Source organism: Drosophila erecta, unplaced genomic scaffold (assembly GCF_003286155.1).
Source record: "Drosophila erecta strain 14021-0224.00,06,07 unplaced genomic scaffold, DereRS2 tig00000126-arrow-pilon, whole genome shotgun sequence".
In the NCBI taxonomy this organism is placed as follows: Eukaryota; Metazoa; Arthropoda; class Insecta; order Diptera; family Drosophilidae; genus Drosophila; species Drosophila erecta.
Genome location: NW_020825209.1, coordinates 15,789,108 through 15,916,319, shown reverse-complemented (window position 1 = coordinate 15,916,319; position 127,212 = coordinate 15,789,108). Strand labels below are relative to the sequence as shown.

The 127,212-nt window shown below is 44.0% G+C and overlaps 15 protein-coding genes and 1 long non-coding RNA gene across 51 annotated transcripts; 7 read left to right on the top strand and 9 right to left on the bottom strand.

Moving 5' to 3' along the window:
- Positions 1 to 12,085: 12,085 nt before the first annotated feature.
- On the bottom strand, positions 12,086 to 12,879 carry LOC6549839. The gene has a single exon (XM_001978700.3). The coding sequence runs from the start codon at positions 12,800 to 12,802 to the stop codon at positions 12,086 to 12,088; it is 717 nt and encodes a 238-aa protein (XP_001978736.1). The 5' UTR covers positions 12,803 to 12,879.
- A 2,788-nt stretch (positions 12,880 to 15,667) lies between these two features.
- On the top strand, positions 15,668 to 17,693 carry LOC6549838 (clusterin-associated protein 1). Of its 2 annotated transcripts, XM_001978699.3 has the most exons (4): positions 15,668 to 15,879; positions 15,943 to 17,106; positions 17,157 to 17,441; positions 17,500 to 17,693. In XM_001978699.3, exons 1-4 carry the CDS (start codon positions 15,858 to 15,860, stop codon positions 17,607 to 17,609), a joined length of 1,581 nt encoding a protein of 526 aa, XP_001978735.1. In that variant the 5' UTR covers positions 15,668 to 15,857; the 3' UTR covers positions 17,610 to 17,693. The 2 variants fall into 2 exon arrangements, with proteins under 2 accessions (XP_001978735.1, XP_026837684.1); XM_026981883.1 differs by lacking the exon at positions 17,500 to 17,693 and having other exon boundaries at positions 17,161 to 17,409.
- A 263-nt stretch (positions 17,694 to 17,956) lies between these two features.
- Positions 17,957 to 40,805, bottom strand: LOC6549834. Of its 4 annotated transcripts, XM_015155937.2 has the most exons (7): positions 40,388 to 40,805; positions 31,391 to 31,939; positions 30,815 to 31,288; positions 30,638 to 30,759; positions 19,186 to 19,303; positions 18,997 to 19,125; positions 17,957 to 18,630 (listed from the first exon to the last, which is right to left on the bottom strand). In XM_015155937.2, exons 2-7 carry the CDS (start codon positions 31,874 to 31,876, stop codon positions 18,166 to 18,168), a joined length of 1,794 nt encoding a protein of 597 aa, XP_015011423.1. In that variant the 5' UTR covers positions 31,877 to 31,939; positions 40,388 to 40,805; the 3' UTR covers positions 17,957 to 18,165. The 4 variants fall into 4 exon arrangements, with proteins under 4 accessions (XP_015011423.1, XP_026838387.1, XP_026838388.1 ...); XM_026982586.1 differs by having other exon boundaries at positions 18,997 to 19,303; XM_026982587.1 differs by lacking the exons at positions 30,638 to 30,759; positions 30,815 to 31,288; positions 31,391 to 31,939; positions 40,388 to 40,805 and adding an exon at positions 19,477 to 19,645.
- LOC6549836 (protein phosphatase 1H) lies at positions 19,685 to 23,758 on the top strand. Of its 2 annotated transcripts, none has more exons than XM_026982585.1 (3): positions 19,685 to 20,348; positions 21,503 to 22,968; positions 23,226 to 23,758. In XM_026982585.1, the coding sequence occupies exons 1-3, from the start codon at positions 20,002 to 20,004 to the stop codon at positions 23,339 to 23,341; spliced, it is 1,929 nt and encodes a 642-aa protein (XP_026838386.1). In that variant the 5' UTR covers positions 19,685 to 20,001; the 3' UTR covers positions 23,342 to 23,758. The 2 variants fall into 2 exon arrangements, with proteins under 2 accessions (XP_026838386.1, XP_026838385.1); XM_026982584.1 differs by having other exon boundaries at positions 23,223 to 23,758.
- On the bottom strand, positions 25,951 to 30,102 carry LOC6549835 (ribosomal protein S6 kinase 2 beta). Its single transcript, XM_026982583.1, has 2 exons — positions 27,525 to 30,102; positions 25,951 to 27,286 (listed from the first exon to the last, which is right to left on the bottom strand). The coding sequence occupies exons 1-2, from the start codon at positions 29,683 to 29,685 to the stop codon at positions 26,703 to 26,705; spliced, it is 2,745 nt and encodes a 914-aa protein (XP_026838384.1). The 5' UTR covers positions 29,686 to 30,102; the 3' UTR covers positions 25,951 to 26,702.
- A 6,964-nt stretch (positions 40,806 to 47,769) lies between the features above and the next one.
- On the bottom strand, positions 47,770 to 69,110 carry LOC6549696 (inositol hexakisphosphate and diphosphoinositol-pentakisphosphate kinase). 18 transcript variants are annotated; one of them, XM_026981820.1, is made up of 15 exons: positions 68,505 to 69,110; positions 61,901 to 62,333; positions 61,592 to 61,834; positions 60,401 to 60,887; positions 60,066 to 60,337; positions 59,831 to 60,011; positions 59,500 to 59,697; positions 57,019 to 58,039; positions 56,648 to 56,960; positions 52,261 to 53,025; positions 51,435 to 51,812; positions 50,042 to 50,114; positions 49,760 to 49,991; positions 48,963 to 49,539; positions 47,770 to 48,292 (listed from the first exon to the last, which is right to left on the bottom strand). In XM_026981820.1, the coding sequence occupies exons 1-15, from the start codon at positions 68,625 to 68,627 to the stop codon at positions 47,940 to 47,942; spliced, it is 5,649 nt and encodes a 1,882-aa protein (XP_026837621.1). In that variant the 5' UTR covers positions 68,628 to 69,110; the 3' UTR covers positions 47,770 to 47,939. The 18 variants fall into 18 exon arrangements, with proteins under 18 accessions (XP_026837621.1, XP_026837624.1, XP_026837620.1 ...); XM_026981823.1 differs by having other exon boundaries at positions 52,261 to 52,494; XM_026981819.1 differs by having other exon boundaries at positions 60,401 to 60,899; positions 68,505 to 68,647.
- Positions 68,804 to 73,383, bottom strand: LOC6549695. Of its 4 annotated transcripts, XM_026981831.1 has the most exons (8): positions 72,951 to 73,383; positions 72,792 to 72,859; positions 72,436 to 72,732; positions 72,163 to 72,343; positions 70,656 to 72,098; positions 69,969 to 70,202; positions 69,613 to 69,754; positions 68,804 to 69,231 (listed from the first exon to the last, which is right to left on the bottom strand). In XM_026981831.1, exons 3-7 carry the CDS (start codon positions 72,447 to 72,449, stop codon positions 69,632 to 69,634), a joined length of 1,995 nt encoding a protein of 664 aa, XP_026837632.1. In that variant the 5' UTR covers positions 72,450 to 72,732; positions 72,792 to 72,859; positions 72,951 to 73,383; the 3' UTR covers positions 68,804 to 69,231; positions 69,613 to 69,631. The 4 variants fall into 4 exon arrangements, with proteins under 4 accessions (XP_026837632.1, XP_026837631.1, XP_015011417.1 ...); XM_026981830.1 differs by having other exon boundaries at positions 72,436 to 72,859; XM_015155931.2 differs by lacking the exons at positions 68,804 to 69,231; positions 69,613 to 69,754 and having other exon boundaries at positions 69,969 to 70,367; positions 72,163 to 72,346; positions 72,436 to 72,859.
- Positions 73,384 to 73,476: 93 nt separating this feature from the next.
- Positions 73,477 to 80,209, top strand: LOC6549694. 7 transcript variants are annotated; one of them, XM_026981834.1, is made up of 5 exons: positions 73,484 to 73,566; positions 74,270 to 74,397; positions 74,690 to 75,085; positions 78,111 to 78,415; positions 78,810 to 80,209. In XM_026981834.1, exons 3-5 carry the CDS (start codon positions 75,003 to 75,005, stop codon positions 79,544 to 79,546), a joined length of 1,125 nt encoding a protein of 374 aa, XP_026837635.1. In that variant the 5' UTR covers positions 73,484 to 73,566; positions 74,270 to 74,397; positions 74,690 to 75,002; the 3' UTR covers positions 79,547 to 80,209. The 7 variants fall into 7 exon arrangements, with proteins under 7 accessions (XP_001978727.1, XP_026837635.1, XP_026837637.1 ...); XM_026981835.1 differs by lacking the exon at positions 73,484 to 73,566 and adding an exon at positions 73,610 to 74,001; XM_001978691.3 differs by lacking the exon at positions 74,270 to 74,397 and having other exon boundaries at positions 73,477 to 73,566.
- A 53-nt stretch (positions 80,210 to 80,262) lies between these two features.
- LOC6549693 (tRNA methyltransferase 10 homolog A) lies at positions 80,263 to 81,599 on the bottom strand. The gene is made up of 2 exons (XM_001978690.3): positions 80,706 to 81,599; positions 80,263 to 80,640 (listed from the first exon to the last, which is right to left on the bottom strand). The coding sequence occupies exons 1-2, from the start codon at positions 81,451 to 81,453 to the stop codon at positions 80,402 to 80,404; spliced, it is 987 nt and encodes a 328-aa protein (XP_001978726.1). The 5' UTR covers positions 81,454 to 81,599; the 3' UTR covers positions 80,263 to 80,401.
- Positions 81,600 to 82,285: 686 nt separating this feature from the next.
- LOC6549692 (uncharacterized protein C18orf19 homolog A) lies at positions 82,286 to 84,117 on the top strand. The gene is made up of 3 exons (XM_001978689.3): positions 82,286 to 82,962; positions 83,031 to 83,176; positions 83,349 to 84,117. Exons 1-3 carry the CDS (start codon positions 82,535 to 82,537, stop codon positions 83,498 to 83,500), a joined length of 726 nt encoding a protein of 241 aa, XP_001978725.1. The 5' UTR covers positions 82,286 to 82,534; the 3' UTR covers positions 83,501 to 84,117.
- Positions 84,118 to 84,615: 498 nt separating this feature from the next.
- LOC6549691 (ubiquitin carboxyl-terminal hydrolase Usp2) lies at positions 84,616 to 97,088 on the bottom strand. 4 transcript variants are annotated; one of them, XM_015155928.2, is made up of 11 exons: positions 96,966 to 97,088; positions 95,342 to 95,466; positions 94,620 to 95,278; positions 91,153 to 92,046; positions 87,905 to 88,115; positions 87,331 to 87,477; positions 87,050 to 87,263; positions 86,661 to 86,983; positions 86,430 to 86,579; positions 86,299 to 86,377; positions 84,616 to 86,237 (listed from the first exon to the last, which is right to left on the bottom strand). In XM_015155928.2, exons 3-11 carry the CDS (start codon positions 95,124 to 95,126, stop codon positions 86,165 to 86,167), a joined length of 2,598 nt encoding a protein of 865 aa, XP_015011414.1. In that variant the 5' UTR covers positions 95,127 to 95,278; positions 95,342 to 95,466; positions 96,966 to 97,088; the 3' UTR covers positions 84,616 to 86,164. The 4 variants fall into 4 exon arrangements, with proteins under 4 accessions (XP_015011414.1, XP_015011413.1, XP_001978724.2 ...); XM_015155927.2 differs by lacking the exon at positions 91,153 to 92,046 and having other exon boundaries at positions 85,921 to 86,237; positions 96,966 to 97,080; XM_001978688.3 differs by lacking the exons at positions 91,153 to 92,046; positions 94,620 to 95,278; positions 95,342 to 95,466; positions 96,966 to 97,088 and adding an exon at positions 88,799 to 90,810 and having other exon boundaries at positions 85,921 to 86,237.
- Positions 96,141 to 96,952, top strand: LOC113564478. Its single transcript, XR_003407998.1, has 2 exons — positions 96,141 to 96,363; positions 96,419 to 96,952. It is a non-coding gene; the product is annotated as an uncharacterized LOC113564478 (long non-coding RNA).
- A 343-nt stretch (positions 97,089 to 97,431) lies between the features above and the next one.
- On the top strand, positions 97,432 to 100,540 carry LOC6549690 (DDB1- and CUL4-associated factor 7). Of its 2 annotated transcripts, none has more exons than XM_026981796.1 (6): positions 97,432 to 97,629; positions 97,742 to 98,263; positions 98,333 to 98,525; positions 98,997 to 99,456; positions 99,520 to 99,701; positions 99,758 to 100,540. In XM_026981796.1, exons 3-6 carry the CDS (start codon positions 98,335 to 98,337, stop codon positions 99,954 to 99,956), a joined length of 1,032 nt encoding a protein of 343 aa, XP_026837597.1. In that variant the 5' UTR covers positions 97,432 to 97,629; positions 97,742 to 98,263; positions 98,333 to 98,334; the 3' UTR covers positions 99,957 to 100,540. The 2 variants fall into 2 exon arrangements, with proteins under 2 accessions (XP_026837597.1, XP_001978723.1); XM_001978687.3 differs by having other exon boundaries at positions 97,698 to 98,263.
- Positions 100,541 to 101,726: 1,186 nt separating this feature from the next.
- Positions 101,727 to 103,433, bottom strand: LOC6549689 (protein tilB). The gene is made up of 4 exons (XM_001978686.3): positions 103,267 to 103,433; positions 102,356 to 103,202; positions 102,056 to 102,265; positions 101,727 to 101,989 (listed from the first exon to the last, which is right to left on the bottom strand). The coding sequence occupies exons 1-4, from the start codon at positions 103,274 to 103,276 to the stop codon at positions 101,878 to 101,880; spliced, it is 1,179 nt and encodes a 392-aa protein (XP_001978722.1). The 5' UTR covers positions 103,277 to 103,433; the 3' UTR covers positions 101,727 to 101,877.
- A 483-nt stretch (positions 103,434 to 103,916) lies between these two features.
- Positions 103,917 to 106,297, top strand: LOC6549732. Its single transcript, XM_001978685.3, has 2 exons — positions 103,917 to 104,861; positions 105,409 to 106,297. The coding sequence occupies exons 1-2, from the start codon at positions 104,158 to 104,160 to the stop codon at positions 105,617 to 105,619; spliced, it is 915 nt and encodes a 304-aa protein (XP_001978721.1). The 5' UTR covers positions 103,917 to 104,157; the 3' UTR covers positions 105,620 to 106,297.
- On the bottom strand, positions 105,715 to 109,896 carry LOC6549731 (solute carrier family 35 member E1 homolog). The gene is made up of 4 exons (XM_001978684.3): positions 109,175 to 109,896; positions 108,481 to 108,689; positions 108,294 to 108,419; positions 105,715 to 107,040 (listed from the first exon to the last, which is right to left on the bottom strand). Exons 1-4 carry the CDS (start codon positions 109,500 to 109,502, stop codon positions 106,582 to 106,584), a joined length of 1,122 nt encoding a protein of 373 aa, XP_001978720.1. The 5' UTR covers positions 109,503 to 109,896; the 3' UTR covers positions 105,715 to 106,581.
- Between the last annotated feature and the right edge of the window lie 17,316 nt (positions 109,897 to 127,212).

Here is a 127,212-nt window from a genome sequence, read left to right as displayed (position 1 = left end):
TTTTGGAAAAAGTTCTCCAGCACTAGACCTGCAGACAGAATAGAATTGAGAAGGTGTGACAGAGAAGGCAGATGGTGAAAGGAGTGGAAGGAGGAGCATAAAGAGTAAGAGCTATGTAGGTAGGTACGTATGAGAGTTTGTTACCTCTGTCCGCCATGCGTACTCTTTCTGCTCGTTTTGCAAAAGTTTTGTTTTTCCGAACAAAACTACAAACACAAGCAAACATGCGCTTTCACACACTCTCGCACACACACCCATAGACAAGGAAACAGGACATGAAAGCGCATTCATTGCTGCTGTTTGCCCGCAGTTTGTGCGTGTGTGTATACAAATGTATGTGTATGTGGGCGAATCTGTGTGCTCGTGCGCTTGCAGCTACTTCTAGCCCAAAATGAATGAATAAAGTTAGTCAGACAAATTGCATTTCCCGAAAATATTATCCCAAACAAGTAATTGAAAATTTGTTGGTCGTATTTATGCGCCCATGCCCCACAAAAATTCGTGCGTGTCTGAGGATTGCTGGATTCATATGGAATTTGGCATAAACAATTGGTAAATCGATCCAGCCATCCAAGGTAAAGGAAAGCAAGTAGATGGGCTTTATAGTTTTGAACATTGATACAAGCAAGCAAAACAGCTGCTGAAAATAGGAAACTTTTACCGTTGTAAACGGTAAGTCAATTCAGCTCTTAAATTTATGACTTCTTTTCTGCAAAATTATTTATTGGGACCCTAACTTTTCGCTCCATAATAAATTAAAATAATCACTTGTGGTTTTTCGCAGAGCTTATAACTCTGTAATTCATATTCTACCCCTTACTGGTAGAATAAAAGGGTATATTAGATTATTTGAAAAGTTTTTAACTGCTAGAAGAAAGCGTTTCCGACCCTATAAAGTATACTTATATGTGTATTCCTTATTAGCCGACTATTAGCCATGTCCGTCTGTCCGGATTAAAGTCGACTTGTACGGAACTATACAAGCTAGAAAGTCAAGATTAAGCATATATAAATAAATCTTATCCTTAAAATTGAAACAACTGTTTTCAGCTACGTTTTTAAATTATATGTACATTGCAAAACTCATTTAGATCGTTTAGATCACTATGTACTTACTATAGATTTTATAAGTGTGGGCGACAGAACTGAATTTATTTTAATTTTTGCAGGCATAGTCGGGACAGTGTTTTGCAGTTTGTGAGAGTCCAGAGACGTGGCGAACGTGCATTGCGTATGGGCCACTAGAATAAACAATTTAGCTTTTATAGCTCATGAGGTCCCGACGTTCATACGGACAAGCAAACGGACGGACAGATGGACAAGCATGACCAGATCGAGTCGGCTAGTAGTCCTGATCAGTAATAAATATACCTCATGAAGTCTGCCATTTTCCTGTACGAGTAATTGGTAAACAAATTAAGGAATTTATTTCTGTGCGTAAATATGGCTTTCTGAGTTTTCAGCCTGCATTTCTACTACTTCAGTAGTAATAAATATTTGACACGTTTAATGCCCCAAAATCATCTTAGCATTTAACTTAATTTAACTTCACCACATTTACATTTTGGTGACTGCAGCTGTAAAAGCAATGTTTAAAGTTATTCATCCTGACGTGGACTTATTTCCATGACTCATTCTAAGTGGGTTCTTACAACTTTTCCGATCATATGTTTCACCAAGTGTTTGATTTAAAGGGAAGTGCAACTTTGGCAGCCACTGTGGGTGAGCGGAAGTGTTACCTTCTACACGTACGCACATTTCGCAAACTGCACTAAATTAAGGTAACTTCATGCGGTGGGGGGCAGAACCCCACTTTAAGCCCAATTTTCGCTTTTTAAGCCCCTTTCCTGCTCTCCTTCGTGGCCATGTTCACTCTCTGTTTAAAGTGTTGGCCCGGCTAAGCCAAAAAACTAACTTACACCTAACTAAATGACAAAGTTTTGCCAGAACACTCCCAAAAAACACACATATGGAATTGGGCAAAGGGGTGTAAAATGGCTGAAAGGGAGCTAAAAAGGTGGCTGGGCGACCGGGCCGAAAGGACCAAGAGTTGGTTAGACTGCGGACCGGTAATATAAGGTAAACATTTCTTTCTATGCATATGCGAGCAGCCTGAACAAGTGTCTCTGTGTGAGTGTGCTACCACACGGAGAGCAAAAGGCACGCGCTTTCCTCACTCACCCACAATCACATGCATGTAACACTAGCGGAAATACTACACTGAGAGAACACAGTTGCAAACTCTAGTATTACGAAAATTATGTTATGCTCTTCAAGATGTTAACAAATAAATGTAATGAAATACAAAGTAATAATAAATAATGCTTAATACTTTCCAAACTGACAGCCATGTTCCTGTGGCTCAATATTAATATTTATATGTATGTACTTTAAACCATTTCCCTCCACGTATTTATAGCTGATCTATAAGGACCATTTAGGAGTTGCCTATTAGCAAATAAGCCTTATGGCTATATAATATGGTTATAATATTGGTTATTGTTATTGCCGAACATTTTCAAAACATTACTCATGCGACATGAATGCCAGTACAAATCTGTGTAAATCTCTAGCTTTTTAGTCTCTTTTGAATAGAACCAAAAAGGGAAAGCAAGAACCAATAGAAAAATTAGGAAAAGTAACATCCAATCAATAAAAAATAGGAAGAGTATATCCAATTCATTTTTAACAGATCATGGGCAACTGGTCGTATGAGTAATACATTATAAACCCATAGATAGGACCCATAGTAAGAAGCAATAAAAAAAATAGGATGAGTAACATCCAATCAATAAAAAATAGGAAGAGATATATCCAATTCATTTTGAACAGATAATGGGCAACTGGTCGTATGAGTAATACCCATGGATAGGACCCTAAATCGCATTTTATGCTTTGGTGTGCTGTAAGCCAATCTGCTTGTGCGACTGAAGGCGATTGCCTTCGAATTTCCAGAAACATAAAACCCACCCAAGTGCACCTCCAAATATTTCCAGCGTACGTTCGCCTTGTTGAGGTGCTGAATGTTGGGAATTCTTCTCCATTTTTTCTGGTGGCTACTACTTCTGCCACTACTTTAACCGCATAAACGAATGCTGGGAACGGTGGTGCAGGTGTGTGAGTGCGAGTGTCGGTGTATTGTATCTGTGTTTGTGAAGGGGCGTGGCTGGCCGCCCACGGACGTGGCAGTTACCGTTACCATTACCGTTGCCACTGTTACTGTAGCTGTTGCTGTTTCTGCTGCTTGTTTGGTGTCAGCTAACCGGATGGCCATGTTTTGGTTTTTTGTTATTTGCGCGACACACATACACAGTAACCCCAACGAGGCACACACACACACACACACACCCGCTGAGTTGTAACAGGCATTTTTACACATTTACAAGTTGCCACTTTATATTGCATAATACGAGTATTACCAAGTCCCCGCATGGGCCACCTGACTTTTTACAGACCTCCCTCTCCCCACAGCCATTTCTTTCCTGTGTGTCAAGTAATTCAATAATTACGCTCTTGACATCATATTCGTGTGGCATTTTCCGGCTGTGTGTCTGCGTGCGTGAGCGGCTTGAGAGTTGTGGCTGGAAAAGTCACACGCCGCTTAACAATTAACCCACCGCCTTTTGTTACGCCCACTTTACAAAGACACACCCAGCACACAGGCACGTGACATTGTGGTTGAGCGGGAAAAAAGGTGAGAGTAAGCAAAGGAAAGTGGTAGGAAAGTGGAGGGAAAGTGCGGCAACTTATATTTGCCACTTTGCAGCAGCTGCGCAATTTGCGTAGCAATTAAATTGGGTTTTCAACTTAAGGTTTGTTAAGGGAAAGTGCAGTGGCTGACAAGAGGATTTAAAATTAGCATAATTGTACACAATATTGGGTTGCGGAAATCCGTTTGCATCGGATTCGAATTTCAAAACTCGCTTCGAAAGCGTTATTAATTTGCTAACGACCAAAAGGAACCTCACGAAACGGGTGTAAAACGCAATTTATATTTAAGTCACATTTCGTATAATTAAAACCACATTCATTTGTCTTAAGTTCACTTCGCCAGGACCACAACATTGCAGTGTAAGGAAAAAACATGGACATAACTTCCCAGTTCTTTCAATATTGTCGAGCAAGTCAACATGGCGATTTTCAACACTATCCCGTTGGAAACTCAACAGCATTGCCAAAAGCTGACTGTACTTTGAAAACACCAAAGTGGACGTGGCCAAAAGTAGTAAAGCAAATCGATAATAACAGTCAGCTTATGTTTTTATTATTTAGCTCGTTATTATTCAAACAATTGTGAAGTTAAATCTATGTTTCCTCCCATAAACATAGGAAATAAATCTTTCTGAATTGCATTCTCGGTATCTGTCAGTCGAATTCTTAATTATTATATTAATTAATATTAATATTAAATTAATATTAATATTAATTATATGAATTAATTCTGGACCTAATTTGGAAAAATAGTGACAGCTATTCTAAAATAGTGTTTTTGATGCTCATAAGAATTGCCAAAGTCGTGAAGCGGAACAAAACGAAACAAAAAAATTTTAAAATTTAAAATAATCAATTCAATTTTATTATTTTTGAAGCCTGATACTTGTAACTTTTACTGTTTTTAAGATCTCGTCGACAATACAGATCGAGTAGGCTAGTGATCCCGATCAAGAATACACATATACATTATATTATATATATTATATATACATATTATATATAAATTTAAAAGCGCTTCACTAAAACTGTAATCAAGCATTAAAAATATACCACGTAATATACGGATAGTTTCTTCCAACTTGCACCTGCATGTCCTGGCAAAAATCATTTGATGCTCAAACTTAGAAAGGAAGAATATAGGAGATATAATCCTTTAACCATTAATGTTTCTATCTGGCGAATGATTTGCAATAAGCATTAATAAAAGCCTGTTCTATCATATAAGTTATCGGAACTGGATGAACTTTCTGTACCCGTAGAAACTTCACATAATCCTATTCCAGTAGCCAACACCTTTCTACCTTTTTGACTCAGCCGAAGTCCGAAAGAGGACGCGGAGGAATTTAGATTTTTGAAGTTCCTTAATTGTTGGCCTTAATCAGTTGGAGCGACGTAAATAAAAAACCAATAAATATAAATCGTGGTTATTAAGCCATGTATTTGAGTGTCAAAGAAGTGGAATTAACTCCAGAAAGAAGTAGGTTTCAAATTAATGCGTACTCCATTTGAATAACGTTCTTAATAATAATAATTATAATTTATAAACAATTTTTGCTCATCTTAATATTTGTCCTGCCAATTTTTACAGAATCGCCCAAAAGCAATTTCTCCGCAGCGCTCACACTAGCTTAATAACGGGTATCTGATAGTCGAGGAATCCGACTATTGCATTCCCGCTTGTAATAGATGAAATCCAGAGACATTCCCCCGATATCCAGCAACAGCAAAAACAATGACCTGGGAGGGGGCCGACGATTAGTGTATAAGTGTTCTGCAAGTATTTCGCCTTGACGTGCCGCCTGCCACGCCCCGAAAGCGGGCGTTAAGCGAGGTGGGCGTCACCTGAAACACTTGGGAGCGTCCTGCCTATTTCAACTTGGCCAAGGGAGGTCGCGAAAACCTGGGGTTGGGTCGGATAATTGGTGGTGGGTGGAAGAGGGAGGCTGCTGAAAAGGAGCTCGTTGAGCAACAGAATATCGATTAACATGGCGCTGTTGGCATCGTCCTTTGCTTTGATATATTTCTTTTGGAATTTTGTAACACATTAAAAACACATTGAATAAAACTTCTTCTGTATGATTAGAAGTCGTGAAATTAGCTTGTTTAAACTGCAAGTAGCCAAAAGCAGGAGTATATATTAACGGTTGCTCTACACTGGCGACCCCATTATAACAAAAGTTCGAAATCCATCCAATGAAAGACCCATGCTTAGCTTTTTTCAATCCGGCCAAGTTGAAACTTTTTCACATCTTTGAGACAAGCCCGTACCCGTGGCCCCCGCACATCCGGTGTAAATATGCCAACATCTGGGCCCGGACTTCGTAGGTCCCTTAAACCGTGAATCGTGAGCGAGTTTGGCGGCATTAATTGTGACAGATTGGCGCCATCATCTCCCCAATCGCAGTCGCTTTAAACCTTAAAGTCTGAAATGAGATATTAATGCATTTCAGTTTGGTGCCCAGGGGGGATTGAAATTGACTTGGAATTGCCGGCATCTTTCGCGTACCGACAGTTGTCGGTTAAGCGCTATTTAATTGATTTGAACTTTGGCAAGCCCAAAAATGTGTAGTAAGCCTGCCAGTTCAATCTATGCCATTTAGTAAATTGCCTAATTAAATTGCTATTCTTATACACGTGTATGGATTTGCACAAGACTCGGTCTATGACCTTTAAAACTCGACCAATATTAATTGAATCCTAGCATTCCAGCGCTTTCCGAATACAATAGGGAATTTTAACATATATGACAGCGGTCCTATAGCTACAAGGACCAACATGTTTTCAACGTCAGAGTTCAATTGAAATGTAGTTTTAAGAATATCAGCATTGCAAGATTATATTTTCAAACCAGTAGCCTTTAGAGCGCCCAAGACATTCATACGGACGGACAGACATACGGACATGGCTTAATCTGCCATTGATTCCGATCGAGGTTAAATATAAGTTTACATACGTTTTGAACGAATCTGTTTCACTTCGTATCTTATACAATTTTTAGCCCCGGGTGTATAAGCACCCAAAAAATGAGAAATATTGCAAGAGTAGTACGATTGATCGATTTAATTCGCAGCGTTAATCCAACCGATACGAGTGCCCCAAACAAAAATAATATTTACAAATCAAATTTCCAACTTTTCCGCACGCATGCCACCATAGACTCATATATGTACACTCCCAGGCCTAATTGAAAATGCAAATTACAATCGAATACGGACTAAAAATAATAATTGAAGGAAAACCCAAATGAAAGTGGCAATGGAAAACGAACTATCGGTGGCCGAATCACAAAACTGGTAATGCTTTTAAAAAATGATTTTTCACACCGAACGGCGCACGCAATTATGGCGTTCCAAATCTAAAGGTAAATATATATATATATATTTACACAAAGGAGCGCAAGAAAAATACATTTGAAATTCTATCCTTTGAAAATAACCATTATGCGATCAGAACGATTCCTGTCATAGTAAAAATACCCAAAAGTTTTAATATGCAAATCTTATTGTGGCTATCGATTACTGCGGTCGAATAACAGAACACAACAGAACAATTTCTATGCATCTAACTCATTCGCCTACTCTACATTCACAATCACACAAATATACTTCTAACTCTGGATTTGGTCAAATTTAAGTTCTGCTTTTTGACAAATTGTCATGTACATATGTTTGTGGTGGGCGGTGGGTCCGTTGTATCATTTATTACCAATGCGAAATGTTGGTAGAGCACTCAACTCCTAACTGGATTTCGAGGATGGGAAAATTTGGAAAAACATTTTCATACATAAGCCAAATATCAACGCAGTTAATTTAAAATATTCAATGGCTGCCTTTCTGCGCGTACTTGCTGCAATAAACAAAAGCTGTGTAACTTTTACAAGTTGTTCTCGAATAATCGGGAATTCCGGAAGTTTCGAAATGTGGGTTCTGTTTACTTTAGTGTGCATTAATGATTTCGAACGACCAACACACAATAAGAACAGATATTGAATTTCATGTAAGGCAATATATACGTATAATACATTTTACGTACAGTAGGTAACTTCTAAAACACTACTTTTTGTTACTAACAATTAACAGCCAGACATATTTGAGCAAAAAACCCGAATTCGCTATCCAACTACTCGCAGTGGAGCTCAAATGAAGTCTAATTAATATGCTGTGCCACAATTCAAATCTATGGCTGCAGTAAAAAATTAAATGGCAGAGCTTTGCGAATGTCAACGCGAAATGTTTATGCAGCATTGACTTCAGCAACAACACAATGCCACAACAGCAACCCCAATTGCCTAACAATGACCTGCCCCCACTACTAAAACTCGCTTTCCTGCAACGAAACCACAAAGGAGGATCAAGTGTACCTGCTAGTGACAGGACATTCATGCTAATGCCATTCAATTTATGTATTAAATTAACCAAAAGCGCTTTTATCTACCAGAAACTCTGCCAACTTTTAATTAGGACGCTTTAAAGTTAGTAGTTTTTATGGTAGGGTACATGCAGGTAATTGGAAAACATGAATTCAATATTTAGTTTAAATTTAGAAGCACTGATTGAACTTAAACCGAACGTGGCTGAATCAAAATGCCCCGGTTAATTCATAGGCGAACTAAGCCATTTCGGTTCGGACTGGTTCACAGTCCTGACTTTAACTTCAGTGGTTAGTCAGTGGAGCAAATGTTAATTCAGTTGTGCATCCTTGAAGGCTTGCGTCTCGGGTTTCATTCATCCGCCCTCTGTTTATAGTTACACATGGTAGTGCATGTACATAAGTCTCCCACTGCCCCGCCCACCATCCTCATCCTCATTCACCACCCCCTGCCCCCTGCTCCCTAGCCCCTTAACCCCTGGCAGGGGCAGCCTGGAACCTGCCCGAGACCCCACTTAACCCCTTGATGTCGGTGTGCGTGACTCAATGCCTGTTTGTAGTCTGATGCAGATTGGCCCGGCTGCGAAACGTCAACGGAACTTTAACGCATTGCAAGTGGGCCATCCTCAGTGGTGACCTTACGGGAACTCAAAGCGATTAGCTAAGAGCGAAATAGTGTGGTATTGAACTATTACAGAATACTCACGCGGATATTTACCTCGATCAAAGATTGAAAAGTATTTTGTTTTGGTAGAAAACCCCTTCCCTGACCTTTTCAACTGATAAATCAAAACTATTTCGTGGGAAAATTATTACATTTTCTGCCTCCAAATAGGAAATTGCTCTTCTATTACCATACGAGTATGTAGTAACACACGTACATATGTTCAGTTGCGGCTGAAAGCAAACAAATGAATGCCAACTTCAAGCCAAATTCCCTTGCCGAAAAATGTAGGCTTGAGTGCACATAATAACTGTGGACCTGGTGAAATAATATTATGGCAAAATCAACGTGCCAATTACAGAATAGCTTTATAATGGGCGAACTAATTTAACAAGCATTATACGGCATTATTCATCATTATCGACTAAGATAAACAAAGAGAAAGACCATAAAAGCCAGGTTTTCGGCTCCAATGGCAGGCATTTGGCATCAAGATGCGCTTCTTTCTGCTGTTCTTTTTGGCACTCAGCTGCTGCCTGACGGTAAGTTTGAAATTGAATAGAACTATTTAACTTTAACTACTTAAATACCTAAATGTGAGCTCCTTCAGCGACTGGCCAAAGCGGAGTTCAGTCCAGTTCCTGGCTTGCAAGCTGGCGATCAGTTTCACAACTCTTCCAGTGATCCATTCAGACCGCGTCCACCGCCTCCCAGCACCACTGCAGCCGTATCCACAGGCTAGGTGGCTCTGGAACTCCTTGCAGGAGCACTTGTTTTCTGATACCAATGCGTACTCCATTCTGAAATAAATATATTTGGCAATGCACTTAATTACTCCTTTTGTTTGCTAAGCCAGCCTTTGTTGAGCAAATAGGCAAAGGACCACTCATTTCTTTGTTCGTTCCAAATAAGGCTGGAATGGTCCTGGAAGGGTCGATGGATGGCTAATAAATCTCCAACTCGGCTGTACTTCGGCGGGAAAAGCGCAGTCGGACAGAGCGTTGCCCGGGGCTATGCAAATATATGCACATGTTGACATAAGTACATGCAAGCCGACGCCGGCCACCAAATGACGAGGCCAATGGAGTTGATAGAACCAGCTGCCTGGTTCTATGCCTTCGTTCGCCGCCCAACCCCCATCCCCCAACCCACGCCCACGCCCACGACCACGCCCACGCTGATATGTCCCCCAGTCCGCTGAATAAACACCAGGCAGTCCCAATTTGGAGCTCCCCGAACACCAACAACAATGCCCACTTGCCAGCCGCCCACTCTTTTGACTGGCAGTTTATGCGGAAGTATCAAGAAATCACAAATTATTATCTTATAGGTTCGTTGTTCAAAAAACAGGGTGAATTATTGAGCACCCTCCTTGGTTTGGACAACCCATAGTTGTTACAGATGCATTTTCCAAGCATGGCCCCTACCAAAGATTTCATGATATGTTTTCGCAGAACTAATTCAGATTCTGCGCGCCGTGTAAACATCCGCAAAATCAAGGCAAAACTGGCGGTTGGGACGTGCAGGAAGCCTTTGAGCCTTGAGGTCACTGTAAATGCGTGACGCGTGAAAATTCGTCAAATGCAGGCCAACTGACATGGGGAGCGAATGCATCCTTCGCCACCATCGCCACCTGGTCCCCGCCAGATGCTGCTTAAATATGCACAAAGACTCAAGCATGGCCAAAAGCCCAATACCAATCCCAACAAGATGTGCCGGGGGTGGGAGTGTGCTGGTGAGTGTGTGGTGTGGCTGGGAATGAGGATGAGGCGGTGAACTGATTAAGCAGCTGAGGAGAAGGCCAAGGACCAAGGAGCCAGCACACAGGACCAAGGACCCATGTGAGTGGCTGTCATCACCGCGACTCGGAGCATTCATGTGGTAACAAGCGATTCACACCACTTGAATTGCAATTAAAAGTCACAGACTGAATCTTATGGCTGCCCGGAATGAAGCCTGAATGGGTCGGCTGTATTTCAAAGGCTCCTCCCGAAAAACTCTGCTAAAAATGCGCTTAAACAATAGTTAAAGTCATCAATGGTTACATGCGACATTCATAATGGTGCATCTAACTTACGGTAACTCACATCCATACGGTTTATGCATTTGCTTTAAGACATGGTTCAATTGCCATTTCCCATGGGCTGGGTACATGCCACCACTTCTAAAAACTTATTCACTGATCGCAGCTTCAAGAGTTCAGGCAATGAATCTTCTAAGGATAAGAGTTCATTTTGAATAATGAATTCTAACGAACTGTTTTTCTTGGTTCTGCTCGCTACGAATTGCAACGGCTAGCTCAGTTTGTTTGCCCCACTAAAGAGAAGACAGAGTTTAGAACAGATTTAGATTTAGAGTTATTGACAGGCTTCTTCAACGATAGACTCCTACAGTCTCGACCGCTTTCCCGTGCCGGCTCGAATGGGCCTAGGATGTTATAATGGGGAGGTGTATCGCCGGTTAGGTCAAGCTGACGAACCATCTTTGCCGACCAATGACTCCACCGTCCCTTCTGACCGTGCCAAGTTCTCCACTTGCTGGGATCGTCCTCCTGCATCCTGCGCGTTCTCACTGACCGATAACTTGACCACGGCTGCGAGTCCAACACAATCTCTCACTCGCGGATCTTCTGTCTGTCCCGAGGTATAGCTCCGCGCCTATTCCCACTGACTGTCTGTCCCGGGTATAGCTCCTCGCCTATTCTCACTGACTGGGATTATCCAATTATCCTCTTTCACGTAAGACTTCGGCGTGTTTGGCTGACTGTACCGAGCTGTGCATGCGCCGTCCCTTTTGTAGGGCGCGGGGATCCCGTTATTTCCCCATTTGCGCACGGCCCGCTCGGGTACCAGGTCCAACCCAGGTCCCGTTACTTCACGGTGCGTCCTCTTTGTGCTCGACCAAAGTCCACACCGTTACCGTTCGACCTCTGTGCCCTTGGTCGGCTTGAGTGCGAGGTCCAGCGCGGTACCGTTAGTTCACTGTCTCTGCGGTTTGCCGGGGTCCAAGGTCCATCACTTCCCGTTTGACCTGGCTGCCCTTGACTCCTCCTCCACTCCAGCCTTCTTCGCTGTTGCTAGGCAGCTCCTCTGCACCTCGATTTGAGGTGAGTTTTAAGATTGCTCACAGAATAATGAATGAATGAATAATGCATTTTGTGTGTGTAGGAAATGAATGCAATACGTTTCTATTTATTTGTAACGCCCTCGTGTTGTACGTTGTAAACCATCAGCCATTGAATGTTTAATGTTGGATTTCTGGACTGCGAGATATTATTATTAGTAGTAGTGTAGTGTGAACTGTCGGCTATTGGAAAAATGAGCAGTAAGGCGCGACTTTCTAAGTCCCTCCTGATGTCTTCCGCTCATCCTGGCCATCTGACGGCAGCTCCGCCTGTCTCTCATCTTGCTCCCCATCCTGCTCCTCAGCCCGACTCTCATTTTGGCCCTGCTCCTGCCCCGCATCCAGGCTCACGTCCACCTTGCGCTTCTTGGCAGCTAGCAGTTCCCCGCGGTCGAAGGCCTCTATGCGCTGCTCCAGCCTGTCAACCTCTAGCCACATCTGGGTGGCCGAGTTCCAGCGCGGCGGTGGGTCGCCGTTGATCTGGGCCAGCAGCATTTTCAGCCGGTTCCGATCCCAGAGGTTGGCCTCTTCGCGGCAATTGCTCACCAGAGACTTCAGGTAGTTTATCTGCCGTTCGGCGGAGTTGGTGATGATGATCCGATCGCCGGGGTCAGCAAGCCCATCGGCCACCGTCTGGCAGGACTTCTCATTTGGGCCGGGGACAAACGATGGGAGTCCATGTGACTGCCCCATTATTATTTCGGATAAGGCCAATACCAGTGCATGAGGATTGACCGCCGGCATCTTGTTGATAGCCAAGTGCTGGGGCGGCGGTGGCCTCAACTTGTTCTGGCCCATCTTGCGCTTCGACGAACCCGCAGCCGGGACATCGGTTTGGGTGGCAACCGAGTGGCTGTTGGTGTTCTCATTCACCTGCTCCACTGCAGCAACACTGCGCGGTGCAATCCTCGAGATGCGCTTCCTTGGAGCCATATCTCCGGCTATCACAATATGCAGACGATTCTGAGAATATTAGGTTAGAAGTAAACACACAACCTGACAGGGTTTCCTTGTTTCCTGTTCAGCTGTCACTGGAAAAGAAAAGGAAAATCCTACGGAAACCAATCGGATAGAAACTTTTGCTATCGTATTTAAATGTGTACACACATCTACATCTGTTTGTATATTTTACCTAATCCAATGAAATTGAATTATTGAATACAACACTTGCTCCGATTAAAACCAAAAGACGGCCTTTTCTGTAAGTCCGTCTTTATATCCTAAAGTACACTTTAACTTGTTAATAAATTTAAACCTCTTATTTCGCTTTCTTTCTCATTTCTGATCAGCTTTTCTCCCTGCAAAGAAATCTCCCAAGGCAAAGAAATTTGAAATCTACAGTCCTAGCCTTTGCATGCTATAATAATTATTTCATAATTATTATATCCGCTACTCGGCTTCTCTACGAGTAACGAATATAAACAAGGGTTTTCTCGGAGTCATTCAATAAAAGGTCAGAAAAGGCTTTTTTATGTACACACTTTTTAGCGGGTTTTTTTACGGACAGTATTAGAATGACAGTAATCCAGAATGCTAATTAGTTGTTAAATCTAATCTTGTCAACTAAAACAATACACTGAAGTACGTTTAATAGGTACGTTTAATGATTCGAAGCTTATAAATGTCATACCATTGTTTTAAAACATAACAAAAAAGGGATTACACTTTACTGCTCAGTTTATAAAGTAATGTTTTAGCTTCGGGTTAGTATCTACCATTTCCTCAAATTTCTATTACAAATCAGCAACTTCATAATTTATTACCAATTACTTTCCATAACACAGACCTTGGGCTTGATAAATATATTATAAAGAAATTACAAATACATCTACGAATAAGTTTAGCTTAGCAAACTTCCTCTTCAATGCGCGCAAATTTAGACTTCATATCGCTTTGATTAGCGGTCTTTTGTGAAGCTTGGAATGGTCTTACTGACAAAAAAATTAAATTCCTTTTTTGTCGAATCGATTTGGTGAGTCGTGGTTTAATAAGTCGATTATCATCGTGATCTGAAAATATTTGAATGTTTCATAGGAATGAACGAGCAAACTTGCAAATCTTACAAGACAAACAAGATGAACAAAGGATGTTGGAAGCTCCCAGTCGATTTCGAATATATTTCTTAGGCATTTCATTTCACCTTCCCATCAAATTAAGCTTGTAGTACACATCATATATACATTGTGTCAACATACATTACGTATTGTCCGGAATCTCCTGTCCAATTTCAACGAATCTAGTATGGAGCATACATACTATATAACATCAAAATAATAGCATCCATTCATGATATTTGAAACGCTACACTACACTGGAAATTTAATAAAGATTAAAATGAACTACAGAATGATGCGAATGATATAAATGATACATTCAAGTCTTTGTAGACCATAAAAATAGCTAATTTGACTTGAAAGATGCGATTATTAACTTTGCGAATTTACATAGCACGGAATTACCAATCATGTGCCTCAACCTTGATTGGATTTTGCATAAAGCCGAAGTTAAACTATTTATTTATTATATTTATTTATTTGTTATTTATTTTATTATATATATTTATATATATTATTTATATTAGGTTATTTAAGTTTGATTCAAGTAGGCACAAATCTATCATGGGCGACACAATTTAAGCAGTAAAAATATCGATACCTTTTTATTTTTGTCGTAGAGTAGCCACTACTGCGTACAGTGAAGCTTGCCAATGTGTCGATACATCATTTTATTTTAGGGCAACTTTATCTACAATATGTATATAAACTCATGTTTGTGGGTAAAAGAAAAACAAATCACGAAAGTGTTGCCCTTTAAAGCTGGAAATTTAGTGTCGCTTTTCTGAATGTTAAATGTGCACTTATGAGTTTAATCCAGGTTACAAACCCCTTTAACTTTGACTTTAAGTTGGGTTTTATTACCCTTAGTTGTATGTTTGAAAATATGGAAAGTTTGCAATTGGCGAAGGAGAAAACGTTTGCTTTAAGGCGGCCTATAAAGGATATAAATTCTCGATGAGGATCACTAGCCGAGTCGTCCGTCTGTCCATCAATATCAACGGATGCGGATTCGTGCGGATTCCAGTGAAATAGACACAGCTGAAGTTTGTTTCAGAACGTTGCCACGCCCCCCTGTTTTGTATTCAAATATTAAAACAAGTTCTGCTGTGCCTAAGATGCCTCAATCGCAGGGCGGAAACCAAAAGCTATCGCTGATTAAAGTCTGCCAGAGGCATAAAGGAATAGATTGAAATTGACCGGAAATTAGTTGAAATCTGTGCCTTGGTAAGTAGCTTACAAGTTAAAAAGGATATACAGAACAACTGGAAGCTATGTGGCCAACAGGTAGGTTTCATTCCAGATAGTAGCGCCTCTGTCGGGCAAATTGGATTCGAAAAATCCCAAATACAGTATTTCATAATTCATTTTAGCAACCCCTACATTTTCAATGGAAATGAAACCGCTCAGCCGTTTCCTAGGTGAACTGCGTACGACCGACCACAGCAATCGAATGGGCGGCACTACGAGAAAATGTATAGCACGACAGTAATCTGATTTTATTTAACAAAATAAAAAAGTATTGAAATACAGGCCTACTCGTAAGCATTTTAAGAACTACAATATTTTTAAATCTGTGACTTTTATTTATTTTTGATGTAATAATAAATATTACGAATTATATTTCATTATATTATATACTATTATTTTTATTAATTAATTTTTATTTTTAATATTATTTTAATGTTATTATTATTAATTATATTATATATAATTCGATGTTAACCATATATTTTAGAAACACAAAAATGCTTTAAGCATTGAGCTCGCTATCATATTTTCCCGCGGTGCATTTTCCGTAACCTGGCAACCTTCAATTGGGGATTCGGTGGCCAAACAAAGGCGCCAACGACCACAACAAATAACGGTGTGGAAAATGCAATTGCCAGCGCAGCCGGCGCATCGAAAGCAGGTGAACTCGTCGGAAACCAGGAATGTCCTTCAAGGATGTGCGAGGTGCGTACTGACTCCCTCCTCCACCTTCCACCACCTAACAGGGGCAGCCCGACCCTCTTCCAGATCTGGGGGAACATCTTAAGCTGTTGGGGTTCCCACGCGTGTTTCCCCTCCAATCCCTGGCCAATCAGCATGGCAGCCTGGCCAGTTTCCACATAGTTGCCGAGCTCCTCCAATGGCTAGCAGGTCTGATGGAGCCGGGAGCCAGTCTGCCCGGCGGCGTGGAATCGGAGGAGCAGCGGGTTCTTCTCATCCGTTCGGCGACCGAGTTTTTTGTGACCAAGGCGGCCATTCGTCTGAATCCCCGGAAACTGTACGCAGCCGCTGCGGTTACGGCGGCAGAGCTACAGAAGGTAACCCGACTCCTGACATCCCCAGGACAAAACGAAGCGGACCTGGACGAGGAGGAGCAAAGGGACCAGTACAGGAGCCTAAATCCTGTGGATATTGGCGACAAAACAGAGGAGTTGCGCAAGGCCAGAGAACTGGCCACAGAGCTAACCCAGCGAGGCACAACCATATGCGAGATGCTATCGAAGGAGCTGCTCCACAAGGAATCACGGATGTCCCAGGCCCAACGGCCCCTGGAGCTGCTCAGCGTGGAGAGGACCCTGAAAAACGCCATCCAAGCCAGCCAAGTTCGCCTCCAATCGAGTAGAGCCCAACTGGAGGCAGCCAAGGTGGAGCTCCAGGCCCTGGGCTCCAAGCTGCAGCGGCGGCGAGCGGAGCTTGAGCGAACCCGCCAAAGACTGGAGGCACTGCATCGCATTCGACCGGCGCACATGGCCGAATTCGAGGACTGCGAGAAGGAGTTGCAGGAGCTTTTCCAGCGCTACTTCCTCAGGCTGCATGTACGCGATGCTCTGAAGTCCCAACTGGAGCTGCGTACCAAACGTGCCACACCCATCGCCTCACCCATTCTGCAAAAGCCCGCAGAGAACTCCATGCCCTTCATCCCGGAGGGACTCATCGAGGATGATGACGACGACGACGAGGACGACCTGGATGACGAGGATGAGGGCGACGATGGCGGCGAAGCGGTTTCCGGCCTCGACATGGTGGTTAATGGCAGAAGTGTCTTAAGCCTGGACTCGGAGATACCCGACATACGGGACGAGGACAAGCTGATGCAACAGAACAGCCTGGCATCGGCGCAGGGAAAACGTCCTGGTACCGCCACCTCCAGGATTAGACCCACAACGGGTAGGAGCAGGAAGGCAGTCGGAGGTAAGGAACTTTTGATTGTACGCTGCGCTGTTAAATAGAGCATTTCCTAGGCAGAGGCAACGCCGGCTCCGGAGGAGGTAATGATGCCAGGGCAGCCCGAGGCTCCAGGAGAGGTGCTGCGGCTGGAGGAGACGCAGGTGGCACCCATCGAAACGGCCGCAACGGACCCGGCAGCAGTATGCTCAACTCACGGGACGACGACAGCAGCTTCGGGAGCTCCGAGAGCGAACTGGATGTGGGCGAGATCATGGGCATGAGCGGCATGAGTGGCATGAGCGGCATTAGCGGCATCAGTGGGATGAGCAATATTGCCTTGGGAGCCGGCGATGACGATTGTGAGTCGAGTAGCTACGTCTTTTCTCTATAACCAAACTTGACCTCCTTTACCCCCAGTTGATCTGAACTCGATCGATGACATTAGCATTTCAAAGTTGACTGGCGAACTGCCGCTGCGACCGAAGACCGCCAATAAGGCGGAGCACCACAGCGATGAGGACTTTTAGGGAGAACTATTTATATATATTTACTAATTTTGTAAACTCAGCCAGAGGGCACACAGGTTGTCAGAAGTAAATAAAATATTCGCATGCAGCAACTCAAAGATTTCTTTCCTTTGTCTTGGGTAAAATCAGATAGGTTAACGTAAGTCCCAAAATGGCTCATCCAAGATTGTCTCTCAAAAGTTATGGCTCCTTAATCATGTGCAGCTACATGGCATTTAAGCGAAGTATGTCGACTTCTGCAGCTTATCAGTTAATAATTACATGCAAAAGCCGCCAAACATTTCGGTTAGTGTTGTATCTGAAATTCGGTTATGTGCAATAATCTTTGTTAGCAGCCATCTCAATAATTTGTTTAATATATCTTTATTCGATTCATATTTATGTGTCTTAAAACTATACGCATATGTACGTACATTGATAAAGTTATGGATAGGACTAAAAAACGGGTAAATTATCTGACAAAGCCTCACCACGATGGGGCATCGTCGTCGCTCCGTGGAAATAATATATACAATAGTCTGGGAAACTGGGTCCTGTGAAGCGGAAGCCCTTTTCGTCACATCACCACATCCCGGCAAACGATCTTCGTTTTGGAAGATGCCCTCTGACCGCCGTACAAGTCCGACGAGGCGGACGACGAATAGTCGACGTGACTGCCCGCCTGTGACTGTTCCTGCCTGGCCAAAAAGCTATCGGCTATGGCTCGATCAAGACCCGTATACTGGAAATTAGGAGCACCGTCCAGGACATCCGCCTCCGATTTGCGGCGCTGCCGGCGATTGGCATCCGACTTTCCCGCCCGTCGCCGCCTTCGCTGTCCATTGATCTCCGCCGACTTGGTGCTCTTGTGCGTCCGGTACGTCCCGCTTAGGCTGGCCGGGTGAGCGTAGAGCACGGATCCGGGCCCGGGTCGCATGTAGGGAAGGGTCATCCCACGGTACTGCGGCGGCACCGGAAGCAGAAGTCCGGCACCTGCGCCCGGCGGCGGAGGTGGCAGGCGTGTTGGTGGTGGTGGTGCCATCTGAATATAATTTTTCCAGCAAAAATTAAGTTTACAATTTTCAAAAAATGTATAATCTAATTCATTATTTGGGAGTAAACTATTCCTTTTAATGCCGGAAGGGCTTAGAAAATCAGATAACAACTTGAAATTGAGTTGAAACACCTCCGGAATATTCAATAACAAGAGCCAGAGCCTGGTTCATATTTCTAGAAAACATAACACTAACTAGAGTACCAACAACGCCATATTTCTAGTCCAAATTGGAACAAATTCGAACTAGTGTTCCTCAGTTAAATAACCAGAACATGCAAGATTACTAGGAACATATTACTTGATAGGTTCACCCTTTCACGCGCGGATTCGGAATCTCAGGATTCAGCTTACCCCAGTGCCGGCGGTGGAGGGAATGAGCATGATCTGTCGTGACGGGGGCGTCAATTTGCGGACTGTGGGCGGAAGGCTTCCCATTTGGGCGGCATACATCCACATGGCCGCCAGCTTCTCGGTGTTCACCTGCAAGAAACGAAGGCGCATTAGGAAATGCCCCACTGTACTGAACAGAATCCTGCCCACCTTTTCACTGCCATTCAGAGACATCGCCTTGATGTACTGGTCCACCTTCTGTTGGTTTAGAGCGATTCCCGAAGCATTCGACTTGATAATCACGTCGCGGAGCTCACTGTGTTCCGATCTGCAATGAAGTAAAGAAGTGTTTTAGTCCTCTCCGGAATTGAAGCGAAATAAACTTATTTGGCAATTAAGCAGCTATTAAAATATCGATATGGGTTCATAGTTTATGACGCCAATTTTAAAAACCGGCATTTTTAGCATTTAAAAACCAGCATAATACAAAAAATCTCGAACTTGAAATTCTCATTGTTATTCCGAGACGATAGATGTTTTATGCGTCGAAATCAAACTACCACCTAAAGCTTTTTTATATTTAAAATAAAAACAATGTAAACAAATGCAAACAAATGTAAATGCGTTTTTCTAATATAACTGTAAATTAAATTACTAGGTAATTTGGTATTTTTCACGCTGCACCGTTGGTATTTTGAGAACCCGCGTGCACGGCCACACTGTGCGCTAATCGATTTGCTTTGTATAAAAAACACACCATAAATCCGCAAAGTTGTCGCCGATTAGCGCAAAACTCGCTTATCCCCGCAGCTCAGTGCACAAGTTCGAAGAACCCACGTCGCCGTATATACAAACCAGCAACCAATATAGCCGATAAGCCCAATATATCAAAAATCGAAGCGAATCAAGTGGAAGAAGAAGCAGCACAAAAACAACGCAAGCTCGCCACGTCAGTGGGAGTGAGCGAGAGCGCACAAGAGTAGCGTACGGGAGTGAACGAGAGAGCGAGAGGCAAAAAGAACGAAAATGTTTAGTAACTTTAAGGAGCGCATTATTTCGGCCATAGCGCCCGACTTGCCACCCCTGCCGGAGCGGGCCATTGGCGCTGGAAGCGGCCACCATCACAGCTCGCCACACCAGCGACTCCGGTTCGGCGGTTCCGGCGGGCAGCCAATGCCGGACAAGTTCCCTTATGCTCGGCCGCCCTTTCTGCAGCTTCTCACGCCGGACGAACTCCGCGCCTCGGCGGACCACAACGTGCGGCCCATCATCGTGCCGCGGGACATCAACCTCCTGCCCTGGGGCACCGGATACGCCGAGTGCGTCAATTCCGGAAAGTCCGAGTGGAACGAGGACCAAGGCGCCTTCTACCGGTGAGTGGGGCAGCCGGTGGTTCTATTGATCGCCACAGTGTTCTATTGATTTTACTAGGATTTTGATCCGCACCACCAAATGCCCACCACACATGGTTTATCACTTCCTATCGTTATCTATTTATTGGTTTACGTTTCCTGGTTCATCTATGGGACATTACTGTATGTACATATGTATATATTAAAGAATGTATTAAGTCCGGGGAGATTTCTCAATCAAGCAGACATCGATTTTGCTGGGACCGTGCTGGAACTGAAAAACACTTCTATGTGGACATTTTTCTTGAGGCAATAAATTGCTTGTATTTACTATAAATTAATTTGACAGTCTCAGCAGGATTTCCCTTCGCACTCTTCTTTTTGTGCTTATTTTTTCGTATCTGTTTGTTTACACTGCCCTCACTTTCTAGAGAAGCAATACTTAAAGGAGTATAAATGCATTTATAAGGTCTTACATACGCAAAACATGCAATTTTGAAGGCAAAAGTGGCAGAAGACAATGAAGGTGAAATAACAAAATCATTTGAAGATTATATATAAGGACATATTATTATTATTATATACATATGTATATAAAATTATATATAATATACATATATACTTGCATACATTTTCTCTGTCACTAATGGCGGATGAGTCTTAAGCTGCCTTCTATACGACTATGTACCGCCCCTTTCATTCGGATTTAAAAATTCCTCTTTAATTTGGTTGCAGGTGAAGTGAATGTTTCCCTTGTTCTTTACATAAAATACCTTGTTATAGTGTACGTTGTAGATATTTGTCGAGGGTTGCGCCACTAAAACTGAACTCGTGAGGTTTATTCTTAGAGATAGATGTATTTGTTTTAAATGTTTTCTTAGTAGCTGGTGTCACATGTCCCAGAGAACCAACTAAGATTTTTGTTTACACATGTTGAAGATAGTGCTTAGAATTAGTGTATGCCACTATTTGAACAGTATGCATGTTTAAAATCAATAATTTGCCGCATGTGGAACATACGGTATCACTTTGCAAAGTGATTTTGTGGAATAAACGTAAAGAATAGCTGAAAGCTGATATGCTAAATTGAGAGTTTTGATAAGCCATATTCATATTTTAATGAATCTTGAATAAATTGCCAAGAAACTAAGCTCTTGTATTTTTCCCATACCCAGGCAAGTTCTTTCGGATCCGGAGCATAAACACCCAGATCTCCCATACACATACTTCGGCATTTTCGACGGACACGCCGGATATGGAGCCGCACTGGCCGCCTCGCATCAGTTTCATCACATCCTGCACGAGAAGCTAGTGGACTGTCTGGAGCTGCTCCTGCCACGGGATGCGGAGGCCACCAACGGTGGGGGGGATGGCACCAAGCTGAATCCCACGTTTCCGCACCCTATTTACTTCCAGCGCCGGGTGACCAAGGATGAGCTAATCATCGGGGCGCTGGAGAGTGCCTTCTTCAACATGGACTCGCTGATAGCGCAGGACAGCGATCGTTATCGAGATGCCGGGGGTTGCACCGCCTGCGTTTCTTTGTTTATCGATGGCAAGATGTATGTGGCGAATGCCGGAGACTCCAGAGCTGTGCTCTGCCAGCGGCGTGCCACTCCGGAGAGGCCACAAACAAATACTGACTCTGGGATCGAGCCGGATCCCTTAGAAGCCAGCTGTTATCCAGTGCCGTACTCGGCGGACCACACGCCTGAAACTGAGCGCGAACGTCTACTGAATGTGGCCAGATTGAAGCCTCACCTCATGGGGAAACATTATGTGGCCATGGAGTACGCAAAGCGGCCGCACATCAAGGACATGGGCCAGCGCATTCTCTGCCGCCAGGGCACCATGCGCGGCTGGACATACAAGACCCTGACCATGGAAGATCTCTGCATGCCGGTGGTCAATGGCGAGGGAAAAAGAAGTCGCTTGCTGGGTACGCTGGGGGTCACGCGCGGCTTTGGCGATCACGAGCTGTTAGCTATCAACACAGGTATTCAGATAAAACCATTCCTCACGCCTCACCCCGACGTCAGGCAACGGGATCTCACACAGGTGGTTTCCATTCCGGATGAGGACAACCGCGATGGCGACTACGGTGTTCTCGTCATGGCCACCGATGGCCTGTGGGATGTGTCCGAAAATGAGGCCGTTTCACGCACCGTCTTCCAGACGCTCTCCAAATATCCAACGGAGAAACATCGCTATACGATGGTCGCCCAGGAGCTGGTGGCCCGTGCTCGTGGCAAAATCAACGACTCCGGGCATTGGCGACTCGCAGATAGCAAGGCTGCAGCCACTGTTGATGACATCTCGGTGATTGTGATCCCAGTTTGCCAGTATTACAAGGAGCACGTCGAGTGGACGCAAAATTACAAACGAGATCTCGAACATCGCCGCCGCCAGGCCCAGGCCAATATGGCCCAGGAAGCGGTCAACGTGCTCAATGGCGTAATTGCCGAGGAAGCCCACGTGGTCGAAGAGGAAGAGGAAGGCGAAGTGGTTGTACATGAGGCCAGGACCTCTCACAAGCAAGCGGAAGCTTCAAGGCGAGTGGACGGCGCGGTCGATGACACCCTGGTGGTAGAGTTGACCCCTTCGCTGGAGCAAGTTCAGCTTAAGGACCCGGATTTAGCGGGTGAGCAAAAACTCCCAAGCTAACACGTAAACAATAGTTCTTCAAATGAAGTCGTTAAAAAGGAATCAAGCTTATTAATTGCCTCAATCACAGTTGATCACCTATACTTGCTATATTTTGCTTATCAAGAACCAACGTTAACTGAATATTTCTATAATAAAATGTCGATTTAGCTCCGATATACCAAGAATTTAGTCATAATTTTATGCAAGTTTACCCTAATGAGAGCACGCCTAACCAATTTTACTTTTCAGCAGCCGAGTCCAGCAAGGAGAAAGTTAATGATAAGGACAAAGAGGCGTCGACGACGCGACAGCAGTCCCAGCAACAACAACAGCAACAGAAGGGTCGCAAGGGCAAGGGCAAGCACTAGGACGAAGGTCCTGCCACACAGGCCGATACATTAGTCGTAATTAGACACAGCAATATTTGAACGGATACAGATACAGATGCGGCAGTAGTAGGCACATCTATATTTTTGTACACTTCACACGAGGACGAATTCAAAACATTCAAAGTTTACATAATTTGCTTATGTACAACCCAAAACAAAACAAAACAGAAACGCAAGTCAACTTAATTAAACTGTACAATAATTTGCTGTAATGAAGTGTATTTATTTTACCCGAAAAGATTGATAGATGAACAAAGCCCCACAGTAACGGAGGCGATATTTTCAATTACACAAATCAAAACCTTATGATTCCAAATGAAAACAAAACCGTAATTTAAGCTGCGTATAACATAAACAAAACTATTAAAATAAAACAACCATATTGTTAACTAGAAACAGACGACAGAATTATTGGGATAAATGAGCAGATACACAAGTATTGGCTGTATGCCAATTCCTTCGTTCGATTCCTTCGTTCTTTGTAATCAGTGGCCTTCTCGTATGTATGGATGTATAAACTTCATAAATAAGTAACTTTTGTTTGCATTAAAAACCCCTTTATCAAGGGTTTTTTATCTTTTGTCTCTTAATCAAGCCAAAAAAAGGGTAAACGACACTACAATAAAAATGTATCATGCGTAATCCCTATTAGATCAAAACAATTTCGAACCGTTTATTTTTATTTATTTTTCAATTAATTTCATTCGTTTTGGTTTGAAAAATGCAACTTTACAATAACTTCGAATCGGTTTAACTTAATTTGTTTATTAATTCAATTAATCATATCGGAATTCGTTCAAAGGTGTGTCTTAGGTCTGGAAGCTGTTAAAATCTACTAAGAAAATATATTTACGCATTCATATATATGATTTTGACATATATGTTTTGGGGAATTTAGCGAGAGCTGCCTTCAAAAGTTAGCTTTTATTGTGTACTTAAACTGTCTTTTGTCTCTGTCTTCTTTGTGCAAGCCGAACATTTGCTAACGAACAGTTCGGAATAATTAACAGATAATTACAGTTTTTGTCATAGTAGGCCACTTTTGTAAAGGAGTTTTACGATTTAAGTATGAGTTTTAAATAAATAATTGTGCCGCAAGACTGAAATTTCGCTGCAATAGATTTCGCACAAGCCCGTGCACTGAAATCTTATTTCCGCCTGTAACTATTTGCTTGTTTCATAATTGAATCCATTAAAATACAAAGCAGGGAAACGCATCCCTTCGAATTGGTAGTCATCATTGCAAGACGATGTACTTAAGTATAGATTATTGCACAAGCAACATATTCTGCAAAAGTTTATCATAACAACTATAAAGCGAAAAGGTTCTTCCCAAGATCTTTCGGAAATAGTTTCTGTTTTTTATTGACAATGTGTATACATTGTTTTCACTCCGCAGCTAGCTAATTTAATAAGTATTTTAGGATAACCACACCATTTACCCCCTCCCACCCCTCTCCATAACAGCACTTCTATTCTAGGGATGTTATCTATTTTAAAAATTTGCAAGTTTAACTAACCTTGTTTAGGTGGTGTATATATGTATATGAAGTTATTGTTTTGTTTTTTGGTAGCAGTAAGTTCAGTAGTGGCACAGCGCATTAATCCTTTTAGCATACACACACACAAACACACGGGAAGCACGCACACACCCTCCAATACACACACATGCAGCCAAATGAGCCTGGAAATTGTAGGGAAATTTCTGATTTCCAGGTGGCATGCATATGTGGCTTGCTAGAGAATTGGTTTCGATTCACATGGATCTTGTACATAATTAATTCGAGCTTGTTCCATTTTTGCTTGTATTTTATTTTTTTCTTTTCCTTCCAACACAATTTTAACAAGTAGTCCGTGGCAAAAATAAAACAAAAGTAGAATAGCATGCGAAGAGTGAAGTTTGCATAACATCACATTTTTGTTTGCTTTCAAAAGGCAAACAAGTTGTTGGGCAGCAGCTCAGTTTTTTGAGAAATTAGCATAGGCAATTGGAATTCTGCATTAACCCAAGTTGCTTATTCGACACTATCCTATCTGTATCTGGAATTCAGTACGAGTATGATGGATTATCATCGAAGCCCGCTCGATTATCGCGGCTTCGGCTCTAAGTCGGCAAATTGTGGTTTGGAACTTTCTATATATGGTTACAGCGCAAAAAGGTGTGCCGAATGATACAACTTCTGTTGGAAGACTTTAGCAAACTAAGTGGAAAACCAATTCGGTGTTGTCACAACTGTTTCTCGGCATTTTTACGTCTAAACTGTGCATTTCGGGACTATAAGTCAAGTTAGCAGGATGTACGTTTTTAATTACAATTAAATAACAATATGCACCCTTGTGCAGAGTTGGAAAGAACGACGTTTTTTATGTTTAGGGGAATTATTGATAAAATACTCTTCTCTGATATGCTTTGCCTTACAAACCCGAAAGCACAGTTTCCGCTTTTATGTACACATTCTGTATAATATGGTAGTTATGTATATCTTCTGCTTAGTTCTTATTTCATTGTGCAAAATTGACATTCCAAGTAATAATTGTGGGAAACACTTGTTGTTTGATTCTCTGTTTGTTTTTAGACTTATTATTTTTTTACACAGTTTTTTAGGTTCTTTATGTTTTTTTTTTATAGTTTGGCGACAAAAGTTGTTATAATAATATAAAAGGATTGTGGCTCTTATTCTTGTTTTGTGTTTTGTTTTTTTTTTTGTTTTGTTAATACTTTTTCAATTTTCTTTTTCATTTTAATTAATTAGTTAAACAACAATAACACGGTGATGTTGAAAAATTTAGCTACGATTAATTTAATTAAAAATATGTATGCATTTTGTTATAGGTTGTAAACTTGTGTGTGCGAGAGGCTTAACTTCACTTTCCAGTTTGGTATAAATATTGTGGCATCAGGCATCATCTGGGATGATCTTGCGCCACATGCACACACGCTCTCTAGTCCCTTGCTTTAGGATTAGTTATATAAATAGCTATATATAGATGTATATCCGTATTTGTATAGTTATATATGTGTATATAGATGCCCCGCACATTGCTTTATGGCCTTGGCATATTGGTATGCTTTCATATAAAATAAATAATTAACACTTTAAAATACTTAAAGTTGGGCCGATTCCCCCTAACCCTAAACCACACGCAGCTTGGCGCTGCGGCAGCGTTGGCGAGGATTGCCCAGCGTTTGTGGATGTGAACCAAGCTTGTGCACATTGCCCTTGACAAGACGACGCGGAATGGCACAGCAGCATTGGATTAGAATACTATAGAGTCGGAAAATTAGTCGGATTATCTGCCTCTTGGCCTGGCGCCGCGGACACCATGACGCCGCCCAGGATTAGGAGTGCAGGTTGGCGCGATCTTTGGCCCGCCTCTTGGCCAGCATGGAAAGTTCTACGGGTCCCACATTCGCCGCCTGGGGTATGGCAATAGCCCGGAACGTGGCATCAACAGCTCCTCTTAACGCCATGGAGATGTGATTCTGCTGCTGCTGCTGAGCGCCCAGCGAAAGTTGGGATCCGGGCGCCACTGCATACTCCGTAAGCTGTACGCCGCCGACGAATTGTTCCCGGAGCCAGGCGTGCTCAAGAATTTGCGCCGCCGTTGGCCGATTCTCCGGTACTATGTGTAGCATCTGGCGCAAAAGTTCTTTGGCCGGCACACTGATCAGTGCCCAGCGGCTGCTCGTGAAGTCAATATGTCCGGATCCGATGCGTTTCAGTATCACGTCTGGCGAATCATTTGGAGTGCTGGCGAAAGGCGTTCGCCCGGATAACATGATGTACAGCAGCACACCGAGCGACCAGATGTCGCAAGCCAGGTCATAGCCCTGTCTCTTGAGAACCTCAGGCGCCACAAAATTGGCCGTGTAGCAGGGCGTCATCAGGAGTCCATTGTCCGCGCGCAGCTGCTTCGCGAAACCTGAGTGGAAATCGGAAAGTTACTCCTGCTACCAAGAAGCAATACGCGCACAGAGGAATATAGCCTTGCAGAAATAAAACCTATTTTTTCTGGACTCGAGCTTAAGCGCCACATAATTTAGCAAACAAATAATAGTAATATGAACTCATAATTACGATAGTTAACCTTTTAAAGTAAATCGTGGAAAATAACTGCAAGGCTATATTTAAAGATTTAACTGTTTCCGCTGCAAACTCACCCAAATCGCAGAGCTTCAGGGTCTCGGGAGTTTGCCGCATGCTGGCATATATCATATTCGAGGGCTTGAGATCCCGATGGACCACGCCATGTTCGTGGAGATATGCCACCGCAGATGCAATTGTCCTTAGAACAGCGCCCGCCTCACTCTCGCACATCTGACCCACGGCAAGTATGCGATCGAGTAGCTCGCCACCCTTCAGCAGCTCCATCACGAGGTAGGCGGATCCCGCATCCTCGTAAACGGAGTACAGAGTGACGATATTTGGGTGGTTGCCGTACCTCAGCATAATCTCCACCTCCTCCCAGCAATCGGCGGAAGTGGATGTGGATGCGGCGGCCACAGCTGCCTTTTCGATTACTTTAACTGCATAATGTTTCTTGGAGGCCCGATGCTCGCACAGCCGACAAACCGAAAAGGTTCCACGTCCCAGTTCTTGCAGCAGATTGTATTCCGCATGGAAGTTTCCGGGAAGAACACCAGGTAATGTTCGAGGGGCTCCCACGGGAGCAGCAGGAATAGGAGCTATACTATGCAGCGGACTGGCGCTGTTGGAGCAGCTATTCGAGCCGGCACCCTGACCTTCCAGGAGGACAGGAGCCACAAAGCTGAACCCGCGGAAGATCTCATGGGCAGATGCGGAGATCGGACCACCCGGCGAGTCCCTGGGAGACTTTGAGGTGTACTCCACATCAAAGTAAAAGGCGTCGTCACGGCTAACCGCCGGTATGAAAGGCGGACGCACCTGCTTCCGCTCTAGCCTCACCCAGTCGATGGTGGCGAAAAAGCAGTGCGCCTTGATGTCCAGAATTCCTTGGGCACCCGCTCCCAAACGATTCTGGGGGTTCCTTTTGAAGAGGGCCCGCAGCAGGGACTGTGCCTCCGGCGATAGATTCTCCGGCATGCCCAGCTTACTTCTAAGGATCTGATTCATAGTCTCTTGGCGGGTTTGGCCATGAAAAGGTAAGTTCCCTGTTAGCATTTCGTACATGAGCACCCCGAAACTCCACCAATCGGCGGCAAAATCGTGTCCCTTTCGGTTCACGATCTCCGGCGCCATGTATTCCACGGTTCCACAAAAGCTATAGGTTTTTGAGCCATCCAAAGGCTGCTTGGATAGACCGAAGTCCGTCAAGGCTATATGGCCATGCTCATCCAGTAGAATATTTTCCGGCTTCAGATCCCTGTAGATAATGCCTAGCGTGTGCAGGTGATTCATAGCTAGCGCCAGTTCCGCCAAATAGAACTTGACATCTTCTTCCGTAAACATTACTTCTTTCGACAGACGGGTAAACAGATCACCGCCACGAAGAAAATCCAGTATCAAGTAAAGTTTTCCGGGTGTTTGGAAGGCATAGTGAAGACGTACGATGAAGGCATGGCCCACGTCCGCTAGTATTTTTCGTTCGTTGGTGCTCCTTACGCGATCTTTTACTTTAAGGGTGGCCTTCTTGAGCACCTTCATGGCGTAGAGTGTTCCGGCATCCTTGCCTATGATTTTTCGCACCAGGAACACCTTTCCAAAGCTACCTTCGCCCAGGACACGCAGGAGTTCGAACTGCGAGGGATCGGCCTTGTCGTGACCCTCCTTAATCACTTCCTTAAGCTCAAATTCGTCTTCGGTTTCGTCGAGGGGCTCGGCATCTTCTAAATCAGGTGCACTTCGCCCAGCAGCCCCTTCTCTCCTACAGCCAGTTTCTACTCCTCCCTGGGACTCGGAATCACTCAGCTCCATAAGTTCTGGCGGCGGGCACAGTGTTCGATGCGTCGGTCTTTCTCTAGCGGAATCCACGTCTGCTGCTGGTGAGATGTGATGCTGCTCGAGGGCCGCCTGCAAAGCAGATTGCTGTTGCACCTGTTGCAGCTGCTGGCGGCGCTGCGATGATGTCACAGTGGTCACCGAGGAGGTGACACCGCTGCTGCCTCCACCACTCTCTTCGTCCTCGGTGGGCGTGTGCTCCATGGGCGTGACCGCCAGGCTGCTGCAGCCGGACGAGGTAATTTGCATGCGCTGGCGCAGCTGCAGACCCAATCCGCTGCTGCTGCATTGCTGCTCCGCATTGTTGTTGCTGCTGGTGGAGGACACATGCTGATGCTGCTGCTGTTGCTGCTGCTGCTGAGGCTGCTGGCGGAGATCCTTTTGGGAATCGGCCAGCGGCATGACTTCGATGGCTGCTAGCGTTGTACGGCAGCTGCTCCTGGTGGTTCCTTCGCTTCCAGATACTGCTGCACAATTTTAGCCAGCTAGAGCCCGAGTCCCAACTGCGTTTCCAACTCCTCCTCCTCCTGCTGCTGCTGCTGCTGCTGCTGCTCCTCCTCCTCCGAGCTCTGCCCGTTTCCGATTTCTCTTTTCTTTTTATTACTTCCGCTGCGTGGGCGTCGCTGTCGACTGCGCTGTTGCTTCTCCGGGTTTCTCTGGTTTTCGTGCTGCCCTTACGGCCACCAAGCAGCGCTTTCCTAATGCGCCCTCGTTTCGTACGCCGCCTGCTTTACTATCCACTTCGCAATCCGCACAGCTGTGTTGCTTCTTATCACTATTATTTACACATTAACAATAAAGTTTTTTAGAGCTGCAAAAAAATCGATGTTACCATCGATTACATCGATAGTTTCCGTTTTCCGAAAACATCGATTCGCTTTTTTTTTGGCCATATTTTTGAAACGCGTATTCACCAAATTTCTGTTTACACTTTAACACATTCGTTCGAAATTCGAAGTCAATTAAACTCAATTATTATAAAAACTATAGTTTTATAGTTTTTTTAGTTTAATTTTTTTTGGCCCGTGTGACCGTGTCTTGCAAACATACCAAACGTGTAGAAAATACCAACTCGCTATTTAATAACGACAAAATGTTACTTCCTGCATTTACTGTCTAAAAAGCCGTTATTCTCTCTTATTTTCTAGATTTTAAGGGAACTTTCGAGAATTTCGCTGCACAAATACAACAGTTGTGCAGATTAGCTGTATCAGTCGCACCATTCAAATTCAAATTCTAGTAAGCTTGTGGATAACTCACAAGCGCTTTGGTAAACTATAGAAAAACACTGATCATTTTTTTTCATCGCAGACACTAAATCATTGGCATATGTAAAGTGAAATATCATACTCACTTGGTGCAAATCTGAAGGGCGCATCGATAGACAGAGACAATACTGACCACAAAATGAAGAAACAGGGCAAAAATTAGCCCGCAGGCTGCGGAAACCTCGCTGTTGGCATTGATCAGGTCGAACTGGAAAGGATGAAACCATTAAAAACATGCCTCAATGCAGAGAGCGTTGCTGTACCTGTTCGCCTTTTAGCTCCGCCGTTCTGTTGAGATCCCTGGAGAGTCCCACACCGGAAATGGCCAGAGCCAAGGTGCTGCTGGCGATGCAGACCAAGCTGAGGGCCAAAAAGGCTGTCTGGGTTTTGCGCATGCTCACTACTCCGAGGGAGCCCGTAACGGCGGCTATCAACCCCGTCCAGATGCCGCAACCCGCCAGGGAGAGCGCTGCCTCGCGGACGATCAGAAGGGATCCCAGGGCCACCAGCGATATGGCCAGGAGCAACTGGAGAGTGCCCAACACTATTTGCAGTGGAAATGCCGAGCAGCATTCATTGCTCGCCTTCCGCTTGCGCCGATCTTTCGATGAAAGCGATGAGGAGCCACTACCTCCTCCCTCGCTTCCCTCCTTGTACTTTATGAATTCCGGCGGGCAGCGCTGTTTACGGCTGATCCTGGAGTCCAAAGTGTTGGCCCCACTCTTGGTGCCATTCGCCTGCACAGAGGGAAACAGGTATTTGTTACAATATTCAATTGAAATGGAAAGTTAAATTAAAGATTCTAATTCGAGCCAATCACTATTCACTGAATCACCTACCTGGCTTGGGTTTCGCGAAGCCATCGCTTCCTCCAGCTGCTGCTTAAACTCTTGGTGCGAAATCAACTTGGGCTTATTGTCCTCATCCTTGTTAGCCTTGGATTTTTCCGCATCCAAGTCTAAGGCGGCGGATAGGAGTTTCACCGCTGGCGGCTTTTCATCGTAGACGGGACTCGAATAGATGTGACTCTGGGCATCCTGACGCGCCTGCTCGCGATCCTCCTGCTGTTTCCGATCCTCATCCCTTTGCAGCATGCCAATTTGCGAGTTGGTCAGACTTCCTGATCCCGCCATGTTTGTGGTATTCGTGCTCTGCTCGATGGTGGTCACCACCTCATGGAGTTCCTCACGATTCAGGCTGCGATCCACAATGGTGTCCATGCTGCCGGTGGTGGAATCATGAGAGTCAATGGTGCGGGCCGGCGATGCCGAGTGCCGGCCACTGAAATCTCCACCGCCAGGCTGCTGATTACTGGTCTCTATCATTGCTGCTGATTGGTTGAGATGATTGGGTATGATGATAGGTGGTGTCACTGATTCATTGACAAGCTGCAGGCAGAAGAGAACATTTAATTGTTAAAAAGTAATATTAAGAGTAATATTTATTATCGCTTTAAATATGTAAAGACAAATCGTTTAGTATTACTATAGAAATAATTTGATTTAGAAACTTTTTTTATAATTACATATTAAAAATGGAGATACACTTATGCAATGCTAAAACCTCCATATTCACATGTAATCGTATTTTGTTTAAGTCAATACCCAATGTCAGGAAAAAAATGTATCGCCTAATGTGAATGATAAAAGAATAATGTTCTTTTAGAAAACCTATGATAGATATTCTCATAGGTTTTGATTGCTGCCGAGTGTAGCAAACTTGTGCTCTGAACCCTCGCCACAGCCTATGGATTAGCGACTCGACAGCGATCACCCCGCGGCATAGCAGGTTCGTTGCCAGAGTCTTTTGTTTGGCGCACACACTTTCGAAAGGCGCACACTTATCGCTTACTTATCCGCCGATCGATTGCCTTTTGGCATTCATCGATCACTTGATTGATCTTTTCATTCGCGGTTTGGTCGCATATTTGCTGCAATAATCGCCAATTGTCGGCCAATATTAATCCACTTATGATACCTGCTCAGAATCCGATCCAACACACTCATCGTGTGTCAACCGGCTGGCAATGCCAGTATTCTGCCTTGGAACACCTTGACATTTGCCTGCCTGAGTTGCTGGTCGGTTGTCATTGTGCTTGGCTTCTGCGAACCGGTTAGCACTTTGTTGGCAATTAAACAAAACTGAAACCGAACCCCCAACTGAAATCGAAAGCCGAAAAAACTTTAAATAGCTTGACAACGAACACAAAAGGTACACAAAGTGTACATTCCCTAAATAATAAAAAGCTATACTACTTTTTTAGCAATTTCCTCTTCAAAAATTATTTTTATGTTGTTCTTTAGTTATGATATAATAAAAAATCGTTGTGAAATAACTATAACTTTTTAATAACTTTACTATAAGATGTTATATCTTAATATATGTATAAAAAATGTATATAAATTTCAAGTTAGTGCTTTTTAAACAAGATTTAATATAAGCACTTCAATTATTTAACATTACCTACAAATTAAGGAGTTAAAACTTTATACTTTTTTAAGTTTTATAAATTGATAATGGGTAATCCTTGCAAATACGTTCTCCGTCCATTTTAAGCAGCCGTTAAACGCTCTTTAAGAAGGGGGTGTGGCATGGTTTTGTTGCGGGGGGCATGGGGTCGCATTGTTTCGGCGGTACCATGCGACGTATGCGCGATATCGTTTGGAGGTAAACCACTTAAATGGCATCTGATATGGCAAATTGTGTGGTGCAAGTGGCAAATTGGCTGCTATCTAGGGGAGTGGAGCAAGTACAGCCCTGAAGTAGTTATCAGCTGAATAACAAAAAGTAAAGTAAATAACCTTTTAACCAAAGCGAACCAGAAATTACCTGACAAACACAAGCATCAAAGAATAAACATAAAAACTTTTCCCTTCAGGACCTAAATAAAAACAAAGTTATCCAGCGTAATCAGCCTTTAACTTATATTACATTCTTCCAGAAAACCTAACAATGTCGTTTTCCGATTTATAACCAGTTAAAGTACTTGTAATGTATAAAATATAAGCATCTCCTAAATAAAAGACACGCTGGAGACAGAAAGGCCAGCTTATTGATTCCACCTCCGCTTAGGAACTAAAACTAGGTCTTTAAATGCTTAAGGCAAATGCAAAACTTGCCTCTGTTTGCTGTTGACATTTCGCCACTTGCAGTGAGTAAGCAGACTTTTTCCCCCGACTTCCACCGATTTTCCCCGCTCTTGCAACGACGACGACAAAGCTTTTCACTGTCCCAAGTCCGGCTGGTCATTTGTGGCACTTTTCATTTTCACTGTTGTCGCCTTGGCAGCAATTAGGCGTAATTGGCCAGACACACACCGCCATAAGTGTACGGCTCGCTCTTCAATTAGCACTGGAACATTTACCCGGCTGCCTTCGATTTGGCTTCGTAACCCGCCATTCCCCTCCAGCCTTTTAATCCGAAGTGCTGTTTTCCATTTTCCGAACGCAAATACACCAGAGGCCATTCCCACACTCGCAAGTGCTGCCTACTTTTTAAAGCCAAGTGGTTGCACCAAGAGGTCGTATTGGAGAACGTTTTTTAGTTTATCAAACAAGATACTAGAACAAGATTGTTCTTCTGTTAAAAATACAAATGTGGCAAAGTAGTTTCTAAGGCATAATATTTGTGGAAACTGCTGAGTGGAGTAATTAAGAGAAAGTATCGCGAAATATGGGCGTAAAAGCCAAAGAGCTCATTGCTTTTAATATGTTAAATACTTGCTGCAATATTTAGTGGCCAACACTGTTGCCAAACAGCAGCTGTTGCTGCACTCGAAAATCGCCCAAGCGCTGAACCAAGAAAACCGCGGCTGCAACACCAGAAAAAAACGCAAAAAATCCAAATTTGCCGATAAATTAGCACAGCAAATAACCGAAAATAACCGAGAGATAAAGATAAACAGTGGGACTATAACAAGCTAAATGCCTTACAGTTGCTCTATTTTAGAATGGGTTGCAGGTGGAAAAATTCCTAGTTAAAAAGTTAGCGTAATTAGCCAAGAAAAACTAGTCAAAAATCGCAATTGGACACAAGAAGATTTATATTTCACAACAGTAAGTACAGAATATACATAAAAGAAAATTGAATTAAAGCTGCACCAGCTCCAAGCTCCACTGGCAAAGACAACTTATGAAACAACGTTTGGAACTTTATACAAAATAAAAAAGATTTTTTTCGTGGTGTAACACAGCAGGTTTGCAAAATGTGCAAATAATTTGTTTTGTCTCTAAACGGAAATCTCTCTGCCGTTTTTGGCCAAAAGGGCAAGTCCAACGGAATTATGAGAAGATGAAAATAAAAGAAAGAAGGGGCCGAGGGTAGAAGGAGCTGGTGGCTGGTTGATGGCCATGATGACCATGACGGCGTGAGGGGAAGTGGGATGTCGATAGTTTTCCTGAAAGCAAAATTGCACCGGTTTGGCTGCGGTCAGCTACGCCGTCTACAGATGTATGTATATACCTGTATTCGATGTAGATATATCAACACTTTCACTGGCCGGCTTCCCATGTTGGCCATAATTTTGGTGGCCAATTGATTGACATACACCAATTTTCGCCCAACTATTTTTTAATGGGAGCCAGCTTGAGCGGAGGATTTCCTCACATTATCGACGTTGCCTCTCCAGCGGAACCAAATAGAAATAACTTTTCGAAACCATTTCTTGCATGCCCGCCACTGAGGCAATCTATTGGATTTCCTAATTATTCACATATCGGTTCGTTGTGCCTCCCATTGCTTTTTCGGCTTAAACGAAATTGAAACTTTGCAAATGTGATTAAAGTTATGACAGCTGCAGCCAAATTTGGAATGCTTGCGCAGCGTTGAGCGTGGTTTAAATTATGCATTGAGGCAAACGCCAAGGAGGGCGCACTAGCCGAACGGTAAAGATTCAGATACTTTGCAGCCCACATGAGTCCCAGCAGACGATTCTCCCTGTTCACATAACTTAAATCGCACAGATGGAGAATCGCTCCATGCATTCAGGTGATAATATTTCATTTTAAAACTTGGAGATTAAATCTATAATTTATTTACATGGGTATTATCAACTAACAAAATGATTATCTATTTAAGCACGCATTAACACAATCACTGCAAGCACGATAAACACAAATAACAATTATTAATCACGGTTTCTGTTGAGAATGTTAAAAAAACTTAAGTCCAAACAGCCCACCCTTTCCACTGCAGACACTTCAAGCAGCTGTGGCTGCTCAGAGTTTTGAGTGCGGCTAAATGTTTTTAGATTTTGGGAGCGAACGTTGCACAATCAACTTTGAAGCTGTTTAGATTTTACATATTCTAAATGCACTACACGATTTTTATTTGCTAGGAAAATATGATTGGTTTATTTGGCAATCAAACGTTCCTTTGCAAAATTCCTTACAAACAAGCGATCAACAATTGGGTAGCCGAAGCAAAAGACACCTGCAAAAATAGGAAAATAAAAACAAGCGTTTCGCGTATGTGAAAATTCCCACAACATTGACTGACTGACTGATTGACTGCCTGACTCATGGCAAATATAGACAAAGTCAAGACACGAGATGCAGTTGCAGATGACGGAGCTTCCTGCTACCCACGCAATCGTGGCTACTTGCTGTATCCATGGTATTGTGGCTGATATTATGTGATTATATGTGATGCATGTTTACGTCGCCGTTGCCTTAGGTAATTAAAACGCCGCCTGCCGTGACAGACGAGCGACAAAGGCAAATTAAAATATCAAGAGAGCACGTGCAACAATAACAAATAACTGTGAAATGTGACACTGCAGCAGAAACTTGCAACACCTGAGTTGCTGTGCGTTGCATCACCAACATCTTTGTAATTATCATCGTCAGCCGCAGACAACAATCAAGGAAAACAATCTTAAGAACAATCCGATGGCAAATGGAGCAGGTACTTCAAAACGAGGAGTGGGAGACAACAATCAAACCGCTTGACAACTGTTTGACTAAACTGCGCTCCATTTGCTAATAAGATCAAGAACAACCGCGTCGGGAGACATACCTCTTGCAGCAAGTTCGTTGTCTAAGTCATTCGTTTGCGGGGGTAATTTATGTGTGCACAATCTGTGGTATCGCTGGAAAAATAAAACTTGGCCCAGCATGTTCTGCTCATAACATCATAAAATGTTAAGGAAACTACATGATTCAAATAAATGTAATTATATTGAATATAATTATAGCAATGCGATCTACTCATTCTTTCTTGCACATTTTTGCATTTAAAACAAAAGGTGCTTTTTTCTTACAATTTTTAAGTGATGACGATCTCTTAAAAAAACAAAATACCTTAGGTATTATTACATATGTATATCTAGTACCTTCTACTTCAGCACAGTTGCAGTTGGCCCACTGTTAGATCTGGAATGCATGCAGCTCAAACTCTCCGCTTGAGGTCTCTTAACCCACCACGCCACTCTTAACCCCGCCAGGCCGCCAGTCGGTGGTATTTTTCTGGCCTGACATGAGCGGGAGTTAATTTTATGCAGGAATTCGGACGGACAAATGAATTGGAATGCGAATAATTATGATCATGCTGATGATGGTTGCAACTTCGAGCAAAGGCTGATCAATGGGCAAGGGGGGGTTGGCACACACATGGGCTGCATTTGAAATGCACACAAAGGTTGAAATGTCAAAGTATTTAAGTCACACGATCTGAGAGTTGAGAGTCGCTGGCCAGATGACAATTTAGCATTGTTTACCTTTTCGGCTTTGTTTTCTTTTCATTTAGATTCGGATGTTGGCCAACAATGGGTTAAGCGCAGCCTTCAAAATTGTGGTCAGCCTGTAATGCTTCGTTTTTTTGGTTTTTGTTTGTTTTCCTATGGAATTTGGTACCTGACTGTTAATTTTGGCCAATGGCAGCTTTGCGTATACTTAATAATTTATGTTTGATGTTTTTGGGTGTATTTCAAGGAGAGTTCAGCCAATGACAACAAAGTGTGTGTATCCAGTTGTTTTGTAGTTGATTACAAACTTAATAAAAACAAATCCGTATGAAATCATTATTTTTTGTCTTCTAATTGGAGAGGAATATTAATCAAGCCCCAGCTCCGCGCAATTAACAATTTTTTAAGGTATTCGTAATTTATTTGGGCTTATTTAAAAGCTCCAAAAACTGGATATAACACCATTATAACATCACTGCTTTAAGATTTCGGGCTTTGAGCGTTTGATTGGATCTTCGACATATTTTTGCCCTAAAGCTCTAATTCAGTTTTTGTGGACGATTAATTTTCAATCAGCACATTAATGAAAGCTCGTCATGTTACATAAGTGAAGAAGATAGCTATTTAATAACAGCGATCAGTTTTACCAAGGCGACTTTGATATCTGTATCGAACTTGAGCTAATAATGCATTTTTATGTTTATAGGATTTTTAGTTTTATAGGATTTTACTCCAAGATAGAATTTGATTTGCTCGTGGTATTAAAAAAGTTCAAGATTGTTAATTAAATTTGATCTGCGAACTTGCCAGAAATTCACTGGCTGCCGCTTGTCTTCGGGCATATTAGCGTAGTCAGGTGCACAGGCAGTCAAACCGAAAGACTCCGACTTTGTATAGACAATACTTATTGCATACATGGCACATGGTTAGCTCGCGACGTGCCTGCCTAATCTGGTTTGAACAACAATCGTTGCACGCATTCGAATTCGCACTCTCATTGCCCGATCCCCCCGTGAACATGGCCCCATGATCCGCGGTCTCCGCTCCCCGATCTGCGGACAATTAAGGCGGCAAGGTCGTCGCCGTTTGCCGCCGCTGGAATTAACATTCGAAATGACTTCATACGAAAATAATTGCACGAACGGAAAGAGATCAAGCGCTGTGTCTTGCGGAAAGTGGCTGGTGGCTGCAAAATGACTTACGCACTTGCCACAAACGCAAGTACACAAACGAGTGCAACGCACGCGGCTAAAAGCGGCTGGCCGACAGGCCAACTGGATAACTGGATAACAGGCCAATTTATGGCCGAGCTTATGAAAGAGCAAAAAGACCAAAAAGCGGCCACAAAACACAAGACACTACATATCTCGGCCGCAATCAAAACGAATCGAGTCGATTCGAAACGAAACACTTGCCCGATCGCGAGGAAATGAAGTGGCGGGCCAGGCATATCATTAGATCGAACTGTCGATTTTCGGAGGTTGGGCCGAGCAACACTCGAAGAAATGTTGCGAAAACATTCAGTTGACATTCGAGACTCTGACGCTACAGGCTCTACACCTTTTCTGCCTGTGCACCGTGCACTGTGCGTCTGGTTCCCCCTTTCACTTTCAATTAGCCAGTGGGCAGCCGCGGCTTTTTTGGCCTCTTTGCAATTTTCTCGTTTTCGCTTCGCATTTATTATTATTTATAATATGCGCATTTCAAGGAAAAACTTTCGCTGCCAGCAACATTTGGTGTGCTGTGTGTGGTGTGCACTGCATTTCCTGCAATTATCGCATAAGTACGCGTGCTGAGGGCGGAGAATGGAGTGGGGTGTAGTCTTCCCAGACGGATTATGAAACCGAGAGTACACATCCATAAGGGGGTCCACAAATGGATGCACCCATCGCCATTATGCAGAGTGCAACGTATGTGCAAATTTCAATCGAAAAAGGCAGGTGAGGAAATTGCAGTCCCACAAATGCGAATTTCAAGACCCTAAATCGATGAAATCACAGACATTACCGATGATTGATATTGCAATTATCGCAGTTACATACGCATATGAACCTTTCATTGTGATTTTCAAAGAGATGTCTGTTAAATCCTTTGCTTAAACGTTTGATATTAACTTCCACTGCCCATTTGTGGGAAATTGTTGAAAATAAGTTACGTTATTATCTTGCTTTGAAATAAAATGGCAATAAATGCATTTATTCATGCATTTTTCTTAAAGCCAGAACTTTGCGAGCGGGTAGAACATTTCGCAGCCCAAAATCCACTCAAGTTGATCGCGCTTATTATTTGCGGGCAAATCAATTACCCCGATTACTCCGATTGTGACTCACAAGCTGCCTAATTTCAATACTGTGCCTTTAACATTGTTTCCTAACTGCCAAAAGCCATTGCGACCCCGACCGCACAACAATTCCCATCGAATTTGGGCCACAATCCACGACGAAGTCTTGAAAACGAGTGCAGTTTCTTTGCAAAAGTCTTGTCAATCGCCTTTGCTCTTTTGATTATTGTTATTTTGTTGCTGGCCAGCCCGAATAAAACAATTACTTAGAGGATTTACTCCGCAGAATAGAAAGTATTTATGAGCCGTTTTTGCCGTTTTGTTGGGTTGGAAAATTGACAACCTCAAGAGCGGAAGTTTGTTAGGTCTTTTAACGACGTTGCCTCTAGACTTTGAAGCACTTAATGGTCAGCGGGTCGTTTTAGAGCCATTAGAATGCAAAAACATCTCGAAAAATTAGGAAAATGTTGCGCTGTACATATTTAAATGAAACTAGTTACAGGCAACCTTTAAATTTCTAGAGTTCAAAACCTGAGTTTGTGCGAGTGACAGCTTTTGTAGCCCCAGCTTAAGTCAATTAGGCAAAATAAATTTACCGAAGATCAGCCTCTTCAAAAATCGTTGACAACTAGATCACTTAAACCATCTGTACAGTTCAAAGAACATGCACATGTTACTCTGGGCAATCGGTTGATTTTGTGCAATTCCTCAATTGCTCTACAGACTCTATCTGTTGCAAGTTGTCTGCTGATTTTACTGAATATTTTCTGTGTTCCAAGCGGTGTGATGCACCACCTTTTGCACGTGGTTCATGATTGTTGATTTCTTTCATTCGCCACTCTTGTTTTCTTCAGTTTCTCTGTGCAAACTTACGCTAATTGAAGCGGCGTCCGTGGCCTTTGTGTGTATTATTTATTTATTATTGTCTATTTATCAGCTATTTTCTCCTGCTGCGCCTCTGCGTTGTGTTGTGCTGCGATTATTGTTGCTTTATCTCAGGTTGAATGAAATCTGCCCGCTAATTTTTCTGTTGTTTTCGCCGGCAGCGTGCTGCGTGCAATTAAAATTCAACAAATTCCATTTCACTTCAACACACAACTGCAAAAAAATACGTGGGGCGATAAAACAATCGAAGCAGGCGATGAAGCGATCGATTAATCGGCGATTCACACACGGTACCGTTACTCGGCGGCAGACGAAAGCAGAAAGAGAGCGCAAGACAGCGAGCATGCGCGTGCGTGTTTCTCGGCGGCGCGTTCGTTTCCAACTGAAACCAAGTCGATCGCTTCGCGCGCTTTCAACCGCCGCGCTTCTCAGTCGACGTCGCTGCCCGAAAAGCTGGCAAAGCGGAGCTTTGACTATTGGTATGCCACCACATTGTTGTTGCAGCGGCTGCCGGTGATGGCTAGGTCCAAAATAAGTAGCTACACATGCTGTTTGTCTATGTACAGTAGGTGAGCAAATAGTCAAAGAAGAAGACTTCCACCAGGGATATCTCACTTGCTGAGCCCTTGCAGATTAATGAATAATTAATTGTATTGTTAACTAGATCGAACGTATTTGAGTTAAAAAATCGCATGGCACGTGTACAGTGCTTCACTCTCCAGCCGAATCACTAATTAAGAAAATGTTTCTTTTCCTTGAAGAGGCAACACAAATGTATGTATGTACAATATGACGAAGTAAACATCAAGTGGCACTCGCACCCTCAACATACAAAAATTGTAATATCAGCTTTTGTGACGAAAAATGATTTGCGCTTGACTGTATACCCTATACATACATATATAATGTTCTCATTCGGCACGCTTCAATGGAAAGTGGCCGAGTGAACAAGTACATTTTTTTCTTTCCCCTTAGTTGTTTACGGTCAACTTGGATTGGAGTATCACTCAATCAGATCGAGAAACCACAACAGATTTTCCATTCTATGTGTATACATACACCTTTCTAGTGCGCTTCGTCACTACGCGGACTGTCGCCCACATTAACTTGTACGTATACTCTGAATGGACTCTAGGTTATTGAAATCGATTTGTTAATCTTTTCCACCAAAAACATCCGGAAAAATAGGAAAACAACCTGTGAATTGCATTTTTTGCAGGTAACGAAATAGCCTGATTTGGCGGGAAAACCTAAAAAAGCCAACGGCATCACTGTTCGGACAGTTTTACAACCTGTTCGCGTAAATCTGCGTTTAAAGAAGTGCCGATAAGAAACAACAAACGGTAATGAGCGTGCGCAGGCGCAACAACAACAGCGAACTTTCGAATATTGAACTTTCTGCCAGCATCTTCAAGCTAGTGACCGTCGTTCAATTACAATCAATTTCAATTTCAATCTGCTCTTCAACTGCAGCTGCAGACAAAAGGAAAATTATGCTGACGTCACGGCGACGTTCTACGACAGGCGAAGAAAATTGAGAGTGATTTCAGGGCGAAGTCAGGTGGAAAATCGGATAAGAAAATGATCAGTGAAATAATGAGAACGTGGGGAATATTGTAAGCCCACAGAATATTTATTATTTATTTGAAAAAAGGGTTTCACATTCCCCTTCGATTATAATAGCCATATTTTTGGCATTCAATTGCCACTGCAAGTGCACTTTTAACCCAGAAAATCATCGATTCAGGTACGTTCAGTGATCTACATTGCTTTTCAATCAGGCCGACCATTAAAGAATGCTGATTAAGCGAGGCACGAAGTGTTGAACAGAGTTGTTGGTGATCGAGATTGTGGTGATTGTCATCATGGGCATGTTGATTTGGCGTCTTCTGTTGATGGTTGATGATTCTGGGCACACAACCGAAAGTGAAGTTGGAAACTTGTTCTCCGCCATTGTGGTTGCTGTAATGTGTACTTTATGCTAATTGAAATCGCATAAAAAAGAATTCAATGCTGTTGCCTTGGGTTGGATTGGATTGAAAAAATGCGTTTTGTTCGTTTTTTATACACTTGCTGAGAGAGACGTGACTGGAGAATCTTTTTTCGGCTTTGGCTTTTTACATATATTTCAGCCTATTGCTGTTACATAACGGACTTCGTGTTTCTGGATGGCCAAGAAAAATATACGAGTGTACGTTTTGTAAACTGAAAAAGGCGTGTAACGGTTGCATTGCGAATGCTTAACGGCGGCAGCAGCCCACAAGAAAGGCAATGGATCCATAAACAAAAGGCTACAAAAAATATAATACGAAATTATAGGCCATATAAAATAAGCCGAAAGCAGAAGCGGCTAACTTTTGAGTGTGCAATTAAACTTTTTGATCACTTTTTGGCGCGCAAAGCTGGCACCTCAGCTGCTCTTAAGTAAAGTTTCTTAAATAGAGCGTTCAACTCGCGTTATATGAAAGCAAAAACATCAACAACCACAGTCGCAACACCGCGGTCTCAGTCGAAGATGTCCCAGGAACTGATTTTAAGAAACCCAGAATAGCTGCAACATCAAGAACAGAGAACGATACAGTCGATGGTCTCGACTATCAAACACCCATTGCCCAGCTGGAATGACTACGAGTATATCTCGTATACCCTTTCACTCTGTATTTACCAAAAGCAGAATTAAAATCAAGTAATTCGAGAAACAAATGTGTAATATATATATATATATGTGTAATATATATATTTAATAAATACAGAACTACTTCAATATTATTAAATTGTCAATATTTCAGAGGCATCCGCTTTTAAAAAACTTGCCATCTGTACTTATTTAAAATGTAATGACCTATTTTCATATTATTATTTACTCTTAGTACCGTTACTCGTAGAGTAAAAGGGTATACTAGATTCGCTGAAAATTATGTAAAAGGCAGAAGGAAACGTTTTCGACCATATAAAGTATACATATATGTATGTATATTTTTAATCAGGATCAAGTCGAGCCGAGTCGATCTGGCCATGCCCGTCTGTCCGTATGAACGCCTCGATCCCAGAAACTACAAAAGCAAGAATGTTGAGATTAAACACACAGCTTCCGGAGACATAGTAAGTTTGTTTCCAAATCTTGACACGCCCACTCTAACGCCCACAAAACGCCAAACAAATTTTTCACTTTTCTACATATTTTGTAAATTTCTATAAGTTTGCCAAAATCTTTTTGTCACGCCCACTCGCCCACACTCGCCTTTTGAAAAATGTAATATTTTTTCACAATTTTATATATCTTGTAAATTTCTATAGATTTGCCACACACACTCTAACGCCCAAAAATCGCACAAAACTCTCGCGCACACACATTTTAAAATTTTATTATTTTTCCCCAATTTCTACCGATATTCCAGAAAATGTTGAAATTATTCCACTAGCTGAGGAACTGGTATCTGATTGTCGGGGAACTCGACTATAGCATTCTACCTTGTTATGTTTGTGCTAATTATAATTTTAGTATGTTTCAAAATTACAAATCATTTACTGCATTGTTAAATGAAACTGAAATTAGTAAATCAAATTGAGCTAACTTTGTTGGATTTTTATCAGAGTGAGGTATTAAAAGCAGCATGATCAAACATCTGCAATCAGGCTGACATCCAACCCAGCACAGATAAAGGCAAAATAAGCCATTTTAAAGTATCAGACTACAAAAAACGTAAAAACCGAAAGAAGTCGGCTCTACTCCCCCATCGTTTTAAAGCTGGCGCGAAAGTGCAGCTTAAAAAACTTACTTTACGCAAGTGGTAAAATACAAAGACATGAGACAACAGAAACCCAAGCCCGAAAAAAGGAGAAATACTTAGTCAATTGCTCAAAAACTCCTGGCCGGCAACTTCATGACTGGTTTTCCACTTGCTTGCAGCTTTGTTTCCCGCTTTTTCTTTATTTTGGCTTTTGTTACTTCTGGCACTTGCTTTATGTAAGTTGCAACCTGCTGCTGCTTGCTGCAGTAGCCGCTGCCGCTGCCGCTGCCGCTGCTGCGACACGTTTGTGTCTTAAGTCTTTCGTTTTCTTTTCCATTTGGCGGCGTGCTCATAAATCGCTGATCACATTGCGAAAGGCAGCTCCATGATAAGCAGAATAGATATCCATGAATGCATGCGCAAATTGGCGGATTAAGGTGACTACATATATGCATATATTGTCTGTCCAAATATGTCGGTGAACACTTGGATAACTAAACAGCTAGCACTGCGGGGAATGGAATGGTGTAAAAGTGCAAAATAATAATTATTGGGCCTGAAAATAGGGCTACTCAACTAAAATTATATTCGACCTCAATAGAATATGTTTTTCACAGAACCTAACAGAACCTGCAGTTACTAACAAATCGCAGTGGGTTAACTGCACACCATAAGCCCACACGTATCCGATGAATTCCCCTTAGCTATTAACCAGACATTTAATAAGTCTAGGGCGACTAAAAAACGAGTTCACTACATTGATTGCCGATCGGGCCAAGCCCAAAAATGAAAACACGCAGCAAGTGTGGTACACACACTGGCACAGCTCAATCCCACACACAGGTGAAAAAAGTCACACGGATACGAAAACTCAGAGATACGAAAATTACACAGATACAGCGACAGTCAATGATCTTTGGGAGTTGTTCGGATTTTTATTTGGGGGCTTCGGTGAAAGACCAAACGAAACTCGCACATTTTGCCGGCTGCTTTCACTCTCCATTGGATTTTGGAATTCTTTCAAAAAGATTTTTAAGGGGCGAAGGGAGAGAGAGAGCTGAATAATTTCGAAAACGTCGCCAGTTAACGACTTTTTTCCTCTCGCTCGCATCTCAGTATCTTTCACTTGTCAGGCGGGGCGTATGCGCGATTTGCATAGTCCATTCCTCGGCCACTTCCTCCGCTCTGCCCTGTGACCAACCGCTGCTGTGGTGCGTACTTAGCTTCAGGTGGGATCAAACAATGCGCAGCTCCGGCTCATTGGACACATGATTAATGAGTCCCCTTTCGAAAGGCGCATCCAACAAGTGGTCAAGAGGATGGTGGAAGCTCCCTAAACCTACCTATGACAGCAAGCCAATTTTTTCAAAAGGAATTTGAAGTTGATCAAATCGTCTTTCAATCTGCACTCGCACATCAATGTTTTCCATGCAACACCTCCATGGACAGTCGTCATCATCAACTCCGTGCTGCAGCAACTCTGTCCATTTCAAAGCGAGAAAGAAAGACAGGAGAAAAAGCATTTCTGGCTGGGTCCGAGGTGAAGTGAAAAAGAAAGTGAACAACGTGTCGAACACCGGATGACTCTTTCCCCGCCGATCTGAGATCTCGTCGATTCTGCCAGCAGCCAAGAAATGAGCCACCAAACGAGCTTAAACATTTTCTATTATGCAAATAATTGGAGGCTGCCGCCGCTACGCTCGTTTCCATGAATATTCAGTGGTAAACAGAGCCACCAAAAATTCGAACATTAAATTCAAAATAAGCATACACGTACATACAAAATAAGCAACATGGTTGCGGATTGTTAGTGGCTACGGCGATTTTGACATTTGCTCGACAAATGCATTTCTTAGATAACTAACCTACTAGTGCGCCTTTTCCACTCATTCTACATATGTATATTTATGAGGCTTGAAATTATGCTTATTTAACTGGGTTTACCTAGCTCTGCAATACTTTTTTCTTTTTGTTATGTTGCCCAAAATACATGATGTTCAAAGAAGAATCTGCTGGATTACCCAACTTTCTAACTCGTATATTTCATGCGGACGGACGGACGGACAGCTGGGCGGACAGACGTACTTCTTATACTATACATAAAGTCCAGTACCGACACTTGACCCTTTCAAGTGTTTCATAAAATAGTTAAATACATATGTAGCTAAATCAAGAAAACAGACAAACTGTTTATTTGGCGGGGCTTTCTTGGCATTTGCATAAATTGGCGAAGCCAAAAAATAACACGTAGAAAAAGGGTCACTCTCTAGTCTTTTAGAACTTTCGCCGGGGGCGAAACTTTTGCCGCAAGTCGGCCGCACCTGTATGTTACCTGTATTTTACCTGCACCCACATGTGGCCCGCATGCAGCCGAATACCAAGCAGCGCAGCTATGCGTACACCGAGAGAAATAAATCTTGCTAGCAATCAATTATACATTTAAACTGCGCAAGGTAACTAAACTTTCCACTCGCACCAACCAATGGTGAAACTGAAATAGGCATGTTGTGACTAGAACCAGCACGTAAGTTTTTCCAGTGTATCCACACGAGAGAATGGGAAAGTGTGTGTCGGCCACACTTTTGCTCTTAATACAGTTCAATCGCCCCTCGGCACCCGCCACTGCATAATTGCCCAGACAGAGGAGCGCTCGCAAAATTAACCAAAAAACTAAATTGAGCGGAAACGTTTTGCTCTGCCACGATTTTGTTTTCCTATGCTAATTACCATACTAAAGCTAAAGTGGAGTGAAAACTCAAAGCAGCAACAGAAAACAGAGCACTATACTAAATTAGATAAAGTGGAATATAACTTGATAACTACCACTGGCTAGCACGGGTAGGCCTATAAAAAATGCGCCACTTTTTCTAAGCCAGAAGAAATGCCTAAGCCTAAGTAGCGTGCAGTCTTCGAAGGGGAAGAACTCGATCATACCCCCATGTTTCAAATAAAGAACGTTTGGGAATAAAATAGTTGGATATTTAAAAATATGTGTATACGAGTGTAGGTGTGAGAACTTGTGCTTTATATATGGCTATTATTTGCTGTGGTATAAACCTGGTGGTGACTTAATTACTCCAGCGCAGACATTCAAAACCACTTTTTTATCAGCTCCTATTATATCAGCTCCCCAGAAGCCAGCTTTGACCGTTCGACGCAGATGCGGATTACTCAACGAGCGACAACAATCGCCCGCCTATGGGACGGTAACAATGCTGATGGTAATGAAGTCGATGATGCCGGGCTGATGGTGATGGCCTGCAGCTATCACACGTAGATGGATGCGATGATGCCATGCTAATGCTCGGGCCAAGTGAAAGTGCGATTGGCTGTCAATGACCCACCTGTTCTACAGATATGGCGACGCGGCTCGGCCAGCGGTTTCACTCGTCAACCTCGATCCACATTCGATGTGTCGCTGCGAATTCTAAACTGCGTATGGCAAGCACGTTTGCATAAGATATACATATGTACACTGTCTTTTATATGGCACCCACTGATAGTGTGGGCCTTCGGATGGGGGCGTGAGTCTGAGTTCGCTTCGCATGCCGCCAGATGTTGCAGAGTGCAAAGTAACTGGGTAATTGGCACCACCGAGGACTCGGAGTGCCAGCACTTTGCATTGAAACAGTCTTCGCATGGACAAAAATAGCGATAAGCCTTTATTTGTATTTTCTTGGCCCAACAACAACAAACAGTTTGATTAAGAGTAAAGAGTCCGTAAGCGAGTTGATCTATCTACAACTCGAACTTTACATAAGCGCGGCTTAAGGATGCGAGTGCTTTAGGATCTGGAGTTCGATTGAAACTTAGGCGTGCCTTTGCTTCGAGTTGCTCGGAGCGTCGTCATCGCTGGCCTGGTCGATATCGGAGCTATCAAAGGATAGCTTGGCGGGCGCCATGGCCGGCAGCAGCAGAAACTCGTTGAACAGGAAGTCGGCGTCCATGGATTGCGTCTTGCCATGGTATCCGCGCACGACGCCCCGCTTGGGCGGTTCTATGAACCGCTCCTTGACAATCAGCGCACCCGGCGAGGGGGATGGCGAGGGGGACGGCGAGGCCGAGGCGGAGCAGCATGTGTTGATCATCCGTCCGTAATGGATCCGCAGTGGCTCCCGCTCTGCCGGCACTCCACTTGCACCTGCGCCTCCTCCATCGGATCCTGCAGAGAGATCGAACATACGTTTGCATTTACGTTTATGAGATTATTTAGCTTTTAGTAAGAGTAGAGTATTGCTAAATTATATAAGTTGAAATGCGTTTGCCGCCAAGGGATTCAGTCCTTTACGATACACGAATTACTTATCCCATCTTAAGAGCTATCTTCTATACAACCCGCATTTAGGGATATTCTTGAACAGTAGAAATGAAATGTGAGGGCAATAAAGTAACCAAAATTGTAGTCGCCAAGACAATTACTTTCCGCACGTATGTGGTAACATGCAAGATCACTATGTATATAGAAAAGATTTAAATAATTATCAGATATCCTTGAAAGGTTTGGGTCCTTAAACAAAATCGTCACTAGTAACACTACTTATGCAATACAGAACTTTTTATGCTTTCTCACATGACAATACTTTTTTATTACCGCGCAATGGCCGGTTTAAAAATTGGTTCCTATATCGGTTCATAATCTCATGTGGCAGATTCAGCTCAACAGAAATACCTCTTAGCTAGTTGAAATGGTGGTGAATTGTTAACCTTTTGCCATACAAAAGTTTTGCTATAAATGTGTCCAAAGTGTATCAAAATGTCACCACCTTCTCAACTCGAAAAGATGTATTCTGTTTGATTTATATGAGTGAAAAGTTCCTTATTATTGGCACCACCTCTCTGACGCTGCGGCGATCCCCCGAGGACTCCACTGCTACCACTTTTGAGGTTTATGCAACTCTGGGTGTGGCTCACGTTATCGTAGTCATTGGTGGCCTGCATGGGCACCCGCTTTAGGGTGTTGCTTTCGAAGGGAAAGTTCGAGTTGGAAGTGGACTGCGTGAGGTTCTCAAACTTGCGCAGTCGAGCATCCTGCCGCAGATGAAGTGGTCCCGCCGCGGGCAGGTTAATGGAGGCGTGCAGAATTGCTCCGCCGCCCACCGATCCGCTTGACTCATTCTTCTCCTGACCCGCTGCCGGAGCCGCGTTTCCCTCGAACAAGCTAATTTGCTTCTGAATCCTTGGCGAAACGGGATCATGGGCACGGCGCACAGGGCGCGCGTGCTCCGGCGAAGCTTGGGTGACTCGGACGGGCAGCGCAAATCCATATCGTGGATCGTCGCTGGAAACCTCCGGGGGACCCTCTGCATGGCTGGGACAGCAGTAGCAACTTTCTAGTCGCGGCTCACAGTCGGCGGGAAGGGAAGGTGTTGTGGCCGCCGACAAAGTGGCATCTTCATCGTCTTCGAACCCCTAGGAGAAAGCACGAGGGATATTGTTTATAGTATTTGTTTAAATATGCAGTAGTAGGAAGATAGTGACCTTACTACAGGAAGTACATAAGTTAGGAGTAGGAATTTGAACTGATAAGAAGTACGCTATAATGTTTAAGCTCAAAAATGTAAAAGTTTGAAATCAAAAATAATAAATTAAATAAAGTAGCCTATAATATCAACTAAAAATCTGCACTCACTTCCATTGACAGCGTAATGGAGCCCTTGTTGGCCACCATGCTCAGGTCCAGGTCCATGCCAAAACTAACTGGTGTGATGCAGGTGCTCCCGCTGCCCTGTTCCTCGCAAACACTGAGAAAGACTCCACCGCCCAGCGTTGCATCGCCAGGTTCCAAGCTGTCCCGATTCATTGGTTCAAAGGGGACAGGATCCCCAGCCCCCTGCTCCATAATCTCCATGGTAAGGTCCAGGCTGGTAAATTGTAAATTTAATAAATACATTTTGGCAAGCTAAATTGTCACCTTGGCTTTGTTTCCAATTCAGGTAGGGGTACATCCTCCTCCGCGGCTGCCTTCAGACTCTCCTGCTGCCAATCTTTTTGTACACGGATGTGTTGGTGATCAAGGGGGTTGAGATGTTAGTTCAATAATTACATTTTAAGGGGAGTTAGGAATACGAGCGAAAATAACACTATTAATTAAGTATTAAATGAAGTATTTAAATCAAAAAGCAGATACGAAACTTCTAGCGTTATTAATACACAAAAACATATATTTTTGTTCACAATCACCAATATTCAAATAAAAATATTTGAGTTGGATCGTATACATTTTATAAAGTTTTTAACCTTTTCCACAGTTCTGTTTAACACGCATTCTTCTAGAATTTTTGGATCTACAAAATACAGTCTACCTGATACAACGCGAGTAGAAGTAATGGGGCTCACAAACAACGAAACTATATTTATTTACACTGTTATTTGCCCATAAACGTTTAGTTCCGAAAACTTACGAATACTTTTTGCATTTTTTGTCTATTCGTATTTTTTATATTTATTTTAATACATAAATACATACAAATCACGCATATGTGTTAAACAGACAATGGAAAAAATTCAATATTTAGAAATGCAGAAAGAAACAAGAGAAGGAAAAGACCATAAACACTTGAAAAGCGAAGGTTAGTACTTAAAAACTTAGTGTATAAAAGAGAGAAGGAAGTTGTGAAAATATACTTCTATTTGAGTACTTCTAGAAATATTTATTCCAATTCCGAACAAAAGACTTAAAGACTATAGGAATTTAATACACAATTTTCATGCATATCAATACAATATGCATAAATATGAAATTATATTGGTTATAATTATACACAAACTGGTAAAAGAAAGTGATTGCTGCATTTGTTTTAAATGCTGGGCTCTGTTGGATTTTCTGAAAACGAAAGTAAAAGTTAAGTGAATAAATTTTAAGTAAATTAAAATAAATTAATTTGATTCGCACTTTTCCTAACTCTGTTTTAAAACAAAAAATATGTTTATTTATGTCAATTTTAGGCATCTTCTGTAAAAGTACAAATAAAATGATCACACACAAAATAATATTCTTTAAAAAAAATATGAACACATTTGTTCCACACAAATAATCACATTAAAAAAGTGCTTAGAACAGACATTTTATTGAAAACAATACAGCAGAGAGAAAGTGAGCATAGATAATTTTGAATTCGCATAACAACAGTGCAAACATTTTATTTGATCGAGCTTGTAAGCTCTTGATTTTGAATAGAAAACAACATAATAATTTTGAACTTGGTAGTCTTGAAAAGCGCAAGGATAAAAGTGAATAAGAAAAAAAACAGATCTGGGGCCTCTTCAGCACCGCCACTCGATTATAGACTTTTTTCGGCACTTACGCTCCATCTTTCCCACCAGCGAATCCCGCAGTTCGGCGTTGCTATCGTCCAGATTTGGGCACTGGCTCTCCGAAAGCAGTCGCAGATGGGCATCCGCTGTGGATCCGGACTCGCTGCCCCGCCGGTCAAAGGTGGGCGTAACGGTCGTTGATATCGGCGGTGGTCTGCCAATTTGCGCCTCTGCCTGGTTTGGGGCGGCTAGAGTCATCGAGGAGACCGCTGGCAATGTGTTCTTAGAGAAACCCCGCGGCGGCGACCCTGTCGGCGTCTTGAAGATCTGCGCCAGGATCATGTCCTGCAGGAAGCAGTCCAGCTTGCGCAGCGAGAGGGCGTTGTGCAGTGTCTCAAGCGGGCGGATTGGTGGTACATCGCCAAATCCTGCAGAAAAAAGTTGTTATAATAACGCACTACACTTGGTATCTTTATCTACAACACAACTTTGGCTTACGTGTGCCAATATACTGTTAATACACTTCTCTACAATTACGGTGCTGTTTTCGGGGGTGACCCACAAATATTTAGATTTATTTTTTTGGTTCGTATAGTGCCAAAATCGCTATCCGTGCCGCGCACATTTCACAGCGTTGGTGTATAAGACCTCAGTTATTCCTTTACTTATTTACCAACTAATAGTTTATTTGTATCGATCAGTTATCAGTTATAAATAAACAAGACATGACGATGCAGCTCTATTCCCCCAACTTTACACATGCTTAAGCACTCATAACGTGAACTTATCTGCAGTTGAGAAATAACACTTTCTCTACGTAGAAGCCTTTCTCCCTCCAAATCATATCATATCATACCATGCAGGTGGTGTACTCACCGGATGAGGAGACCGGTATCATGTCGCGAAGATTAGGAGCGGACGAGCTGCCGCTGATGACTGCGGTGCTGAAAAGGCTATTTGCGCTGGTGGCCATCTTTTTGCTAAAACCACCGAAACCCAACATTTTCATATAGGACATCTGGCCGGCAATACTGTGTCTTTGGCGACGCGACGACGTGGACGAGTTGGCCGATGACACCGATGCCGAGACCGACACCGAGACTTGGCTATCTGTGGCGATGGTATTGGTACAACAAGACGGGGTCGTGGTAGTGTTGTTTGTAATTGTGGCGGTGGTGTGGTTTTCGTTCAGTGTGTTATTGATGGTGCGTGAATTCGGTTGTTGTTGATCGATGGTCGTTGTTGAGTTTTGGTGATGTTGATGTTGATGTTGATGTAGATGTTGGTGTTGGTGTTGGTATTGGAGGTGGTGTTGGTGTTGGTGTTGATGTACATGATGTTGGTGTGGTGCGTCGTTTGAATTGGGATCGATCGATTGGAATTGGTTAGTAAATGGTCGATTAGAAGACATTGTTGCTGTATTATCAAACAAAGCTGCTGCTGCTCCAGTTGCTGTTGTGGTGGTGGATGGTGTGAATGTTGGTGGGGATGTTTGGGTGGCTGTGGGTGCGAAGTCTCGTATACCTTTTGTAATATCGCTAGTATCGCTAGTAGTAACTGTTGGTGTAAGCCCTGGTGCACATTTTCCAAAACTTATATTTGTTTTTATATCCATTGATGTATCTTCTGCTGTCTCTGTTGCTGTAACCGTTGTTGGATCTGTTGTTATAGCTGTTTTTGTATCAGGTCGGGCAACTGTTGCATTACTGCAGGGTGTATGTGTGGTTGTAATCCCTATTGTCCCTACTCCTATATCGTTCGATACACCTATTTCTTCATTTATTTCGGTACCTATTAGTGTAAGCATTGCAGATTCAGAGTTCGTTGCAGTCGTTATATTGCAATTTATTGTGCTGGTCAATTCTGTACTACTTGCTGTTCGCGTGATGAGCACAGTGGGCAGATTATATACCACATGAGGCTCTGGCTGGAGTGGCTTTGGATCTGCCTCCATTATGGGCGTGACCTGCTCTTCAATGGGCTCGAAGCTGCTCACAAAACATGTGCTATTTGCAACTGCAGAGCCCACTGTTGAAACGGTGAAGCGAAATGGGTTTTCCGTCACAACAGGAGCAGAAGCTGCCATGGACAGCTGACCACAGGAGCTACTAGTGGCCTTGCGTTGAGCAGAGGACGGGACAGAAGACGAAGCCGAAGCTGAAGCCTTGTCCATGTCCTGACAGAGCCGTAAAGTAGAAGCAGTGGGCGAGGTGGTGGCATGGACCATTGGCGACAGAGACGCCACCACGGGCCTTTGACCGAAGTGTGCGCTCATCAGGATGGCCGGTGCTGAGCTGGACAACTGAAAGTCATCATCGAAACTACTGACACTCACATCCGCCGTTGCTGTTGGGTCACCAGCTTGCTCCGAGTTCTGTGCGGTTTCTTGTGGGGGAGTCAGAGCCAACGTTTGCGCCAAGTCCATTAGACTTTTTGAGTGTGAGTGCGCCTGTGCCGCTGAGCTACTGCAGTTGCACGAACTCAAGGGTCGCTCATTGGTGGCCATCGGCGAGATCTGTGGCAGATGACGCAGCTGCTCGAGATCTTCGCCATCGTCGCAACTCTCCATCCGCCGCATGGTCAACACGTGGAGGCGCTTGTGCGACGAGGGACCACAATGGGGAGTGGCCGGATGCAGCGAAAAATCGATGTCCGACAAAGGTAGCTCGTTTGTCGAAGAGTCAATTTTAAAGAAGGACAAACTATTCGTAACACGGATCTGGAAGGCCGTGCGATGATCCGCTTTCGGGTGAGTCCCTTCACCGGGACTACTTGCAGCGCCCACCCGAGCATGAGAAATCTCCCCGAAATCGGAAGTACGAGTCCTAAGACTATCCTCAGAAGTAAGATTGGGAACCTGGGAAATTTCACCGGAATCAGGGACAGCAACTACTTAATATAAAATTAAAATTCAGTCCAAGAGCAAAATCAATGAAGGGTAATTAGTTTGGCATGATAATGGGTTGGGGTTTCCGGTCCAAAGTCAGCCAAGTTTACAGTGATATATTCGAGATTTGGAGTGTCAGTGCGTTGTGTATGTAATGTTGTGTACAAATAGAAAACTCATTAGCCGAGATAATCAAAACGTCGAAGATCGCGCACGGTTTGTAAAAAAAACAAAGGTTTGTAAAACACGGGGATAGAAAAACCAAGGAAAAACAATTTGTAAACCAAAAGGAAAAGAAATGAAAAGGCAATAAAATCGGCAAGCCGAATGGAAAATACTCTTGCAAGAATCTTAAGATTTATGAGCTTGCAACTTAAAAAAATTCAAAAGAATTAAAATTTGCAACTTAAAAGAATTCAAAAGAATTAAAATTTAAAATAATTAAAACGCGAAAGTTTCTGAAATCACTTGTGACATTTTTACAATAAAACTCTGCTATCCTAGCAATGCATTTTTCTTTACTACGGCTTAAGTTAACCCAACAGAGCCTCAAAGTAAAGTTTCGCGCCTTTGAAATACATTTAAACAACAGTTCTTCTAACCACGCGTTCTGTGAATCATTTGAAAATCTTGTAGACCCCACAAGAGCATTTGAGGAAATTGGAAGCTGGCAAATTGGAAGCTGCAGAGGCAAAGGCCTTAGTAAAAGCTATTAGTAGTGTATACAAATCGGAAACTCAAGCTTCAGAAGAGTAAGTGCGTTTTGAGCCCATTGAGGTCCTGTGTTGGAGTCCGTGGCGTTCTGTTATTTGTGTGTTTCCATGTGGTTGTGGGGGTGGTCGTGGATGGGTAGGAGGGGTCTGGGTCTGCAAACAACGACAACGAGCAACGTACAGACACAGACAAGAAACTCCGCAAAACCAAGCACAATTTGCAGTGTTTTCCGAATTCTCAAATTCTTGCTTTTCATGCACGGAGAGAGAAACAGAGACAGGTAGACAGGACAGATGGAGACAGACAAAACAGGCAGATATATAGAGATATATAGTATAGAAGAAACTAAGGAGCCAAAAATGGGATAGAATATTGTGTGGGGGCAGGCAGCTGGACACCGGCAAAGATTCGTAAATCTTCCTCAAAAACCTCTTTGGAGGCGTAAATCTTTCCTGGTGCTCAGCTGCCCCTCTGTAGGGGCGTGACAGGTGTGCAGGGGCGTGGCTAGAGTGGCTGTGGGTGCGACTGAGTGTTGTTGTGACTGAGACAGAGTGACCAGCATTGCCAAGTACACGGGATTCCGCGGCCAGATGCTTATAGATTTTCAGTTTTTCTCGAAAAACACGTTTGCTTGTTTCTTTTTCATTTGAAAAATACAGATCGAAATATATATGTATATATAACGAAAAAGGTGTGTTTGATGTGTCCTATGTATGTGTGTTATTTCGATTCTTATACAACAGAAAAAATGAAAACCGAAAAATGTTGGGCACAGCTTAAGAGAGGTAGAGATGAAAATTCTTTAAAAGTTGTTCTTCAACAATAGTGAATGTGATGTAAAATCAGAACTGAATATTATTCGTTTACCATTCGAAATAGAGACATCTACTAAAGGATATATATTAACTATTCATATTTATATATATATGTATATATAAAAATTGAAAGGACTAAGACTCGCTTAAATATTTGGGGTGGGGGATATGAACAAAATTTAAGCGATTTCTGGATATTTGGGAGAGCGGGGGTATTTCCTTTCTTTAATGTTTTCTTGGGGATTCCCCAGTAGTGTTAGCTGGTTGTGCGGACGGGGACGTAAACACAGAAAACAAAGGAACGGCATGCAAAAACCCCACAAAAATATGTCTTAGAAACCATAAAAGAAGACACGAAGTTATGCACTTTTTACAAAAGAGGTGATACTTCGGAGCAGCCGAAGGCTGAAAAACCTGGCAGAGGGATTCGTCTAATATTTTTAAAGCTATTACTTCAGTACTTAACAAAGTAAGGCCAGTCTTTTAACCATAATATAGAGAAAGGTGGTTCGCAATGAGCACACTCTACCCATTTTGTGGATAGAACTCTGATATGCGATGCGCAACATGTCCAATGTTGCAACCATCATATTCGAATACATAGACCTCCTCTGCCAAATTGTATTAGAAAACAATGTTTGAGTAGGAAAACCAAACCGAATTAGAACGGATTAGTTTAAAACTGGGAATAGCCAATCGGGTGGTTGTGAGATGTGTTAGACAATTTTTTTGGGAAGCTGGAAGAAGGTGGGTTGTGAACTCCCCACCCTGAAGAAAAGGCGGCTGCGAAGGCGGCGGCGGCAAGCTTTGCTCGATCGACCGTCAGGCCCTGCCCAAACGTACATACCCGGTTCTTTGGCACAGACGCCGGACGTGGGACGTTGCTCAAAACTCCGGGAGCGTGGTTCGCAGTCAGGACTCACTGCCCTGATATCCGGACTGATGGGTCGAAGCTGCTGGTTTTGCTGCTGCTGCTGTGAGGCCAGCTCCTCGTTCAACCGCTTGGCTAGATCCATGGCTTCGTGGCCACTAACCGTGTGATGGGCTCCGATGGGGATCGGTTTCGATTTGAACTGCTTGGATCTAAGTTCCAACCTGTTGAATCCGAAGGCAGGGGAGGTGCGTTCCGCACTGCGATCCGAACTCCTTTGGCTGGAGGTCTGAAGAGAATGGCACAGAAACATAAGATGGAATGCTTGTGCAAATTTAAACACTCACCCCTCGCTTTTTGCCCTCCCGTTCCTCTCCTGAATTCGAGTCGTTCTCCTCCTCGATCCTGGCGGGATTTGACTCGTCCGAGGATTGCAAACTGACATTGCAAGCATTGTCGCCGTGCGAATGCGGCCGAAAGCCCGGACCTGGTGGTAGATTCTTTTGCACACAGCAATTTACACCCGGACTGAAGTGCAGTTCGACGTGGAAGCGTTCCTCAGAAGTGGGATCTTTGGTAGGGTCCTCGTAGAGCATAATGACGATCTGAGACATATAGTTGAGCTCCGATACCATCGAAATATAGTCCATCGCCCGACGCCATTGCTCATCTGTGACCACATTAAGCAATCCCCCATAACGCAAAACTGTGAGCAGGGAGTGGACATGCGATTCGCTAGTAAAATAGAGCCTTGTGCGCACATGCCTCTGAGGACTGGCAACACCATGGCTGTAATGTGGATTCAAACGGTTCATGAACTCGTCTTCCACTTCGTCGATGTTTCGCTGCAGATCACCCTTGATCTTTCTTAGTAATGGTGAACAGATACCTTGCCCTATTGCCAGTTTCTCCTGCGGCGTCAGCCCATACTCCTGGGGTATGACTATATCAGCCAGGTTCTTCGCGTAGATGTACAACTCCTCCGCCTGATCATATTGCAACGTGTGCTGATTATGCTGCAGATCGTACTTGATGCAATCATATATATCTGGTATCTTTGAGATGTCGAACAACTTCGATTTCGTGCTAAAGTCCTTCTCAATTTTTTCCCAGCGACAGCGCATCAGGTCCCACGTCTCGCCGTGGTATAGGATGGCGTCCTTGGTCTTTGGATCATCCTTTTTGATGCTGATAATGTGAAGAAGCTCGCGGATGAGCAGGTGCACGTGGTGACAGCAGTCTACGGGATTTTTCACAAAATCCAGCGCCTGGGTAATAGATTTGCTATTGCAAGGATTAATCAGCTCGCGATCCTCCTTCGTAAACTCTCGATCGTTTTGCATAAGCTCGTGGAGGCGACCTTTAGCCCTATCGAGGTGAAACGAAATTGGCAAAATAAGTACAAGAACCAAAAAATAGTTTTAAACTAAGAAGCTTAAAGGAGGATAACACTCAAGTCATATATCTTTAAGAAAAGCGTTTGCTTTCAAATACATTACAAAAGGGGCTTTGTTTACGGACGGACAGACGGACGGACATGACCAGAATATAAGCAAAATTATCCTTCAAGGCGCATACAAAAGCATTCCACACACAAAACCCCCAAAAACCCACCACAATATCCCTTGGTGGAATAAAAAGCTTGAGAACCTTAGGAAAGATAAAAAGAAGGCCTGGCGGACCTTCAATGGAACATGTCTACGAGCAACTTAATAAAATATTAAAAATTGAACGCCCAATATAGCAGAGAAATAAGATCCTGGCAGTCCGAGAGTCTCTTCAAATTTACTACCACAATCTCACCACAATCAAAACCAGAAGTTATTTGAAGTTATATAAGAAAGCTCTGTGGACTTCACAATTCCACACAAATACATGGAATCCCAGAAATTAGCAACGACAACCTCCTTACTTGCCCGGAAGTAGAGGATACTAGAGGATACCTCCCTACTCTCAGAGGATACTCAATTCTCCCCGGCATTTATGAAAGAGAAAAAAAAACTAAGCACAATGCACTCTTTCCCCCCACACACAACAGCCACATCGGTAAAAAACAGAATTCTACAATTTTTTAATAACATCCTTAAATCACATATCCCTCAATTTTATAAAACCAGCACAGTAATCCCCATCCAAAAGCAAGGAACAGACAAAACAGCAATTGAATCCTACCGACTAATATCCCTTAACCCATGTCTATCAAAAACCTTAGACAAAATAATCTCCAAGCGACTATGGATGGTGGTTTGTCACAGATAAGAAACTAAACAACAAACGAAAATCTCCAACACTTACTTAAATTTCTGAAAAAAGCAAACATAATACATCTACTGTAGACTTTCTTTCGTAGTACAAATAGGAAACCATCGTAATCCCCCAATTGTTAATCACTGTATATACATGTATGGTAAATAATTGTAAATATTGTTGTAACTAAATACTTCAGTAAATACTGTTGATGTAAGATGATAACACGATTCCGTGCCAATCAGTATAATTTGTAATAGTACTATAACCTATTGTAATTAACATTTTGTAAGCCAAGTATAGGAACAACAAACAATTGAGACCTTTTATCAATTCCCATGGTAATAACTACGAGAAAAGCAGGGAAATATTGTTTTTCGATTGCAAAGCAATTAGTCTTAGAAAAGGCAGGTAAACAATTCAATATAATAATCTAGATCACTTAAATTTGTCATCTTCGGATACAATTAGTTGAATAAAGCAATTGTTTAAATATGACAAAACCCTAAACAATTACGAAATAAACCCAAAACTGACAAACCCCTTGTGTGGGTTCAAACAGGCTTTCAAAAAGAACTTACAAGTTTTGATACTTGCTGGAGTCGCAATCATTGTCCAGCAGTCCATTTGTATTGGCGCTCTTTACCATCTGCACAAGAATGGGTGTAAGTTCTCCTTCTAGGGCCAGCAAACCCTTGGCAAAAGCGGCAGCCGTCATCTGGACACGACCCTCGTCGGAGGCGTAGATCTTCAGGTCATGGCGGAATGTCGAGTGCAATCTGAAAGGTTTTATATCACAATATACATTCAACTTGATAAATGTCAATAAGTGTACTAAAATAAATTGGAAATCATATTGTGTCTCCCAATATAGATCATGTAATAACCATTAGAAACTAAAGATGACCTCACCTCAGCAAGCCAAGACCTTGCGTGCCAGAGTAATCCGATCTTCCCTGGCCACCTGGATACATGCACCGAAAAATACGGCCCAACTCCTCCGCCTGGATGCGGCCTGCTGGCGTCAGTTCGCCACCCCACTTGAGGATGAGAACCAGGGAAGGCTCCACCGGCTGATCCGCTGCTGGATTGGCTTCAGTTTGGTTAATCGGGGCACTTGGATTCGGGGGAACTCGACTGGACTTACTATCATCGGAGCTGGAGCCACGTGGGCGACCCTTTGGTTGGTATTTCATCTGAACCTTCCGGTTTATGCCTGAAAAGTGACCGTACATCTCCAGAACGTTCTTCAGCTGTTCCAGCTTGCTCTCCTTCTCCTCGATCTCGGCGTGGGCTTTGGTGTGGATCTCGCTGAGCAGAAAGCGGGCGATGTCCAGGATCTCTTGAAGCTGCTTAGGGCGCTTTAGCTTAACATGGCCAAGCTTGTAGCCGTCGTACTTCTCGAAGATCTCGAAAAATCTGGTTAAAAGAGATTTGGTTTCGTATAGGATGTAACCAAGGATGTACCAAGGATGTACTCACTTGGGATGCCGCACCTCAACCTTCATTTTTTGTTTCGGCGTGCGATCGCCATGTCTAATTACGGCCACCACGCAGCGCAGCTCCATCATTTTGCCGAAAGTTGTGGGCACAATGGGAGGATCGTCCAATTGAAAGGGCACTGACCACGGGATGTGCAGAGTAGGTGTTAGCTCCCTGAGAATCATGTTGCCCAGTATCTTGGCGCAGTCATCATAGTACTTGTTCGAGTTCTTAACGAAGCTAAATCCATTAACATCGCAAACGTAGCTCTTTCCGTTGGCTCGCAACAAATCGAATCCACAGACGGTTTGCTTAAAGGCCAGGCACACCTTCCGTGAGATGAGCTTCTCGGAATGATTGAGGATCACTGGATAGCGGATCTCTTTGCCCTCGCTGTCGCGCTCTACTTTGCCATCCAGAGCGGGACTTTTACGCGCTTCGGCATGGGCGTAGTCCGGGCCAACGGTGTACACCTTGACATCCGTGCCTGAAAAGTACACTAAGTTGTAAAGGTGATGCTGGATTCAGTGCGTTCGACTGGCGGCCACTGGTGTGATTCGGTGTTTTTCTTCTTGCTTTCTCTATTTACTAGATTGCTGTGAGCTTAGCGATGAGTCGCGCGTGCGGAGCGAAACGCAGGACAATGCACAATGAGCGATGCTTCGTTGGAGGATTAAATTAAGTGGGTCTACAAGAATGCAGCTAGCCAAAGCCATAACAAGAACAGACAGCCAGAGCGCAAAGTGGATTAGGGTAGCGATGGAAAAGGTATACAATATTGGGTATATACTTGTTTTTTAATTGCAAAATGGTTGTTCTGTACAAATCCGTAAATGGCAACGATTACTGAACATTTTGGGTCACTTTAATGTCATTTGTTGAGTTTACCCAATGAATTTCATTAAATAGTGGGAAGTTAGTCATCAAAATTAACAAATTATTTAAAATTGAAGCTCAATATTGAAATTTAAAAAATAAGGTCATAAACATAATATATGATTTTACGATTACATATGTATGTTGTATAAGTACAACCATACCCTATGAACCATTTCATAAATTAAAAAACATGTATATACGTGGCTAAGTATCTAGATATGTTTGGCTGCCTAGATACTACCCATTTCTCGTGCAGAATGGGCGGGAAGTGGAGCTGCATTAAAATGGGAACATAGTGAGCAAATTGCATACCATCGGTGGGCATGAAGTCCTCGTAGATAAAAGATCCCGTCTTCCGCACCCTTGACTCCGGAGAATATACGCTGCTCCGGCTGCCGATCTTTCGGAAAAGTCGCTGGCTTCCGCCGCCCGCCGACGTCGGGTAGTATATGTATATGTTGTGGTCCTCCGCCGACACAGGCTTCTCAACGAACGGCTTGTTAAAGGTAATACCATTCACCTCCACGTGGTCCTCGGACTCAATCAGCTCATGGTCTGTGGAGTGGAAGTTAAAGTTAAGCAAAAATGAACTCTTTGCAATCATGTATGTATAGAACTCACGTTTGGGATCCGGCGAATCGCGATCGAGGACAGCATAGCGCGGAATCTCAATACCCTCCTTCTCCAGAATGGCGTACACTCTCCTCCTGTCCTGAATATCGTACTGCATGTGCAGGTTATTCAGCACAAAGGGGTTCCTCAGCTGGGCATACTCGATGGCTTTCTCTAGGGGAAAACCCTTTGAGTGAAATGACACCAGGCAGTCGCAGGTGGGCCAATTCTGGACCGGTTCTCGAAGGATCACGTTCTCCTCAAACGTCACCAGTTTGATGAACTCAAACTCTCCAAGACGTGTCAGGATCTCCTTCATTGGCTTTGACTGTGTCTTCTTGGCCATCGCGCAGATGCCGACGACCACCTGCTTGCTGTTGCTGGATGAGGTGCTCGTGTCGGAGTCCATCCCGTCATTGCTGTCTCCAAAGTCCGTGTCGCCCTTTGAAAACAGAGAGAAGCGGTCATGAATGAGTTGTTTAAGTGTTTGTGTAGGCAGGCAGCAGGCAACGGGAATATCTGGGTCTCGCTTCTCAGATCTTTCGAGTATTATTTTTATAAATATATTAACGTGTCACTTTTTTCCAATCCCACTACGCAGCTCTATCTAAGTTCATTAAAAGAAAACAGCTCATTGAAATGTCGAATTTTGTTATATTCACAGAAAAAGCCAAACACAAGTTAAGCGTACTCGTACATATGTAAATCATAAAGCAATCGTTTCAGAAAGGACTTATGACACTTAGTCATAACCTTTTTCAGTTCAGTTACTCGCTGACAAGAGAACTTACTAACAGACAAGAGAACGCGATTCTAGCTCTATAAAGTATAATGATTCTAAAATCACTTCACAAAAAGTTAGCACGCCCACTGAAACGCCCATGAGCCCCCAAAACTACTGCAAAACGAACACTTTGGGAAAACTTGATTGTTTTTTTCCCACTTTCTACCGATATGCCAAAAACATTCAAGCCCATACATTTAAAATCCCTGTAGAGACATGCGAGAAACTTTGGCCAGCTGTAAATACTTATTCAGTCAACTTATTCAGTCATCTAGCGAAGACCGATATTCAGAAATTATAAAGTAATATATAAAGATATATAATATATATCTTTGAATGCATTAGGTTTACATGCGTATAGTAGATTTGTGAATCAAGTAAAGATTTTCAGGAAGTAGAGTCGTAACCAATAACTGTAACTCCCGATAGGTGACGCTTTTACGATATGGGAATTGGTTTATACAACGACAATACTACTTAAAAACTACCTATGATTCAGCTCATATTGGTTGCCACGAAGTTTGAGCATGGAAATATGGCCAACCACGTACTAGAGAATCCCTAAAATCCAAATGTACCCTTCAAGACACTGAATAAGACAACTGAAGCCTAATGTGGTTCAGGTGCCACCCGATCCACATATCAATTAGCGCTCAATTCCCCCCGACTTCGGAATTTGGAACGACTCAGGGTCCGATCAATCAATAGCTTCGATCTAACCAATGAGACCTACATTCATACAGACATCACAGTAGCAGAAATCATCACTCTCCCCGTCGCTGCCATGACTCGGCCCGTAATCCTCGTAATCGCTGACGTTAAAGGGTCCGTACTCCCCATCGTCGTCGTCCTGGCTCCTAAACCGTGCATTTCCCGCACCATATCGACTGCGGACTCCGGCACTTTGACTCCGTCGCTGTCGCTGCAGCAAGCGATTCCGGCGTAGGCGATCACGACCACCACGGCGTCTTCTGGCTATGGTTCCATCGGATGGCACTGCGTCCAGGCTGTGGCGACGACTGGTCTGCGGATCCTTGGAAGCACCACTTTCCACGCACTCAGAGCCGGGCAAAACCGCTGCTGCGGTCACGGCAGCTCCAGCGGCCGCCGCGGCTGCTTCGAGTTTTTTCTTATGGCGCTGGTGACGAGATCGGAGCTTCTTGAGGCGCCACCAATCCTTGAACCAAGTCCACTCCATTGTGTTGCCAACTCAGCTGCTTTCTGGCCGAAGCAGGCTGCTTTCTGAGTTGAAGCTCTACACCAATGGTATACTGGGCAATTTATACCACCCTGCCTGATAGCTTTGAAACAGTTCTCAAAAAACACTCTTTTAAATGTGTTAGATTCCGTTAAAACAAAACTTTAACATTCGGGGTTCTCATTTGAGCGAAAACAGTTGAGAGTACTTTATTTATAAACATTCAAATTGTTTATTCACGCCTGTCATATATTTTATATGTGTGGTCTGTAATATTAGCGGCATTTAGTCCGTCGTTGACAACACTGATGGATGGTGCGGTAAGCAAACCCTACGTGCATATCGGGCGGATTCCCCAAGCCCAGATGACCTAACCCGAACGAATACTGAAAACGCCAACCGACGAGGTCAGCGTACAACCGATCCGTGCAACGCGGCCAACTGACTAGCGGAGCTGAAAAACGGCTTGCTTGGGATCGCTGGGGATCGAAGCGGATCGTATCGGATTGTTTCAGGGCGTACGCCAATTCGTCTGTGCGCCCACTCACTCAGGGGAGAATCTGATCAGCCGGAGACGAGAGTTCAGACAAAAACAGAAAGAGAGGTGATCGCACAAAGAGCAATATAGCGAAATACACTGGGAAGAAATGCATGCCTCGAACTGCATTTAATCAAATTTTCAATTTTTCAATCATCAAACACCCTGCATACAGTAAAGATGTTTTTCCCTCGAAAGGTTTTGTGCGAATCAAATTCGACTTTTCCTTATTATGCTAATAAAAATATATAAACTCGACTTTGAAAAGCACGGGTCAATTTATTCGAAAGGCATATTCCAAATTACGTTACACCGAGCTAAGCAAATGCCCGCCAGATGTAAACTGCCTGAGTTTTTTAAAGTCGCTATAGAAATCTGGCCAAAAGGCGAATACTACAGATCCAGTTAATCAGAATTTTACAAAGTCCCAAATGGTGATTATTAAATTATCGAACAGGTGGGAATCACTTTAAAGTGCAGTAAGCGTACTTATTCACGAACATTTGCTCGCAGTGTATTTTGTGTGAATTCTTTTGGCCACCTGTGCATGCGCTTCTGTGATTTAACCAAATTCCATTTCACGACGAATAAAATAAACGTAGGGCGATAATTTTCAGTGCACGAAGAGACCTGGAGCGGGGGAACGACGGAGAGGCGTTCTCTTTGTATAATTGCTCCGACATTTTTTTTGCTGAAGGCGTCTTGTTATCACCGTCGCTTCCATTTGTTGACGACACGACTTAACTACAACTTTTATAGCGTACACGTCCGGCCGATCGGTCTGTGTTAATGAAAGCGACTACAAAGACAACAAGAGCGACACAAAGGCAACAAGAGCGACAAAAATCGGTAACTGCGCTCGGTGAAGCAGATTAGACGTCCAGTGATAAGGGCTCTGTGGCTCTTGAGGCTCAAATCTGCCTCAGGAATCCACCCAAGCGCCAATTGGCCAAGTAAATAATTTGTTTATATATAGAACCTGTCGACGGGGACCGCTAACAGGCGCCATTCGAAACGATGTCCCATCAATTATCGCCTTCATGTATCATTCCGCTGAGATCTCTGTTTTCCCGCACTTAAAGATGAAAATCAGACATCTGAATCACAATTCGTGGTACAGAGATACAGGGTATCTTTAATTTAATCTGCTTAATCTTCTTAACTGGCAGGGGTTTGGCTTTTTGAAGTGGTGGTGCTATAATGATTGTCGTCAATTTTTGGTGTTTCATATAAATTAACAACGGAGTAGGAGTTCCTCGACTATCAAATACCCGTTACTCAGCTAGTGAAAGTGCATGGTTGAAATTTGAAAATTCCTTGTGTGGTTCAATTACGCACCCTGTCATGGACTAATACTGATTTTTTTATCAGTATATCAAATAATAAAAGCGATCCTGAGATTTACATGAAAATAACATGTAAGCTGTTCGGGGTTGAGCATCAGTATTAATCCGTAACAGGGTGCGTAATTAAACCACAAAAAATTGAAGCCAAAAAAAAAAAGATTCGACAAACTAAAAATAAGTAGCTAAATCTTTAGTTAGTTGTAGCTAGCAATTTAGTCCAGGCCTCTTTGTTAGCTATCGACAAACCTAATGACTAAAAATCGATTATTCAAAGCAGAACCTTTGTTTTCCAATTAAGTAGGAATAATACTCATTAATGAAGTAAAAATTATTGCAAAATCAGTTGTACGGCCTTTTAAAAAAGATTCAAGCATGCCGCTTTAAATGCTCAAAGCCTTTGGAACTACTACTAAATAAAACATCCTTTTCATCCAAACGGCGATTTTCGGCAGATTTGTTTTATGCAAAACAAGCTAAAGTGGTGATTTATTCTCGGCTGGCTATTTATCATTAAATTGCATTATTTTTTGTCGAATATCCGTTCGACTAAAATATATAAATAACCAATATAAAAACCCTTTGTTAAAAGATGCAAATAAAATCATCTTCCCGCCTGTAAATCGTTCTTAAAATAATTCCGAAATACGAATCAAATATTCAACCGGATACAAATAAGCTAAATACATTACATAACGAGGTGAGATAAAAGTTACGATGGACTCCTCAACTAAAAAAATTCACTTGTTGATAAGTCACTATTCCGTATACATACATATAGAAGCCCATTAAGTTTAGTTCCTATATTTCCCATATAGACACCCAAAAGTATGAAATGAAAAAATAAAGTTTCGCCCAAGTGCAACCCACCCCAAAGACTCTCTATAAATCTCGCATTTTGGGAAAACTTCACTTTGGTTCTTGGTCTCTTCTGGGCTTCCATAGAAGTTCACTATTACTATACTCCATAAGCAAGCAAGCACTTTGATACAGTTTACCTGAACACAATGGTCTAATACGAAACCAACGAATGAAATGCCGTTCTAAAACCGTTCCGCTCGAAAGTCGTACCTGGACTGCGAATGTGAGATGCAAGTGGGCCCACATGGGAGCTACCCGAGATTCCAGACGGAGTCCGAAGCCGAAAGCAAACAAACTGAGCAAACAAATGGCATAACCGGTAATTAATAATTGCAGCCAAGAAGCCAAAAATGTAATTAGAACTTCGCGCGCCCGCCCATTGGGCAAACAATCGAAACGTAAATAAGCTTCTTAAAAAAGCACTTAAATAGCGAGCAAAATAGTGCAACATAACGGGAACGAGAACGAGTGCGGAGACCAAGAATCACCGGGTGGGAAAACGATGAGGAGCGCGGCTCCAGAGGCTCCAACTCGCTGACATCTGTCTCTGGATTTTCGAGGGGCGGTGGGTGCAGCAGTGGATAGGCAGGAGAAAGGGGATAACAGAAAGTGAGTGTGGGAGCCGCGCACAGAAATGGGCAGTGCACTGAGAGAAAATCACACTGCATTCTAAAGAATGTGCTCATAATGCTGCTTACTTATTACTTATTTATATATTTAGCTTTAGCTTACTTCGAATGGAATTAACTACGGAATCTTCATAGTTATAAATACAAAACATTGGATTGAGCAAGTGAAGCTATGATTATTAAGCCCTTTAATCAAATTCAGAATACTATAACACACTGACGAAAAATTCGGCAAAAAATGTTGTAAGCAGTTCATATCTAAATTGGTTTAATCGAACATAAAATTAATTTTTCACTTATTTGTTAAAATAATTTCAGTTTTCATGAGTTATTGATTTTAATTTTCTCTTAAACCCTTTAATTTTTCGACTTATTTTTAAACAGTTTGGGCACTTTTGCGCAATTATTTGTGATTTTCCTAGTGAAAAACGTAACGCACCGCCCAGATTTGGAGTGGACTTTACGTGAGTCAGCCAGCGGCGTCCACCCGATGTGCCACGCCCACCGCCTCCGAGTTTATCGATGCTGTTGCCCATTTCCTTATGAACTGATTTTTGATTATCTCTTCGCTAGCAGGGCAGACACAGATGTAAATTGTAAAAGTCCGCACACACACATTAGAAAAAGAGCAGGAGTGAGAGATTCTAAAGGAGAGCAAAAGCTTTTGGCATTGACATTGAACAGTCAGCTGATAGGCTGAAGCACAGGAATGGGAAGAATGTAGGAGCAGGAGGAGGAGGAAAAGAAAAAGCTACCACTGCAAGAAACCCGCAAAAATCAGGGTCAGCTCCCGCATGCAAAAATGCAAAAATCTACAGTCGAGGTCAGCTTGATAATACCACCAGAATTGAATACTTTTTCAAAACGTTCTCCTATTTTTACGACCATAATTAAATTGTATTTGACTCTAAAAAGAGGTTTTGCTTTTGATCATTAGGTTAACATAATAGATGCAATAAGATTAAATTAAGGTATTTTCCATTTGTTGTTTTTAACAAAGGCAATGGTGTGGCATTAATCAATAGTCGTATCAAATCTAAAACTGAATATATATTATACACTCGGATTGCTTTTTTTAAGGAATGGAAAGATTTCATGACCATCTGCCCTCGATGCTATTATTGCGACCTCCAGTATAGACAAATGCATGTATGCTGCGTGTGTACATACATGCACGTATATTAAGTATGTACGTAAATAAGAATAGTGCGTTTTAGTTGGTTAGGATAGATTTTGGTGGAAAAACGGTGTAGCGCATACGTTTCCGTCCTGTAATCCCAAGTAGAAACCGACCCGCTGCTGCGGCTGACTTTGGTGCGGATTCTGCTGCTGATGCTGCTGGGATATATCCTGGTACCCCGATTCCAATTCGGTGTAGGACATGGTTATCCCTTGCCTTGATGTTAGTGCGGGTTATCCAAAGAAAACAAGAAGCAACAACAACACTGCGAAACCTTTTTCGTCTTTCGTTTTCGGTTTTTACATTTTTCACTCGCACACACACACGCACGCAACTTTGCCGTGTGTTAAAAATAAGAGGGTGCGCTTATATTTTCTTCTCCCACTGTTCTTCGATTTACGAGTTACGAAATCTGTTTTTGGTCTGGTTTTATTATTTGTATTATTATTATCTTAATTTGGTGAGTCGTGCTGAATTCGCCGCCGGCGGAAAAGTGGAACTGGGCAGGGGAGGCACGCGAGCAGCTGGGGGAGTGGCAGGGTGGGAGGGGAGCTGGTCAGTTGCTGTGGGTTAGGTGCTCAATAGTAATTAATGGTTATTAAATTAGTTTTCTCTCGCTTTTGATTCTTTTTCTGCAGTTGTTGTTTTCTTTCACAGCCTACACACGAACACACGTCCACTCGCTTCAAAAGTTCCGTTTGTTTTGGCAATCCGCCGCAGCTTTCAAGGCGAATCCATCTACAATGCTGAGCAGTCTTCGAAAGCTTGGCGGCAAAAAACTGCGCGTGCTTTTGCCAATCAGCTGTTCTGCAAGTTAGGAAAAAATGTAAGTTTTAAAAATATGTTAAAGGTAATCGAAATAATACATATCATTTGGCTGTTCAGCTAAGAACGGATCTAACTCAAATAGCTATTAAATGTTTACTAAACTTCTGACTACCATTATTGTTGTTACAATTGCTTCTATCAATCGTCAACTTAGTTTGGGATATAAGCGAATCTACCCGTTGAATTGAAACAAAAAAGAATCAAAAGTATATTTCCTTTCATTTCGACTTTCATTTCAGCTCAGATATAAATTAAATAAAAAAGGTAAAAATGTATGTGGTTGGTGAGAACGTGGAACGCTGGCAGGAATGGTTCGGTTCGTTTATCGTTTCCTTTATTCGAGCAACCTAACCATCTAACCTACGAAATCCGAATCGGATCAGCGATGTTTGAGGAGCAGCTTGGCCTTGATCCGCTTGCGATCCCGAGCGATGATATCCATGCGGTCCTTTATGTTGGTCTGGAAGAAGATCAGGTGCAGGGTGCGACTGGCGGAGCAGAGCTGTCGGAAGTTCAAAGGAAGTAGAGGGAAAAGTAGTCAGTTTGTGTTGAGTTAGCTGGGAGTTCAAATAATCAAATCAAATATGCATAAGCCAGTAGTTTTGTTTTGCCCACTCAAAGTTAAGCCAAAATGTCAAGGTAAGCACGAGAGGTAACGCTGCAGTCGGTTTTATTGGGCTATCGCATACCCTTTTACAAGGGGACGAGCAACCCACCTGTTGGAGCAGTCGCGCCTTGAGGCGCAAGTTTGCAGGCTCCTCTGCAGCCAGGCCATGTCCACAAGTTTCCAGGTGCAGGTTCAACACGAAGATCAGAGTGTCCCTAATGGTTTGGACAATTCGCTGCACTTGCTCGGTTGCAAAAAGCCGGCGGACCAAGAATCCTCGCGCAGCGGCGTTTATACGTGTGGCTGCCCACTGGCGCTCTTCCTGCTCCAGCTCGACAGGTTTCTGGCGGGGATCAGAGGCGAAATTAAATAGGGAACGAAGGCACTTGCGAAGTGGGTTAGTAATTAGGTTAGCTACGGGTGCTAGAGGTTTGGTCCCTCGATTTCCTCGCAGTCTTTGTTAAGGCACTTGGATAACTGACCACCCGGTTTGCTAGGGCTTCTTGCGCTGTTTGTGTTGGGCAAGAGGAAACAATAGAATGGAGTACAGGAAATAGATATTATAGATTATAAGGTCAAGGTTTTCAGTTTAAAATGGATACAATTACTGACAATATAAAATAACATAAGGCCTAATATGGAAAAACGAAAAATAACTTAGGCAGAATATTTTAAAGTGAACTTCCAACAAAAGTTGCTGCTAATTTAGTTGTCAAAAATGAAAACCTTTTTGATTCAGATAAGAAATAATATAATAAATAATATTATTAATAATAAATTCGCTTGGAACACTTACATTGCCCAGTCGCTTGGGCGGTGAGACGCTTTTCGGTGGTGCGTTTCCCCTTTTCGCTATGGAGGAGATATTTTTTCCCGGGGAGCTCTTTGGTCGTCCTGTTCCACCTCCAGGCTTCGCTGGTGATTTCTTCACCTCGCGGTCTGCAACGGTGATTGTTTTCCTGGGACTACTGCCCACAGTTTGCGATCGTCGCCGGACAACTTGGCCACTTCGTCTGCTATTGGTTTGGCTGCTGTTCCTGAGAGGCAATGATCGCGGTGTGCTGGGAGCACTAATCTCCCCTAGCGCCTGCGGTTCCGAGTCGTAGCCGTGTGATAGTTTCGGACTGAAGAGCCTCTTCCGAGCGGAAGAAGAAGCCGCCATTTGCCGCCTGTCCTCCTCCATTGTCAGAAAGTCATCCGCATCCTGGAAGGAGGATATCTTAGGCGTGAATGAGTAACGCTGCAGGTCTCCCGTGCTGGTGCTTTGCGACATCAGACCGTCAGTATTTTCGGTGCCCGAGGAAACGTCGATTTCAGCACACAGTTCCTCTATGAGCTGCCGCTGCTGATCATCAAAATGGGACTGCATGCGACGACGTTCCTCCTCCTGATAGATGACCAATTGCTTCATCCGCTCCCGATGCCCACGCAGATAGGTGCGCACTCTGGCCTTCCGACTGGCTTCCAAGGCGCCATGCTCGTCCAGCGCCCGTTCTATTATGCGCTCCACCTCGCAATCCCGCCTGGAGCAGCTGCTGCCTGCGGCTGTGCTGTTAGTCCCGATGGTGGCCTTGGTTGCGGAGCTAGTGTAACTATTGTTGCTGTTGTTGCTGCAGATGCTCCTAGCACTACGGTTCACCCGCTTCGCCTGAGACTCGATGGTCTGCTTCTGGAAGTTGGCCAAACTCTGGCTGGGCTTGATGGCCAGGGCCTCCCTCTGCATGTGCTCTACGAGACCCTGGGAGGGCTCCTCCACGGTGAAACTTCTCGAGCGCTGAAAGCTAGCTGGTGCTGCCAGTGGACTGCCGAGCTCCTTTGCCCTTGTATCCTGATGCTGCTTCCGCTGATCCTCGGCTATCGCAGGACTTGGGCCCAGGATCTTCTTGTCTGGAATTTTGGGCAGCAGCTTGCCCACTCCCGACTGCTCGAACTGCAGGATACGGTCGGTAATGCGATTATGCCGTCTGGGGGAAGTGTTGTCTATTGGCTCCTCAAACGGCTGCGGCGTGGGCGGATCCACCTGTATGGCGGGCAGCTGTATGCCCAAGACCAGAGTCTGAGGTCGAGCCTGGTCCCGTGTGCTGTCATAGATGAACGTGGGCGTCTGCTGCAGCTGCGACAGACTTCTGCGACTGGCCATGTCGGAACCCGCCGAGTTTCTGGCCAGGCGGTACTGCTCCTCCAGCCTTTCAGCCATCTGGCGGGCCAGCTGCGCCTCGTGCCTCTTAGCGCTCGTCATCTGGAACAAAGTAAGAGGGTTACGCCTAAGTATATGCCACTCCCTGGCCAAGAATTTAAATCACCAGCGGTGGCAGTATGGGCTGCCCGTCCAAGCGGAACCGAAAGGAGACAGGGTCCATGGAAGTGAAGCCACTGCCCTGAGTGGGGGCGCTCCAGATCGATATGGTGGTCGTGGCCGTTGGTGTGGTGGCCTCGCTCTGGCTACGGCTCAGCTCAACTGCAGCCAGCAGCTGCTCCATTGCCCTGCTTGAATGGAGAAGCCATCAGATTGGGTAAAAGCAGTAATTAAAAGCCCGTAAACAGCCGTGATCCGTAACATCCCAAGACCCACTCACCACGTTGCATCCATTGGTGTTTTGCTACTGGGAATTTTCGTTGGGATGTCAAAATGTCAGGCAGCCTTCTCAAAGGGGAGATAAACCTATTTGTTTTGTTAAAATTCGTTCTATGTCTGCTATGTTTCAGTTGCCATTAGAGATGACGATGGCACTCCCGAGGCCTCGACTTCCCGCCAAAAATTAGGCAACCTCTTGCCGCTCATTACATTCACAAAATTCAGCCCCGCATCGTTGAGGGCTTGGCATGTAGTTCGTAAGTTGTCTATCGTGGATCGCACTTGCTTTTTAGAGCCCCTTGAATAGCATTTAATGCAGGAAATACACAAATTTTCAAACAGCGATTCAAAACTCACACGAAGCCCATGCAACTCTGAAATCGGTTATCGATAACATGCTGTCACCTCCATTTGAAAGTCGAGTTCTTATTAAAAATGAAAGAAATGTACAGAATTTCAAGTAGCAGCCAGTTTTAAGATCTGTATATAATTAAAGGGCATTATTACATGGCTTACATTTGCGTTCAGGAGTATAAAGCGATTGAGCTTCCAACATAAAAGGTGTATTCTAATTCTGCTACAAATTAAAGTAAACACTAGTTTTTGAAGCGCAACGTTTAATTGAAATGAGTTGAGTTTTTGAGCTCAACAACACCTTTCAGCAATTAAGGGAAAACATATGTAGATGTATTTGCTCTAAATAATTGGCATTGCTAAAATTGCTCAAAGCACTGCTCGTCTAATTTGAGTTAAAAGTCCAAAATTTCTATGTTCCTTGTCTTCATGCCCAGGGCTGAACTCCTACTTTAAGTGGATCGATTCAACAAAAGTGCTAAGTGCCTTGGTGCTGCTTATATTTGTATGTTTTTGTTTAATTGGGTTTAAGCAAACTAATGTAAAACAGCTGACCGAACTTAACGCTTAGAAGATGTTTATTGGAACGGTGTGGTATATTGTGGTATTTGCTTCTGCGGTGGATGGTATTTTCCATCGTTCTGCGCGCGGTCACATTCACTGGATGTTTTTTTCATTGCGCTGGTTGTTGTTGTGGCGCGATCGAATTTGTTTGGAATTCGGGAGTCAGCATAATATTTTCGAAAGTCTTTTTGGAAAGCACCAGCAACAGCGAAAAGTATGCGAATTCTGTCAAAGCTTGTCCATGTATTGTGCTCGTAACTTATGTTTGCATTTGTTATGTGTGTTGTTATCTAGTTACAAAACGATCGAAAATCGTGTTCGCCAGAACGTGCGGAAAAATTAGTTGCGCTGAAAATATGAATTACTTGCAGTTTAGACTGCTCCAGATTTCTCTCTTTAAAGTAGCGTTGTAAATGTGTGTAAGGAGTGCGTGTAGTCGTGTGTGTGTGCGTGAGCTGGGGTGTTCTGTTTGTGCAAAAGTTTTTTTTTTTTTTAAAGAATTTACCAGCTTCTACTTTGTATTTTAGGTGGAATACAAAGTCAGTTTTGCCCTTAACCGTTCTCCCCGCTCCCTCTTCCTTAATGCATATACGGTAAAAGTGCAAGGAGAACAAAAAGCGCCAAGTTTCGCACATACATGTCTACATATGTATGTATATACACACGCTGAGAGTGTTGTGTTTCTGTGTTGTTGTTTTTTTTTTTGTGTATCATTCTGCGACGCAATTGAAAAAGACATCGAAGGCCAAACAACTTAGCTTTTTATACGTTTTTGTATAGCTCTAGTTGTTGTTGCTGCTCTGTGGGGCGTTAGTTTTTGGCTCCGTTTTTGTTATTATTATTATTACAACTTTTCCACGCGCTCCGCTCTCTGCTTCTCTCCCACATGCTTGCTATCGTCCTCTCCCACGCTGCAGTGCCATCTCACTCGCACACAGCCGGTAAGCCAAGCAGTAAACAGCAACAAGAACAACAGCAACACAACAACAACAGTGGCGACAATAGAAGCAAAACAAGGGAATAAAGAAAAAACAAGACTACATATGTATGTACTTCGGAATAGGTTGATAAAATAAGTATTTCGAATTGTGTGGTTGGTTAATCACTGGTGGAAAAGTCGCAATTCCAATGCCACCTTTTCCATGCTGCACAACGCAGTTTTCTTTGTTTTTAATTTCCGTTCGCGAAAAACAAGTGCGCTGGTGTGAGTGAGACAGGCCCTCAAAAGCCAGAAAAACATGCAAAACAGGCAAAAACATTTTGGTAAATTGCCATGTAGCCGAAATATTATTGCTCATGCAACCGTTATAAATATTGTTATTTTATTTTCTACGCAGCAGTCGCGAATTTTCAACAAAGAGCAAGCATACAGAAGGAATATAAGAGGGGAAGGACGAAAGCGAAGAGAGCAACAGCCAAACCCCAAACCGTTACTCTGCCCATGCGCACAGCTGACCCAGAACCTGGCCTAACGGTACAGCGATTGTGTCTGGACAGCAAGCGAACACTGACAGCGAAACGGAACCGGAAGTCGCCTTCAATCGCGGAGCGGAAAAGAAATCAGCCCGCCAACCGCGGGAGCCGAAAATCGAAATCACAACCCACGAAGGCGGTTCGCAAAGTGTTATCTTTGTGCTACGCTTGTACAAAATGTTCCAAGTCCTGCCCCGTCCGTCAAGGTCCACGCTCCACTGTGGAGCGGCAGCCTTGGTCACAGTCCTCCTAATGACATGGTAAGTCGAAAGTAACTGTGGACTCCATGACCACCAAATGGAGTTTGGATAGGCACATTTCAAATTCATTGCCAAAATTGTTATTAGCACTAACCTGGTAAAAGTGGCAATTTTACACAAATGGGTTGCAAATCTGAAATTAGGGAATTTCAAGGGCCATGCTGGAAAATGAGGGAAATGATTTGTTAGACAACAAATTTAAAACACAATACAATTTATAGTATGTTTGACTCTCCGACCGTTTTTGAAAAATGTGAAGCATATGAATGTAAATTTGATGAACAAGAATAGCAGCACTGTGATTTCTGCCAAAAGTTGACAATTGTCGGCGGGTGTTAATTAGGCCAGTAATCTCTATAAATAGCGGGAGAATATTAAGGCCTATAAGAGCCCATACGCACTCGAATGTGCACATATGTACAGTACATATATGCATTTTAATTGGGTCGAGCGAGTCCGAATTTCTTCCCAGCCATTTCAGTCGCATTCCCAAAGTGAATATGTAAAGTATAATGTGTAAAATCGCATGGTCGGCGACACAAGCCAAGTTGTGGAGCTGTAGGAGGAAAAGAAAGAACCGCCTCGCGTGGCCAATTTCGAGCTGAAAGTTGCAATGTTTTATTTTCGGAATATATGTATGTGGTGCACACATGAAGATTGTTCCACATATGTAAAGGTGCACCGAAATGAAGCTCATGAGCATGCATATGTATATGTATCCAAACACACCTATGGCCACAGCCGTAGAGCTCGCATTTGAAGGGCGACTGAAATCGGCATCTCAGATGGTGGTGCTTCTTTAATTGATAGTTTTTAATTGCAAAACATGTTTAATGTGCAAAGCAGCTAAAAGTGGTGATTACTGTTATTTATCAGAGCAGCCAATTTTTGAAAGTAGTGTATAACTTCGTGTTTATTTGCGCACTTGTCAAACTGATACAAAGAGTACCAATTTCCGTTCGTTTCGCTGATTATAAATCAGTTCTATTGACTTAGGCTCAGTTGTAGTTGCGCCGGCGATCTTTTGTACGTGCTTACACCTTCGTTTTAGCTGGCTGAAAGGCCCCGCCCTTCGCCCCCGTCGCGCGTCCTTGCTTTATATAAATACTCACTGGTACATAAAATGTCACTCCATGCCCATGCACACCGACCACTCCTCCGCCCATTTAAAGCGTTCTGTGTGGCGCAATTAACCGAACAGAATTAAATGAAATACACAGCAGGAATGCACGCAGCCGTTTGGTACGGCGGATTGTATTCGGGAAACCCATTTCAATCGATTCATTCACCAAACTCAATGTTACTATCTTTATTGGGCTGAGTTCGGTGCCACCACTGGCTACTATTGCCCGTCATTGTTTGTGGAGTCCCATGCACGCTGCACGCCTGTTGCCCAAGTACTTCATATAATGTAATCATCTGCCACTGAGGCTTCAGGCGGGTGTCCACTGTACCAGCGAGAACATCTACGACAATGTAACGCTCCGCATCCGTATCTAAACGCGACAATTGCGCTATATTTGCTTTCTGCTTTTTTAGCCTCTGCACTTGTGCCCCACTAGCTCCCAGCCCCACTTCGTAGACCAAAGCAGGGAAAGGCAGCGATCGCATCCGTCCCGTCCGGGCCGAAAAAGCGCTGACCACTCCAAAACTAGCCGCCAAGATCAATCCAAAGTGCGAATTAGCGGCGAAACAGCGCGATAATTAATTAGACGCTTTCAAGAGCAAAACAAGTCGTCAGCGTTTCGTAGGGCGAGCACATAAAAACAAGCAAACAAACACTAGGGCACAGCAAAGTCAAACGAAAGCCAAAACACTCGATAGAGTGTTTCTGCAGGCGGAAACCGATGCGATATACACTGGCGAAAATTCACGGCGATAGCTGTTTCCTTCTAAAAGAAACCGTCAAGTCGTTCGGAGTCATTTCTTCTTTGCAAACTGAAACTATAGAGACTATATGTAGACAAACACCAATTTGTTCCAAATGATGTGTACGCGAGGCCTTTTGCTCAGTGTATGCCAGATAAACACTACGCGGGCCATAAATCAAGCAATCGCAACACCGAAGCCCATAATACCCTCCTGGTTTGGAGTTTACTTCCAGTTTTGTGGGTTGGAACCGAGCGGCGTTTGAATAATTGATGAGTCAGTCAGCTGATTTTGCCTGCCTGACTGCTGCTACAGTGGGCCCTCTTTCCGGCGGACTGGTGGTGCGTAGTTCGATAGCTTTGCTAGGAGGAGGAGCCAGCAGATCCGCAGAGGGGCAACACGATCGATGGGGCGATCGTCGCCTTCGTCAGCTATCTGGAATTTGCTAAACGTTTGTTTTGTGTTTTCATTTTGCACAACTTGTTTGCGGCAGCAGTGCGATTTATTCGAAACCGAATAATTCATGCCCTTGCCAGTAGCTTGGGATTTAAATAAAATCGACAGAAAGCGTGCAATAAATTAATTAGGGTTGGCAAATTATAAATAAATACGCTACTCCCCGACGGCTTAAAATAGCAGAAGTTCCAGAAGTGACTGTTCGAATTAGTTGAAAGCCAACCGATGAGATTGCCCCATCCGTTAGCAAAGTAGATTATGCATACACATGTTTCCAATAGCTAAGCATAGCAATCTGAAGCACAAGAGTGTGAGGCGAACTGCCAATGAACCGTGCGTGGGCCTTAATGTCACGATACGCACTGTAGAAGCGTTCTGACGTTCAATGGAAATGAAACGGCCGAAAATACGCAGCTCGGTGGACCAGGTTTGACCAGGTTTGACCAGCTTTTTGCTTCTTTTTGGGAGAGGAACTGGGTACGCTTCTGCTTCCTGCTAGAACATGTTTCGCCACTCGCTGGCGGTTATTAATTATTGCCCTAAACAATAATAGACATCCAGCGTAATAGACATCATCGAGTCATCGGTCTATCTCTGGCAGTAGCTGGCGAGCCTTTGTCCCCTGTAGTTCGGCTTCATCTAAGGCTATAATTATATCCGCTAAAATCCACCACCTCGACGTGCGCTGTGATCGTTGCAGGGTCCGACCGCTGGGCGTGCTATTCCTGGGACTACTTGGCTATTGGATCTACTGGACGCGCTGCAGCTTCCGCGTTGTGCCCACGGACGAGCTGCGCGGCAAGATCAACACCTGGCTGCAGAGGATCGACGACTGGCGCCACGGCAGTCCCAGCATGTTCTGCTTGGCCAGCAGCGGTTGCCTGGGCACCCTCGCAGTGCTCGGTCACCTCATCTCCGGCTCCACGCTGGTCCTGACCATCCTGGTCGTCTCCGCCCTCGTCTCCACCAAGTACAACTTCAAGCTGCTGAAGATCGAGCACAGGGGTGAGTCGTCATTCAGAGGGCATAGGCATCTTGTGGGTATTAGTGGTAGGGAAAAGGATAATGGTAATTACTTAACCGCGCGTTGTCATTCTTAATATGTTATGCTATGTGTGTGATATGCATTTATTGTCGACTTGTTTTTGTTTACTCGGAAATAGCTGGTATAGATTAAGGAAACCTTGTTCTGAATGGTTGTAACAATTTTTGTATTGCCAATTTGTTTTTTTTTTCAATTCAAATAATCTACTTCTCACTTCAACCGAATTGCACAAGTAACAGCAACCTTAATACGGCATGATTACAATATATATTATTATGTAGACACGAAAAGAAGTAAAATAATATTACCGAGTAATATGGGAGTGCGTAATTTAAAAATGTGTTGTTTCTTCAGACTTCCAGTGGTCGGAGAAGCTGAACTACAACAATTTGGAAGCCGAGGGGGAGGATGAGTTCCTGCCGGACGTGAACGAGTCGAATCTGTTCGTGCTGGAGCGGGCCAGCGATGTGGCCACCATCAGTTCGCCCACCGAAGCGAATGACGAGGATGATGACGAGCGCAGCGACGACATACCGTCGGAGCTGCTCATCCCGGATGTGATACCCGAGATTGATGAGCACTCCACCGACGAGGACGATGAACTAGCCCCGCTGGCGACCAAGAGGCAGGAGAAGCCGCAGCAGCAGCAGCAGCAGGAGCAGCTGGCCAGGGAGGGCGAGGATATGAACTTCCGCAAAGGCCACTTCAAGCGCGACTCGTCGCTCTCCACCACCTCCTCCTCCTCGGAGGAAAGCCTGTCCAAGGGGCTGCAGTTCCCCGATCACAGCACTGTAGATGCCAGTGGTAACCCTCAGTTGCGCCAGATAACCGCTGGACCGGATCCCGCAGGCGAGCTTGTGGCCCTGGCCGTGAAAACGCAGGCTCAGGCGCTGCTCGCCAACAGCGGGAAGCTCCTGCCCAGCCTCGTTTCCGGCCTGGTGCAATGGGGAGTAGGTGGTGCTGCCGCAGTTGGTGCCATCGGCGATGACACAGACGCAAGTCGAGACCGCGACCAGCAGCGCATTGTCACCGCCCTGGATTCGTCGGACGAGAGCGATTTTGAGATTCTCGAATCGGATGACTTCAAGTAAAGATCAGATCAATCGGCGTTCGGTCCGATTTGTCGTATTATAAAGCTATTATCTTAACAAACATATGCATACACACATAGAACTCAGCAAATTGACAGACAAACAGACGACGCCAACAATTGGAGCGGTTCTATTTTCCCTGGTGGAGATCAGTTATATATTTTGCTATACGCTAGTGCTATATATACATATATATTTAACTAATCATCCAAAACTATCCTAAAGTTAAGCCAAAAGCTTCCCCTACCCTTGACTTCCTTTCTCTTGCTTTTTACATTTTTGTTTACTACTATGTTACTTTATGACTTTAGTTTGTATTTGTCCTTTGTGTTTATCTACTGACCACAAGCGGAAGCAACATCGAGCGACGGCACGCAACTTGTACATATACTACAGATACACTTACCTATATGTATGGCTTATATTGATGTCGCTGTGAGGGCGTTAAGCTACTTAATCTGAATCCAAATCAAAAGCCTGAAGCAGCAATTAGAAAACCAAAAAAGTGGCAAATAAGAAACATTTCTGGCAGACAAAAACGTGAAGAAATTTGGTTCGGTGCTATCTTAGAACGCATTCACCATATAACGTGCACAAATCATTTCAGCAATAAACGAAATTGGAATACGTTTGTCCTTTCTCTGGCGACTAGTCGCTGGCCATCACTGTGCGTTGTACAACATAAATTAAACATTAAATCCAGTAACACACTTTTTTTTGTATTCCTAATATTATTTGCGCTATGTATTCTAAGTTGTAATTTAATTTGCGAAACAAAACTAAATGTGATTTTGTAAAAACAAATGAAACTGAAATAAAAATCAAAAAGACCTCGAAATGCGCTGTCGACTGCTGTCAACTGTCCAAGGCATGGGATTCCACTTCAGACTCGATGGCAGTTACGCTGGGCTTTTCTGACTCGGCTTCCTGTTTTTCGTCCTGCTGCTCCGTGTAATGACTCGCCTCCAGATCCTGGCCCTGCTCATCCTTTTTCTCTGTGATTTTCGCCTTCGCTCCCTTCCGCATGGGAATCGTGTCCAGAATGGCCGCAGTCCAGTCCTGACCGGCAGCCACCTTGGTCAACAGCTCAAAGACTGGAATAAATGTGCAATTATTAGCAAGGGAAGTTTTGAGTACAAAAGCAATTTCTACCACTTACCGTGGTAGGTGCTGAGCACGGCCCTCGTCTTCATGTCCACGTGCTCGCTCAGCGGGAGGCGAGCGGTGGTCAGGGCCGCCTCCGTGGCCCTGGAGTGGCACAGGCCCTTGAAGTGATTGTGGTCCACCAGGCCCCCGATGACGTAGGTGCAGCCCGGCTGCAACTTGTCCAGCACGCGATCCGACTCGCAGGTGAGGTAGACCAATTGGCTGCGGTCGAAGACATCGGTATGGCCGCGATCAAAGTGGTACTGCACGTGCCAGTTCTCCCAGCCGTCGTTCTTCTTGAACGACTCGTGGATGTGACCGTTGCGCCGGATGCCTGTGAAGTGCAGCTTGCCCGGCTGTGGGCTGCGCCGATTGATGGTGTAGATGCGAAGGCACTGCTTCACGCACTTGGCGATGTCCCGCTCATGCATCAGATCGTCGTAGTCGAGGTCTATGGCAACCGAGAGGCAAGACTCTCCGCCGTCTGCCACCTGGCGTTTCTTCAGCTCCTTGCGGGAGGGGCCCGTCCGGACGGGCAGCCCCAGCTCCTTGGCCTCCCGACGCTTCTGCTTCTTCTTCTCGCGCTCCCGTTCGCGTCGCAGCTTCCGGAGTTCGGCAATCTCCGCCAGCTTGCGCTGCTTCTTAAGCTGGTTTTTGCTCAGCGGCGTCCCGGGCGTCGTGCCCGGGCAATTGCTCAAGCTGAGCACCGGTGGGGGCACCGCCGGGGGCGCCTCCTTAGGCACCTGTTCCGTCGTGTCCATGGACTGAGCTCGTAACTAATCGTAGTTAGTTTTAAAAATTCAACTTGAGTGGCAGGGAAATCGAGTTGGAAAACAGCTGATTTGACAGCCTTTTCAGCGTGCTGCGCCTAACAGCTCGGTGCTGTGGCTAACAGCACTCTGTTACGTGCGCAACGTGCTTCAAAGCCGAAAATAGCAGGATTCCCGTTATTCCATTGATATTTTTGAGTTGTTTTGAAATTCTGCAAGTACATACATAGCTTATGTAAGACATAAGCAAGATTTTTGAAATTCTTACATTGTCAATTTGTCTTTTAATTGTGAAATAGTTTATAACGACTGACTTGTGGGCGTTGCTAATCGTTTGGAATGGACAACGCAATTATGCATACACCCAAAGGAAATCCGCCTATTTTTTAAAAACGTGTGCGAGACGGGTTTTCCGGCTTGTGGGTCTTATTTTGGCAACAAGCAACAAGTCTGCATTTTGAGAATGTTGAGTTTACCCGTCTGAGCAACAGGTGTACCCACTTGAATTAACCCTTAAATATTGAGCCTGCAGCCGCTAAAATTTAAAGAAGTTTCATTCCCTTATACGCCATAAATCCTCGAAAGCCAGAAATGTAATCGCAGTTTAGTGAGTCTGCTACTATTTTTAAACAAGAGCGATTTACGAGAATAAAATAAACGTGTTCCTGCGTGTAGTTCAGACAAAACTATTTCGGGTCCATCTCCGATTGGCAGCAACTCAGCAATTCGTCAGTTGGGAAATACAAATGCGCAAACTGAAGTGAAGCTTTTTGCTTCTTATGCCTACTATCGCCAGCCCTGTTACTTAACATCCAGGGCTTTTTCAGTTATCGAAAACCGATAGCCCGATGACTGCAGCAGGCCAGGTGAAATCAGAAGATATTTAATAAACTTCATTGAGCCGGCTTTGCGTGGGAACGTGCGTGTGAAGTAATCACCCGGAGAAGCGGCCGAAGCAAGTAGTGAACCTAGAGCCGCTGCTGCCAGTGGAAGAGAACCCTCTGCGAGGACCTGTCGTGCACGTTGCATATTGCCTAATTTCTGGAGGGGATTGGCCAATCCAGTGTCAACCATGGCAACAGTGGCCCTTTTGTCGCGGCAGCGCATGCTCGCCTGCTCCTTGCGGCTGTTCGGTGGCTCTCACTCAAGGTGCCTGTCGGCGATGCCCGGGACCAGGACAAGCAGTCTGGCTACCGATTCCTGGCCTCTCGCGAGTCGCCAAAGCCTGCTCCTGCCCGCCATCACCATCCGCTTCAACCATAAGTCGGCGAACCCAACGGCGGCTGCACCAGCGCCCGCGGTTAACGACTCCTCCGCCGGCAACAAGGATGTGAGCGCCACCAATAGCACCACCTCGAGCGACCTCTTTGGCGAGGCGGCTAACATGGGTCTGTTCGCCAAGTTCAAGCACATGTACAAACAGTACTGGTACGTGCTCATCCCGGTGCACGTGCTCACGTCGGTGGGCTGGTTTGGAGGCTTCTACTACCTGTCAAAAAGGTGCGTACCCGACCCCAGGAGCCGCTCCTATAACGCTCCTATTTCTTGATAAATCCCTCCCATTGCAGTGGCGTTGATGTGCCCGCTTTGCTGCAGTACGTCCACTTGAGCGAGAACATCATTGAGAAGGTGCAAGGCTCGGATATGGGCCACTACGCCATCGCCTACCTCTGCTATAAAGTGGCCACGCCCCTGCGCTACGCACTTACATTGGGTAAGCCTCGGCTTTGACTAGAATCAGATATTCTTTAGAACAGATTATGCTAAGCACTCAATTTATCAATTGAAGGTATTTCATACATCACTTAAATTCCAACCTACTGAAGAAGTTGTGCCTAATATCATTGAATGCTCCTTACCATTTAATCTCTTCATCCCTTTTGCAGGTTGCACCACCGTGTCCATTAAGTACCTGGTGCAGCACGGCTATATCAAGCCCATGCCCACCAAGAACGAGCTAATCAAGATGTACGAGGACAAGAAGGCCACTCGAGCAAGCGCTAAGGCGGACAAGGCAGAGAAGGACGAGAGTAAATGATCCTCGGCCTCGGGCGAGGACGTCGCCACTTCGGCGGTGTCGTTGCCTTTGCCACAGTCTCAAGGACCTAAACCGCCGCCACCGCTGCTGCCATTGTCGATGCCCCAAAGGATCGGCGACCAGCAGCGACCGGCCGCCGGCGAGCGGCGAGCAGTTGACCTGTTGTCTTTTTTGTTAAACTGCCGCCGTTCTTGCTGGCACTGGTGCTCAACGAACATAACTCTTGTCCGGAATCATAGTCGATCGCAGAAGCAGCAGCCACCGCACTGATCCACCCATGCATACACGTCCGCTACCACAGTTAAATAGCCACCATCTCCACCATCCCACCCATCCCACGTATTCAGATAGACACTCTTGGTGCATATGTACTTTGCCCATGGTTTCTGCTGCAGTTACGAAACCGCTGGACGCCCTCAATGCCCCAATAGCAAACCGCATACTTCACAAACCCAAAACACAAAGCCGCAGGACGTGGAGTTCAGTAGTAGTTGTTTGTAGATATATTTTGTAAATGTAAGAATGTTGTCGCAAACCTAACTTTTAAATAAAGAAAAAAGAAGCAGAGCCCTTAGTTCTGGGTGTGACCCCAATCGCCTGAACTGGGTTTCAAATTGTTGACATATATAATGAATGCTGTTTTTACTTATTCAATTTAGCAACGAACTTCTAATTAGGGTGCTCAATCCTAGATCCGAAGGAGGTGATGATATGATTAAATAATATGCTTTAGCTGCTGCTTTTACTGCTGGTCGATGATGAAGTCGATGAGATGAATAAAACAGATTTCAAATTTATTTTCAAATTGTATTTTTGCGTTTATTTTTCCGTTTTCTCTTGGTGTTTTTAATGATTTTTTTGCCTTCCTTTTTGGTTTTTCTTTAACGTTAGTAAAATATCCAACAATTATAATAACTAATATTTAAGCCAGAAAAAGGAGTTGCACTTTTTTACAAATAAATAAATAGTGTGTCTTGGTTACTTTTTTATCTTTCGTCCAAATTTCAGTGTGCTTGTAGTTGAATTGGAGTTTGTGTAGTTCTTCATGGAAACAGTTCTGTTGGAAACAAGTTACAAAGTTACATTATGTACACATCCTGTTTCGCTGAGTGTAGTGAGTGTTGGTGTTTGGGTGTATTTATCCATATCATTTACATAAATACAATAAATAAATAAATTACATAAGATATATTATATATGTAGGTATAAAAACAAAACAAGCAACAAAAATATATATAGCCAGTATAAGTAGGATTGCTGGGTTGTGGAAAAACGCTCGACTTAAACTACAAAATACGCACAAATTCAAACAAATAAAAAGTGTATTTCGTTAAGTGGTGGCTGCATACATAACTTTTCTTCTTTGAGACTAGTTTTGGTAGCTTCTCGCAAGCCAAACAAAATAAAAACACAAAAAGTTTTATAACATTGAAACGAACTTCGTAACGGTCTTATGTACCCTGGGAAAATTCCCTGTTACTGGTTGGTGTCTTGTTTCGGGAATCACCCTTTATTACATGGGCTGAATGGTTTTCTTGGTTGGTTGATTGGTTTGTTGATTGGTTGGTAGGTGTCTTGGCCAAAGGATAACAATGGGTTTTTGGTGTTGTTGCTGGTGATAGTTTCTTTTTAAATTTTACTACTAGCAATTATCATAAGTACGTTTTCACAATTCAGATTTCAGCTTCACTTCGCGTCCCCTTTCATTCAATTGGTTGCTCATTTATCAATTAATTAATATTACTTTCTCTTTTAGTTGCTAAAAAGCCATTTCTCTTAGCTACGGTGATTTTTGTGGTGCGATTGTATTTAGTTAAGTTTAGTTTTTTTTTTTTTTTGGTTTGGTTTGAACCGTCTTTAGTTTGCAGTGCTTATTGCAGTTAATTTTGTTTTGTATCTTTATGAAATATATTGCACAAGACTTGAATTGAAAATATATATTTAGTTTTCTTTCCCACGCTCTATTTAATTTGTTTATTTTTACACACAACCACAGGACACTTTCCTTCGGCAAACCAATGGAGTCGATCAATAAGAGAGAGATAGAGGGACACGCGAAAAAAGAGACAGGGAGAGTACGTCGATGCAAATTGAAAATTTAGTTTTAATAAATAACACTTAGAAAGAGAGAAATATTGAAACATTGTATCGTTGATGCCGCTGATTGCCTTCAGTATCCTTATAAAAGAATATCCTGTAACTAGTTAACTAGTTAGTAATAGCTTCTCTTGCGTTTATCCGGGGGCTTGAGGTCGCTTGGTTTGCCGAAAGTTGTTATTGCACAGATTCATTGTTTCTCGTCGGAGTTATATTCCTCTTCCTTTAGTTGTATAGGTTAGCCATCGAAGTTCGTTTTTATATGTACATTTATTCTCGTTTTGTCTGCACTTCAGTTTTTACTTCTTCAGTTTTTTCCGTTTCCGTTTCCGTTTTTGTTTTGGTTTCTGCTTTAAGTTAGGAGTTAGTTTTGTTTTGCGTTTAAGTTGAGTTAAATTAAGTAAATTGTTTGTATGCAATTCTACGAAGCGTTTCTAAGAGTTCGTTTGATCCATTTCCTCCTGCTCCCATCCCACCCATCCCATGGTCATTTTGATTTCCATCACATCTGGAACCCCATTGTACTCGACACTGCACTTTTCGGTTGCCGTAGAGCACGGATGGGCCTTACGTACGCTCGTAGAAAAGAATATAGGCACTGGATGAAACGAGATGGTTTTCGGACAAGGCCTCGCTGACTCTGCAAATGGAGATTGATTTAGCCGGCTTGGGGGCATATAGGCGAGGGATATAAGACTTACATATTATCATTAAATTCGTGCCACTTGCGGGAGACTGGGTGCTTGCAAAGGGCAACATAATGACCACCAGCCGTTGAGCCTGTTGGATAAATATTGGTAAGTGTACTCAAGCCCAGACATGTGCAACTTACCCATATGATTCGATATCGCATAGAGCGAGTAATGCACATTCGAGTTGGAGTTGGCGCCATAGGAGCCCATGTTCAGCTCGCTGTCTGATGTGGGAAATTCAACGATGTTGGACAGCTTGCTCCAGCGCGTCTCCGAGAAGCGTTTTAGGTCTGTAAAGAAGCCAGTACTTAGCATTCCCCTTTCTGACCTTGCTGGAAGGACTTAACCCATCCTTGTGCGTGGAAACTTACGTATAACCAGATATTTGGGGAAACGCTGGATGGTGAAGCTTTTGGTGCATTTTCGCCGCGTCTTGCACTTGGCGCACGTGGGCATTTCGTCGCCGTCGAGGACCTCTTCGCGGATAAAGAGGTCGAGGCAAGCCTCTAGCTTGCAGCGAGACGAGGACGGCAACGGTACGCTCAGATCCCAGAACGGATCGAAGGTGACGCTGGTGTTGCCGCAGGTGGTGCACTTCAGTGTGCTTTTGAGCTGACCCACGAAGAGGTCACGCACTAGAGAGTTCTCGTGCCGCGTATACCACTCCCAGGTCAGGTCCGCCTTCTTATTGTCACTGCAGGGCAATCATTGATTGCATTCATTAGTAGGCAGGCCATAGGTACCAGTAATCGAGACCCACCTGAGATTATCATCAATGTTGAGCGTCTCACCCTTGACGCCCGAGTTGAGGGCCGAATGCAGTGAGTCAAGGAAAAAACGCAGGAACTCCTGCGCATCCTGTTGGTTGTAGTCGCTGTACATGCGGTGTTTGGTGGAGAACGCCCTCTTTAGCTCCATGGGCGTCACCGTGTGCACGTTGGAGGTCCACATCTCCTGAATGAGTTTGGCAAATTCTGCAAACGCAGAGGGGGTAAAAAAAGAACAGAACAATGAGCCCAGCCCATCCATCAACAAACAAACCGTGGAGTATCTGCTGATCCTTGGTGGCTGACGAGCGAGAGCCGTGGTGCGACCGCAAGAAGCGGGTCAGCTCTTGGGTGTGACTCAGGCACTGGATGACCGAGTTCATAAAGCAAGTGTTCCCGATGTTTCGCAGACCGCACAGCCCTGTGGACACGCAGAAAAGGGATTCTGATTAATTACAATGGTCTGGGCGCCGGTGTAGCCGACGGTTCTGGTTCTACTCCCCAATCGGGATGCGTGTGCTTGCATTCGCTAATGGAAGAATTACCATCCCTCGCCCGTCCCTCAGACTGCTGTTGACAGTTCTGCAGCGTTCTTTTTTCTTAAACAATATTTTTTTCCAAGTGATGCGAGTTGACATGAGATTTTACTTCGAATTTCAACAGATTTTTTGAGATATGAAGTTTACAGCTCGTTGCTCGTTGCAAAACCAACCTACACTTTTCATTACTTACTTCGATTGGCAGGTTCAAAACGGAACAAAACTATCCAAGCTGCACAGCTTAGGACTACGTCTTAGAACAAATGTGGCAAACAAATCTAAAACATCTCCCTTTAAAGTATTACCCACCTTCGGACTTCTCATCCCGCGACGAGGAGGCGCTCTTGTAGCCATCATCCGAGTTGTGTTTCAGGGATGACGCGTTGAGTGCGGAGGAGGTGCTGATGCTGCTGCGGCTGGTGCCGCTGTCCCGATCCCAGTACCGACTTGACGTGGGCGTCATGGGCGGCAGGACGCTCCGGGCACTGCTGCTACTCCCAGTGCCGCTTCTCGCCAGTGTCTGCGCAACAGAGAAAATATCGCACGTGAGTATGAATTGAGTTTTTACTCAAGTGCCCGAACGCAATAGCAACCTAGCGATGACTTTCAGTGATGGGGACATTCATTGCGGGGTTCTTTCATTAGTTTTGATATAGTTCGAAAGGTTATAATGGGAAATCTATCCAAAAAGCTCCATTCCCATCACTGATAATCTATAGCTACCTATTTGCTCGGGCGGTAGATTGATCGTTAGTATTAGGGTAAGGTTAAGTTGGTTAATTAAAGCAACTAGCAGGTTAACAGTAAGAGATTAAAGAAAAGCAACAATAAGTCGAAGTTAGTACAGGTGTTTTCCGTGTTTCATAATGCGGATGAAGGGTGAGGAAAGACAGCGGCAGCGATAGCGATAATAGACCAGCATGCAAAGGACAACACAAACGAAATAGTGCCTGGCGACAAATTGATAGCGAGAATTGAAAAAACGAGAGACGGTAACAAAGGAAAACAGTGTGTGTGATGAATCCAAAAGATGAATGGAGTAAATACATGTTCTAGCTACAAAATGTTGTCGTAATTTCAGTTGCTTGCTCTTGCCAAGTGCAAGAATTTCAAATGTCTTAATACTTATAGGAGGAAAACGGAATGAAGACAGTAAATAAACTAAACTGAACTGATCGGTGACCTGGCCAAGAACCGACTTACACTATCGCTGGCTGAGTTCGAAGCTGTGGCTGTGGCTGTGGATGTGACTGTGGCTGTGGCTGTGGAGACGGAAGACGTGGCTGGTGTGGGTGTTGCAGTGGCAGTGGCAGTGGCAACAGTAGGTGCTGCTGCTGCCGTTGCATCCTTGCTTGCCTTGGCGCTCAGGGCCAGGCTATCGCATTCGATCGCATTCGGCTGCCGGTTGCTGTGAACACCTCGCACCGTTACCTTGCTCGTGGGCTGGACCATTGCCGTGGCGGCTCCTCCTCCTCCTCCGACGCCGCCGCCAGTGGGTTGGCCTAATCCAGAGGTGGCCGCTACCGGCGTGCTAACACTATTCATGGTGGCTGTAGTGCGATAGGCGGCTCTGGTCAGGGAACTACTGTATCCAGCCGCCACGCGGATGTTGTCCAGGTCGCTGCTGTAGCGCTGCTGCAGGTTGCTGCTGCTACCACCTGCCTGCGATGCGTGATTGCTACGGCTGGCGCCGGACAACGGTCCGCCTCCCGCACCTGTGCCTGTGCCACTGCCAGGTCCTGTTCCCGATCCAGAGCCCGGAGTTTGCCTCTTCTGACCACTGAGGTTGTTGAACTTCTCTATGGAGGCCTTGATGCTCAGCGAATCAATGCCGTATCTTCTGGCATTGCTGCTGGTCCTGCTCTCCGCGTTCGTCTCGCCATTGGCCTGCCTATAGAGACCACCACTGAATTTCTCATAGCTGGCCGCGAAATTCAAGTGGGCAGATGCTATTATGGTGGACTTGGGTCGTGGATAGCGATGGCTGGCCGACTTGGAGCTGCTGGGCTGCGCCTGCTGCTGAACTTGATTTTGCTGGTGCCGCAGCTGCAGCGGCGGCGTGATGGGCTTGAAGTAGCAAATGCTCGTCTTGGCAGTGGATACTCCGCCGCCTCCAGAGCCACCAGTTGCCGGCGGATCATCGCTGTCTATGTAGCTAATGTCATCGTGTTGCTGTTGCTGGCGTTGCATGTTGTTATTGCCGCCGTTGTTGATGTTGCTGCTGCCACTGGCGTTGTTATTGTTGTTAGTGGTGTGTCCATTCATCATAGCTGCTCCAGCGGTCGCTTGGTTGTTATTGAGCGGTTTCAGCTTGCCGTAACTCCTGGTAGACGTAGAAGTTGCCGCCGTTGCAGTTGCCGTTGCAGTTGCCGTCGTGGAGCGGACGCTGTACTTGAGCACTCCGTTGCTGGTGTTACTGGGGGTGTTCCTGCTGCTGCTGCTTGTGGTGTTGGTGATGGTGGTGGTGCTGCTGCTGCTGCTGGTGGTGGTGGTGGTGGTGGTTTGCTGCTGATTGCCATTGAACATGGACGTGCGTCGCATATTAACCAGCGTTGGTGCCCGGCTATCGTTGTAGTTATTGTTCCTTGAATCCTCACTTGCTCGACTCCGCTTGTGCGGCTGCGACGTGGTTTTCACCTTGTTGGTAGTCACATGGGCATGGGCCACCTCACATTCGGCCTTCAGAAATGTAGGGTCCTTGTAGCTGGACACTAGGAAGAAGCGCTGGTTGGCCGCTCGCACCGGATTGGTAGCTCCTACTCTTGATCCTGCCGATCCTCCTGCTGATGGCACTTCCTTTGGACTTGCTCCTGATGCGGCTACTGGTGATGATGCTGCTTGCGTTGTGGACTGTAATTTGGATGCCTGTGGAATCTTGTGGAATCCCCTGGTCTTCTTAATGTCTAACATCATTCGACGGGATGGTCACCGCACTCTCTTTCTCTCTCTCCGCTGCAGTTGCTCCTATTGTGGTTACACTGTTGTAGCGTTAATTTATATTGCCTGCCTACAGTTGACCGGATACGAGATTTTGTGTAGTGTTTGCTTGTTTCCTCGCCGCCTGCCAGGTATGAACTACTCTCGACTAACAGGATAATCCTGTCCTGCTCCGCACTCTATCCTAATCAAATGGTATTTGGATGATCTTATGATGGTCTTATAGGGGGCTTGATTTTAGTTGGGAGTATTATTAGTTAGCCTGGCGTTTAGTTGGACTTGATTTTTGAGTTTAGTTTAAGTTAGAAGGGTCGCAATCTGCAAGAGTTAAGCTAAAAATACATAAAAGTGTAGACTTGATTAAATGATCGGCTTTTGCTGGGCTGACTGACGAACACACAGAAGGTGGAATTGGAATAAAATGAGGTAGGGTGGTCAATGGTTAATGCTGGGTTAGGGGGTAAATGGTTTCTTATTCGATCGCAAACGCCATATAGTCATATAGTTGTTCGGGTTGTGGTGGCACATGCAATTAGTCAATTAGTTTGGTTTTGGTTTGCGTTTTCGTTTTCGGGGGCAGCTCTTCTAGTCTCCGTTTTACTTGTGGACAATGTTTTTACCTTGCTGCCGTCGTTCAGCTTAAACGTGGCCGAGGTGCTCACATCGGCATTGTCCGCACTATCCTGGCCAACATCATGGCCTGCATCATCGGTGGTGTCCTGATGGCGCTCGTAAATGGCATTTCTTTTGGGCGAAGTTGAGAGCAGCGACAGGCCGTTAAGTTTGGCTTCCAGTCCGCCATTCGACTCAGCCGGCTTTCGCCCATTTGTAGGCGGAGGTGGAGGTGGTGGCGGCGGTGGTGTTGGTGCTGGTGGTGTTGGCGGCGTCGGTGGTGGAGCTGCTGCGCCAGTCTGCTCCACGCCCGTGCTTGTGGGCGCCGCCTCCACCTGGCTGCGTCGCGTGCGGCTGCTTCGGAGTGTAAAGGTGGCCGTGGGCACATCGCCAGTGCTGCTGCTAGTGGAGTACTTGCTCGAGCCCAGTTTCGGCGTGGAGGTCGAGGAGTCCCCTCCTGCATCGCTGCTGTTGCTGTACAGGCGGCTGTACCGACTGGCGCTGCTACGTGGCCGCTCCAGAGTCACCGTGCAGGTGGGCGTCGTCTCCTTGTTGCTTCCGTTTTCCAGATCCGCCTCAGAATGACCCGACCTGGAACGTGACAGTTCACAGTTGGGTTTATAGTTGGCCGGACTGTACTTTTCGTAAATGTCCAATCCGGAGGTGGCCACCAAACGGGCCAGCGATGGGGATGAGGATGAACTGGACAGCCGCTTGCTGCCATCGACGGCTTTGGTGTCTCTACCCGCACTGCTGCTGCTGTTGTGGCCACCACTTCCTCCGATGATCGGTGGCTTCTTGGTAGAATCGTGGCCACGCCGCAGCCCGTAGTCCTCCCTCTTGGACGAACCGCTCAAGCTGTCGCCGTTGGTGGTAATCTTGGACGCCGATTTGCGCGGTAACTTTTGTTTCCGGTTTCGTTTTCGTCGGTTGGGTGGGTTTCCGATTTGGATTATTTTGACGATTGTTTTTTGCGAAACATTTACAGGTGTCAATGAATTTGTGGTGGTGGTTTTTGGTTTTTGAATTGGAGTAACGGTAGGCGGTATCGTTAACCGGTAAACGGCAGCGATCAAACATGTTTCATGTTTATGTTTTCAATGGCAAAAGGAATGCGACAAAAACAAAATGTAAAGAAATTAAACATCAATGATATGGTCAATGGCTGGATTATACACAAATGAAACGCAAACGATACAACCGAAACAGTTAACACACAAATAAGGGATCAGACAAGGTCCTGATATCTCGAGGGCACTTGCCACAGATGTTTATGATGGAGGAAACCCCTGTCAGTTGTCCAAGTATGCAGTAGTAACCAGCTAATAGAACTTGCCGCGCGTGCTGCTTCTTGTCAACAGAACAAACCGTCAACTTCGGCACAACTTCGTATTCATATTCAGATGCCAGGTGTTGACCGAAAGTCATGACTAAGTGTAAAATGGCAAGGGGCGCACCTTGCGGCCGCTTTTGTTTTCCCTGCCCCACACCCCAAAAACGCGGAGCACAGCAAGCTTCACATGTGGTGAACTCACACACGGCCCACCCACACACCCACACGCACACACGCACGCACGGGCGGCAGAGACAGAGACAGAGACAGCGCTAGCCCCGTTGTATTAACCTTGTTGCGAATGCGCAATGCGGTTGGAGGAGCGAGGGGGATGACACAATTGCTGGTGCTGCGGCCTTTCGCCGTTATATTCCCGTTATTTCGGTGTTGTCATTCGACTGTTGCTCGCTTGATTTGCCATTGGATCTGTGCCAACAAGTGGTTCGCAGCTCTGTCCACACACACACACGCACTCTATGCCCCTGCGGCCATTGGAATGTGGCTGCGACTGCGACTGTGACTGCGACTGGGAAAGTGACTTGAACTGCGACTGCGACTGTGCATGAGCAATGACGCACTTGGCCATGTTTGCAGAGAAGTAGCTGGACATGTGGCGCCCTGGCCCTGGAGCTGAATGGGTTGGTTTCCCAGGGGGCACAGTGGTCGCTCCTTTGAGCGACCCGACAGCTGTGCAACTGTATGTTTTTCGGTGCTATTTTTGGCGAGGCACAGATACACCCCAATTGGCATTCAACCTATCAAACATTTGCTCACGAGATCGAGTCGAAAATATAAATTACATTCAAACGGAAGTCAGTTTAGAATTTCGCATATTAGCAGCATTAGTCACTGCATTACTATTCCTGGTTTTTTATACGCACTTCGTCATGACTTGTTCTTAGAAAAGTAAGTGAATGCCGCATATCTTTACATATCTGCCACTTTAGTGCTCAAAAGACCTCTCGCTGACCTCTTGAAATGGACTGGCATCGCTAAGGAGCGCCTACTGTACCGGTGTCCGCTGTAGCAGGTACAAAACCCGACAGACAAAATACACACACTACTCCCCAGTGCGTGAGTGCTCGTCGACGATTATGTGGGCGTGCATGGGTGAATCTGAATGGGTGTGCGGTGTGGTGTTTCGTTGTTGCAATGACAAAGTACAACACAAACAACACAAAAGCGAAATAATCAGCAAACCGAAAATGCCAAAATTAAATATTCTAAATGCCACCAAAAGGAAACTGTCATGGTTATGGGATAAAGGGATAAAGTAACACCAAAAGAGGCGGGTAAACCGGCGCGATTTTACAAGGTTTCGGAATGAGAACGTAGGGCGTGGGGCGTGGGGCGCGGGGCGGGAACAGGATCACCACAAATAGGGGCGTGGTCGCATGAACCATGAGCTATGAGTGAGTGTAGTCTGTTGTGGGGGTTTATTCTCGGGATCGAATGCATATAACCGAAAGCGGATTACCAACTAATGTAATGATTGCGCGGATAAAACTGACAGTTGCAGGCATAATACACGATGCAAATGCCAATGAAAGTTCTTAAAATGGGTGAAGGCCGCAAGGCTTTGCGAATCGAGTTGCTAATCTGAAAATCTTTATAATTTTGAAATTTGCAAATCATTGAAAGTCTAATTCATTGGAACCAGTTGCCATATAAAGCACCCAAGTCTTCCAACTCGACTTCTTTATAATAATACTTGATGCAACCATCAAATCGAATCAAATCAAGCAATAGCAATATAGTTTTACATTATTTTTACATGACCTTTAACGCCATATTTCCAGATGGCAAAAGATCTCTTCACTGAAAAGGTTTTGATGCTTGACTATACTAATATAATACTACCCTCATGCTACTGATTAAATGCCTTCACAATTTATAGAGCTTTCATATTGAATAAAATGCGTCTTCACCAAATATGCAGATACATAACGCATGATGATGTCGGGGATAGGGCAGTGAGTAGAGTTATACCAGGGCCCAGCATACAGGATACTTATTCGCATAGAGATATTACTGAAAACCGAGAGATCAGCCACCAAACTTAAGAGTAATCGACCAGGAGTGGGTGCATCGTAATACGAGGTACATCTTAACATCTTATGAGGTAAGTAAGGTGTTACTCACTCCGTATCGGCTGTACGTAGGTGAATCATAGCTGGACCCGCTCAGATACGAGGAGGCGCGGTAGGCGGACGAGCTGCTACCAGATCCGCCGCTCAGATACGACGATGACGACGTGGAACCAACGCTGCACCTCTGAACGCTGGAGCGCGGCGCATACGAGGAGCTGGAGGAGCCGCTGTTGGCGGAGTACGTCGAGTACGAGCTGGGATAGTAGCTGCTGCCGTAGCCCGACGAGCTGGAGCCGCCGGACGAGGTGGGCAGCCACTTGGACAGGCTGCTGCCGCGGTCGTAGCTGCTCGATATGCGGGAGTAACCGTTCGTGGTGGCGCCTCCGCTGGTCCGATCCACCGCACCGCTGACGCTGCCGGTGCTGCTGATGTGGTGACTGCCGCTGGTGGAGCTGCTGCTGGTGGTGCTGCCGCTGGAGGTGCCGGCCGCCGATGTACCGTAGAGACTGCCGCTGCCCGCCGCTGACGTTGACGATCTACGCGGCGCAATTACACGCATATTAATGGCAGCAGCGGCAGTGATCTAACCCCGGTTTCAGGATGAAGTCGAGAGTGTCCTTGGTCTGGGTCTGGTTGCAGCACGTGGTATTGCTGAGCGGCTGATTCCTGTTTTGCTTCCGGCTTGCTTCCGTTTCTCAGTTTTTTCGTGGGCTGTACAGCGGGATTCGGCTTCATTAATGGAAAAGTTCAGCTGCACCGTGCATATGTACTCACCTGCGTCACGTTATTTACATTATCCTTGCATTATATCCCTAGGTTTAGTTTAGTTTTAAACTTAATGGCTGCTTATGTGCTACATCTAAGACCCGTTCTTGTTGCTGCTAAAGTTATAGGCAAAGCTGAAAGGAAAGAAATTTTAGGAGGCCTTATTAACTCTTTCATATTAACTCCAATTTAAAAGATTTTGGTAGTGCAAACAAATCTAAATTATTCGTTTGCGTTTTATTTACTTGCTGGAAGAGTGAAGGATGTTGGGCGCAAGGTTATCTTGAATTCTGGGGTATGCAAAGGATGATGCGAAATAATTTTCAGGGGAACTCGCGCCTCTTCTGGCCCTCCTCCTCCCACGATTGATTTTTCGCAAGCGCAACAAACACATACACACACAATAATCAATTAATTAAGCTCGATTTTGCACATCTCGGCCATTTGTGGCCTTCGACTTGTCGCTGATGAACAGTTAGGCGGAAAGTGGAAAACCGATCAGCTGCTGCGTCACTTGTTTACAATTGCAAAATAGCTGTAAATAGAGAAAAACTGTTTTCAAGTTTGCCATAACAACAACATGTAGTGTGACGGCTGCAAGGGCGGGGAGGAGGTGGGCGGCGCGGGCGGTTGGCCTTATGCGGTAACACTTAAAACGAAGTTACGTTCGTGTGTGTGCCGCCAGGCTGTCTACGCTCCCATTCGAGAAAACCGTTGCTTTTCACACACATTCACGAGTGTTTGTGAAAGGGTGGGGGAAGGGGGGGATAGAGAGGGGGTGGTAGGCCTTTACTAACATAAATGGCCACACTTTCACGAATCGATCTATCGTTCATAAAATGCTACAACTACACTACAGCCCATTCACACACACGCACTTAAAAAAAAATTGAATTGTCCAAGTTCACACAATCGCACGCGCAGACACTCACAGGTGTAGCTGAACTTTCCCACGGTTACCACGTTTTAGGCGCTTTCTTTGGATACAAAATTCATACATCCTTTGCACGTCAAAAATCGAAATAATTATGGTAAAAGCAAAAACAAAATATAAAACGAAACGAAATGAGATTCTATTTTTAAAAGGCGCACTCACACACACGCGCGCACGCTTGGCAGTGAAATGTGAGAGGGAGAGAGGGTGAGCCAGGAGTAGTAGTAAAACAGTGCCGAGATTGTGCGAGCAAGCGAGATAGCACCTTTGGCGACACAGTCACACTCACACACACACACACATAGGCGCCTGGCAGCGTACGAATTACGCAAAGTGAAATATCTTTCTCAAAATGGAAAGTGGAAAAGTGACGACGACGACGGCGACGGCGAAGACGACGGTTATTGTGAATTTTTCATACGTCCACCAAGCACAAAAAATGTATATAAGCAAATGCGTATATAGTGTATAAATTCATACTAAAAATGAGACTTTTGGGCGAGGGGAGGGGTGGAGAAGGAGAAAATTTGACCGCAAAACGAACATCACGAGGCGAACGAGGTCGCGCTGCCGAAAGCCCCGTTTCTCATAGTTTGCCTATAAATTTTAGATCCAGCCAGGCGACAGCCTCGTCTCGCGCCTCAAAAACGCCTATTTTCGGTCGAATAAAAGCAATTTTCAGCACAGCACAGAACTCACTTTTTAATCGTATATTTTTTTATTTTGGCCAGTGTGACCGCATGCCGAAACGAAAGCACCGACACTAGATCTCGAAGTGAAGTTCACGGTTGTTCGATAACTATCGATATGACCGATAGACTGTACTTGGTGGCTGTACTTGCTAAGTACTGCATAAGCATCGCTCCGCTTAATATTCCATTCACACGGAACCCCAACCAAACCAGCTTTGTTGGATAGGTTTTAAAGCTAAAAGTTTTTGCACCGCACGCCAATCGTATTGGATTTAAGAGTGGGAAAAGAGATCAGTTATTAAGAGCTCAAGAGCTACCAGAGTCAACTTTGCTCTGTGGAGATCGGGACAAGTGTAGGAAACTGTACTTTACAGTTATTTGTGTAATAATTGTTGTTGTTAACAATAATATATATAATTTAAAAACAGAAGAGAAACACTTCTTTTCAGTAAATAGTATTTTCTCACTCTGGATCTGGTATATTATATCGCTTTTCCATAAGGTATTTCCAATAGCTAACTGCGCGGTCACACTGTTTTTGTGTGTGAAAATTCTGGCGAAAAGATTCTACTAAAAGTTCTTTGGACACCAATTCCGCTCAACGCCTGAGACCGAATTCGTGCCACTTCACCAAACTGCGATTGGATTGGAAACTTTAGTCAACAGATTAGGTAAAACCGGGGCAGATTACGAATCGAACGACCGCACAAACGAATTGTCGCGTCGCATTACGTTTCAGTGTTGCCACCTTATACGGAGTGCCGGGCATAATTCCATTTGCAGGCCAAACGGACGCATTGCGGCCGCGATGTGCACGCCGTTGGATTGATTCGCTCGCCCTGTTGATTGGGTACACTCCAAATACTCCGATCGGTGTTCGCCAGACCTCAATTTGTCCGGAAAAGCGCCGGCGAACGGACGCACTCTAGTCGGAATACAGGCGAGCTGGCATCACTGCCGCTGCCAGGGCACAAAATGAAGTGAATCTCGAAAAAGAGGCAAAGCTACAGGAAAAGCCAAGGAAAGCAAGCCGGTAAAGTGTGCAAATGCGAGTGGCAAGCAAAGACCTTTGTTTCCCATTCCATGACGTTTTGTTGAGTTGTCCGCTGCTCTGAGTGGTCATTATCAGCCATCTTCATCATTGTCATTATCATCGCCAACGGAGGTCGTCGTCATTTAGCCAGCCACCCACCACCCACAACCACCCACCAGCTAAACGGCCTTGAGGGAACTCACCAGCACCTTGTCATTCAAGTCTTGATCTTCGTCTTGGTCTGGATAAACGTATCCAATCACACAGTTCAGGTGGGTTCTCGAGCCAGATGCCGAACCGGAGCCCCTGATCCTCATGCAGATCCTTTTCCCTATCTACAGTTATGTCATCCACCGCCGGAAAGCGCAAGGAGATCTACAAATATCTCGCGCCATGGCCACTGTACTCCATGAACTGGAGTGTAAGGCCGGACAAGCGATTCCGGCTTGCACTGGGCAGCTTCATCGAGGAGTACAACAACAAGGTGCAGATCATCAGCCTGGACGAGGACACCAGCGAATTTAGTGCCAAGAGGTATGCCAAATAGTTGTTTAGGTCATCCCGTCTACTTACTGTTTGAATGGCTCCACAAATATGGGTTTCGCCTTTATCGCATATTACAATTTGTAAAATTATAAATTAAATCTTTCTTATTTATTTTTTTTTAATATTTGTAATCCTCGATATTGTGTCTATAAATAATAATATATTATTATTATTATTTTATTATATAATTCTATTAATATTATTTTATTATTATACATACTTATATTATTTTATTATTATACATAATTATATTATTTTATTATTATACATAATTATAATTATTATTATTAATAATTATATTATTATATGTTATATAATTATTATAATAATATTATTATTAATATAAATATTATGATTATTTTAGTATTATTATTGTATTGTATGTATCGTTTAAAATATTTTAAACCATTTTTCTCAATTCCCCTTGCTCACTGACTGACCATTTCTTCCTCCAAATAGCACCTTTGATCATCCATATCCGACAACCAAGATCATGTGGATTCCTGACTCCAAGGGTGTCTATCCGGATCTATTGGCCACCAGCGGCGACTACTTGCGGGTGTGGCGTGCCGGCGAACCGGACACGCGGCTCGAGTGCGTATTGAATAACAACAAGAACAGCGACTTTTGCGCTCCGCTCACCTCGTTCGATTGGAACGAGGTTGATCCCAATCTGGTGGGCACCTCGTCGATAGACACTACCTGCACTATCTGGGGACTGGAGACCGGACAGCCGCACGCCCGCGTCTATGTGGCAGGACATGTGAAGACGCAACTGATTGCCCACGACAAGGAAGTATACGACATTGCTTTTTCGCGGGCTGGCGGCGGTCGGGACATGTTTGCCTCGGTGGGAGCGGACGGATCGGTGCGCATGTTCGATCTGCGGCACTTGGAGCACTCCACCATTATATATGAGGTGAGTAGAGCGCACGGAAACACGACAACCACACGAATGATCACATAACGACAAATCCAACAGGATCCTGCCCACACGGCGCTGCTGCGCTTGGCCTGGAACAAACAGGACCCGAACTACTTAGCCACCGTTGCCATGGACTCGTGCGAAGTAATAATTTTAGATGTTCGTGTTCCTTGTACACCCGTTGCAAGACTGAGCAATCACAGAGCGTGCGTCAACGGTATTGCGTGGGCGCCGCATAGGTGAGTCTTCCTTTGAGCCTGAAATGAGCCCTCACCAATTGCATTTTGTTCTGCAGTTCCTGTCACATCTGCACTGCCGGTGATGATCACCAAGCACTGATCTGGGATATACAACAAATGCCACGTGCAATCGAGGATCCAATTTTAGCCTATACAGCTGCCGAGGGCGAAGTCAATCAGATCCAGTGGGGCGCAACACAGCCCGACTGGATAGCCATTTGCTATAACAAAGCGTGCGAGATCCTGCGGGTCTAAGAGTCAATTTTTTGGTCTGGTCCCTTGCTGAAGCACCTGGCTGCAATTGCTGAACAACGCACAGTCAACAAAGAAACAAGTCAGATAAACACACACCACCCACAAAGAAACATACATTTGCTGTTGGTAACTTGGAGGCGGAGAAGAGCAGTGAGCAGTGAGCTTAAGTTGGATCAGTTCTGTCCACCGCTTCCGCAGTTTGTTTGTTTACTGTCTGTCGAGAGATAAGGAAAAAGTGAAAGCGAAAGTGAAGGAGATAGAGATAGAGGAAGAGAAAGAGAAAGGGTTTAAGAGAAAGAGATCAATTTGAGGGGAAAAGAAGAGGACGGAGCACGTATTTTAGAATTCTTAGCTTAGTTGATTTAACAAGTATGTAAGTCAAGTCTATAAGGTATAACCAAAATATGTATTTATAATTGTAGTTTATTTCACACTTGACAAATCCCGACACCCCAAACTCCAAACCCCAAGCCCCCGAAAACTCCAATCAATTAGAGGCGCTTAATCTCATTTTGTTCTTTTTTATACAAATCCAAGTGCAATGCAGAAAAATATGAAAGAAAGAAAAACACATTTAAAAAACAATGTCCTACCTCGTTTTTTCAAACATGAATGTTGTTAACCAAGTTTTTGAGTCTGGCCAAAACAGCAACAGCAGCAACCACAGCAATACACAGAGAAAAAATGAGAGGGAAAAAAGTGGTCGGCAACAACGCTTTTTCGAAATATTTTTACTTCGTTCGATTTTTGTAAGAGAACCAAAAAACGGAAAACCACAAAAACAAGAGATAAAGATAAACAAAGGCAAGAGCAAAACCATGGACTTAAGCAAATGCAAAACAAACATAATACGAAATGAATTAAATAAATAAGCGAAATACTTACATATACTACAGATTAAAACCAAAACAAGAAACTGAAGACAAATTGCACACAACACAGCTAGAATACAATACTATTTAAAGATACAAACTAAAAGCAAATGCAAAAACAAATACCGAAATATATGAGCGAGAGAGAATACAAGATTGTTGCTATATCCATTTAACAAACGAACGAAAATAAACAAAGAAACTATGATCATTTCAGATAAGACACGAGCCTCCATCAATAATCTCAAGTCCCAACCACATCCCATACTTGCCCCAGGACAAAAGCGACTTTTCCAGATAAAATCGAATCAATTTTTTTATGTATCTTGTAATTTATAGCGATTTCACAACTTATATATAGATATGTATACAGAAAGCGATAGCAGTACCGATAATACCGATGATCATGTATTGTAAATACAGCATGAAAGGCACATTTTTAACGAAATCCAACAATCAGCAGCCGTAAAACTTTGAACAAGACTTGGGCTCTGATTTTGTATAGCCATTTAAGAGGCCACTCCACTTGAGCGGGAATTAATATCCTCATATCCAAATACTGTTTCGTTAGCTGCAGAAGAGTAAGGAACTGAAATCAAGTCGATTGAACTTTAAATTTGATATTTTGTACGTTCGTTGCCATCGGGCGAAGACATTTTCATTGATTTGGCGAACCACGGTTTCCGTAAAAAATAATTGATAAAAAACAAGTTAGAATATAATGTACTCTTTATAATGTTTCTTTATTTTCGTTTGTGTTCTGTTTTGCATTATCCGACTTGCGTTATATTGGCTATGTGACTACATTTATATATGAAATGTGTATGTACACACACACACACACACACACACACACACCCAGACACACACACACTCAAGCGCGTATATATAAACATCCGATCGGGCTAAAGAGGTTACTAGAAAGCTAATGATTGATCGATGGATGGATCAGACAAACCAAACAAAACAGAAGAACAATGAGAGTTGGAGAAAACAAACCAAATCAGACAAATATTTAAATAAACAATTTTTAAATAATGATCTCAGTCTCAAATTAAATCGGGCAGATCGTCGGGTTCACAGATGTTACTGATGTCCACGACTCCCCGCAATGCTTCCTCTGGTTTTCCATGATTTTTTCCAGCCTCAGAAGGGGCAGGGCTGCAAGAAAAGGCAGGATGGCGGTTAGGATTTGTGGTTTGAGATACTCATATTGGGCGCGCTTACCTTTTAGCCGGTTTCTTCACTATCAGCAGCTCGTTAACTTTCAGCTTCTTTAGCCGGACCATAAGGTGACCTGTAATCTGGGAACGCTGCACCGTGGACTCATCCGGCTTGACCTCCTCGCTGTACGCGATCTGGAAGATCTTTTTCTTGACGGTGACTCTGGTGTACATAGTCTGAATATCGACGTCGATTAGAGAGGTGTCCATGTGTCTGAGGGGAGAAATAGAAATATAAATAGCAAGATAGCTTTTAAGATATGTACTCGTAAACGTTTGGTTGAGAAACCTTGGCCCAGCTCACCTGTACACCTCCAGTTGGAGCAAGTAATGATCGGCCTCGTCCTGGAAGTTAAAGGGCAGCTTGGCCTGGTTCAGATTGTAGGGTCTGCCGCAAGGAGCGAAGAGGTTGCACTGCTGCTTCGGGGGATCCAATGGAGACTTGGTCTCGTGCCGCTCCCGGCCCAATCGGTGTTGCCGGGCGATCTCCGTGCGAATCTCCGGGCAGTGCTCACTCTTCGCCTGCCAGAAGCACTTTATGCGCTCTTCTTCGTCCTCTATTCCGGCACAACGTTCAGCCAGGGCGGACTGCTGCTCCGCCACCCGGTAACGCTGCTCATCGCGCTCTATGGCCTGGTCTGTCTGCTTCTGGACGATGATGGACCGGTTCTTGGGCAATTGCCGCAACGCTTGGAGACGTTCCGAGGGCGTGATCTCCACGCAATCCAAACTGGTCAGCTGCGTCAGGGTGGCCACCACGTAGTCCCTATAGTGCGGATAATCCACGCAAGGATTACCTATAAGGACCAGCTCGCGAAGATTGTGGTTGCCACACAGCGACTCCACACTGGTTAGCTCTCCTATAAAGTTCAAGGTAAGATCCAGCTTACTGAGCGACTCGCAGCCCTCCAGATTCTCCACCCGCTCAATGTTGTTGATGGCCACATTGAGGTACTCCAAGCGCTTCAGCTTGTGCAAGTTCTCCAGGCGCGCAATCAGATTGGACTGGAGGAGCAGGATCTTGAGGTCGCGACACCAGTTCTGGATGTGCTCTATGACCTCGATGTCCTCCTGGTGCAAGGAGATCTCCTCCAGCGTGCTGATCAGCCGTTCATTGTGCTCTGACTTCTTGCGTATCAGCTCTTCGGTGACTGCGGGATATTCAGGATTAAAATCACGTTTTTATTTCTTTTTTGTACTATTTTCACTACTCACTGAGCACCATAATGACGAATGTGTGCTGTAAGAAAAGTTAGTAGACTGCCACAAGCCGGAAGGGACCAGGCCTACTCCGTTGCTAGGCATTCTTGCAGTCCACATCCCTTGTTATTATTATTCTGATTTTGTGTTTTTTCCTAAATGTTTCAAATCGATGTACAAAAATACTGTTCTTTTATTAATTTAAATAAATAATTAATTAATTTTAAATAAATTACTGTTTTTAATTTATGTTACAACCGGTCGCACATTTTATTTACTGCATTCATTATTTATAAAACGGTGCCAAAATGATAAACATAATTCTCTTGGGCCCTTATCTCTGTGGACAACAGTCATCGTAGTGACGAAGCGCACCACACGTTGAGATCTCGGAGATATATAACTACAGAAGAACTCCTTTAAGCGGCATAACTGCCACGAAAGCTTGTCAATATTAAAAAAAAAATTATTGTTATATTTTTTGTACTTAGAAAAGAAGATAAAGAAGATACAGCTAAGGGGCATAGCGTGGTCACTTAAGAAACTATGTAGATGGGTAGGTATGTAGTATGTTACCCGGAGCCATCCACATCTGACGGAAATATTTATCTATTTATTTATATTTTATTATTTATATTTATATATGTATCTATTTATTGACCATGCCCCTGAAAATAGCTACAAATATTTAATGGCGCCCCAGCTGTGCTGCCCGCACTGACTGCATTTCGCCCCTGGGCAAACGAGATCTAATCAGCTGAATTACAATTAAGTAGTTGAACTAGCGAAGCGGTGGCGACGTGTTTTCCGCGGCCAGCTCTCTAGTCATTTGGCGGTGGGCAGGCGGAAGGCACACACAAAACTAAATCCAAATCGGATCGGCGGACAGACAGATATAGACAGGCGATGAGTAGCGATAAGGACGGTGATATCTTGCGGCCACTTAGCGATAGCGAAGTGGACGAATTGCTAGATCTGTACAAAGTTAAGTTCGGGGTAAAGAACTTCCACTACCTGCTGCTGTACAACCAGCGAAAGTGGAATCGCCAGCTACGCGAGGCTCAGATAGCGCACAATGATCTGAACTACATATCGCTGAGGAAGCAGTTCTACACCCATCGAAGGGGAAACTTCCGGGAGTGGGGCACCTATGTGAGCCTTCATCGGGACATCGTGCAGAGCGTCTCCTTCTTCAGCTGGCAGCCCGAAGGAGCTGCGGAGCTGTGGGAATGCCTGGAGCAAACGCAGCTCATCGAGTGGACGCAGGGCGCCCTGCTGACCAACGTGGACCTGGGATTTTGTGATCGGGTCAAGGAGCTGGCCGCCAGGCGCGGAGTCACCTCCATTCAACCTCGCCAGTGCTTCGGGATGGTGCTGTCGCATGAGGATGCCCTAAGCGCAGAAGTTCCAGAGCTGCTCTCCGAGTTCGATATCCGGCGGCTGCGGGACGAGGACGCGGCCATGGTGCACGATTCCTGGCCCAACAAGGGTGAAGGATCGCTCACCTATCTCCGGGCTCTCGTCCGTTTCAACAAGTCCTTGGGCGTCTGCCGCAGCGACACTGGGGAACTGATTGCCTGGATCTTCCAGAACGACTTTTCCGGACTGGGGTGCGTACAACTGAAATATAAAATGTATGCGATATCATCAATACATTTTAACTCAAGTATGGGGCTGTGTTCTAGTTTTGATCACAACCAAGAAGGTTTAGAAACCAAAAGGTCAACAAATGTTTTTTTAATGAGCCTAACCAAAGAGAAAATGTTCCGAACTCGCGGAAAAAATAATCCCTATGGCAGCTAAAACATTTGTGTACTCGTCTGGTTCGGCCTTTCCTAGCATAAATGATCTGAATAATACATGTTTTTTATGGAGTTTATTCAAATTGACCCGAATTGCCAGGAAAAAGAAAAAGAGTCTCTTTCGGTCATGTAGAGTTCAACTTACAATCACTGTGAACGGATAGTAATAGCGTAGTAACGATGAGCACCGTTGATCGATAGCATACAAATAGATCCTTATAACGATATGTTGACTATTCCAAATGATAAGCAACTACATATGTACACAGTTATTCCAAGATTCCAAGTTATGGAATTTTGGTTATTCCTAGATAAGAATTTCCAAATCTGTTTGTTTGTTTTTATGCGTCTACAGCATGCTGCAAGTGCTGCCCAAGGCGGAGCGCAGAGGACTAGGTGGCCTCCTGGCCGCTGCGATGACCCGAAGAATTGCCCGGGGTGAGGAGGTCACCCTCACGGCCTGGATTGTGGCCACTAACTGGCGGTCGGAGGCGCTGCTCAAGCGGATCGGGTACCAGAAAGAGGTGGTCAACGAGTGGATTAAGCTGGTACCGATTTCTTCATAGATTTCTTCATACCGCTGGAGATCTGGTGACGGTGCTGGATTCCGTTGGATAGTTGGACAACCGGTAAATAGGTTAGGTCAAGAAGCACTTGGCGATTTGCATTTGCTATGCCTATGTACATACATGGTCAACAATTTTATTTTGGCATTTAACATGCGCTCACGCTTTCTGAATACACTTTACGGCTTAATCAAATTCAAAAACAAATTCGAAACTAGCGGGCGGGCAGGGGGGGGATATGAAAATCGGGGACTCAAACTACTTATTTACACATTCGGCTCGGCGCCTCCAAAACAATATCAAAAATACCTTTAATTTACAGCATTGCTTTGCATTCTAAGTATACACACATATATTACGCACTTTTGACTCAATCGGCCCAACATCCAAATTTTACATTTTCGATTGATTAACTAAAGAATTAGGTTAGGTCATAAGGTCAGGCATTTTAAACACCTTGCGTATGAATGTGTCGTTTTCTCTCATAGCGAGATTTAAATTGAAATTTTGCGAAACACTAGAGCAACACTATATTGAAATTAAGACACTTCTTCAGTCACTCCTTTGCATTAACTACTAATCATTAGCCGTATTGTTTAAGCACCATCTCATCTACGTCTTGTTTTCCTATTTCAATGCAATCATATAAAAGAAGCAAACTAAATGTTTCAAAAGTAAGTTGTGATCTTGTTTTTGGTTTATAAGGGGAATTATTTTGAAACAAATTTTACTGGTATTGTAGCCGCTTCCTTTAAATTCGATTGAGGATGGAAATGTTTTTCTTCATTCCAGTTATTAAATTTAGAGTTGCGCCTCTTAAGTCAAACGTATTAAATATATACATTGAACATATATATATATCTATGTATATATATAGGGGTAGAGTTGGAATTTGGATGGTGGTGGTCACAGGTTAATACTATTCAGCTAACCCGCTTATTGGATACATTCACTAACTAAAACTAAACAAATAGTAGCCGCGTTGCCGTCCCGCTCGGCATTCCGCTGCCGTTCGCCAGCAGACTGTTTCCGGGCGCTCTGTGCAACCCATTGGATAGCTTCCCGTTGACCGATCCCCGGTAATAGGGATCCGTCTGCTGGTCCAGCGGCGAGTACTTCACATGGCTGGTCTGCGACAGCGGCAGTGTCGGCTGCTCGCGACCCCGTGTGATCTGTTTGGCGCGATTGTAGCAGAGCACGCCCACAATGGCCAGCGTCATGCCCACGCAATTGACCCACGTCACTGGATTGCCCAGGATTAGGAGCGATACTGCGATCACAAATATCCGCTTCGATGCGCTGGCCACCGCATAGGTGAGCGGAGTCACCAGAGACAAGACGCTGAAGGCGATGATGTTCTGCAGCCAGTTTAGGACACCGTCGGCGAAAAGCAGGGCAATAACCCGGTAGTCGAGGTTTTTCTGTAAAAGCGCAAATTTGGGTTTATTAAAAACTGCGGGAGCTGGAATTTGTCTATAACTTTGGTTTTGGTTATTAGGTCTCTGCGATTACTATCAGTATTTAATAAATTTTTAAGTCTATTGCTCGTGGGCATTGACTTTTTATACCCGTTACTCGTAGAGTAAAAGGGTACACTAGACTCGTTTAAAAGTATGTAACAGGCAGAAGGAAACCTATCCGACCATATTAAGTGTATATATTCTTGATCAGGATCAATAGCCGAGTCGATTTGGCCATGTCCGTCTGTCCGTATGAACGCCTCGATCTCAGGAACTACAAAAGCTAGAAAGTTGAGAGTAAGCATGGATCTTCTAGAGACATAGACGCAGCGCAAGTTAAATTTTTATATATCTTGTAAATTTCTATGGATTTGCCCAAAACTGTCACGCCCACACTTTTGAAAAATGTTGTGATATTTTTTCACTTTTTTATATATTTTGTAAATTTCTATAGATTTGCCAAAATACTTTTTGCCTCGCCCACTCTAACGCCCACAAACCGCACAAAACTTATACGCCCACACTTTTCAAAAATGCTTAAGTTTTTTCTCATTTAATTATTTTTTTCCCAATTTCTACCGAAATTCCAGAAATTTTTAAAGTTTCTCGTTTGTACTTCCACTAGCTGAGTAACGGGTATCTGATAGTCGAGGAACTCGACTATAGCATTCTATCTTGTTATGTTATGAAAATGCTGATGGTTTTCATTTAAATCACATTAACATTGCCATTCTAATTTCCTCACAAGACAAATGAGCTTTTAAAAAACGTTTGGCTTAATAGGGAACTCATAGAAAAATAGGCGAGTGTTTTTTTCATTTCATCAAAGTAATCCATTTTTTGACATACATGTAAAATCTATCTGATTATTTGCACATGTGCAGACCTGGCAATTTAAATTCCGGATCGGAACTAGTCAATGTAAAGAAAACTTCAGGAACTATTGAAATTGCTTTCAAGTATAAAAACTAGCGAACAAGAAGACAAACACAAGTGTTTAAACAACTCACTTGCATACGTAGACAGAACATGGTTTAGTTGACGTTAAGAAGTGATGGGACTGGTTTAAGAGGTAAATAAAGAAAACCACTGGCTGATACTGCGTAATCCGTAATTTGCTAAAATGTTAATATTGGCAGAAGAGGTTATCTCCTCTTCACCCAATCGAAAAGCCTATGCAGCAGATAACATGGCACCCTAGGTACACTACTCACAATGGCCGTGTGGCGGAATACAGCAAAGCTGTCCATGTAAAGCCAGAGGGGGAGGAAGATGAACAGCGACAGCTTGCCAAGCAAATGCAGCAGCCGTAAATGGTGGATGTTGGTGTCCTTGAGCACCTGTCGACGGAAGAAATATTAATCGAATGGAATCAAACAAGAGACTCTTTGGGTACGTTACCTTCTTTGAGAAGATGTTTTGCATGGAGAAGCCCATTGTGGAGATGAGGGCGCTGATGAGGCCCATCATATCAAAGGAGATCTCCGTGACGGTGGCTATGCCCACGCCCGTGATGATGGGCAGCAGACTCAGGTACACGAGCGTTGGCTGTTTCTCGCCGAAAAAAAGGCGCGTCAGGACGACGGTGAATAGTGGCATTGTGGCTTTGACTGGTGAGGAATAAAAACATGGTAAAGTTGAGGACTAGTCTTCTGCCGGCTAAGTATTAGCCTACTTTAAATTCAAATTCCTTAATTATATATATATATATATATATATATATATATATATATATATATAGTATACATATATACTTTCATATTTTTTGAGTTAAGCATTCATTTGCATAATTTCTCGAATTCAGAATTAAATGATTAATATATATTATTTTAAATCTTTAACATATTAGAATTGATAGAGATCATTGATTGATGCATTCGGACACCTTGTGCAACTACCTTGAATTTTTTGAATAGCTTATCAAAGTAATTACATATTACTCTAATAAGCAAAACTATATTTCATGTCATGTACATATCAATAACACGATCTTTATCACATCTTTGCCGCTTGGAAACTCCCCCCGCGCACATTATACAGATTCGATTCTGCTGACGTGTTGGGGAACCACTAGATTGACGGCCACTCAACTCACCCGTGTGCGCGTAGGAAACTGGCACCTTCCACAGGGAGATGTGGGAGGTGACTGAGGCCAGGAGCTTGCCCAGCGCCAGCGGCACTATCAGCCGGTAGTAGTAGGAGCGGGGTATGTCCTGGTACTTCCGGATGCGCCACAGGTTGAAGAAGGGCCCGCTGTACAGCGTGATGCTGCACAGTTGCACCAGAGTCACGGTCATCGGGAAGGGGAACTCATTCAGGACCATCTTGCCGATCACATTGTTGCTGGAGGAGATCACGTACCAGAAGAGGCACATCAGCAGCACGACGGCTATGTGCCGCGACCCCGTCCGCTTGCCCAGCATTTTTCGTCTGGGATTGGGCCGTGCTCTCGTGGCTTAGTGCGGCGCCGATTCTGCCGCGGATCGGTGGCGATGGGCGGGGGCAAGGGGCAAGTGGCAAGGCCTGGTCCTGGAGCTGCTGGTACTGCTGGCAATCTGACACGCGGAGCTTATTGCATTGCGCCTGGTGTTCTTTTAAAATTTAAATCGTCGATTAAAACGTTGTCTGTTTTTTGTTTTCGGCTAGTGTGACCAGACTGGCACATGCCCTTTTGCACCAAGCGCTCGCGATAAGCCGTAAGTTTTTACTAAAAAATCCCACAGTTCCGCCAAAATTCAAAAAATGTATACCACTAGGCTCAATATACATATAAAATAATGTATATTCGGGTCAAAACCAAATAAAAATAAGCTCATGTACAGTTTTCTTAATGATTATTATTTTTAATACATTTTCAGACGGATAATTTCAGTTAGATTGTTTTACATTTCCATCTTAAGTTTGTTTTATAAGTTTGCATAGTCACATGGCTGATTGAATTTCGACCCTCTCTGGTTTTTGACGAATGGGTGCTATGTGTAAAATATTCGATTTTCTTGATGTTTTCAGTTGGTCGGTGCTACAAAGTTTCCGACGAGATAGTGTTGCGAAACGCTATGGATAAGTCATCTGAATCGTCCGTTTATATTTTAACAGTTGTGATGTTGAATCTATGGTCCCTCCCATGCAACTAAGAAATAAATCTTCCTGAATTTAATTTTCGTGCTTCTGTCAGTTAAAGGTGGCCTTAAATAATAAATTATGGTGCTACATTTTTAGTTAAATGTTGTATAGGCGCATATGTATATGTATAATTTTTAAAGTTACTTCCTGAACTTAATTTGAGGAGTTTTTTGGCCTCCACGCTTAAGCGGATTAACGCCACAGCCAATGTATGATATATATTTCGGAATAAAACAAACTAAAAAATTATGTATGTGAGAGTCTGATTTGAAGATTATAAAACCGTCAGTTATTCAGCGGTTGGAGTTAATCAAATAAAAAAGGCGTTAAATTGAAACTCCTTGTTCCCAGACATTACCCAACATGTAAAAGGTTAATTTCTTGACATTTCACTAATGTAAAATAAGAGCTTTTTTAATCTATTTCACTATAAAGTCTCGTCGACGAATAGCCGTCTTTTTTGAGAAATTCGAGTTTTTACCATTTTTACTATCGCTAGCTGAGAATTTTACTTACTAACAATAATAAAAATAGCAAAAATCAAGTTTTTGAAACTGCCACTGTATCGATTTTCGATAAGATTTGAGTGTGACCTAAATTCACAAGTGGCAACGCATGAAATTCGCGGTAATGCTTCAGCTTGAAGAAAAACATTAAAATGTCAATCTACATTTGGAAATTAAAATGCGTATAAATAAATTACATATATACGTTTTAATATATGTAATATATGTAATTATATTTTCATTATTATCGATTAAAAAATATCCGTTACATCTCAGATTTTTTGCAGTTGCTAGATCTTGAGTTGCTAGATATTCGAGGGTATGTGACGTAATTCAACAGTATCGAATTTTTTGATGATGTTTCGTGACAGACAATTTTCGAGTTTTAGTTTTTAATAGCCTGAATAGCCCCAAGACTAAAATAACCAGAAAATATGGTTGAAAATAGCTCGTTAGGGACAGATATCTTAAAAGAATAAATCTTCCTAACGTAAGAAAGGTCAAATATCATGATATCGGCATTTGTGTTGCCTTGTAAGGCAACTAATCAGGAAAAAACCGAGAAATTAAAATTTCACCCCTGCTTATTGTGTTTTTAAAAGGTCAACTTGTGCCGAAAATCCGGTCTCAATATTTTCTTGTGGCGGTAAGCTAATCGGGACAGGTGAATCATTGGATGTGATTCAAGTGCAGACGGATATCTCCCCGCGTGTTGATCGGATTTGCCAAAGATATTTAAAACAAGAGATAATGCTATAGTGAAGTTCCCTGACTATTAGATACAGATACCCGTTAATCAGTTAGAGCGAACGAGAAATTTCAACATTTTCTGGTATATCGGTAGAAATTGGAGAAAACATAATAAAATTAAAAAAAAACTTTAAATTGTTTTAATAGTGTGGGCGTGGCAGTTTTTGTCGTTAGAGTGGGCGTGGCAAAAAAATTTAGGCAAATCTATAGAAATTTACAAGATATATATGTATGTGTAGATAGAATGTGATAATTAGCTCAATTGAAGTGTTTGTCTCCTTTAATAAAACTTTTAGTCTACCATGTGCTGTCTTATCCATGTGTTTGTAATCACGTAAGTCTATGAAGCTCTATGTTGGTATATTTTGAATTTATAATTAGTGGCTGCGTGTTTCGTGTATAGCTTTCGGATGCAGCCGTATCTACGTATAGAGATATTAAATCCAAGCCTTTAAATGGCGAATATATTTTCAAATTAAAAAGGGAGGAAGTAAAGTTTGGGAAATATTCACAAATATTAAAGAAAGGACTTAACTGGTGTAGTTGCCCGCAAAAAGTGCTACGGTGTGTATTCATTTACTGGAAGCACTTTAAACTTAGCCCTAAACAAATGCTTGAAAAGTTGTTGCCGCATCCCACGACCATTTCAGCAATCTACGAAACTTATTTTGAAAAAACAAAACAAGAACTAGGTGACTAGCGGTATTTGGACAGATAATTACTTAAGATCGTCATATATTTCATGCACAATACATTACATTAAAGAAGGAGCGCTGGTAAGCCATCTGTTGGCAATAAAACCCATGGAAGGTGAAGCCTGCACTGGTAAGTAAACTATATACATATGTAACTTTTTATTGGAATTTCAATTTCATTTTATTTTCATTTACTAAAGAAAATGCGTGGTATACTAAACAACTTTGGTTGCTGCCTGGAGGAGAAAAAGCCTGTCATAGTGACGGACCGTGGCTCCAATATGATATCAGCCTTTCGTGATAATTTCAACCTGGGAATTACCTTAACAAGTCTATGCCCAACTAGGTGGATTACCATTTTCTATTTTTTAAGTCAAAAAAATATTTTAATTGAAAAACACCAAACACACAGAATTGATGGAATTCATTTAAATCATTTGAGCTCAATTGTCCGTGTACTTTCTGTTTTTGAAGAGGTCTCAAAAAAACTGGAAGGCAGTAACTATCTAACCATCCACTTAACTAGTCCATATATAAGAATTACAGAAATGTTGCACTGCAAATACAAACGATAATCCCAGTATCGCACATCTGAAGTCCAATTTTTCCTTCCAAAAGTCCTCCCATATATTTCTAACTACCATAAAACAGCTCTTTTCTTTTTTCCACCAACTAATAAACTTGTGCAATGCTCAGCGACTAAAAAATTAGAAATTATAGAAGATTGCAAAAAAATTAGGAAAACATTTTCATTAACCTCTGTAAATTCCTATTCTAATAATTGTGTGACGATGCATTTTCTGATTTTATTCAAGGCCGAAACTAATTCAATGATATTGACTAATGATACAGAACTAAACAGTAAATTATACAGATGATTTTAATTGCCTTGAATGGTGGCACATAAACAAAAATATTTTTCCCCTCTTATATAAAACTAGCTGCACCATTTTTTGTATTCCTGCAAGCAGCTCGGCATCTGAAAGAGCATTTTCAGATGCTAGACATTTAATTTCAGAAAAACGATGTGTTATTGCTAACAATTCTGATACTATAAACAAAATTATGTTTCTGCATTCAGTAATTGAAAAATAAAATAAATAAATTACACACATATATGTCGGAGATTAAGTTGTTCTAAAGTAATATAATATTATTTGAATATAACCGAAATTGTTATTATCAAGTCATGTTAAGAATAAAGAGCTGAGCAGATTTATTTATATTTTGGACTTTTGATAAATTTATTATTTTTATATTTCTCATCAGAAATTAATAGGAATCTGATGAATATGACGAATCTGATTTATTTAAATTGTTTTCGAAATTAATCAAAAGTGATCCAATAATCACCCAAGACTTATACCGACTTAAGTTTACTCATTAATTGTCTTAACTTATACACACTTTATATGGTCGAAATCGCTTCCTTCTACCTGTTACATACTTTCAATACATCTGGTATAAATTATCAAATTAAATACGTTAACACCGCCGTGGCATTTTTGCGCGGTTTCTGGGCGTTAGAGTGGGCGTGGCAATATTTGGAAACGCTTCCTTCAGTCTGTTACATACTTTTCAACGAGTCTAGTATACAATTAATCAAAAGCCCAGCCACGGTTTTATGAAAATTGAAATCTTTGCTACTAGTTTTAGAAGTTTTCGACATAGCCGTTATATACGGATCTGATGAAACAAGTAAGCCGTTCATAACATCCTCCATTGTATTACTCTTTTTGTCCTTACCGGAATGGTTTAGTCGAGTGTTTCTGAAATCTTTGTTCTTATATGTAGGATACAATCGAAAAACCGTATCCATTCATGCAGAGTTGACTGTCCATATTTCAAAAGATCTGGATCAATTGGATAGCTTTTTAGCAATCTAATATTATTCATATTTTTTGGTAGTGCTCTACAAAGTCCACATGTCTGGGGGGTAGATGCAGCAAGAGCGCTAAATTCGTGGGAAATTGTAATTAAGGGTGTAATTGTTGGTTGAATGGGCAGTATTTGTCTTTTTACTATATCCGACTCTGATCGAATAAATTCTATAGCTTCCTTTTCGCAAATCAGTTTCAAAGGCCTACAACAGCGTGTTGATGAAGGTCGCGGATTTTTCCACAAAGTCTTTGATTCAAGCTGAACTTGTAATGGTACAAGGCCAACTGCAAAAAGGGGTTGATCTACCATTTCAGTTTCACCATTTTGAAAGTTTTGGCGATTAAGTGTCCACTACTTCCACAGCCCCATTTATGTCATTTCGAATTGGCAATTCGTCGATTTAATATAAACAAACCAAATGCTTTGCTTCTCAGCAACACTTGGCCACTTTAATGTAAACTAATCAAAGGCAACGGCACTTAGCCGATATAGTAAACAACGGCGAGAAGACCAAAGATCTTATTTTTTATAATTAAATTTCTTTTGAACTGAGAGATGTTCTCTTCTGAAACACTCCCTCAATTATGGAGCAATACGCTCTTTTATTTTTTTTTCACCACTGAGGCTTCTCAGCATCAGTTTTAAAACATAAGTTTCAGTCTTAAGCCGCACACCGAATAAATCAGACACATTTAACATTATTATCAATAAATAATTATAAGAATAAAAATCAACATTGCCTTTTTATTCCTGGCTGACTCAAAACAACAATTACTCCTGATAATTTGAGGAGCCATAAATTTATTTATCTGATTACAGTATAAAATAATATTTTATTATATATCCAGTCAGAAAACAAAATGGTCATCAAAAATGTTCGGTCACTATTGTGTCAAAAAGAGACGGGACTAGAGAGGCCTACGTCACACGATCAAAGGGATGGCCGACCCAACATGCACACTGCGCCATTGCAGTTTTCCTGCATATGTGTGTGTATTTGGTTATCAATGCGTAAGAAAGGGACAGATTGTGAGTACTAGGCAGTTCGTAATGGCGTTAAAAACAGAGATGCTCACGCCATTGCTTTTCAGCTCTTTTTGATTTATTGATTTTGTATGTGGTCTTGCTAGAGGTAGAGCAATATCTAGTGAATGTGTCCGGTCTCGCAGCCGCCAGCAGTTCCTTAATTTGTTAAGTGCAAACATGAAAAGTTTGGAGACTCTACGTCACCTCAGCTTTGCGATAATTTTTGGTATCCAAGCATATAAGCTCGCCTCTCTCTCTCGCGGTCTCTCTCTATTTTTCTCTTGCCGCCGCACCTTTGGTCTATCGTTACAAATCGTCTTATTATTTAAAAAAAAAAAAAAAGTGCCGAGTTCCGCGGCAATCAGATAGTAGGAGTGCGAGGGAGAACTTTATAATTCGTTTGGAAAACAAATGATACAATAAAAACAAAATAATTAACATATTTTTAGAAAGTTTGGGCGTGACAGTTAAATAAACGTTATCGGAAAACGCTTTCTTCTGCCTGTTACATTTGCTTCGACGCTTCTAGTATACCCTTTTACTTTGTAAGTAACTAGTATAAAAACCTAACGATTGCTCTACAACAATTACTACAACTTCCAGTCAGAATATACATTTTTTCCACTTATTTCCATACCGAGCACAGCTGAGATGCAAGAAGACTCTCCGGAATAATTGGATAACCGAGAAATATGGTCCCAGACATACTCATTCGTATAAATTATCCCAATTGTTTTTTTTTTAAGATTTCACATTGAAAATTTCATGTGCGTCAAACTAGCGTCGATGAGTTTTATTTATTATTTATTTATTTATTTTTTTCGTTATTTGGGATAAAATATGCAATTGAAAAATCGGCTCCCAAATTTTTAAAGAAGTTCTACGCTCACAGAAAGTTCCAAAATGCAAGCAAGACCAACTTAAAGGACATTTTTTAAGGACATTTTAGGAATTTTTCATTAACTAATTATCCACACTTTTTGAGATAATGGCATAACAGTGGGTCCAGCTATGAACCAGCCCATACATAAATGGGACATTGAATTTAATTTTATATTGTGGTTGTTCACAGAGCGTGTTGTAATTTTTAAATTATGTAAGTTAGTACAGGCGATTCTCACGGAGAGAAACCGCCGAATTGCAGGCCACCATATACGGTGGCTTGCACCAACGGCAGCAGCAGCAGCAACGGCAGCAGCAGCAGCAACGGCAGCAGCGACGACAGCAGCAGCACCAGCAGCAAGGGGCCGTCGGCAAAACGCAAATCTAGACGATAAAATAGGAACATGTGAGTAGGCTTTTTGTCTAAAGTGATTCGCCAATAAAAAACGGCAGAAGAATAAATTCTGCGTCTCCTTCTTCCACTGCCCCAGCGCCAGCACGGACCCTTGGCGAGGTTTGGATGAACCGAAATCAAACTAAAAATCGGCTCCTCCAACCCCACCTCTCCAGCAGACTACATCTGGGCGATTTCCCTCACATGTTATTGAAGGATACCCAGCGGATTATTAGCCTGTTTAACTTGTCCTGCAAAAATAAAATGAGCTCTATGATCTGAAAAGTTGACTGAAATACTCACTGAGTATGGAATACTCCACTTATAATATTTTTATTTTCACATTTATCTGCTATGTCCACCAGAACCCTAGTAGCTAAGTGTGGTGCAGAGGCCGTACCATAAGTGACTGTTGTTAGTTTATAATTCTTAATTTTTTCTTCTGGAGAATTTCTCCATAAAATATATTGATATTTTTGGCCATTTTCATTTATATTAATCTGACGGTACATTTTTTCAATGTCCGCAGAAAGAACAAATTCCCATTTTCTCCACTTAACAATAATGTCAAAAATATCTTTTTGAACTCGTGGACCAACCCACATTATATCGAAGCATCTAAAACTACTCTCAGCTTGGTCGTCAGGCTTGAATCTCTGATAACAGCTTGGTGTGGTAAAAAATACTTACCATCATTAGTTACTTTGACAATGTGTCCTAACTCGATATATTCTTTCATAAATTTAGAATAAATAAGCCTTAAGTTTTTTATTATTTTTTAATTTCTTCTCCAAATTTATAAACGAGGTGACATCTTGTTTAAATGGGATAGACACATCTGGGACACAAATGGGATATCGCCCATCTGCTTCTTTTGTTGTTGTTTTAATGAAATTATCTTCGCATAATTCCGATTCGATGTCATTTTAACTAGATATTAGTTGGCTTAACATAATCACATAATATATTAAAATAATATAAAATATTTCGTTTAAATTCAATAAAAAACGCAAAAATCTATTAAAAAAGCTGTGTGTAAATACTTCTGACAATGCTTCTATTTTTAGCCCATGATGTAGAAGCACATTAATTAAATTAAAATACAATAAGCAATAATAACCAATAAGCAACCAAATAGCTTACGCAGCACAAATCCTAGTAATTTTCCATGCGCAACTCTCTTAAAGAGCGCAACCCATTTGAATAAAGAGGAGAGCCTTCAAGTTCATATAAACAAAGTCGACCAAGGGTTTGCTAAGCGTTCAACTCACACTCCAGATTTAGTTCTAATTCATCCACTATACCATTAAGAAGTTGTATTATTATCTTGAAATAAAAACTTATATTTTTTTCAAAACTTGCAACCGCAAACTCGTTATTATATATAAGTTAACACGAGCAAGTCAGGGGGGTGCAACGACTCGCCGAAATGCCATCCAAGACCGGATGTGCCAACACGACGACGCTGAGCCAGCCCAGTAACGCATTTCGCATTTCGCGTAATGCGAGGCGGGCATGTTCGCGCTGGGTGACCGTTGAAGGCATGAAACTCCAGACGGCACGAGGCGCTGACTAAGCGCTCTGCTGAGTCCGCTGCCTCCAACCGACGACTTGGCGGCCTAAACAAATTTGATTTGTATTCAGTTCGTAACAGACCAGAATTCAGAGCAGTTAGCTCTAATAAAAGAACCATTTAATAATACAAACGTATTTGGTTTAATTTATAGAATAATATAATTAAGCTTCGACTTGGCGAAGGTTGCTTCCTTTCTTGTTATGATTGGATTCGGTTTAATTTTTGTGTGCATTCATGTATATCCAGTCTTAAAACAAAATGGTGATTAAAGTTAAATGATTAAATGATTAAAAATAGTCAGTCCCTATGTGTCACACGATCAAAGAGATCGCCGCCCCAGCATGCACAGTGCGCCATTGCAGTTTTCTGTATGTGTGTGTCTTGTTATTAATGTGTAAGAAAGGGACAGATTGTGAGTACAGGGAATTTTGTAATGGCGTACAGAACAGTGATGCCCACGCCATTGCACTATGGGAAATTTGACCTGATTTGTTGGCAAAAAAATGTTTTTTAAAATTTGGAAAATTTTTAAAATTTAATTTTTAACGGAGTAAGAATTGATCAAACTTTTATGTTATCTAACGCAAACGTTAAATTAACTCCCCAGTGTCAAAAAAAATATCAGCTTGTAAATAAATAAAATAAAATAAAAATTTTAACTTTGAATAGAGTTTAAAAATTTTTTTGAAATTTCTTGAGTTGTTGTAGAGTGATTAATTCCATATTCAGAACTTATAGAACATATATATTTTATTAAACCTAGAGAACATCCAGTTTTATTTGTATTACTCCTATGGTTAGTATACTAGTATTATTAGTATAGTTTGTTGTTGAAGTGGGCGTGGCAAAAAGTTTTTTGGGAAAATCTTTAGACATTTACAAGACTAATAAAAAAGTAAGAAAATATTACCTCATTTTTCAAAAATTTGTGCGTGACAGTTTTGGGTGGTAGAGGGGGCGTGGCAAAAAGTTTTTCAGCATATCGATAATTTACAAGACTAATAAAAAAGTAAGAAAATATTACCTTTTCAGAAAAATGTAGCCGTGGCAACATTTGCGCTGCGTCTATGTCTCTGGAAGCTGCAAGCTTAATCTCAACACTCTAGCTTTTGTAGTTCCTGAGATCGAGGCGTTCATACGGACGGACGGACAAGGAAAGCTCGACTCGGCTATTGAACCTGATCAAGAATTTATGTACTTTATATGGTCGGTAACGCTTCCTTCTTCCTGTTACATTCTCTTCAACGAATCTAGTATACCCTTTTACTCTACGAGTAACGGGTATAAATACCTGCTGAAAACAATCTACTTCAACCGGGATGTGTTCTTGTACATAACAATAATTTGGCCTTTCATTCCTAGGTAGTGGGCTCTACTGCACTCTATGACGCCTGGATGTGAAAAGGCAGCTCGAGACGCCACACCCAAACGAACACTTCCCCAAGCTGATTCAGGATGGAAAAGAAAATCAGTGAATCGGTTAAGAGCAACTACAGCAAACTGCACCCACAAAAAGCATATATAAAATAGAAAAAAGAAAATAATATAATAACTCCGCGCCCAAATTTGAAAATATTGCAGCCCTGGACTACACTGCAGCTGGTCACACTAAGCACCAGCTGATTAAGTCAACTTTGCAACCCCGATAGCATGTTATCGGTGCGTGCCCTCAATCCAATAGCTCGACCTGGGCACACTAGCCGACGGCTATTTAAGCAGCGCCGCAGTAGTAGAGCTCGGTTAAAGGATCTTATGTTCCTCGGTTCCCGTCGGAAAGTGAGTGAAATGTAACCTCGCGTGCAAAATATTATTTGCTAATTATCACCTACGTGCCGTGCAGCTACCTACCTACCTCCCGAGCGTCATCAAGATCATCATCAAATGCAGTCATAAGTTAATTAAAATACGTGGTTCCTGGTTTATGGAAGTGCCTGTTTAGCTCGAACCCGCGCTAGCACCGTGCCGTATATCGGGCATGCGCTCGAGAGCATATGATCCGCCGGGTTCTGGCACTTTGCCGCGATGTGGCCTTATTGGCATTCCGCGGCATTCGCCGACCTTGTGGTCGAAGCACACACATCTGTGACAGGCATAAGTGCGGACCTGCGATCAGCATCGGAAGGAGAACCATACATCAAGCTTCGCTATCGCCCTGTCGTCGACCTCGAGCGTCACGTTTATTGTGGTGCCGTCAGTCATCGACCACGCCTTGGTCGTTGCACCGACATCTTGAACTGCGAAGCCGTCATTTCGCCGCCAAAATTGTTTTCGTGGAGCTCCTTCATGAAATCCTCCAGTGCCGATATCATAGACGCAACCTTCGGCTTCTCTTCAGCGTTCCGCGCCACATTGACCCGCACTTGTGTGCTGCTTTGGACCATTCGCTGGGTGGCCGACACCTCTGCCATCATGGGTGCTTGTCCAGCACGGGCGGCAGCTGTGCGGTGGAAACAGCGCTGGCGGCAGCGGGGGCAACAGCGGCGACGGGGGCATCCAGCGATGAAAACTCCTCGTCCAGCACGCCTACGGGTTCGGGAACTCCATTCGCAGCCAGGGCAACCAGCTTCGCTTGCGTTGCGACCGGTAAAAAGTCCCAAGACATACACCTTAGCACAGTCCACAATCAATCAGCTGTTGCTGGGAGAATCCCACGATAAGTGGGCTAACGCCTCTCTCGCAGAGAGCGCTCGAGCTGAGCACTTGGATTTCGATTGAAAATCGTCGATTTCTACGCCACTCGATGCCTTTTCGCTTGCAAAGTTCGAACTTCACAAAACACGTCCGTCGTTAATCCATTCATGCGCGTCACTAATTGGATTTTTTTTTAGTATAACAGATTCTTAAATTACATCTGCCCAAGAGGGCAATCAATTAAATTTTGTGATACATGGGCGGTTATGTGGATTCCCTAGGGAATCTTATATTTGATAACTAGGGTCATCAAAGGATTCCTTTAGGGAATCCGGAAAGGCAGGTCAAGTGGGTGATGTCTTCGGAGCCTTCTGCGCTGTAGGTTGATTGCAAGATGATTCTGGTGGTTCTCCAGCTTCTCCAGGTACCTCCTGCTAGCTTTCCTGGATTCCTCAGCGACACTTTGCATTCTGAGGTCCCTTTTAATTGTTGTGTTCCTCACGTAGTAAGGATAAATCTCAGAATGCGGCATTCTGCTCTCTGTAGTTTTTTAATGTTTGTAGGGGAAGCAGTGCCTCACAGCTCAATACCGTATTTCCAAGGCGGCTTTGTGATGGCTTTGTAGAGCAGTAACTTGTGTCTAATGGGTAGCGTGCTTCGTCTGCCCAGGAGCCAGGTCATTGAGCGGCATTTGTGCCTCATGAGCTTTACTTTTTCCCCTTCCACGTGAGACGCTTGTCCAGGGTTAGTCCCAGGTACTTGGCCTTCGCATTGGACGGTATATTGTTGCCGTTCATGTTGACGGGTGACCAGTTGCCTGGTCTGAGCGTAAACATGACATAGGTGGATTGTGTGCAGCCCTTGCGCTGCCAAAGCAGGAGTTGCATCAGAGGGCAGGAGCGCTGTGTCGTCCGCGTAGGTGCATGTCAGTATTCTGTTGTCTTCAGATACTGGCATATCTGAAGTGAATATGCTGTACAGCACAGGACCGAGTACGCTGCCCTGGGGTACTCCAGCTCTCACCACGTGTTGGGGTGATTCGGAGTTACTGCTCCTCACGTAGAACATCCTCTCTTCGACGTATGCCTTAAGGAACATGTAGTATGGGGCCGGCAACTGTTTCTTCAGCTTGAATAGCAGGCCGAGGTGCCACACCCTATCGAGCGCTTGCCTCACATCCAGAAAGACTGCTGCGCAATATTTCTTGTTTTCTAAGGCATCCAGAACCCTGGTGACGACCCGGTGGCTCTGCTGAATGGCGCCATGCCCTTTTCTGGAACCGAACTGGTGGTCGGGGATGATCCTCTTTTCCTCCAGGATGGGCAGTAGCCTCTTAAAGAACAGCTTCTCCAGGATTTTCGACAAGATGGCGAGTAGACTGATGGGCCTGTATGAGCCTAGCTTGGCTTCCGGGCAAGCCGGCTTGTGAATGAGGATAACCTCAGCGCACTTCAGAACCTTGAGGAGCTCTATACAGTTCGCTGGGAGTAGCTTGAGGGAAGCTGCGTCGATTTTCTCATGGCCAGGAGATTTGGTAAGCTTCAAGCTCGAAATCTCATCCAGAATCTCCTGACTACCTATCTCTGCGATAGGCAGGTCCATCGGGCAGGCTGCGTCAACGAACTGCGTCGTCTCTTCAATGTCTTCGTCATTACACAGGGCGAATGGCTGGAAGCTGATTTCCAGATGGTCGGCAAACGCATCCGCATTCTCCTGGCTCGACCGGCACCATACACCTGCAGCTGTTTTAACAGGTGGCACCCTCCGCACAGGCCTCTTCAGGTATTTGGTGGCGTTCCGGATGTTGTGCTCAGCATTGCCAGGCTACAGCAATTCTACCAGGTACTCCTCGAGCGCCTTGCTCCTCAAGTCATGGAACATCTGTTTGAGCTGCTTACAGGCTCTGTTGTAAGCCCTCTTATCAGATGGAGCTCTGCTGGACTGCCAGACTCTCCTCAACCTCTTCTTCTCCGATACCATCGACGCCAGCTCAGTCGACTATAGGTGGTTGTCCCTGCGGGCCACTTGGAGTCTCCCACTGTTGGTACGAGGTGTGGGTGTGGCCATCCTTGCCGCCGGCGGTGGAGCCATTGCCTTCGCTCTCTTCTTGGCTTCGATATTAATACGGCAGCCTTGGTATGACGCAGTGTGCGCCTCCCCGCAGTTACCGCATGTGGCAGGAGCGTCTTTGGCCTTAGTGCACTCGATAGAGGTATGCCCTTGACCGCACTTTACGCAAGTGTACTGCAATCTGCAGTACATCTTGGTATGCCCAAAAGCCTGGCAGCGGTAGCACTGCACCAGGTCGTTGAACTTTCTGGCCTCCTCAATGGAGACCACAGCGTGGCAGAGCCTGTTAAGCTCGAACACCATTTTGTTGTTGCTTGAAGGCTCCAAGTTTACAAAGAACATAGCCATAGGGTTCTTTGTGGTTCTTGAGATGGCGTTCTTGATGTCTCGAACAATGTGTCCGAGCCCCTTTAGTTATTAAATGATATAATCAGCTGGCGTTGTGGAATGTAGCCCCTTGATAACCACCCGGAAAGCTCGGTTTTCCTTGAGCTGGAAATTCCTGAAGGCCATGTTGTGGTTGTCCATGTGGGTAACAATTTTCCAATAAGTCGGGCTGTCTTTCGGCATAATTCTTACGCTACCTCCTCCGGTAGTCTTATAAGCAAGCTATTTGGATCGGCTTCTCCAAGGTCAACTAGCATGTCTGCGATGCTGTGCACCCCAGGTACTATGATTGGAGGTGGCTTGGGCCTCCACTGGTGTAGCTGGTTCCCTGGCAGCAACGTCCTCTTCGATAGGCAGTGCAGCGAATCGGTTGGTGTTTGACGGCAGTTCCTCAGCATCGCTGACCTCATTGACTTTGGCCAGTTTAGCTGTCTTTTTCTTTTGGGGCACGGTGAACTGTCGCACCTCACCTGGTTCCACGGATTCATTATCAGATTCACTTTCACTGGAGCTGGAGTTGCCAGGGGCCGACGTCTTCTTTATATGATATGCAGGGGAGATGGCTACGTGCAGTCTATTGCTAAGGCATCGCTCGAAAGCTTTGCCCAAGTGGTCAATCAGGCATATCGGCCTGTATGAAGATGGACACTCGGGAAGCTTGTTTGGCTTGGGAAGCAGTACCAGCTTCTGTCTTTTCCATCGCTTTGGGAAAAGGCCTTCCGTGAGACACTGGTTAAAAATGCCCCTTCTCCTGCGAAACGCCTCCTCAGAGAACTCTCCCATCTGTTGGGTCCTCTCCCGATCCTCCAGGATTCTTTCATAAGTCCAGTTTTCGCCAACGCGCTGCACTCCAAGTCCATCGAGGTCTCGCAGATCTGCATATAGGGGGCAGGCGCACAACACGTGCATCCAGTCCTCGTATGGATCACCACATGCGCAAGCAGTAGTATCGCTGAGGGCTCTCCCATGCAGAAATGCGTTGAACGTCCCGTGCTCAGTGAGCAAGAAAGACGCCATCATCGAGAAACCAAAATTTTGATCCCGATAGACAAGGGTGACGTCCGGGATGAACCTGTGCGTCACCCGTCCTGGTTCGCTGTCGTCATCCCATCTGCTTTGCCAACTTAATAGCAAGCATTCCTCTAGGCGAATCTCTTTTTGCTCACGGCTTAGACGCGCAATGTCCTCGCCATAGAGCCAGTCGTTCTCCTCCAGCGGGTATCCACGCTTTAGCTTGTATTTGACCGCTAATTTCTTAGCGGCCAAGTCAAGCGGGGGGGCTCCAGCAAGAACCTGCAGTGCCGCGGTGGACACTGTTCGGCATACCGATAGACATCCAAGCAGTATCAGTCTATGGCAGGAGGACAGTCGCCTCCTGGCAGCTACCTGTGCGGCGGTGTCATACCATACCGAGGCACCAAACAGCACACAAGGTGCCATGAGTCCCGCATATATGGTCCGCCTGGCTCGAGGACTGAAGCCCCAGTCGACTCGTAGCACACGCGCCAATGCTCCAACGACTCCGGTCATCCGCTGGCGAAGCGAAGCTATATGCGTGAGGAATTTCTTTCCTTCACTGACCGTGATGCCAAGGTACCGATAGCTACGCACATACGGCAGGTTCGCTCCAGCGAATCTTACCGTGGGCGCACGTCTCAAGGCACCTTTGAGCTGCATTATTACCGTCTTGCTGGTCGAAACGTCAACGCCTATTTCCGCTCCCCACGTTTCAACGATGGACATCAGTTGCGCTCCTTTTTCCTCTAGCACGGCTCGGGAATTTCCCTCGATGAGAAGAAGCAGGTCATCCGCGTATGCACTTAGCAGGCAATACGGCTCGAGGCGCTGAAGCAGTACATCCATCAGCATGTCCCAAATAAATGGGCCGCTGATTGACCCCTGCGGGCAACCTCTAGTTACCGGCACATTCACTGCACCGGAACTGCTTCGGATTACTGCCGGCATCCCAAGTCGGCTAGTCGGCGCAGTACAGCACTCCATTCGACGTTGTCAAATGCTCCTTTAAAGTCCACGAATGTGCCGAGCACGTATTGCGCTGGACTGGCGTCAACACTGCTCTTCACGTGTCTCCAAGCATCCTCCACACAACGTCCTTGGCGAAAACCGAACTGCCATCTGCAGCCTTCCGGAAGAACTTCTCTTACACGATTCGCCATGATTGCCTCAAGCACCTTGCCAAAAACTGGCAGTAAGCAAATTCCCCTATATGAGGAGGGCTCACACTTGTCCTTCTCGGGTCCCTTGAGTAGCGCCACTACTCGTGGGTACTTCCACTCGCTGGGAAAGTATCCCGATCGGATGCAACGGGAGTACAACGCTGCCAGGTGCTGAGGTACGGCGCGCCAGACTGCCTTACAAATAGTGCCATTGATGCCGTCCAAGCCAGGCGAACGCCTGCTCTTCAGTCGGGCAACACAGACATCAATCTCAAGTGTTTCAAGGGCCGGTGGGTCTTCCTCCACGATGGCAGGGAAAAAGTTGCGAAGGAGCACTCGTGCACAATCACCCCAATCAGTGATCAGCTCGCCATTCACGCGGAGGCACCCAATCTCCGTGCACTTTCTTCGACCTCGGCAAAATTTGTAGACGCGCCCCCATGGATCATCGGCATGATCTCCCACAAAGCGTTTCCAATCGTCCATTTTCGCCCTCCCAATGAGCCTTTTGTAGTTGGCTGAGGTCCGTCTCAGCTCGACTACTAAAGGCTCTGCAGCAACATCGTCATCACGATGCCGTGCATCCTGGAGTCGGCGACGAAGTCTCCGAACTTCGCGCCTCGCAGCGCTCAGGTCGGCAGTCCACCAACGTGCTCTCCTGCTGGGCGATCTAGGCGATTTTCTACCCAACGCAATATCGCACACATCATGCACTATACTGCGCAGGGTGGAAACCTGCTGGTCCAACGGCGACTCAGAGAAGCTTCCCGGAAGTTCGGCTGTTCTACTCACCATCTCCTCCTCGAACAATCGCCAACGTGCATTGGAGAGGTTCCAGGACGGCACAGGAGCTATGCTCTCAACTGCGCTCGTGGAGGTTGTTTCGGCCACAACAGTAATGATGTTGTGGTCACTCAACTCCCACTCGTCCACTCTCCACTCATATGTGGCCCACATAGATGCTGCCTCGTTGACGATTGTCACGTCGATATCACTACGAGCTCTGTAGTTATCGAACGTGTACACCTCTGTTGGTTGGTTTAGAGCGACGGCTCTTGCCTCCAGCATCCACTCAGACAGCAGCTCACCCCGACTGTAGTTAGCTTGCCCCTCGGCATGCCGAGAGAGTTTGGCAAACCACATGGGGGACACTGCATTCGCGTCAAGGCCCAGGATTGCGGGGGTTCTGCTAGCCTGTAGCAGGATCGCATCCATGTACCGAAGGTACGGTTCCAAAGGTGCATCGAATTGGCAGTATGCTGAACAAAGGAAGATTGAGCGAAAAAACCCTTTTACTACCAGACATACGCCATACTCTGTGGTGAGGGTCTCCACTGGCATACAGATGGCATCCTGCTGATCTACTAGGATGGCTGCCTTCCCTCGCCGGTCAGTGAAAATCCTCATTTCTTGAGGCAGCACATCCTTCCCATCGCTGCTGAGGTACGGCTCCTGCACCAGTGCGAACATTGAGCTCGAACTCCTCAGTCGGACACCAAGCTCGATGGTCGCAGCTCGCCCTCGGCCACAGTTCGCTTGGATGAAGCTAAACATTAATGTCTAGCTTGCACCCTCGCTAGCACCGCGCCATATATCGGGCAAGCGCTCGAGAGCATATGATGCCCCGAGGGTCGCCCTCTATGCCGGCAATTTCGGCAGTCCACCGGGTTCTGGCACCTTGCCGCGGTGTGGCCCTGCTGCCCGCACTGGCGGCAGACGTTGTCCTTCTGACGGCACTCGCTGATTTTGTGGTCGAAGCCCACGCATCTGTGACAGGCATAGGTGCGGACCTGCGATCGGCATCGGAACGAGAACCACTTGATGTACACCCGACCCACATCAAGCTTCGCCATCGCTTTATCATCGACTTCTAGCGTCACATTAACAGTGGCGCCGTCAGTCACCGACCACGGCTTAGTCAACAGGTGCACCGACTTCTTAAATTGCGATACCGTCATCGTGTCATCGAAGTTATTTTCCTGCAGTTCCGTCATGAATTCCTCCGGGCTGATGGCCGTGTCCACGTCGTAAACGA

Bases quoted from the DNA above. Each gene is read 5' to 3' on its own strand.
- LOC6549692 (XM_001978689.3), top strand. From the start codon at position 82,535: ATGGCAACAGTGGCCCTTTTGTCGCGGCAGCGCATGCTCGCCTGCTCC. The intron at 82,963-83,030 runs GTGCGTACCCGA...CTCCCATTGCAG, and splicing joins TTCTACTACCTGTCAAAAAG to TGGCGTTGATGTGCCCGCTT. The intron at 83,177-83,348 runs GTAAGCCTCGGC...TCCCTTTTGCAG, and splicing joins GCGCTACGCACTTACATTGG to GTTGCACCACCGTGTCCATT.
- LOC6549691 (XM_001978688.3), bottom strand. From the start codon at position 90,508: ATGATGTTAGACATTAAGAAGACCAGGGGATTCCACAAGATTCCACAG. The intron at 86,984-87,049 runs GTGGGTCTCGAT...ATTGCCCTGCAG, and splicing joins AACATTGATGATAATCTCAG to TGACAATAAGAAGGCGGACC. The intron at 86,378-86,429 runs GTAAGTTGCACA...TTTATCCAACAG, and splicing joins TGCGATATCGAATCATATGG to GCTCAACGGCTGGTGGTCAT.
- LOC6549732 (XM_001978685.3), top strand. From the start codon at position 104,158: ATGAGTAGCGATAAGGACGGTGATATCTTGCGGCCACTTAGCGATAGC. The intron at 104,862-105,408 runs GTGCGTACAACT...ATGCGTCTACAG, and splicing joins AACGACTTTTCCGGACTGGG to CATGCTGCAAGTGCTGCCCA.
- LOC6549835 (XM_026982583.1), bottom strand. From the start codon at position 29,685: ATGCCGCTGGCCGATTCCCAAAAGGATCTCCGCCAGCAGCCTCAGCAG. The intron at 27,287-27,524 runs GTGAGTTTGCAG...ATTTCCACTCAG, and splicing joins CCTGAAGCTCTGCGATTTGG to GTTTCGCGAAGCAGCTGCGC.
- LOC6549689 (XM_001978686.3), bottom strand. The intron at 102,266-102,355 runs GTGAGCTGGGCC...TTCTCCCCTCAG, and splicing joins CTCCAACTGGAGGTGTACAG to ACACATGGACACCTCTCTAA. The intron at 101,990-102,055 runs GTAAGCGCGCCC...CTTTTCTTGCAG, and splicing joins GTGAAGAAACCGGCTAAAAG to CCCTGCCCCTTCTGAGGCTG.
- LOC6549838 (XM_001978699.3), top strand. From the start codon at position 15,858: ATGTCCTTCAAGGATGTGCGAG. The intron at 17,107-17,156 runs GTAAGGAACTTT...AGCATTTCCTAG, and splicing joins GAGCAGGAAGGCAGTCGGAG to GCAGAGGCAACGCCGGCTCC. The intron at 17,442-17,499 runs GTGAGTCGAGTA...CTTTACCCCCAG, and splicing joins GGGAGCCGGCGATGACGATT to TTGATCTGAACTCGATCGAT.
- LOC6549731 (XM_001978684.3), bottom strand. From the start codon at position 109,502: ATGCTGGGCAAGCGGACGGGGTCGCGGCACATAGCCGTCGTGCTGCTG. The intron at 108,690-109,174 runs GTGAGTTGAGTG...ATTCCTCACCAG, and splicing joins AGTTTCCTACGCGCACACGG to TCAAAGCCACAATGCCACTA. The intron at 107,041-108,293 runs GTGAGTAGTGTA...GCGCTTTTACAG, and splicing joins TATTCCGCCACACGGCCATT to AAAAACCTCGACTACCGGGT.
- LOC6549839 (XM_001978700.3), bottom strand. From the start codon at position 12,802: ATGGCTCCAAGGAAGCGCATCTCGAGGATTGCACCGCGCAGTGTTGCT.
- LOC6549690 (XM_026981796.1), top strand. From the start codon at position 98,335: ATGTCATCCACCGCCGGAAAGCGCAAGGAGATCTACAAATATCTCGCG. The intron at 98,526-98,996 runs GTATGCCAAATA...TCCTCCAAATAG, and splicing joins AGCGAATTTAGTGCCAAGAG to CACCTTTGATCATCCATATC. The intron at 99,457-99,519 runs GTGAGTAGAGCG...CAAATCCAACAG, and splicing joins ACTCCACCATTATATATGAG to GATCCTGCCCACACGGCGCT.
- LOC6549694 (XM_001978691.3), top strand. From the start codon at position 75,003: ATGTTCCAAGTCCTGCCCCGTCCGTCAAGGTCCACGCTCCACTGTGGA. The intron at 75,086-78,110 runs GTAAGTCGAAAG...TGATCGTTGCAG, and splicing joins ACAGTCCTCCTAATGACATG to GGTCCGACCGCTGGGCGTGC. The intron at 78,416-78,809 runs GTGAGTCGTCAT...TTGTTTCTTCAG, and splicing joins GCTGAAGATCGAGCACAGGG to ACTTCCAGTGGTCGGAGAAG.
- LOC6549693 (XM_001978690.3), bottom strand. From the start codon at position 81,453: ATGGACACGACGGAACAGGTGCCTAAGGAGGCGCCCCCGGCGGTGCCC. The intron at 80,641-80,705 runs GTAAGTGGTAGA...CATTTATTCCAG, and splicing joins CGTGCTCAGCACCTACCACG to TCTTTGAGCTGTTGACCAAG.
- LOC6549836 (XM_026982584.1), top strand. From the start codon at position 20,002: ATGTTTAGTAACTTTAAGGAGCGCATTATTTCGGCCATAGCGCCCGAC. The intron at 20,349-21,502 runs GTGAGTGGGGCA...TCCCATACCCAG, and splicing joins GACCAAGGCGCCTTCTACCG to GCAAGTTCTTTCGGATCCGG. The intron at 22,969-23,222 runs GTGAGCAAAAAC...TTTACTTTTCAG, and splicing joins TAAGGACCCGGATTTAGCGG to CAGCCGAGTCCAGCAAGGAG.
- LOC6549696 (XM_026981815.1), bottom strand. From the start codon at position 63,873: ATGGAGTGGACTTGGTTCAAGGATTGGTGGCGCCTCAAGAAGCTCCGA. The intron at 61,835-61,900 runs GTGAGTTCTATA...TCCACTCCACAG, and splicing joins CGATTCGCCGGATCCCAAAC to ACCATGAGCTGATTGAGTCC. The intron at 60,338-60,400 runs GTGAGTACATCC...TCTTTTAACCAG, and splicing joins GTTGAGGTGCGGCATCCCAA to ATTTTTCGAGATCTTCGAGA.
- LOC6549695 (XM_026981830.1), bottom strand. The intron at 72,099-72,162 runs GTGATTTAAATT...ACTTTGTTCCAG, and splicing joins AGCCCATACTGCCACCGCTG to ATGACGAGCGCTAAGAGGCA. The intron at 70,203-70,655 runs GTAAGTGTTCCA...GATCCCCGCCAG, and splicing joins CGCCCAAGCGACTGGGCAAT to AAACCTGTCGAGCTGGAGCA.
- LOC6549834 (XM_026982586.1), bottom strand. From the start codon at position 31,876: ATGATAGAGACCAGTAATCAGCAGCCTGGCGGTGGAGATTTCAGTGGC. The intron at 31,289-31,390 runs GTAGGTGATTCA...CCCTCTGTGCAG, and splicing joins CTTCGCGAAACCCAAGCCAG to GCGAATGGCACCAAGAGTGG. The intron at 30,760-30,814 runs GTACAGCAACGC...CATCCTTTCCAG, and splicing joins CGGAGCTAAAAGGCGAACAG to TTCGACCTGATCAATGCCAA.